The sequence below is a fragment of the Nerophis lumbriciformis genome, linkage group LG10 (genome assembly GCF_033978685.3).
Source record: "Nerophis lumbriciformis linkage group LG10, RoL_Nlum_v2.1, whole genome shotgun sequence".
Taxonomy (NCBI): Eukaryota; Metazoa; Chordata; class Actinopteri; order Syngnathiformes; family Syngnathidae; genus Nerophis; species Nerophis lumbriciformis.
Genome location: NC_084557.2, coordinates 75,001 through 190,000, shown reverse-complemented (window position 1 = coordinate 190,000; position 115,000 = coordinate 75,001). Strand labels below are relative to the sequence as shown.

The following is a 115,000-nucleotide window of genomic DNA, read 5'->3' as shown; positions in this document are numbered from 1 at the left end:
GAGACTACATTTAATACACTTTGGTGGTGGAGGGAGACTACATTTAATACACTTTGGTGGTAGAGGGAGACTACATTTAATACACTTTGGTGGTGGAGGGAGACTACATTTAATACACTTTGGTGGTGGAAGGAGACTACATTTAATACACTTTGGTGGTGGAAGGAGACTACATTTAATACACTTTGGTGGTGGAGGGAGACTACATTTAATACACTTTGGTGGTGGAAGGAGACTACATTTAATACACTTTGGTGATGGAGGGAGACTACATTTAATACACTTTGGTGGTAGAGGGAGACTACATTTAATACACTTTGGTGGTAGAGGGAGACTACATTTAATACACTTTGGTGGTAGAGGGAGACTACATTTAATACACTTTGGTGGTGGAGGGAGACTACATTTAATACACTTTGGTGGTAGAGGGAGACTACATTTAATACACTTTGGTGGTGGAGGGAGACTACATTTAATACACTTTGGTGGTGGAGGGAGACTACATTTAATACACTTTGGTGGTAGAGGGAGACTACATTTAATACACTTTGGTGGTGGAGGGAGACTACATTTAATACACTTTGGTGGTGGAAGGAGACTACATTTAATACACTTTGGTGGTGGAAGGAGACTACATTTAATACACTTTGGTGGTGGAGGGAGACTACATTTAATACACTTTGGTGGTGGAAGGAGACTACATTTAATACACTTTGGTGGTAGAGGGAGACTACATTTAATACACTTTGGTGGTAGAGGGAGACTACATTTAATACACTTTGGTGGTGGAAGGAGACTACATTTAATACACTTTGGTGGTGGAAGGAGACTACATTTAATAGACTTTGTTTTCTTCACCACTTTAGAGCTCCTCCACGTGCTAACTGCTAGCCTTAAACACAAACACACACAATGACGTCATAAAGACGCGCCACAACTCCTCCATAATCACAACATAAAAAGGACAGAACAGCTCCGTTTCAAAAAGAGGCACAACAAAAGTTGTGAACAGAAGTGAAGAAAGATAAATAAAAACCGTAATAACGTCGGACAGGCAGAAATGCACAACGCTATGTTTGATAACAATTAAAGTCCACTGCTTTGTCAGCGCATGCACTGAGGGATTTTGTCCACAAGATGGCGCCATAGCACAAATAACACTTCTCCGTTTGTAAGGTTCTGCGCATGTCTGGATTCCGATTGAAGGTGTGACGCATGAAAACGTTCATCATACTCACATCAGTTTCAGAGTTCATGTCCTCAGGAACATTGGAAGTTTCAGGGTCCATGTCCACAGGAACATTGGAAGTTTCAGGGTCTATGTCATACTTGCCAACCTTGAGACCTCCGATTTCGGGAGGTGGGGGCGGGGGCGTGGTCGGGGGTGGGGCAGGGTGTGGTTGGAGGCGTGGTTAAATTGGATTGGTCAATCCAAGTCTATATAGACTTGGATTGGTCAATCCAAGTCTATATGACTAGATGTGACCAATCCAACTTTTAAGACTAGATGTGACCAATCCAAGTCTATAAGACTAGATGTGGCCAATCCAAGTCTAAGACTAGATGTGACCAATCCAAGTTTTAAGACTGGATGTGACCAATCTAAGTGTCTACGTTGGTGTGGCTGGTTTCTAGCCTAGATCCAAGTTGCACTGCAGCCGGGCTCGGCTCACCTTCAGCCGTGGCCCAGGTTAGCATGGGTCCGAAGCCAAGGAGAGTGGTTAGCCCCCCTGAGGACGACATGGAAGAAATTAAGAAATCTCTTGAGTTCTTGTCGGCTGAGATCGCAACAATTGCTGACCAGCAAAAGAAAATTGTGGATCTGATGGGTGACGTTCAGTCACTCAAAAGACTGAACACGGAGAAAGACAAAGCTATAAAAGTTTTGGAATGTCACGTGGCCGACTTGGAGCAGTATACTCCCGCATGAACAACGTGATCGTCAGCGGACTTAAGACCAAGCATCGGTCATACGCCAGTGTGGCAGCCCGGGAGAACGGTCCCGTAGGGCGGGAGGGAGTTCAATCGGAGTCAGAGGTGGAATCACTGGAGCAGCAGGTGGTCAGCTTTTTGGGGAGCAGGAGGATCTCTGTGGACAGGAGCGACATTGAAGCCTGTCACACCCTGCCTACGAGAACCAAAGGAGCAACACCAGCGATCATCATTCGCTTCACCAACAGAAAGAACAAGATCGCGATCCTAAAACAGGGTCGCAAATGAAAAGGAACGGAGGTGTACATTAACCAACACCTCACCAAAAGGAATGGTGAGATCGCCAGGCGCGCACCAATCCTGAGGAAGCAAAGCAAAATTCAGTCTACATGGACTGCCAGCTGTAAAGTGTTTATCAAGCTGAATGGTACCACCCCAGAAGAGGAGAAAGTCATGGTCATCAACCACATCAATTGGATATCTGAGGAACTATCTGCGGCGAGGTAGGACCGCTGTGTCTACTCATGGACACTTTTCACACACACATCATGACTGTCACTCATTGTTTCCCTTTTTTATTCTTTAGTTTTTTGTATTCTTTAGTTGTTTGCTGCAGTTGCAGATGTCATGCCTATGTACTAGTTGGGCGTTGTTATATATGTCTACCTGTACGGCTTTTTATGCCTCAAAGCAGGCCTACACTACTGTGTTTCAGGGTCAATTGTAAAAAGCAATAGAAGTCATCAATCGCTCTCTCTCTTCATCATGCTTTCATACAACCTTAAACTACCCGGCAAAGGCCTACTGATAGCTCACCTGAATATCTGTAGCTTAAGAAATAAAATCCCTGATTTATGTATGATGATGAAGTCTAATGATATACACATTATGGCATTATCTGAAACCCATCTTGACTCCTCTTTTGAGGATGATGAATTAGCTGTAGATGGATACACAATTTTTAGGAAGGATAGAACAAGATATGGTGGAGGTGTAGTTGTGTATGTGCAGAGTCACATTCCTGTGAAAGTAAGACATGATTTCATGTTGGCTGATACTGAGGCCCTGTGGATCCAGGTTCACCTGCCACAGACCAAACCCATACTGGTTGGGTGCTGCTATAGACCACCTAGTGCCGATATAAAATACCTGGATTTAATATGCAAGATGTTGGATAAATCTAGTGATGAGAACAGAGAGATATATTTTACTGGGGACACAAACATTTATTGGTCCGCTATGTGCCCGCTGAAAAAGAAACTTATTGCTGTAACTAATGCCTGTAACCTCACACAGACTATTACACTACCAACCAGATCAACTATAAATAGAAATGGGCTAAAGTCATCCAAATGCATTGACCACCTATTCACTAATGTTCCTGATAAATGCACTAAAACAGTATCAATAGCTCTTGGCTTTACGGATCACAACTTAATTGCAATAAGGAGGAAGACCAAGCTCTCCAAAGCTCCTAGTGTGACTATACATAAAAGATCTTATAAATATTTGAATGAAGTAACATTTATAGATGATGTGGAACATGTTAACTGGGAAATTGTGTGTCTTGAGGAGGATCCCGAAGCTGCTTTGAGCACATTCATGAAGTTGTTTTTGCAGATTGCAGATAAGCATGCTCCTGTCAGGAAAACAAGTGTCAAGGCAAATGGCGCCCCCTGCTTAGGGAATGAGCTCAAAGCACTTCTGAAGCAACGTAACCAGGCTCAAAAGTTGGCAGACTCTTCTGGTCTACTTTCTGATGCAATGATCTATCGTAAATTAAGAAATCGTGTAACTAAAATAAAAAGAGGTAATAAAAAGGTATATTATCAGACAAAGATCTATGACTTTAGACATGATGGAAAACAATTGTGGAAAATTTTAAATGAAATAATGGGAAGATCAGCATCATGTAAAACAAATTGGTATATAGAAGTTGATGGAGCTTACCTGACTAAGCCAATGGAAATTGCCACATATTTTAATAATTACTTCACAAACAAGGTGGAAAATCTGAGAGTGAATATGACGCCTTCTGATGGCTCCTCCTCATGCACATTCATTGAAAATCATATCATGAAGGGTAAAAACTGCAGGTTGGATTTTGTAGCAGTTAGTAGTTCTGATATTGAGAAATTGTTGTTATCACTGCCATCTGATAAACCTGCTGGGACGGACATGCTAGATGGCAAATTGTTAAGAATTGCGGCATGCCATGTATCAACTCCCATTTGTCATATATTTAATAAATCATTAAGATATGGAGTCTTTCCTGGGGTTTGGAAGGAGGCTAAGGTCATCCCTCTACCCAAGGACAAAAATAAAGATTTTACTGGTAAAAACAGTAGACCAATAAGCATACTTCCTGTTCTTAGTAAATTAATGGAAAAAGTTGTTCTCAAACAAATTCAAGATTACTTTACCTACAACAAACTGATGTCGGGTTCCCAGCATGCTTCTAGGCAAGGTCACTCAACATCTACTGCTCTAGCTCAGCTGACTGATGACTGGCTGTCACAAATGGATGTCAAGAAGATGGTTGGTACTGTCCTGATTGACTTTAGTGCGGCATTCCATGTCATAGATCACAACATAATGATCTCCAAACTGAGAAAATATGGTTTTAATAGTATGTCACTTTCTTGGATGTTGAGCTATCTATCAGCAAGATCACAGAGAGTGTTTTAATGGTAGCCTATCTGAACGCAAGTACAATTACTGCGGCGTGCCTCAAGGAAGCTGCTTAAGTCCTTTACTTTTTATTATTTTTACTAATGATCTTCCCTGTGTTACAACAAACACCAATATGGTTATGTATGCAGATGTACAGTACTGCCTCTACCTTAAATGACCTAGAAAACAACTTAAATCAGGACCTGGAGAGAGTGTCCCGCTGGGTAAATGATAGTAAACTTGTTGTGAATATTGACAAAACAAAAAGCATTCTTTTTGGATCCAGGCATATGCTTGTTGATGACCCACAGCTTCATATTTTAATGTCAGACATACGTATTGAGCAGGTCAAAAAAGCAAAATTGCTTGGTGTGCTATTAGACAGTCAACTGTCATGGTCCCATCATATTGATGGTATTTCAATGAGAATGGGAAGAGGTTTAGCCATGGTCAGGAAGTGCTCCACCTTCTTGACATCCTCAACAATGGCTCAAGTCATACAGTCCTTGATTTCTGTCATCTTCATTACTGTCCTATAATATGGTCCGCTACGACTAAGTCTGACCTGAACAAACTGCAACTTGTTCAGAACAGAGCGGCTAGACTGCTACTTAAATGTTCTTTGCACACTAATATTGCATTTATGCATTCACGCCTGTCCTGGTTGTCTGTTGAACAAAAGATGCATTGTAGTCTCATTATGTTCTTTACAACTATCATTTTAGATCAATCACCAGATGACTTTTACAAACAGTTTTTAAAATCAACTAACACACATATTCATGACACTAGAAATGCCAGCAATGGCTATTTGGCACTTCCTGCTCCCAGGACCAATCTCCTCAAACATACAGTCATGTATAGATGTACATCATTTTGGAATGGGTTGCCATCTCACATGAATCTCTCACAAAGTCAATTGTCATTCAAGACAGCTTTGAAGATACACCTATTGCAGCTGCCCACATGACGAGAATTTTTAATAATGCTTTTAACTAGCTTTTTATCTTATGTTGTATTTTTCCATTGTATAATGTCTGTTATTGCATGTATTCTTTGCATTTTTATTTTGTATGCTCCTATATGGACCCCAGGAAGACTAGCAGTCGCCTTGGCGTCAGCTAATGGGGATCCATTCAATAAACAATAAACAATAGTCTTATAGACTTGGATTGGTCACATCTAGTCTTAGACTTGGATTGGTCACATCTAGTCTTAGACTTGGATTGGTCACATCTAGTCTTAGACTTGGATTGGTCACATCTAGTCTTAGACTTGGATTGGTCACATCTAGTCTTAGACTTGGATTGGTCACATCTAGTCTTAGACTTGGATTGGTCACATCTAGTCTTAGACTTGGATTGGTCACATCTAGTCTTAGACTTGGATTGGTCACATCTAGTCTTAGACTTGGATTGGTCACATCTAGTCTTAGACTTGGGTTGGCCACATCTAGTCTTAAAACTTGTTGGTCACATCTAGTCTTAGACTTGTATTGGCCACATCTAGTCTTAAAACTTGGATTGGCCACATCTAGTCTTACACTTGGATTGGTCACATCTAGTCTTAAAACTTGGATTGGTCACATCTGGTCTTAAAACTTGGGTTGGTCACATCTAGTCTTATAGACTTGGATTGGTCACATCTAGTCTTAGACTTGGATTGGTCACATCTAGTCTTAGACTTGGGTTGGTCACATCTAGTCTTATAGACTTGGATTGGTCACATCTAGTCTTAAAAGTTGGATTGGTCACATCTAGTCTTAAAAGTTGGATTGGTCACATCTAGTCTTATAGACTTGGATTGGTCACATCCAGTCTTAGACTTGGATTGGTCACATCTAGTCTTAGACTTGGGTTGGTCACATCTAGTCTTATAGACTTGGATTGGTCACATCTAGTCTTAAAAGTTGGATTGGTCACATCTAGTCTTAAAAGTTGGATTGGTCACATCTAGTCTTATAGACTTGGATTGGCCACATCTAGTTTTAAGATTTGGATTTGCCACATCTAGTTTTATAGACTTGGATTGGTCACATCTAGTCTTATAGACTTAGATTGGCCACATCTAGTCTTAGACTTGGATTGGCCACATCTATTCTTATAGACTTGGATTGGCCACATCTAGTCTTAGACTTGGATTGGTCACATCTAGTCTTAAAACTTGGATTGGTCACATCTAGTCTTAGACTTGTATTGGTCACATCTAGTCTTAAAACTTGGATTGGTCACATCTAGTCTTATAACTTGGATTGGTCACATCTAGTCTTAGACTTGTATTGGTCACATCTAGTCTTAAAACTTGGATTGGTCACATCTAGTCTTATAACTTGGATTGGCCACATCTAGTCTTAAAACTTGGATTGGCCACATCTAGTCTTACACTTGGATTGGTCACATCTAGTCTTAAAACTTGGATTGGTCACATCTGGTCTTAAAACTTGGGTTGGTCACATCTAGTCTTATAGACTTGGATTGGTCACATCTAGTCTTAGACTTGGATTGGTCACATCTAGTCTTAGACTTGGGTTGGTCACATCTAGTCTTATAGACTTGGATTGGTCACATCTAGTCTTAAAAGTTGGATTGGTCACATCTAGTCTTAAAAGTTGGATTGGTCACATCTAGTCTTATAGACTTGGATTGGCCACATCTAGTTTTAAGATTTGGATTTGCCACATCTAGTTTTATAGACTTGGATTGGTCACATCTAGTCTTATAGACTTAGATTGGCCACATCTAGTCTTAGACTTGGATTGGCCACATCTATTCTTATAGACTTGGATTGGCCACATCTAGTCTTAGACTTGGATTGGTCACATCTAGTCTTAGACTTGGATTGGTCACATCTAGTCTTAAAACTTGGATTGGTCACATCTAGTCTTAGACTTGTATTGGTCACATCTAGTCTTAAAACTTGGATTGGTCACATCTAGTCTTATAACTTGGATTGGTCACATCTAGTCTTAAAACTTGGATTGGCCACATCTAGTCTTAAAACTTGGATTGGCCACATCTAGTCTTACACTTGGATTGGTCACATCTAGTCTTAAAACTTGGATTGGTCACATCTGGTCTTAAAACTTGGGTTGGTCACATCTAGTCTTATAGACTTGGATTGGTCACATCTAGTCTTAGACTTGGATTGGTCACATCTAGTCTTAGACTTGGGTTGGTCACATCTAGTCTTATAGACTTGGATTGGTCACATCTAGTCTTAAAAGTTGGATTGGTCACATCTAGTCTTAAAAGTTGGATTGGTCACATCTAGTCTTATAGACTTGGATTGGCCACATCTAGTTTTAAGATTTGGATTTGCCACATCTAGTTTTATAGACTTGGATTGGTCACATCTAGTCTTATAGACTTAGATTGGCCACATCTAGTCTTAGACTTGGATTGGCCACATCTATTCTTATAGACTTGGATTGGCCACATCTAGTCTTAGACTTGGATTGGTCACATCTAGTCTTAGACTTGGATTGGTCACATCTAGTCTTAAAACTTGGATTGGTCACATCTAGCCTTAGACTTGTATTGGTCACATCTAGTCTTAAAACTTGGATTGGTCACATCTAGTCTTATAACTTGGATTGGTCACATCTAGTCTTATAACTTGGATTGGTCACATCTAGTCTTAAAACTTGGATTGGCCACATCTAGTCTTAAAACTTGGATTGGCCACATCTAGTCTTACACTTGGATTGGTCACATCTAGTCTTAAAACTTGGATTGGTCACATCTGGTCTTAAAACTTGGGTTGGTCACATCTAGTCTTATAGACTTGGATTGGTCACATCTAGTCTTAGACTTGGATTGGTCACATCTAGTCTTAGACTTGGGTTGGTCACATCTAGTCTTATAGACTTGGATTGGTCACATCTAGTCTTAAAAGTTGGATTGGTCACATCTAGTCTTAAAAGTTGGATTGGTCACATCTAGTCTTATAGACTTGGATTGGCCACATCTAGTTTTAAGATTTGGATTTGCCACATCTAGTTTTATGGACTTGGATTGGTCACATCTAGTCTTATAGACTTAGATTGGCCACATCTAGTCTTAGACTTGGATTGGCCACATCTATTCTTATAGACTTGGATTGGCCACATCTAGTCTTAGACTTGGATTGGTCACATCTAGTCTTAGACTTGGATTGGTCACATCTAGTCTTAAAACTTGGATTGGTCACATCTAGTCTTAGACTTGTATTGGTCACATCTAGTCTTAAAACTTGGATTGGTCACATCTAGTCTTATAACTTGGATTGGTCACATCTAGTCTTAAAACTTGGATTGGCCACATCTAGTCTTAAAACTTGGATTGGCCACATCTAGTCTTACACTTGGATTGGTCACATCTAGTCTTAAAACTTGGATTGGTCACATCTGGTCTTAAAACTTGGGTTGGTCACATCTAGTCTTATAGACTTGGATTGGTCACATCTAGTCTTAGACTTGGGTTGGTCACATCTAGTCTTATAGACTTGGATTGGTCACATCTAGTCTTAGACTTGGATTGGTCACATCTAGTCTTAGACTTGGGTTGGTCACATCTAGTCTTATAGACTTGGATTGGTCACATCTAGTCTTAAAAGTTGGATTGGTCACATCTAGTCTTAAAAGTTGGATTGGTCACATCTAGTCTTATAGACTTGGATTGGCCACATCTAGTTTTAAGATTTGGATTTGCCACATCTAGTTTTATAGACTTGGATTGGTCACATCTAGTCTTATAGACTTAGATTGGCCACATCTAGTCTTAGACTTGGATTGGCCACATCTATTCTTATAGACTTGGATTGGCCACATCTAGTCTTAGACTTGGATTGGTCACATCTAGTCTTAGACTTGGATTGGTCACATCTAGTCTTAAAACTTGGATTGGTCACATCTAGCCTTAGACTTGTATTGGTCACATCTAGTCTTAAAACTTGGATTGGTCACATCTAGTCTTATAACTTGGATTGGTCACATCTAGTCTTAAAACTTGGATTGGCCACATCTAGTCTTACACTTGGATTGGTCACATCTAGTCTTAAAACTTGGATTGGTCACATCTGGTCTTAAAACTTGGGTTGGTCACATCTAGTCTTATAGACTTGGATTGGTCACATCTAGTCTTAGACTTGGATTGGTCACATCTAGTCTTAGACTTGGGTTGGTCACATCTAGTCTTATAGACTTGGATTGGTCACATCTAGTCTTAAAAGTTGGATTGGTCACATCTAGTCTTAAAAGTTGGATTGGTCACATCTAGTCTTATAGACTTGGATTGGCCACATCTAGTTTTAAGATTTGGATTTGCCACATCTAGTTTTATAGACTTGGATTGGTCACATCTAGTCTTATAGACTTAGATTGGCCACATCTAGTCTTATAGACTTGGATTGGCCACATCTAGTTTTAAGATTTGGATTTGCCACATCTAGTTTTATGGACTTGGATTGGTCACATCTAGTCTTATAGACTTGGATTGGTCACATCTAGTCTTATAGACTTAGATTGGTCACATCTAGTCTTATAGACTTGGATTGGCCACATCTAGTTTTAAGATTTGGATTTGCCACATCTAGTTTTATGGACTTGGATTGGTCACATCTAGTCTTATAGACTTAGATTGGCCACATCTAGTCTTAGACTTGGATTGGCCACATCTATTCTTATAGACTTGGATTGGCCACATCTAGTCTTAGACTTGGATTGGTCACATCTAGTCTTAGACTTGGATTGGTCACATCTAGTCTTAAAACTTGGATTGGTCACATCTAGTCTTAGACTTGTATTGGTCACATCTAGTCTTAAAACTTGGATTGGTCACATCTAGTCTTATAACTTGGATTGGTCACATCTAGTCTTAAAACTTGGATTGGCCACATCTAGTCTTAAAACTTGGATTGGCCACATCTAGTCTTACACTTGGATTGGTCACATCTAGTCTTAAAACTTGGATTGGTCACATCTGGTCTTAAAACTTGGGTTGGTCACATCTAGTCTTATAGACTTGGATTGGTCACATCTAGTCTTAGACTTGGGTTGGTCACATCTAGTCTTATAGACTTGGATTGGTCACATCTAGTCTTAGACTTGGATTGGTCACATCTAGTCTTAGACTTGGGTTGGTCACATCTAGTCTTATAGACTTGGATTGGTCACATCTAGTCTTAAAAGTTGGATTGGTCACATCTAGTCTTAAAAGTTGGATTGGTCACATCTAGTCTTATAGACTTGGATTGGCCACATCTAGTTTTAAGATTTGGATTTGCCACATCTAGTTTTATAGACTTGGATTGGTCACATCTAGTCTTATAGACTTAGATTGGCCACATCTAGTCTTAGACTTGGATTGGCCACATCTAGTCTTAAAACTTGGATTGGTCACATCTAGTCTCGATGCTTAGATAAATGAGAATATCCATAGACAAGGCGTGCATGTACAGTACATTTACAAAAGACTTGCAGAGAATGTTTATTATACAGTTTAATTACCATCTGGACAAACAGAAGCAAGAACAATAATATCACTCTCCCTACACTGCGACATACACTGAAGCTCCATCAAGTCCTCATCATAAAGCAAAGTTGGCCACGGTTAGATTGGGATTATAGAGGACTCTGCTGCACACAAGTGTGTGGCAAAGGTTCATATATTGTCAACAACATAAGCTCGTCTAACAACTAGGATGATATGTCGGCTCTTTTTACGCTTGTGACGAGTGAGTGTGGTCGTGAGGGGCTGAGACTTTTTGGCAAACAGTCAATTGTTTGACAGCTTTAACACCAGGCGGCAACAGCAATCTTCCTAGTAAGCCGGAACATTCCTAAGCGGCTCCAACAGGCTGAGCCACCACATGACACACGTCAGAAAGAAGAAAGCGTTCACATAATAGTTTGAGTGGTCTGGAAAACACACTTGGAACATAAAAACTCAAGTCCAAGCAAGACCAAGACCGGGGCCGAGGAGGAACTACAACTCAGGACATCTTCTAGCAATGTGACAGCAGGTTTTGAAAACATGGTTGAAGGATGAGGCAAATGTCTGTGGAATCTTCAGGCCGACGTCTTTTAGTGTCTGGACGCCGTTGTAGGTGTGAAAGGTTGTCAGCCAGTAAGCAGCATGCGTGTGTGTGTGTGTGTGTTGGAGAGTACACACCACCTTTTTACTTACACTAACCAGGGTGGTGTTGTGGCCTGAGACGTCACTGTCCATAAAGAGAAGTCATCCAGCATGTGTAATGTGTTTATGTAAATGTGTTGTGTATCTCTTCCACATGTGCATGTTTGTGCGTCAAGTCTTTGATGGTGTTAGCAGTGGGACTCGAGGGATGTGCACGCTACAAGGTCCTCCTACTGGTGTGCACACTGCACCCCGGGGCCATGATGACCGCCCTCCTCATCAGAACTATCGTGGTAGGCCTCTCTCCTGGAGCCCCCGGCCGTCCCTTGACTCCTGTCGAAATCCGTCAAGTCGACTTCCTCCGCGTCAGCGGAGATGACGGACTCGTCCGCACGGCTTGGCAGCAGACACTCCAGCTCCTGTGACAAGACCACAGTCCGCCTTAGAACTCAGCCGGCTCATGATGGCTGCTGCTTTTAGAAACCTGACTCACGTTCAGTTTTTCAGGGCTGATCCAGTTGTTCTCAGGGAACTGCACATCAAACTTGATGTAAAGATCGCCCTTCTCAAACGGGTTTCTGTACTGTGGCATCCCCTCGCCCTTCACCACCCGAATAGCACCTGAGAGACACAAACATGGGTGAGACGTTGAAGACGACTACAGCCACACTGCATACTCAAAGTGCACTTTTGTTGTTTTACTAACTGTCATCTTCACAAATCCCTCCACAAACTTCCAGCAAGTGAGGTATTCAGTATTCAGACTAAAACAACTTGCACTGAGCCTGGTCTATAAAAATTGCTACACCTCCCTGATACCGAAGTACATGTCAAACCATGTCCTTAACCATAACCACAACGCGGTTAGTGGAGCTCCACTAACCACGTTAAACCCAGATTCCGATCCAACAAAGGTCTTAACTCATTCTCCTTCTATGCCACATCAATATGGAATGCACTCCCGACAGGTGGAAAAGAAAGTGCAGTCCTTCAAAACGGCACTAAAAGAACACTTCCAGTGACCTCCAGGCAGCTACAACCCCAGACTAACATCCTCCCCCCACCACATCCCACCTCCCCGGATTGTAAATAATCAAATGTATATACCGTATTATGTATTTTTCGGAGTATAAGTCTCTCCGGCCGAAAATGCATAATAAAAAAGGAAAAAAACATATATAAGTCGCACTGGAGTATAAGTCGCATTTTTTGGGGAAATGTATTTGATAAAAGCCAACAGCAAGAATAAACATTTGAAAGGCAATTTAAAATTAAAGCTGCAAGCAGCATTGGTCGGGCCCGCATATTTGGCAGGTGCTAGTCCTAAATGTCCCAATACTTTTGTCCAGTGATAGTCATAAGTGTCCCAATACTTTTGTCTACTTTTAGTCTGAAGTGTCCCAAGACTTTTGTCTAGTGTACCTACCTTGTCTGCATTGTGTGGGCACGTTGGTGCTTCCTGCTTTTAAGCAGCCATCTTAAAAAAACAGCAGCGCAGCAGCATCAGCGCAGCGGGTCTTTGAAGGGTCATAAAATCAAAACCGGAGCACTTAGAAAAAAAGCGCTTCTGTCATTGTAATCACAAGGGTTCAATCTCTCTCCTGTGTTAGTTTGAAGGCGAAACGACAAACGCGCTCAGAGGAGATCGTTTTTGAAGGAAGGTGGAATAGCAAACTTCCTGTTGATTTTTGCTGGGGGTTGTCAATTTATGAAATGTAGGTCTAAGTTAGACCTACATAGAGGTTTTTGTTTCATGTCTCTCCGACCTTCCCAGTGGGAGTTACAGGCAGTTTTGTCATTTTTTTCTTCCGAGGAGCAGTTTTTTTGCGTTTTATTAAAAAATTGCAGTAGAGCGCAATTTTGAGATTTGGGGTTAGGTTTTTTTTTTAGATCGCAATGTTTGCCAGTCCTGATGTGTGCGTTCAGTTTGGTGAGTTTTGAAGCATGTTAAGGGGGTCAAAATACAGCTCAAAGAGGCAAAAGTGACTGTTTTTAGTACTTTTTTGTCTTGAAGGGGGAATTGCCAACTTCCTGTTGATTTTTGCCCGAGAACATACTATTATGAAATCTAGGTCTAAGTCACACCTACATAGAGGTTTTTGTTTCATGTCTCTCCGACCTTCCTAGTGGGAGTTACAGGCAGTCTAGTTTTTTTTTTTCATAGGGGGCGCTAGAGCGCAATTTTGAGTTTTGAGGTTTGGTTTTTTGATAAAAAGTTTTGCCGTATATTACTGATGTGTGTGTAAAATTTGGTGAGTTTTGAAGTATGTTAAGGGGTCAAATTACAGCGCAAAGTTGCGGAAGAATAATAATAATAATAATAATAATAAAACCTTAGAAATTCAATAGGTCCTTATGTCCCATTGCATAAGAAAGGGAGTCCTTATGCAATGGGCCATGCGGGCCCTAATAAATCAAGAATAGTGAACAACAGGCTGAATAAGTGTACGTTATATGAGGTATAAATAACCAACTGGTATGTTAACGTAACATATTATGGTAAGAGTCATTCAAATAACTATAACATATAGAACATGCTATACAATCTGTCACTCCTAATCGCTAAATCCCATGAAATCTTATACGTCTAGTCCAGGGGTCGGCAACCCGCGGCTCTAGAGCCGCATGCGGCTCTTTAGCGCCGCCCTAGTGGCTCTCTGGAGCTTTTTCAGAAATGTATGAAACATGGAAAAAGATGAGGGGAAAACAATCTATTTTTTGTTTTAATATGGTTTCTGTAGGAGGACAAACATGACACAAACCTCCCTAATTGTTATAAAGCACACTGTTTGTATTAAACATGCTTCACTGATTCCAGTATTTGGCGAGCGCCGTTTTGTCCTACTAATTTTGGCGGTCCTTGAACTCACCGTAGTTTGTTTACATGTATAACTTTCTAGGACGTGTTTTATGCCACTTCTTTTTCTGTCTCATTTTGTCCATCAAACTTTTAAGGTTGTGCATGAATCCACAAAGGTGAGTTTTGTTGATGTTATGGGTTAGGGTTAGGGTTAGGGTTAACCCTAACCCTAACCCTAACCCTTGTGTGGTGTACTAATCAGACATATTTGGTCACTGCATGACTGCAAGCTAATCGATGCTAACATGCTATTTAGGCTAGCTATATGTACATATTGCATCATTATGCCTCATTTGTAGCTATATTTGTAGTTTCCTTTAAGTTCTCTTAATTAGGGCCCGCAATGGCCCATTGCAAAAGGACTCCCGAAGGGAGTCCTTATGCAATGGGCCATAAGGACCTATTGTATTTGTAAGGTTTTATTATTATTCTTTATTATTGTTCCGCAGCTTTGCGCTGTACTTTGACCCCCTTAACATGCTTCAAAACTCACCAAATTTGACGTACACATAAATAAACTCGAACAAAACTCTTTGGTAAAAATACCAAACCCCAAAACTCAAAATTGCGCTCTAGCGCCCCCTACAAAGTAAACTTTTTCTAACTCCCTGTACGAATGTCGTAGAGACATGAAACAAAAACCTCTATGTAGGTCTCACTTAGACTTAAATTTTATTAATTTATTTCCTCGGCCAAAAATCTACAGGAAGTTTGCTATTCCCCCTTCAACACGAATTTTTAGTAAAATCAGTCACTTTTCACTCTTTGAGCTGTAATTTGACCCCCTTAACATGCTTCAAAACTCACCGAACTTAACGCACACATCAAGACTGGCAGAAATTGCGATCTAATAAAAAAACCTAACCCAAAATCTCAAAATTGCGCTCTACAGCAATTTTTGAATAAAACGGAGAAATAACTGCTCCTCGGAAGAAAAAAATGACAAAACTGCCTGTAACTCCCACTGGGAAGGTCGGAGAGACATGAAACAAAAACCTGTGTAGGTCTCACTTAGACCGACATTTCATAAATTGACAACCCCCAGTAAAAATCAACAGGAAGTTTGCTATTCCCCCTTCTAAACTACATTTTTGTAAAAACCGGTCACCTTCCTTCAAAAACGAACTCCTCTGAGCGCGTTTGTCGTTTCGCCTTCAAACTAACACAGGAGAGAGATTGAACCCTTGTGATTACAACAACAGAAGCGCTTTTTTTATAACTGCTCCGGTTTTGATTTTATGACCCTTCAAAGACCCGCTGCACTGCTGTTTTTTTAAGATGGCTGCTTAAAAGCAGGAAGCACCAACGTGCCCACACAATGCAGACAAGGTAGGTACACTAGACAAAAGTCTTGGGACACTTCAGACTACAAGTAGACAAAAGTATTGGGACACTTAGGACTAGCACCTGCCAAATACGTGGGCCCGACCAATGCTGCTTGCAGCTTTAATTCAATTTATATCTCATGACACATTATCTGTATGTAATATGGCTTTGAATTTTTTGCGGCTCCAGACAGATTTGTTTTTGTATTTTTGGTCCAATATGGCTCTTTCAACATTTTGGGTTGCCGACCCCTGACCTAGTCTCTTACGTGAATGAGCTAAATAATATTATTTGATATTTTACGCTAATGTGTTCATCATTTCACACATAAGTCGCTCCTGAGTATAAGTCGCACCCCCGGCCAAACTATGAAAAAAAACTGCGACTTAATAGTCCGAAAAATACGGTAGTGTTGGAAAAATTAAGTGTTTTTTTTTTTTTTACGTAGCACTGTAATAAATGTTCTAAGACATATTTGTCAAGAAATTGAGGTGACCAGAGGTTGTATTGCAATGATAGATCTTGATAGTTGACACAAATACCAAATGATTTGATATGGTGTTTGTTGTAAAATTAAAATCTCTCTTATCGATCATGTCTATCATAGCATAATAAAATTAAAATCCCTCTTATCGATCATGTCAATCATAGCATAATAAAATTAAAATCCCTCTAATCGATCATGTCAATCATAACATAATAAAATTAAAATCCCTCTTATCGATCATGTCAATCATAGCATAATAAAATTAAAATCCCTCTTATCCATCATGTCAATCATGGCATAATAAAATTAAAATCCCTCTAATCGATCATGTCAATCATAGCATAATAAAATTAAAATCCCTCTAATCGATCATGTCAATCATAGCATAATAAAATTAAAATCCCTCTTATCGATCATGTCAATCATAGCATAATAAAATTAAAATCCCTCTAATCGATCATGTCAATCATAGCATAATAAAATTAAAATCCCTCTTATCGATCATGTCAATCATAGCATAATAAAATTAAAATCCCTCTTATCCATCATGTCAATCATGGCATAATAAAATTAAAATCCCTCTAATCGATCATGTCAATCAAAGCATAATAAAATTAAAATCCCTCTTATCGATCATGTCAATCATAGCATAATAAAATTAAAATCCCTCTAATCGATCATGTCAATCATGGCCTAAAGAAAGGGCCAGTTGAAGAATAATTACCAGGTTCTATGACTTTGCCAGGTGGGTATTTGACAAGCAGCTGACGCTCATCCAGATGTGTGACAGTCATCTGGAAGCCACAGAGAGCCTCAACAAGGCCGATGCGTTGCACCATGTGAAGGTCACTGCCTTCCCGGCGGAATTCCTGAAAAGAGAATAAATGATCTGTGGTTAGAGATGTCCAATAATGGCTTTTTTGCCGAAATCCGATATTCCGATATTGTCCAACTCTTAATTACCGATACCGATATATACAGTAGTGGAATTAACACATTATTATGCCTAATTTGGACAACCAGGTATGGTGAAGATAATGTCCTTTTAAAAAAAATGTATTAAATAAAATAAGATTATTTAAATAAAAACATTTTCTTGAATAAAAAAGAAAGTAAAACAATATAAAAACAGTTACCATATTTTTCGGAATATAAGTCGCACCGGCCAAAAATGCATAATAAAGAAGGAAAAAAAACATATAAGTCGCATTTTTTGGGGAAATGTATTTGATAAAAGCCAACAGCAAGAATAGACATTTGAAAGGCAATTTAAAATAAATGAAGAATAGTGAACAACAGGCTGAATAAGTGTACGTTATATGAGGCATAAATAACCAACTGGTATGTTAACGTAACATATTATGATAAGTCATTCAAATAACTATAACATATAGAACATGCTATACGTTTACCAAACAATCTGTCACTCCTAATCGCTAAATCCCATGAAATATTATATGTCTAGTCTCTTACGTGAATGAGATCAATAATATTATTTGATATTTTACGCTAATGTGTTCATCATTTCACACATAAGTCGCCCCTGAGTATAAGTCGCACCCCCGGCCAAACTATGAAAAAAACTGCCACTTATAGTCCGAAAAATACGGTACATAGAAACTAGTAATGAATGAAAATGAGTCAAATGAAGTGTTAAAGGTTAGTACTATTAGTGGAGCAGCATGTGTGCTTACGGACTGCATCCCTTGCAGACTGTATTGATATATATTGATATATAATGTAGGAACCACAATATTAATAACAGAAAGAAACAACCCTTTTGTGTGAATGAGTGTAAATGGGGGAGGGAGGTTTTTTGGGTTGGTGCACTAATTGTAAGTGTATCTTGTGTTTTTTATGTTGATTTCATAAAAAAAATAAAACGATACCGATAATAAAAAAACCTGGTACCGATAATTTCCGATATTACATTTTAAAGCATTTATCGGCCGATATTATCGGACATCTCTATTTGTGGTTCAACTTCATAAATCCCCTAATCAATCAAGATCAAGCACATTTGATTTTAGAGGGCTAGTAAGCTTATAGGTGAGCGGCAACATCATTGCCACACAGCTGCAGTGCAAGGCAAGCTTTATTATTCACCACTCTGGTCCTCTTTTGTACCTGCTACCATTACATAAATAAGGCTATGACATGGTGATTTTATTTATTTATTATGCCATAGCACTTTAATCACAATAATTGGTTTATTAGGGCCCGCATGGCCCATTGCATAAGGACTCCCTTTGGGAGTCCTTATGCAATGGGACATAAGGACCTATTGTATTTGTAAGGTTTTATTATTCTTTACTCTTCCGCCGCCACATTAAACTGTAATTTGACCCACTTAACATGCTTCAAAACTCACCATATTTGACCCACACATCAGGACCTGCGAAAATTACCTTTTTTTAAAAAAACCGAACCCCAAAACTCAAAATTGCGCTCTAGCGCCCCCTAGGAAAAAAAAAACTAGACTGCCTATATCTCCCACTAGGAAAATCGGAGAGACATGAAACAAAAACCTGTATGTAGGTCTGACTTAGACCTAGTTTTCATAATTGTATATCATCGGGCAGAAATCAACAGGAAGTTGGCAATTCCCCCTTCAAGACAAAAAAGTACTAAAAACAGTCACTTTTGCCTCTTTGAGCTGTAATTTGACACCCTTAACACGCTTCAAAACTCACCGAACTGAACACACACATCAGGACTGGCAAAAATTGCGATCTAATAAAAAAACCTAACCCCAAATTTAAAAATTGCGCTCTACAGCAATTTTTGAATAAAACGGAGAAAAAACTGCTCCTCGGAAGAAAAAAATGACAAAACTGCCTGTAACTCCCACTGGGAAGGTCGGAGACACATGAAACAAAAACCTCTCCGTAGGTCTCACTTAGACCTACATTTCATAAATTGACAACCCCCAGCAAAAATCAACAGAAAGTTTGCTATTCCCCCTTCAAAACACATTTTTTGTAAAAACCGGTCACCTTCCTTCAAAAACGATCTCCTCTGAGCGCGTTTGTCGTTTCGCCTTCAAACTAACACAGGAGAGAGATTGAACCCTTGTGATTACAATGACAGAAGCGCTTTTTTTCTAACTGCTCCGGTTTTGATTTTATGACCCTTCAAAGACCCGCTGCGCTGATGCTGCTGCGCTGCTGTTTTTTTAAGATGGCTGCTTAAAAGCAGGAAGCACCAACGTGCCCACACAATGCAGACAAGGTAGGTACACTAGACAAAAGTCTTGGGACACTTCAGACTAAAAGTAGACAAAAGTATTGGGACACTTATGACTATCACTGGACAAAAGTATTGGGACAGTTAGGACTAGCACTTGCCAAATACGCGGGCCCGACCAACGCTGCTTGCAGCTTTAATTAGGTATTGTATTTTTATTGTTCTACAGTGTGCCTGTATACTGCTGATCTTTTGTGTTTTTTAATGTTTTTTTCTTTTACAAACCCCAAAAGCAGTGAAGTTGTCACGTTGTGTAAATGGTAAATAAAAACAGAATACAGCAAATCCTTCTCAACTTATATTCAATTGAATAGACTGCAAAGACAAGATAGTTAAAGTTCCAACTGGAAAAATTTGTTATTTTTTGCAAATATTAGCTCATTTGGAATTTGATGCCTGCAACATGTTTCAAAAAAGCTGGCACAAGTGGCAAAAAAGACTGATAAAGTTGAGGAATGCTCATCAAAGACTTATTTGGAACATCCCACAGGTGAACAGGCTCATTGGGAACAGGTGGGTGCCATGATTGGGTATAAAAGCAGCTTCCAAGAAATGCTCAGTCATTCACAAACAAGGACGGGGCGAGGGTCACCACTTTGTCAACAAATGCCTGAGCAAATTGATTAAGAACAACATTTCTCAACCAGCTATTGCAAGGAATTTAGGGATTTTCACCATCTACGCTCCGTAATATCATCAAAAGGTTCAGAGAATCTGGAGAAATCACTGCACGTAAGCAGCAAGGCTGAAAACCAACTTTGAATGCCCGTGACCTTTGATCCCTCAGAGCGGTACTGCATCAAAAACTGACGTCAGTGTGTAAAGGATATCACCACATGGGCTCAGGAACACTTCAGAAAACCACTATCAGTAACTACAGTTTGTTGCTACATCTGTAAGTGCAAGTTAAAACTATACTATGCAAAGCCAAAGCCATTTATCAACAACACCCAGAAACTCCACCGGCTACGCTGGGCCTGAGCTCATCTAAGATGGACTGATACAAAGTGTAAAAGTGTTCTGTGGTCTGACGAGTCCACATTTCAAATTGTTTTTGGAAACTGTGGAAGTCATGTCCTCCGGACCAAACAGGAAAAGAATCATCCGGATTGTTCTCGGCGCAAAGTTGAAAAGGCAGCATGTGTGATGGTATGGAGGTGTATTAGTGCCCAAGACATGGGTAACTTACACATCTGTGAAGGCACCATTAATGCTGAAAGGTACATACAGGTTTTGGAGGAACATATGTTGCCATCCAAGCAACGTTATCATGGACGCCCCTGCTTATTTCAGCAAAACAATGCCAAACCATGTGTTACAACAGCGTGGCTTCATAGTAAAAGAGTGCGTGTACTAGACTGGCCTGCCTGTAGTCCAGACCTGTCTCCCATTGAAAATGTGTGGCGCATTATGAAGCCTAAAATAGCACAACACAGACCTCGGACTGTTGAACAACTTAAGCTGTACATCAAGCAAGAATGGGAAATAATTCCACTTCAAAAATGTGTCCCCTCAGTTCCCACACGTTTACTGAGTGTTGTTAAAAGGAAAAGCCATGTAACACAGTGGTAAAAATGCCCCTGTGACAACTTTTTTGCAATGTGTTGCTACCATTAAATTGTAAGTTAATTATTATTTGCAAAAAAAAAAAGAAGTTTCTCAGTGTGAACATGAAATATCTTGTCTTTGCAGTCTACTCAATTGAATATAAGTTGAAAAGGATTTGTTGTATTCTCTTTTTATTTACCATTTACACAACGTGACAACTTCACTGCTTTTGGGTTTTTGTGTTTTGCTTGTTTCATTCTGTCATGACGCCGAATTACAAATGTCTGCACAACTATTTTACCTCTGGGTATCATTAAAGAAACCTTGACCTTACCTCGTGTTCTTTTTCTTGCAAGACCAGGACGATGTCTCCTGGTTCTACGCCCGGTGCTTGGTCAGCTTCCCCAGAGAACGGGATCTTCTGTCCATGTTTCATGCCTTTGTCCACGTGCACCTCCAGCAGCTTGGTTTCCTTACAGACCTTTTGACCTTCACACTTTTTACAGCGGTCCTTCTCATTGATGACCTCACCTTCACAGACACAAACGTGATTGTTATAGTTTAGCGGACAGTTTTGGACTAACACATACAAATTCAAATTGTTATTGATTGACCTATATCCAGCATTTATTGATGAACTATACTACACATTTTTTAACAACAGTATTTATGCATTCATCCTTAATCACTTTACTTGACTTTTATTCATCGTTAATTTACTTTGGGGCTGTCTTCAAATAGTCTCATATAAGTCTTATTCCAATATCAATTTCGCAGTTACATCTCCTAATGATATTCCCTCCCCCCCTGCTGAGGCCATTGTGTACAGCAGGTGTGTTAAGAGGACAGACAGATTGCATCCATGACTTGTTTGAATATTTTTTAAAGAGTAAGAAATAAATCTTAGTTTCTCAGCTGTCACTTCAACCTTCATCAAAGTGGTCGCTGCTTCCTAATGTGACCTCACGTCTCTAAAAAAAACATCAGTCCATGTTTGAGGCTCCCGCATCTTATAAAATCACAAGAATATTTGACCATTTACTATGTTGAGGCTCGTCACAAACAGCTCGCTGTGCCCCTCCCTCGCTGGCTGATTCTTGCCGTCAGTCCCAGTTGAACTTGGCAGACATTTAACATGGCCTCTTCTTGTAGGTGCAACTCTCCTCTTAAAAAAGGTCATTATATTTCAGCTGGATCACATACAGAAACTTTATGACCTTCACTTCTTCTATTTAATCAAGTTTGATGTATTCTTGGCGCTACGCCAGAGATAAGACCTTGAGGTGTAAAAAAGTGGCAAATGAGATCGGTTTTACTCACTTCAATTGCTTTTATAAGTACCTTTAATTAACTTGGGAATAGTAGAGAACATGCATGTGACATTACTGACACCCAGTGTTCAACCAGTATACATTAGTTTATATCCACATCTGTTCATTTTTCTAAAAAAAAAAAAAAAAAAACCAAAAATGTGACTGATTGATGACGATGGGCAAAATCTAACGAATCAGATTCAACTATGAAACCCCTTAGTATAAACACAGCCCTAATTTATGTTATCATTTTTAGGGCCCGCATGGCCCATTGCAAAAGGACTCCCGAAGGGAGTCCTTATGCAATGGGCCATAAGGACCTATTGAATTTGTAAGGTTTTATTCTTTATTATTATTATTATTCTTCCGCAACTTTGCGCTGTAATTTGACCCTTAACATACTTCAAAACTCACCAAATTTTACACACACATCAGTAATATACGGCAAAACTTTTTATCAAAAAACCAAACCTCAAAACTCAAAATTGCGCTCTAGCGCCCCCTACGAAAAAAAACAACTAGACTGCCTGTAACTCCCACTAGGAAGGTCGGAGAGACATGAAACAAAAACCTTTATGTAGGTGTGACTTAGACCTAGATTTCATAATAGTATGTTCTCGGGCAAAAATCAACAGGAAGTTGACAATTCCCCCTTCAAGACAAAAAAAGTACTAAAAACAGTCACTTTTGCCTCTTTGAGCTGTCTTTTGACCCCCTTAACATGCTTCAAAACTCACCAAACTGAACGCACACATCGGGACTGGCAAACATTGCGATATAAAAAAAAAACCTAACCCCAAATTCAAAACTCACCAAACTGAACGCACACATCGGGACTGGCAAACATTGCGATCTAAAAAAAAAAACCTAACCCCAAATCTCAAAATTGCGCTCTACTGCAATTTTTTAATAAAACGCAAAGAAAACTGCTCCTCGGAAGAAAAAAATGACAAAACTGCCTGTAACTCCCACTGGGAAGGTCGGAGAGACATGAAACAAAAACCTCAATGTAGGTCTCACTTAGACCTACATTTCATAAATTGACAACCCCCAGCAAAAATCAACAGGAAGTTTGCTATTCCCCCTTCAAAACAAATTTTCTGTAAAAACCGGTCACCTTCCTTCAAAAACGATCTCCTCTGAGCGCGTTTGTCGTTTCGCCTTCAAACTAACACAGGAGAGAGATTGATTACAATGACAGAAGCGCTTTTTTTCTAACTGCTCCGGTTTTGATTTTATGAGCCTTCAAAGACCCGCTGCGCTGCTGTTTTTTTAAGATGGATGCTTAAAAGCAGGAAGCACCAACGTGCCCACACAATGCAGACAAGGTAGGTACACTAGACAAAAGTCTTGGGACACTTCAGACTAAAAGTAGACAAAAGTATTGGGACACTTATGACTATCACTGGACAAAAGTATTGGGACATTTAGGACTAGCACCTGCCAAATATGCGGGCCCGACCAATGCTGCTTGCAGCTTTAATTACATTTATTCTTTAACAGCCTTTAATTTCCTTTGCACTGTCATTTTTTTGTTTACTCCAGTTCGCTTTTAAACACAGGCAGAGAATGGTAAACAACATGTAAATAAAGTATTGTGAGAGTCAACATTATAATGATAATGAGCATGTGGGATATATTAGTAATCAGAATCAGTAATGTTGAATTGTGCAATTGTAATCCTGTTAATAAGTATACCCATGACCATTAAATACAAAGATTATTTGTATTACCCTCTCCTTTGCAGTCTGCACAGACTGACTGCATCTGTTGGACCATACCAGGGGCCAGCTGTCTGATCACGACCCTCATACCGATGCCTCTGCATGCCACACACTTTTGCACTGCACCTGCCTTCCCCCCCTGACTGGATAACAAACAGTAGAAAGTCAGCAGTGTTCACGTACATCAGTGATGTACATTTAAAGTGGACTTACCCGTTGCAGGCACTACACAGCACATTCTTGCTTAACTGCAGTTTAGTAGTTTTACCATTATAGAGGTCTTCAAGAGAAACTCTGTATGGAGATAAAATAACATGTATGTATTACGACATATTTTTGTTTTTAAAACAAACTGCTTTTAAGGTAAAGTACTTACTTTAGAGGGTGCACCATGTCTTCACCTTTCCTTCGTCCTCCATTACGACCTCTGCCCTGGCCCCCCATGAACCCAAAAAGCCCTCCACCGAAGATGTGAGAGAAGATGTCGTCCATGCCGGGGCCGCCTCCTCCACCCTCACGCAGCCCCTGTTCTCCATAGCGATCGTACAACTCCTTCTTCTCTGGGTTTGTCAGTACTTCGTATGCAAAACTGATCTCTTTAAACTGGATGAATAAATAAAATGCACACAAATAACTGTTTAGATATGTGTAGACAAATGATCAGCTGTGGCTATTTCATAGCAAAATCTTTACTTAACACATCACCGGACGCATTAAATATAAAAGGTGAATTCACTGTCCAGGCGTCCGAGGTATATGGTGAACAACTCTCGTGTTTTAAAATCACAGAATCTAGCAAAAATAACTTTGGTGTCAGCAGACCAGACAAGTGCTGCTTCAACCTTCTGTGCCTCTGCTTAGCATCAACACCACACCTTGTCCACAGAGTCGCCACATGCTAGCTTGGCTGCTACCAGACAACCAGCGAGTCACTGCGGATTTAATTTGAACAATTTAAAGACAAACTTCATATGAATAAACCCACATTTACACTGCTCGATGTCGGGCTTATAATTATGTCGATTTTGTCTTAGCATTTATTAGGGGTGTAACGGTTCGTGTATTTGTATTGAACTGTTTCGGTACGGGGGTTCCGGTTCGGTTCGGAGGTGTACCGAACGAGTTTCCACACGGACATATTAAGTAGCGTAACGCACGTTGTGTAAACAATGCACACCGAGGCACAACACACAGCATGCTAGCAGCTAACGGGCTAGGATAGACTGACCATACGTCCTCTTTTCACCGGACATGTCCTCTTTTGCAGAGCTGTCAGGGCGGAGTTTCTTAAATGCCTCAAATGTCTGGCATTTTGAGTTAGGGTTGCGTGTATTTTCAATGTACGTTCAGGATTAAGAAGGGGTTAAAAACAAAACAAATTGTGCACGCAGCAGCATTGGTGATGGAGGGGCAGAGACAGAGAGAGAGAGAGAGAGAGAGAGAGAGAGAGAGTTATGATAAACGCGCATGCGTCGCCAGGCTCTGCTTTTTATCCATAGATTTATCACATTTAATTTTTTATTATCTATAGCAGGGGTGTCAAAAGTGTGCCCCGGAGGCCATTTGCGGCCCACAGCTAATGTTTTAAAGGCCCACGGTACATTCTAAAAATACTATTAAAATAAACAAAAACATTACAAAAGTGAAATAAAAAAGCTTAAAGGTTAAATGTCATTTAGAAAAAGTTGAAATGTTGACTAATAAAACAAAGCTGTTTTTTTCTCTTTCAAACAAGTCATTGCTCAAAACATAATATTGAATCAAAATCAATATTATGAATTATTGACCTATCAAAGGTTCCCATTACTTCACATCAAATATTCCACTAAGAAAAATATTTTTGGTGGAAGATTTTGCAAATTTGGTAAATAACCCAAAAATGTATATTTTGTTGTTTTCTTACTGTACCGAAAATGAACCGAACCGCAACTTCTAAACCGAGGTACGTACCGAACCGAAATGTTTGTGTACCGTTACACCCCTAACATTTAGGGGACATGCTGTAAGGAAATAAAATTTTAAAAAAAAATACTCCATTGGCCATGATGAAAAATACTAAGCATGGCAGACGCCATTTTGTTATGATCAGACAATTTTTTTAGAAACCCACTCAAATCACCACCTGTGGGCCCCGGGACTCACTACACTGAAAACCTATCGACATAACTGAAACACAAAAAAACCCTACAAAACATCAAGTGAAGACAGCTAAAAGAAAGGGAATTTAAGACATTGTAAGCAACAATAACATCCAAAGTCATGAATGAAATGTACAAATCCTTTCTGAGACAAAAAAATGTGCTTTCAATGTCAGGACTGCAGGTGCAAATTGTTGGGCACCTCACAATTCGGTTTTGTTTATTCAGTATTATTCATCATTATTATTTTATTCAGCTTAACACAAAATGCAGATCAACGCGCCAGAGTTTGTATTTTTGTGGGAAAACAGAACTGGTATTCCTGCTGTAAGAGCAGATTCAATCAGAGGAGGAGCTACACCATGTTTAGACACCAGTTTCACACTTTAATAACAAAATGTGGATTGTTACAATCATGGTTTGATTGTCAAAGGTGTAATTTGTGATATTTCTACCTGAATAAATGCTTCTGATATTCTGTACATTTGTACAAGTTAACCACATTTGTATTTCTGCATGACAATCAATATCTTAACCTTCTTCTCTAATTATTAATAAAGTAAATGATATTTAACCTGCTAAACATTTTGTAATTGAGGACCATACCTGCCAACTTTTGAAATCAGAAAAACCTAGTAGCCAGGGTCCAGGGTCCTGGTGGGGGGTTCCGCCCCCCGACGCAAAATGATTATTAGCATTCAGACAGGTGAAAATGTTGCTAAAACCATCACTTTTCTATCAGTCACAGTGACTTTTCAAAACAAAAATATGACAGCAAAAATCATATGGGTTGATTGACATGTTTATTCTGTAAGCTAACTTCAATAGTTTGAAATTATTTTGACAGTTAATGCCAGTTATCCTGTCAACCTTTCACAAGACTTCAATTTGTTAATTGAAAGTATAAACAGTATAAACACTTTTTACAGTAAACAAATGGTAAAACAGTACTAAACAATTCCATTAAAAAAAAAATTGGTGTCATTATTAACTTTCTGTCCAAGCTTGTATAATCTACTGCCTTGTTCAATTGTAAAAAATATTCTGTGCCTAAAATTCACATTTCTATCACAATTATCATACTGTAAACATGGTACGCTAACTTCATTAAAATTAATAGTCCTGTCAATAGCATGGAATTACAATTCAAATGTAGTTTTTTGTAAGCCTTTCAAAAGAATTCAAAATATGAAAAAATAATGACAATTAATTTAAGCCATCAGACACTTGAAAAGTGGCACATCACATCTCTAATGTAATCATTTGAACTTTTCAACAGAAATAGCACTGCAAAAATATTAAGGACATACTTCTGTATTTTGGTAGTTATGCTGTCAATATTTAACAAGATTTCTTCAACTTGGACTTGAAAGCATAAATAGTATAAACACTTTTAACAGTATAACAGTACTAAACAATTCCAATAGATAACATTGGTGTCATTACCTTTTTGTGGCTAAAATCCAAATTTATTCTAGTCCATGCTCAATTATTGCCTCCGTAAATAAAACTTCGGCATTTATCACATCCAAAGAATCTGTTTGGGCGACGAAAAACTTTGAAAGTTTTCCACTTGTATCGCTAGCAACGGCATTAGACTTGTGTTTTTTTGTCCCAACGTGGTCTTTTACATCGCTAATTCCTCCGTGTCCGATCGAAAAATCTTGTCTGCACAAGGTGCAATTCGCGTAGTTTTCACCCTTTTTGGAACGGATAATTATTCCCGGATAGGCTTTTGAATATCCTTCATGGAATGACTGCAGTTTTCTTTTCGGTTTAAGACTCGTTTGCGATTTTTCTCCGGCTGATTCCATGATCGTTCGCTCGTTTGGAAACAATGGCCTCGTGCTTGGCAGCGGTGCTATAAATAGCCTCGCGCATGGCATTCGGAATGGCTCGATAGAAAGTTACGGGAAGCAGTGTCGATTGTCATTGTTGTTACGCGATTTCGTGAATAAAACTTTTTTTTAAATATTTTTTTTTAATTAATGAAAAACCGTATTTTTTATCACTGCAACCGTAACCCGGAATAGGTTGATGAAAACCGTACTAATTACGGGAAAACCGGAGTAGTTGGCAGGTATGGAGGACTATCAACCAGAACATGTTATAAACTAATAAACACTTTATTTTAATCTGACAGAAAATGTCTTCCTCTATATTCCTCAACGGATGTATTAGCATTTATTTAGGTATAAATATCGCAGATTACATTACGAAATGTATTTGACAAAGCCTAATCATAATGCTGTATTTTTTGGTACTGGTTTTTAATTGAGCAGGTCCAGGAAGACTTTTAGGATTCTGGACTAATGAAATTGCTACGTGTGTTTTATTTATCCAGCTGACTGTCGTTATCATGACACGCAGTCACATTCAATTCAAGTACCGCTACTACGCACGCAGCTTGGAATGATCACAAATAAGGAAGCAACACCACTCAAAAGTTTGTAAAAAAAAACAATATTCCCTCCTAGTCCCCAAAGTTACACACGCTAATAAGAGTTACTAATGTCAGTTTGACGTGAACACTACTTAACTCAACACCGCCGCATTTTATCAATATTTTCTTTTTATCTATATAATACACATACGACAGAGAGACATATCACGTCAGTAGCGGTTAACAATGGCTTCTGCTTACTTGAATAGGGCCGAGTGCAACATAATCACGAAAAACCATTCATATTTTTACAAAATGCACATCCACCTAACATGCTAATTGATTGTATTGATTTATAATACATATTTGATATGAGATATTGCATTAAAAGTCTGTGAATGAACATGAATACCATACATCAATATTATTTTTTCATTATTATTTTATTACCATTATTTAAATTATATTATAGGGAGGGACAAGCGGTAGAAAATGGATGGACGGATATACTAAGTTTAATTGTAATAAATAAAAACACAGTGTGGTCTTTACTAGATGATGACATGACAATCGCACATGCACACATTGACTTGTTTAAGACCTACTAAAACTAGGCCTGGGCCGATCAATTTTGCTCGACAATACAAATTATTGCCGATAAACAATATTATTGCCATTATTTTTTGAGACCAAATTAACCACTGCCGTAATGATACATAATAATGCATATATATCCTTTCAAATGCAATAAACTTCTATTTCTCGTATATTTTAATATTGTACCGTATTTTTCGGACTCCAAGAAAGTTTTTTTCATAGTTTGGCCGAATAGGAAATGTTATTATAAATGTGCCCGTTACTACATTACATATGTACTTACATGTATATAAAACCTCAATGGAGGTGTTTGGTATTTAATATTTAGAATGGAAAAAAATAAATACAATAACATCCATCGTTTCATAATGATTGTGAACGATCGGCAAAATTTCTAAAAAGTGCAGTTCCCCTTTAAAGCTTAAGTATTGCCTGTACTGTATTGTGTAAAAACGTAGTGTCATAACACTTACAGTTCTGTTTTTTAGTAGATTTCCTTAGCGTTTGTCTGTATGACTTCCTGTTCCTGTCCGAGGGCACGGTGCCCTAAGTTGGTCATTAAAGCAGCCTGGTTAGCCTGACTGTCAAAATGGAGAAGAAATGGACTTTGGGGCTCATGCTGAAGAACTTGGTTGTCACAATCTGTTGATCTTGTTACTCCATCTACTAGACTACTCTCCTCTACTAAATGCATTTTCAGTTGGGAAGTTGTTTAATGAATAAAGAATAAAATGAACCACACAAATTCAGAGAATTTGATTTATAACTCTAGGTCCCAGAAAGACACTTAACAGTACTAGGGCTGCATGATTATGGACAAATTTAGAGATTGTCAGAAAGCGGCAATATTGAAATCACAATTATTCACCATGTTATGTGAAACATTTTTATTGTACTTGCTATATTAAAGGCCTACTGAAACCCACTACTAGTCTGATAGTTTATATATCAACGATGAAATCTTAACATTGCAACACATGCCAATACGGCCGGGTTAGTTTACTAAAGTGCAATTTTAAATTTCGCGCAACATATCCTGCTGAAAACGTCTCGGTATGATGACGTCAGCGCGTGACGTCGCGGATTGTAGAGGACATTTTGAGACAGCATGTGGGCCAGCTATTAAGTCGTCTGTTTTCATCATAAAATTCCACAGTATTCTGGACATCTGTGTTGGTGAATCTTTTGCAATTTGTTCAATGAACAATGGAGACAGCAAAGAAGAAAGCTGTAGGAGGGAAGCGGTGTATTGCGGCTGACTTCAGCAACACAAACACTGTCGGTGTTTCATTGTTTACATTCCCAAAAGATGACAGTCAATCTTTACCATTGGCCTGTGGAGAACTGGGACAACAGAGACTCTTACCAGGAGGACTTTGAGTTGGATACGCAGACACGGTACCGTGAGTACGCTTCCAAACATTTGATCGCTTGCCCGTACGTGCATGCCGCTATGTGCATGTCACGTACGCAACTTTGGGGACTTTGGGGAAATATATGTGCTGTATGAACTTTGGGGAGGTGAACGGTACTTTGGGCTGTGGGATTGAGTGTGTTGTGCAGGTGTTTGAGTTGTATTGGCGGGTTATATGGACGGGAGGGGGGGAGGTGTTTGTTATGCGGGATTAATTTGTGGCATATTAAATATAAGTCTGGTTGTGTTGTGGCCAATAGAGTATATATATGTCTTGTGTTTATTTACTGTTTTAGTCATTCCCAGCTGAATATCAGGTCCCACCCGCCTCTCAGCATATTCCCTATCTGAATCGCTCCCACTGTCCTCTAGTCCTTCACTCTCACTTTCCTCATCCATGAATCTTTCATCCTCGCTCAAAATAATGAGGAAATCGTCGCTTTCTCGGTCCGAATCGCTCTCGCTGCTGGTGGCCATGATTGTAAACAATGTGCAGATGTGAGGAGCTCCACAACCTGTGACGTCACGCTACTCGTCTGCTACTTCCGGTGCAGGCAAGGCTTTTTTTTATCAGCGACCAAAAGTTGCGAACTTTATCGTCGATGTTCTCTACTAAATCCTTTCAGCAAAAATATGGCAATATCGCGAAATGATCAAGTATGACATAGAATGGACCTGCTATCCCCGTTTAAATAAGAAAATCGCATTTCAGTAGGCCTTTAAACAAACAGTAACGCAAACTTGGCTTTCACTTTAAAATGTAATTTGAAAATAATTAATCAGTAATAAAATAAAATTTACCAAAGAAAAAGGAATAACTAAAAATAAATATGCCATTCCTCAGTGCGGTCATCGAGTGCAAACAAGTAAAAAAATAAGATTATGCACAACGATTAGTCGACTAATCAGATAATAAAGCGTACATATATTTAATGGCTCTAATTTTTCCATCGACTTCTAAACGCAGCTTAACCTATTTTAGGCATGTGCTTACAAACAAATATGACTATTACATTCATAAATATTTATTTACACTGTAACTGTGCTGCTCACTCAGCTGTTACAAAAATGTTAACGACTAATAAAATATTGGTCACGTTTCCTCAAACATTTATTAACGTTGTTGCCCTAGGGTAAACTGGGTAACACATGGCACACTGACAATGCCTAACCTATTGTTACTATAACAATATACAAGGTTAATATAGGTTGCTTCTCTTTCTTCCCCTCCATTTTTCTGCATTATTTTGTATCTCTAGTTATCATTACGTATATGTACTGTTGCATTTGAACAACTGCATTGTTGATAATAAAGGTAAATTATTGGTATTGTTCATTATCAATAGCGCTATTTCTATTGATATTTGTATTGCTCCATATGTAGTGTAATAATGCTCATTGTCATTTCTGTATTATTTATTTCACTAACTGCTTCTTTGCTATCACTCTTACCATCATATTTGTACATATCGTATTTGCTGATGTTGCTCTATTGTTGTTGTTGTTGTGTTTGCTGCTGTTGTTTTTGTCTCTCTGTCTAATTCCCCTCTTGTCCCCACAATTTCCCCCTCTGTCTTCCTTTTTTTCCTTTTTCTATCCCCTCCTGCACCAAATGATAATATAAATACATTGAATAAAGTCTAATACAAATAAGGCAACAAGAGAAGTATCCTACACTTCTCTTTTGTAAAGTAAATCTAAACAGTCGACATGGGCATCTACATCAACTATATGATTTGCCTGAGAAGCTGCACAGGACAAAAAAACAACAGTTAAAATAGCAGCAATGAAAACAAAAAACAAAACAAAATCAAACTTCCTCAAAAAGAAAATAACTTTGTGATGTTTAAAAAGCTGCACACTGATATATTGACTACTGATTAACTCTTGGCAGTTTTAGCACTCTAATAGACTTAATGTGTAGAATTATCTTTGATTAATTCTTTAAATGTTGGCTATTTAATAGATGATATGTTTAATCTTATGAACCTCCACATTGGTGACTGTCAGTCTCTCTCTCTGTCTGTGTATGTGTGTGTGTGTGTGTGTGTGTGTGTGTGTGTGTGTGTGTGTGTGGGCGCACGTGCGCGGTTTGCGTTTGTTAAAAGTGCCTTATTTTCGGCATTGCACCTCAACGATGCTTTAAAAAGTACGTGTGTGTGTGTGTGTGTGTGTATATATATATATATATATATATATATATATATAGAGATTACTGTGAGCAGTAGAATGAATATGTTCCTTTTAGTGCATGATCTTATTTTTTCACCTGTTTGCACTTTATGATCGCACTCTGCGATGGCATATATATTTTAGCACTTTGTCTTTTGTACAATTTATTTTATTATTACTTATTTTTATAGTTTCACTTTGAAATGAAAGCCAAGTGTACATACTGTTTGTTTAAAATAGAAAGTACAATGAAATATGTTTTGAATGATCATGGTTGATAATCGTGATTTCAATATTGATGAAAATAAACGCGATTTATATTTTGGCCATAATCATGCAGCCCGAATTTACTTCGTAGTTTACATGTATTTATATATTTAGCATTTATTTATCCAGGGTATGACAATTATGAACAAAAGACGGGGATGTTGAAGTGTGATGATAATCTCTCATCGTCTCTCATTTACCAACAACAATTAGAGCTATACATCGCTCTCACCAGTTCACAAATGCTCTTAACAAGCAAGGTAAATGTGTGGAACCCTAAATGAATATTCAAGATAGACAAACACTTATTAAATATATAAGACACACGGAGAATGTCTGCAACTTGTAGACAGCATAGCAGACAATAATAGAGTAATCGGACAAAACACACTTTATAGTCTCAATGTGTGTTTTAAGGAAAACAGTTGAAATAAACAACAATGTTTCTATTTGCCATAACCTTAATTCTTTTATGTAATAACTGCACATCATCAGAATGGAAATGATGATTTTACCATGTGTGCATTATTAATGTATACGCTAATCTTTGAGACCATTAGGAATGCTGCTGATAAAGGGGTCATATTATGATTTTTTTCTTGACTTACCCTTCCTTGTGGCCTAAATAACATGTACCGGTAATGGTGGTTCTTTAGTCTAAATTTTGCATAGCTTATGTTTTACAGACCATTTTCAAGCCGCTTTCTGACAATCTCTTCAAGATGCAAAGTTTTGTGGGCGGTCTTATTTATGTGCTTCTTCTTTGACTGGGTGTTGTAGATTTTAGCACTTCCTTTTGAATCTACTGACAGATATAAGTTCGAACTATATGCTACTTTGTATTAGAAATGGCAACAGCACAGCAGAAGACGCATGTGCATGTACGAGCCAGTCTGCTTCACAGCAAGAGGCTATATAGAAAGAAGCTTATTGACTACAGCGTGGTACTAAAATGGCGGACTTGCGCAAAGCTCTTCGGGTAAATTTCTACCATATATGGAGATATCCGCTGATGTCAAACTTGAGAAAAAACGTCCCAAATGGGAATTCCAAACAGCTTGTTTGGAGAAAGTACAAAGGAAGGTAAGTGTGATTTATAAATATCTCCGCCATGCCTCAATGGTCTAATTTCAAATTTTAAGGACTCACCCAAATACACAAAAACTAGTACCAATAGTTTTTTAAAAAAAGTTGGTTTTGCATAATCATTCCCCTTTAAAATGACCTGTATGGTTAACAATGGTTTTATGCAGCCCTTTAAACTGATTACTTCTATTTTCGTTATCTTCTATGGTAAAATGTTTTCTACAATCTGGTGGTTGACCAGAATTTAAGAACGACTTGATCACAGTAGTTTCACTGTGTAGTGTGGTATGTGCCAAGTACCCTAGGGATTGGTGTTCATATAAGAAAAATGAATGTTTCATACCTTGTCTCCAGCATCGGGGTTCTTGTCAGGATGGTACTCTTTGGCCAACTTGCGATAAGCCTGAATTAAAACAAGAGTGATAGTTAATTTACTACATCAAAGATGAAGCCAGGGCCGATATCCTACGTATGAATTACAGTATGTTTCTTCTGCCTGCAGATCTAAAGCTAAGTGCTTCACTCCTGCTGTCAAAAACATCAGACACCAGCAGAAGCCTTGACTCTGACATCTAACACAATCATTTCATCCTATGAGCTTCACCTACAGACAACACCAATCATTATATTGACATTAGTCTACTAAAGGTCATATGGAAAATTTGAAGTAAATTATAGCATGTTTAGTCTTAATTAATGTTTAATACAGTCGTGGTCAAAGGTTTATAAACACTTGTAAAGAACATCATGTCATGGCTGTCTTGAGTTTCCAATAATTTCTACAACTCTTATTTGTTTGTGATGTAGTGATTGGAGCACATACTTGTTGGTCACAAAAAACATTCATGAAGTTTGCTTCTTTTATGAATTTATTATGGCTCTACTGAAAATGTGAGGGTCAAAAGTACCGTATTTTCCGCACTATAAGCCGCACCTAAAAACCACAAATTTTCACAAAAGCTGACAGTGCGGCTTATAACCCGGTGCGCCTTATATATGGATTAATATAAATATTTATTTTCATAAAGTTTCGGTCTCGCAACTACGGTAAACAGCCGCCATCTTTTTTCCCCGTAGAAGAGGAAGCGCTTCTTCTTCTATGGTAAGCAACTGCCAAGGTAAGCACCCGCCCCCGTAGAAGAGGAAGCGCTTCTTCTTCTACGGTAAGCAACCACCCGCCCCCGTAGAAGAAGAAGCGCGCGGGTATTACGTTTCATTTCCTTTGTGTGTTTACATCTGTAAAGACCACAAAATGGCTCCTACTAAGCGACACGCGTATAACGCAGAATTTAAACTTAAGGCAATAAGTCATGCCGAAGAACACGGAAATAGAGCAGCAGCAAGAGAATATAACAAATGAATCAATGGTGCGTAGGTGGAGGAAGCAACGAGATGACCTGCGCCAGGTAAAGAAGACAAAACAGAGTTTCCGAGGGAACAAAGCAAGATGGCAACTGTTGGAGGACAAACTGGAACAGTGGGTTGTTGAGCAGAGAGCAGCAAGCAGAAGTGTCAGCACCATCACTATTCGAATGAAGGCAACAGCGACACTGACTCCGATGACTTCGACGAGACGGAGCCGGCCATTTTGGATCCCGTATTCGCCCAACTTTTTAATTCAGACACCGAAGGAGAAGAATTCGAGGGATTTATGAATGAAGAATAACTTCAGAAAGTGAGCGTTATGTTTATTTTGTGTGTTGTGACATTAACGTTCGAGCAACATTAAGTTATTGATGTTGCTATTGCTAAGCACTATTTTGAATTTTACTATGTTTGTGATTGCACATTTGCACATTACCGTACATTTTGGGAGTCAACAGAGTTGTTAGAATGCTGGTTTTTAATATATTATTAAAGTTTGACTGACCTATCTGACTGTTTTTTTGACATTCCCTTTAGCGCAGTTAGATGCGGCTTATAACACGGGGCGGCTTATAGGTGGACAAAGTTTTGAAATATGCCGTTCATTGAAGGCGCGGCTTATAACCCAGGGCGCCTTATGGTGCGGAAAATACGGTATACATAAAGCAATGTTAATATTTGCTTACATGTCCCTTGGCAAGTTTACCTGCAATAAGGCGCTTTTGGTAGCCATCCACAAGCTTCTGCTTGAATTGTTGACCACTCCTCTTGACTAAATTGGTGCAGTTCAGCAAAATTTGTTGGGTTTTCTGACATGGACTTGTTTCTTCAGCATTGTCCACACATTTAAGTCAGGACTTTGGGAAGGTCATTCTAAAACCTTTATTGTAGCCTGATTTAGCCATTCCTTTACCATTTTTGATGTGTGTTTGGGGTCATTGTCCTGTTGGAACACCCAACTGCGCCCAAGACCCAATGATTGATTTTAGCTTGTCCTGAAGAATTTGGAAGTAATCCTTTTTCATTGTCCCATTTAAAGCACCAGTTCCATTGGCAGCAAAACAGGCCCACAGAGTAATACTACCACCACCATGATTAAAAGTAGGAATGGTGTTCCTGGGATTAAAGGCCTCACCTTTTCTCCTCCAAATATATTGCTGGGCATTGTGGCCAAACAGCTACATTTTTGTTTCATCTGACCACAGAACTTTTCTCCAGAATGTCTTATCTTTGTCCATGTGATGTCAGATGAAAACAAAAATGTAGCTGTTAGGCAACAATAATCAGCAATATGTTTGGAGGAGAAAAGGTGAGGCCTTTAATCCCAGGAACACCATCCCTACCATCAAGCATGGTGGTGGTGGTGGTATTATGTTTTGGGCCTGTTTTGCTGCCAATGGAACTGGTGCTTTACAGAGAGTAAATGGGACAATGAAAAAGGAGGATTACCTCCAAATTCTTCAGGACAAGCTAAAATCATCAGCCCGGAGGTTGGGTCTTGGGCGCAATTGGGTATTCCAACAGGACAATGGCCCCAAACACATGTCAAGTGGTAAAGGAATGGCTATCAGGCTAGAATGAAGGTTTTAGAATGGCTTTCCCAAAGTCCTGACTTAAATGTGTGGGAATTAATTAATCAGGCCTGGCTAAAATTGCGATCTAATGAAACAACCTAACCCCAAATTTAAAAATTGCGCTCTACAGCAATTTTTAAATAAAACGGAGAAAAAACTGCTCCTCGGAAGACAAAAATGACTAAACTGCCTGTAACTCCCACTGGGAAGGTCGGAGAGACATGAAACAAAAACCTTTATGTAGGTCTCACTTAGACCTACATTTCATAAATTGACAACCCCCAGCAAAAATCAACAGGAAGTTTGCTATTCCCCCTTCAAAACAATTTTTTTTTAAAAAACCGGTCACCTTCCTTCAAAAACGAACTCCTCTGAGCGCGTTTGTCGTTTCGCCTTCAAACTAACACAGGAGAGAGATTGAACCCTTGTGATTACAACAACAGAAGCGCTTTTTTTTATAACTGCTCCGGTTTGGATTTTATGAGCCTTCAAAGAAACGCTGCGCTGATGCTGCTGCGCTCCTGTTTTTGTAAGATGGCTGCTTAAAAGCAGGAAGCACCAATGTGCCCACACAATGCAGACAAGGTAGGTACACTAGACAAAAGTCTTGGGACACTTCAGACTAAATGTAGACAAAAGTATTGGGACACTTAGGACTAGCACCTGACAAATACTCAGTGGCCTAGTGGTTAGAGTGTCCGCCCTGAGATCAGTAGGTTGTGAGTTCAAACCCCGGCCGAGTCATACCAAAGACTATAAAAATGGGACCCATTACCTCCCTGCTTGGCACTCAGCATCAATGGTTGGAATTGGGGGTTAAATCACCAAAATGATTCCCGGGCGCGGCCACCGCTGCTGCCCACTGCTCCCCTCACCTCCCAGGGGGTGATCAAGGGTGATGGGTCAAATGCAGAGAATAATCTCGCCACACCTAGTGTGTGTGTGACAATCATTGGTACTTTAACTTTTTAACTTTTAATACGCGGGCCCGACCAATGCTGCTTGCAGCTTTAATTTGTATTTGCTTTTTCAATGCGTATTTTACTTCTGTTTTAAATGTTATTATTTTAGTCTGTCCTTTGCCACTATTTCTTTGTGGTGTACAGCCCTTTGTTCTTCAACTGTGGTTGTTTTTAAAGGGCTTTATAAGTCAAGTTGGTCTGGTCTATATCCAGCTGTACATTGACTTTAATGCTTCGTTCCAGGGCGACATGGCGACGACTACTTCCTGAAATGTGCCGTCTATATCCGCCAAACTAGGACACTCGTGGTCACTTTGGTCTACCGATAACGTCTTGCCAAAGTACATTTGGACCGTATAAGATGTGATACATTCTGATTAAAACACAACTTGAAATGTGTCATATTTCCACCGACAGAAACGCCGTCCAGTTTGGTACAATCTTGTTTAGTTGACGAGCTAGCATGTTAGCTACCGTTGGATAAGTGGTTTTGTAGGCCATAATTCACCAGCGACCTATATTCGCCTTTTTTCTCCTTTCAAATCCTCACCTTCTTAAGCTCATTTTCACTGGCCGACGGTGAGACTCCGAGGATGTCGTACAGCTTAGTATCCGCGACTTTGGACATGATGCTAGCCGGCTACCTGCTGCGGACGTTCAGCTGAGTGAGAAGGAAACGAGCGTCCACCGGCTGGCTCGTCCAGGGTTGCCAGACGCCGACGCAATTCCCCCTTACTGACGTATTGCATGAGAGGGAAACGAGCGTCCACCAGCGGGCTCGTCCAGGGTTGCCAGACTCCGACACGAAACCCCCCCACTCCTCCTCGCTGACGTAGACGCCCTCAAACAAGAGAGGTCGCATTTCCAATGGAATCTTCCAGAACTTCATACTTTTGCCACCGCTAGGTTTTAATATTAGCCTCACGTTAAATGGCGTGGCCTTTGTGACGTTTTAATGACCGATTCCTTAAATGCAGAGAAGACTCGTGTCTGTATGAGGCAGAGGTGGGACCAAGGCATTGTTTTGCAAGTCACAAGTAAGTCTCAAGTCTTTGCCCTCAAGTCCGAGTCAAGACAGGCAAGCCCCGAGTCAAGTCCAAAGTCCTGCATTTTGAGTTTCAAGTCCTTTTAACCACAGACTAATATATTAACACAGATTGTGTATGCTTTTCAAACGCTGTATTTATTTATTAAAACAAGTGCATTTTAAATTGCAGGAAAGAAAATTGTGCTGACATTGCACTTCATAATAGCACTATTAACCAGTCATTTGAAACATTAACTCATTCCTTTACAGAACAAACACATTAAAAAATAAAGTGCAAATGTACTTATTTGTACAAAAGTGTTAACATTGAAAAAACATGACATATACGTGAACATAACAAAAAAGTTGTACTTTTTATATGTCAGGGCCCTATGCTGCATTGCATTTGCAAAAGACCAAATTAGCCAAGAGTCTGTCAGTCATTTGTGCACGATGGGGGCGTAGTATGATGCCACCATGGCTGAAAACTCGCTCCACTGGAGCACTGGAGGCAGGCACTGCCAAGACTCTCATGGCCACTCGGAACAGTGAAGGAAGAGTCTTCATGTTCAATGCCCAGAACAAAAGGGGGGGGAGAGTTTTTTTGGGTTGGTGCACTACTTGTAAGTGTATCTTGTGTTTTTTATGTTGATTTAATTAAAAAAAAAAAATATATATATATATATTTCTTGTGCGGCCCGATACCAATCGATCCACGGACCAGTACCGGGCCGCGGCCCGGTGGTTGGGGACCACTGAGGTAAACAACCAACAGTATGTCAGAAAGCTAGCTAAAACGGTACACATATTCATAATATAGTATACATTTTAACTGACCTTTATTTTACTATTTTTGTCTTTTTTTAGGTGGCTAAAATACGCGGTACTGCTGACCGCCGTCTAACGTTACGTGTGATATATTGACTAACGTAACCCTGCTTGAAAAAAATCACTGAACAAAAAGTATGAATAAGGTAGTGAACTGCAACAGATTCCCGTGTTTGCAATAACGTTATAACGTTAGCAGTGAGTTTACAGCCTCACTGATTTAACTACACAGCAAATAAAAGTCACGTTACTTAGCCAATAAACGTTATCTTTCATTCAAAACTTACCCTTCTTTGTGCAACTTCAAATGCCGGACGAAGTTGGAAGTTGTTGCCTCTCCATCAGTCATTTTGGAACCGCATGTGTTGCATACTGCAAACCGTTTTGTGTTGACCACCTCGTAATTTTTATACCCAAACGAAAGTATTTTAGGTATCATTTTTTGTTCACTGGCGTGTGGTTTGGACATGTCTTCTTCCTTGGTTGTCCTGCAATTTGATTGGATGAATGCTGTGTGATGAAAACAAAGTAGATGTAATTTGATTGGCTGTTGTACTGAGAGCACACCAGCTGACACACGCAACGCTGATAGACAAGTACACAATGAAAAAGACGGAGCGCTCCCGAATAACTTTTTCATCTTTGGGTTTTGGGGAAAGTAGCAAGTCATGTCAAGTCATGTCAATTCAAAAGGCTCAAGTCCAAGTGAAGTCACAAGTCATTGATGTTAAAGTCTAAGTCGAGTTGCAAGTCTTTTTACATTTTGTCAAGTCCAGTCTAAAGTCATCAAATTCATGACTCGAGTCTGACTCGAGTCCAAGTCATGTGACTCGAGTCCACACCTCTGGTGACAGTGGAGATGCATTTGGCCTCTAAAGTCAAGTTAATAATGGTTTAAATAAGGTTTATGACAGTTAATAACGCGAATGTCTAATGCAGTGTTTTTCAACCTTATTTGAGCCAAGGCACATTTTTTGCTTTGAAAAAAAATGCGGAGGCACATCGCCAGCAGAAATCATTAAAAAACAAAACTCAGTAGGCAGTAAAAAGTCGTTGTTGCAATTGTTGGATATGACTTTAAAGCCAACAATTGCAACAACGACTTTTTACTGCCTACTAGAGATGCGCGGTTTGCGGGCACAACCGCGGAGTCCGCAGATTATCCGCGGATCGGGCGGATGAAATTAAAAAAAAATTGATTTTATCCGCGGGTCGGGTCGGGTCGGGCGGTTGAAATAAAAAAAAAAATTTGATTTTAAATAGATTCAGGCGGGTGGCAGTTAAACCAATTCGGAAATATATATACATAGTTAAATGTTGTTACCCACATACAGAGGTGGGTAGTAACGCGCTACATTTACTCCGTTACATCTACTTGAGTAACTTTTGGGATAAATTGTACTTCTAAGAGTAGTTTTAATGCAACATACTTTTACTTTTACTGATGATAACGTCCACGTTTTCAAATGCAGGAGATCGTTTTATCGATCTGTTAATGCACGCTTTGTTTGTTTTGGTCTGTCAGACAGACCTTCAAAGTGCCTGCCTTACTGGTGACATTCCGCTTCGTTCCACCAATCAGATGCAGTCACTGGTGACGTTGGACCAATCAAACAGAGCCAGGTGGTCACATGACCTGACTTAAACAAGTTGAAAAACTTATTGGGGTGTTACCATTTAGTGGTCAATTGTACGGAATATGTACTGTACTGTGCAATCTACTAATAAAAGTTCCAATCAATCAATCAAAAGTGTGAAGGAAAAAAGATACTTGTTTTATTTCAACCGTACCGTCAAAAGCCTAAAGACTGACCGCACATGAGGACGTTCCTGTCTTCACAATAAAAGTGCCGCGCCATCGCGCCTGTGCTTTCAAAACAAGAGTCTCCGAAAGCCAGCGTAAACAAGCTAGCAAGCTACGGAGTTTGACACCAATATATTTCTTGTAAAGTGTATAAAAACGAATATGGAAGCTGGATAAATAAGATGCCAAAAACCAACCACTTTCATGTGGTATTAGACAGAAAGGAGGAACTTTTCTTCTCCTGCATTTGAAAACGTGGACGTTATCATCACTACTGTCTGATTACAATCAATGCAAGTCATCAGAATCAGGTAATACACCAACTTATATTCTTGTCTTCATGAAAGAAAGGAATCTATATGTGTTAAACATGCATGTATATTCATTAAAACACCTTTAACATGTAAACAAAAACAGCAAAATAAATACTTATAAATGATATACTGTATATATCAATGTATATGTATGTATGTATGTATATATATATATATATATATATATATATATATATATATATATATATATATATATATATATATATATATATATATATATATATATATATATATATATATATATATGATATGAGTGTATATGTTACTCATCAGTTACTCAGTACTTGAGTAGTTTTTTCACAACATACTTTTTACTTTTACTCAAGTAAATATTTGGGTGACTACTCCTTACTTTTACTTGAGTAATAAATCTCTAAAGTAACAGTACTCTTACTTGAGTACAATTTCTGGCTACTCTACCCACCTCTGCCCACATACGAAAAACGAGCAGGCACCTGCAGCATATGCCACAACAGAAGAAGAAAAAAAAAAGAGATGGACACTTTTACGGAGCGGAGAAGGGACGCCTCGCCGGGGTCCGGGACCGAGGCCCCTTCCCCCGAGAGGGCCCCACCGGGAGCCGTAGCTGAGGCGATCCGCGAGAAGGGCCCGACGCACGTCCAGGGTCACCACCGCGCCCACCGCACCGACACCCCGCCTCGTCCGCCTTCGCCGCGGCCGGCGTCACGCGCAGCAGGTAAGCAGCAGGTAAGCAGCTTACCTGCCCGCCACCCCCGTGGCCGGGGGCTCGTAACAGGGGTCACTCCGCGCGCTCTGCCCGCGCAGCTTACCTGCCCGCCACCCCTGTTGCCGGGGGCGCGTAACGGGGGTCACTCCGCGCGCAGTGCGCTCACGAAAGGGGTGGGGCTCACCCTGGTTGATATAGACAGCAGGACGGTGGCCATGGACGTCGGAACCCACTAAGGAGTGTGTAACAACCCACCTGCCGAATCAACTAGCCCTGAAAATGGATGGCGCTGGAGCGTCGGGCCCATATACCCGGCCGTCGCCGGCAGCGAGACGCGCTTGGAGGTGCGCTCAGCGCGGCTCCCATATGATTGCGCACTGGTGTGCGTCTGGGTCGTGACAGCGTGGCACGCGAATGTCAGTGCTGCATTGGATCAGTCTCCTTTCTTTAACAGGCAAAAGCTTTATAACCTCACTAATGCCTTGCATCGCCTATATTAGATATATAACAACGGGCGGGTGCGGTTCTGATCAAATGTTAGATCGGGTGGATTGCGGATGGTTGACAACTTTCTGATGCGGTTGCGGATGAAATTGCCTATCCGCGCATCTCTACTGCCTACTGAGTTTTGTTTTTTTAATGATTTCTGCTGGTGATGTGCCTCCGCATTGGATATGACTTTAAAGCAGGCAGCACGGTGGTAGAGGGGTTATAGTGCGTCTGCCTCACAATACGAAGGTCCTGAGCAGTCCTGGGTTCAATCCCGGGCTCGGGATCTTTCTGTGTGGAGTTTGCATGTTCTCCCCGTGACTGCGTGGGTTCCCTCCGGGTACTCCGGCTTCCTCCCACCTCCAAAGACATGCACCTGGGGATAGGCTCCTCCCACCTCCAAAGACATGCACCTGGGGATAGGCCCCTCCCACCTCCAAAGACATGCACCTGGGGATAGGCCCCTCCCACCTCCAAAGACATGCACCTGGGGATAGGCCCCTCCCACCTCCAAAGACATGCACCTGGGGATAAGTTGATTGGCAACACTAAATGGGCCCTAGTGTGTGAGTGTGAATGTTGTCTGTCTATCTGTGTTGGCCCTGTGATGAGTTGGCGACTTGTCCAGGGTGTTCCCCGCCTTCCGCCCGATTGTAGCTGAGATAGGCTCCAGCGCCCCCCGCGACCCCGAAGGGATTAAGCGGTAGAAAATGGATGGATGGATGGACTTTAAAGCATAACCAAGCATGCATCAATGTAGCTCTTGTCTCAAAGTAGGTGTACTGTCACCACCTGTCACATCACACCCTGACTTATTTGCTGTTTTCCTGTGTGTAGTGTTTTAGTTTTTGTCTTGCGCTCCTATTTTCCTGCTTTTTTTGGTATTTTCCTGTAGCAGTTTCATGTCTTCCTTTGAGCGATATTTCCCGTATCTACTTTGTTTTAGCAATCAAAAATGTTTCAGTTGTTTTTATCCTTCTTTGTGTGGACATTGTTGATTGTCATGTTGGGATGTACATTGTGGACGCCGTCTTTGCTCCACAGTAAGTCTTTGCTGTCGTCCAGCATTCTGTTTGTTTACTTTGAAGCCAGTTCAGTTTTAGTTTCGTTCTGCATAGCCTTCCCTAAGCTTCAATGCCTTTCTTTAGGGGCACTCACCTTTTGTTTATTTTTGGTTTAAGCATTAGACACCTTTTTACCTGCACACTGCCTCCCGCTGTTTCCCACATCTATGAAGCAATTAGCTACCACCTACTGATATGGAAGAGTATTACGCGGTTACTCTGCCGAGCTCTAGACAGCACCAACACTCAACAACAACACATCATTTGCAGACTATAATTACTGCTTTGCAAAAAATATTTTTAACCCAAATAGGTGAAACTACATAATCTCCCACGGCACACCAGACTGTATCTCACAGTGGTTTGAAAACACTGCTCTGATGATTGTTAATAAAAGTCTAACTAGCTGCCCCTAACCCACAGAAAAGCTTCCCATCCATACACATGTTGGATTAGATTACAAAATAAAACGCCAAATCAAGAAAACAGTTGCTACAACTTTTAATGATGCTGTATAAGTATTCAAGTGCATTATCACTAGTAACTGCATCAACACATTGCGCGTGTTCTAGTCCAATGTTTTTCAAGCACTGTGCCGCGGCACACCAGTGTGCTGTGAGATACAGTCTGGTGTACTGTGGGAGATGATGTCATTTCACCTAATTGGGTTGAAAATATTTTTTGCAAACCAGTAATTATAATCCGCAAATGTGCCGTTGTTGAGTGTCGGTGCTGTCTAGAGCTCGGCAGAGTAACCGTGTAATACTCTTCCATATCAGTAGGTGGCAGCAGGTAGCTAATCGCTTTGTAGATGTCGGGAACATGGTTTGTCGTGATCACAATATGCGGGAGGCAGCGTGTGGGTAAAAAGGTAAGACTTAAACCAAAAATAAACAAAAAGCGAGTGCTGCTAGGTGCTGCCAAGAAAAGGCATTGAAGCTTATGGATGACTATGCAAAACGAAACTAAAACTGAACTGGCTGCAAAGTAAAAAAAAAAACAGAATGCTGGACGACAGCAAAGACTTACAGCGTGTGGAGCAGACAGCGTCCACAAAGTACATCCGTACATGACACGACAATCAACAATGTCCCCACTACCTACTCAGTGGCCTAGTGGTTAGAGTGTCCGCCCTGAGATCGGTAGGTTGTGAGTTCAAACCCCGGCCGAGTCATACCAAAGACTATAAAAAAATGGGACCCATTACCTCCCTGCTTGGCACTCAGCATCAAGGGTTGGAATTGGGGGTTAAATCACCAAAATGATTCCCGGGCGCGGCCACCGCTGCTGCCCACTGCTCCCCTCACCTCCCAGGGGGTGATCAAGGGTGATGGGTCAAATGCAGAGAATAATCTCGCCACACCTAGTGTGTGTGTGACAATCATTGGTACTTTAACTTTAACTTTAACTTTAACAAAAAAGGATAGCGTCCGCACAACTTAAAATAGACTTGATTGCGAAAACAAAGCAGGTGCGGGGAATAGCGTTCAAGGAAGACATGACACTGCTACAGGAAAATACCAACAAAAGAGGAAAAGCCACCAAAATAGGAGCGCAAGACAAGAATTAAAACACTACACACAAGAAAACAGCAAAAAAGTCTAAATAAGTCAGGGTGTGATGTGACAGGTGGTGACAGTACACCTACTTAGAGACAAGAGCTATAGTGATGCATGCTTGGTTATGGCCTAAAGCAGGCCTGGGCAATTATTTTGCCTCGGGGGGCTAAATTTAAAGAAAAAATGTGTCTGGGTGCCGGTATATTTATTTTTAGGAACACTAATACAAAACCTCACAATAATGTCTGACATACTTGCCAACCCTCCCGGATTTTCCGGGAGACTCCCGAAATTCAGCGCCTCTCCCGAAAACCTCCCGGGACAAATTTTCTCCTGAAAATCTCCCGAAATTCAGGCGGAGCTGGAGGCCACGCCCCCTCCAGCTCCATGCGGACCTGAGTGACGTGTTGACAGCCTGTTCACACGTCCGCTTTCCCCACAATACAGCTAATTATCGAGGGCGAGTTTTTGGTTTCTTATGTGGGTTTATTGTTAGGCAGTTTCATTAACGTCCTCCCAGCGCGGTAACAACACACAACAACAGCAGTCAAGTTTTCGTCTGCCGTAAAGCAGTTCGTCTGCCGTAAAGCAGTTCGTCTGCCGTAAACAGCAATGTTGTGACACTTTTAAACAGGACAATACTGCCATCTACTGTACATACATATGTGACCCACCCATAACGTGTCACATTTTTGTGTTGATTTATTTATTTTATTTTGTGCTTTGAATTCGTTTTTGGAGCTGTCATTACACATTTATCAGTATTCACATTGGTCAGTAGGGGGCAGTAGGGCGTTTCTTCCCAATTGAATGCTATCACCTGCAGACCGGAAGTGTCTTGTCATTCTGATGAGAGCGACCAGTCTGTGAACAATTGAAACGTCCTGTGTGCTTTTTCCTCCTGTATAACAGGTTAGTTTTGGTGAATCAACTCACTGAATAATATCCATGTGATCTTTATAAGTTTAAGTACACATTCTGATGGTGGAACCAACTCTAAAGTGTTTGTGAGTTGTAGTTTGTATTTGTGAATGAATCCAGTGCACAGGTGCAGTAATCAATACAAAAAGGCGACGTGAGTGCGCAATGTTTATATAGGAACTTCTGATCCTAATTCAGACTCCCAAATTAGAGCTCCCATTTTCTTATTGATTTTATAATGTATATTTGTATAATGTGTGTGTTCTGAAATAGTGACAGAGAATAGAACAAGGATGGACAATTCAACCCTTAACTCAACAATGAGTAGATGAGTGTTATGTGTGTGTATATGTGTAAATAAATGAACACTGAAATTCAAGTATTTCTTTTATTTATTTTTATATATACATATATATATATATATATATATATATATATAGAATTCACTGAAAGTCAAGTATTTCTTATATATATATATATATATATATATATATATATATATATATATATATATATATATATATATATATATATATATATATCTTAACCACGCCCCCAGCCACGCCCCCCGCCCCGCCCCACCCCCGACCACGCCCCCCACCTCCCGAAATCGGAGGTCTCAAGGTTGGCAAGTATGATGTCTGAATGCTAAAAACGTTATGACAGACCGCCTTAAAAATGGAATGGAATTGTACATTTTTTTTAAATGAATGAGACACTCAGTATGTACATGAAAATAAAGAATGTGGGATTTACAATATTAACTATGGACGATAAAACACTGAATACAACATTTGAACGTCACACCCCTCTCCATCCACATATTTTACAATCAAGCGAAACGCAACAAAAATGCAACAAACACAGCGAAATATGAATGTGAAGAGTTAAAAAAACAAAAACACCTACAATCTGATACATCACTAAGCTTTAGAACTTTGTTGTGAAAATCTCCTTCCGCGTCTGTCCCTGACACCAACATTTCAGGCTGGCTGCTCTGGAAACACTCTGTGGAAACGCTCCCCTCCCCACACTGCTTGGTGCCTCTTCTGAGCTGCTGTGACTTAGATGACCATAGTAACTAATTACATGACCATAGTAACTAATTACATGACCATAGTAACTAATTACATGACCATAGTAACTAATTAGATGACCATAGTAACTAATTACATGACCATAGTAACTAGTATATCACGCAAAAGCGCAGGTTCCAACCATTGAAATGCTTTGTATAGTTCAAGACTTACGGTCATTAGAAAACATCACTGCACATCATAATGGCATCTACTAGTGATGGGTTGATGAGGCGTCATGAAGCGTTTCGACACATTGCAAAACTGTATTGATACTGTGTCGATACTGTGTCACTAAATACTGACATCTGCTGGACATTAAAAATCCCTACAGGCAACCTATGGACCGACTCAACTGACACTGATTTGATGCCCTAGTACAGGGGTCACCAACCTTTTTGAAACCAAAAACTACTTCTTGGGTACTGATTAATGCGAAGGGCTACCAGTTTGATACACACTTAAATAAATAAATATATTGTCATTTTTAAACAAGAATAGCTAAATAAATACATTTTTGTATATATAAAAAAATGGGTATTTCTGTCTGTCATTCCGTCGTACATTTTTTTTTCCTTTTACGGAAGGTTTTTTGTAGAGAATAAATGATGAAAAAAACACTTAATTGAACGGTTTAAAAGAGGAGAAAACACGAAAAAAATAAAAATAAAATTTTGAAACATAGTTTATCTTCAATTTCGACTCTTTAAAATTCAAAATTCAACCGACAAAAAGAAGAGAAAAACTAGCTAATTTGAATCTTTTTGAAAAAATTAAAAAAAGAATTTATGGAACATCATTAGTAATTTTTCCTGATTAAGATACATTTTAGAATGTTGATGACATGTTTTAAATTGGTTGAAATCCAATCTGCACTTTGTTAGAATATTTAACAAATTGGACCAAGCTATATTTCTAACAAAGACAAATCAGTATTTCTTCTAGATTTTCCAGAACAAAAATTTTAAAAGAAATTCAAAATACTTTGAAATAAGATTTGAATTTCATTCTACAGATTTTCTAGATTTGCCAGAATATTTTTTTTTGAATTTCAATCATAGTAAGTTTGAAGAAATATTTCACAGATATTCTTCATCAAAAAACCAGAAGCTAAAATATTTATTATTCTTTACAATAAAAATTTTTTTTTTTACTTGAACATTGATTTAAATTGTCAGGAAAGAAGAGGAAGAAATTTAAAAGGTAAAAAGGTATATTTGTTTAAAAATCCCAAAATCATTTTTAAGGTTGTATTTTTTCTCTAAAATTGTATTTCTAAAAGTAATAAGAAGCAAAGTAAAAAATAAAAGAATTTATTTAAACAAGTGAAGACCCATCCATCCATCCATTTTCTACCGCTTATTCCAAGTGAAGACCAAGTCTTTCAAATATTTTCTTGGATTTTCAAATTCTATTTGAGTTTTGTCTCTTTTAGAATTAAAAATGTCGAGCAAAGCGAGACCAGCTTGCTAGTAAATAAATACAATTTAAAAAATAGAGGCAGCTCACTGGTAAGTGCTGCTCTTTGAGCTATTTTTAGAACAGGCCAGCGGGCGACTGATCTGGTCCTTACGGGCTACCTGGTGACCGCGGGCACCGCGTTGGTGACCCCTGCCCTAGTATATACAATAATATAAATATTTCATTTAGGATTATTTCATATCTTCATTTAAATAAAAATATATTTTTATCTTTTTTAGATAGTCAATAAATAATGTGAACATGTATCATAACATGGAAATCTAAGAGAACGTGTTGTGGATGATTGTGGACTGGGAATTGTTTTAATGTAATTTTTTTACACATTTTTATAAAAAAAAAAAAAAAGTTTTTCCGACGTATTACATTTTAGACGATTTCTCTTAGTTATTATTTCTCGGGCTGTAGAAAAGAGCCGCTCACAGGGCACAGAGGAGGCGACACAGTTGGCGTATCGGTCACGTGACCAAAACAGCTCATGATGGGTCACGTGACTTTCTAAAACCGACACAGGGTTTTGCTCTATGAGCTCGACGCATGCGCCGATGCATCGGTGTTGCCGGGCCCATCGCTAGTAACTAGTATATCACGCAAAAGCGCAGGTTCCAACCATTGAAATACTTTGTATAGTTGAAGACTTACGGTCATTAGAAAAGATGAGTGCACATCATAATGACAACTACACTTTCCATCTTAAAAATCTAAAAAAAATTATTTGGGAAGGTCTGGCGGGCCAGATTGAAAAGCTTAACGGGCTGCATCCGGCCCCCGGGCCTTAATTTGCCCAGATGTGATTTAAAGTCATATCCATACTTGCCAACCTTGAGACCTCCGATTTCGGGAGGTGGGGGGGTGGTCGGGGGTGGGGCGGGGCGTGGTTGGGGGCGTGGTTAAGAGGGGAGGAGTATATTGACAGCTAGAATTCATCAAGTCAAGTAATTCATACATATATATATTTATACATATATATATATACATATATATATATATATATATATATACAGTTTTGTTTGCATATTTTCAGGATGTAGATATATATATATATATATATATATATATATATATATATATATATGCATATATATATATATATATATATATATATATATATATATGCATATATATATATATATATATATATATATATATATATATATATATATATATATATATATATATATATATATATATATATATATATATATCTACATCCTGAAAATATGCAAACAAAACTGTTTGGATAATTGATACTTCAAACTTGCATAAATAAATCTTAAGGAATATAACATAACTTGGCTTCTGAGAGTTTCAAAATGTAGTGAATAAAATGCTAAAGTTGTTGATAAACAAGCAATTATTTTAATAATTAAATATGGTCATTTTAAATGAATTATTATGATAATTTAAAATTAATTATTTCAAATATGTTTATTTTAATGTAAAATTATATGGCTGGATGTAATAAGGAGTCAGAAAAAATAAAAATTAAAATACAATTAATTTTGATGTTTTTAGCAAAATATAGTAAAAATGTATTTAGTTTTTTATTTTATTTTAATTAATAAATATATTTATTTTTAGGTAAGATAAACATAATAATACAATGTATCTCTAGTCTGGATGATTTAGTTCTTGTCACCCTGTTGTCCTCCCGTAGTGAAAAAAGGCTGTCCTCACTCAGGTCCGCATGGAGCTGGGGGGGGCGTGGCCTCCAGCTCCGGCCGGGAGGTTTTCGGGAGAGGCGCTGAATTTCAGGAGTCTCCCGGAAAATTCGGGAGGGTTGGCAAGTATGGTCATATCCAACAATTGCGAGAGCGACTTTTTATCGTCAATATCGGCTACTGAGTTTCATTTTTTTTAATGTTTTATGCTGGCGGTGTGCCTCAGAATTTTTTCAATGAAAAAAAAAGTGCTTTGGCTCAGAAAAAGGTTGAAAAACACTGTCCTAGTCGTAGTGTTGCTCATTTCGTACATGTCCCTAAACTTTTCGAGATGAGAACAGAATGACACTCCCTAAGTCATCCTACGGTATCTATAGAAACCGAGGCAAATTCAATAGGATATTGAAATATTTCGGGTCGAACCAGTGTAGTGTATTTTATTCTTTGTTTTTCATGTGAATTGGTGCATGCACATTGATGTTTTCCTGCCGGCGTCTGGTCAGTGACCGCAAATACAAAATGTCATCGACCTGGTGATGCTTCCCCGTCTTGGTGGACAGCACAACTTATGGACTGCGTTATCTTATCCGCCATTTTGAGCCTCAATTATGTCCGATATTCGTAACCCGCCTGCTTAATTGGTGTATTCATTTGCCGAGTGTCGTTGTGACAGCGCGTCGTGTCGGGGGCGAGTGGATGACATTGCTGGGCCGGCTAGCCGCAAGCTAACAACGCAGTCAGGGACGGAACAGCCCGCCATGGGCCTGCTGATGACCCGCTGACAAGTCGCCGAGTTGCCGTCCAGCCAGATGCCGAGCACGGAACATGACGTCTGAAAGGTAAAAGCTCACTTTGTCATCTTAAAACAAACAAAAATGAAGTGGTGACGCTTAGATAAAGGGGCTGAACATGTTTCCAGTGAGCCATGACGAAGCGACGTGCTACTAGATAGCCGCGGCTCGCTACAAATGAATAAACATTGCTTGCTCTATTTAAATGTCGTATAAACCGCACCGTTGCCACCGAAAATGATTTTTAAAAATGTGACTGAAACAGGATATAAGCCAAGTTGACGCACGGTGCCGGTAATTAAACGATGGGCTAATTAAGCTTTGAGTCTTATTGAAACCAGTACAGGCCCACACAACTGGCCATCCATCCATCCATCCATCCATCCATCCATCTTCTTCCGCTTATCCGAGGTCGGGTCGCGGGGGCAGCAGCCTAAGCAGGGAAGCCCAGACTTCCCTCTCCCCAGCCACCTCATCCAGCTCCTCCCGGGGACCCCGAGGCGTTCCCAGGCCAGCCGGGAGACATAGTCTTCCCAACGTGTCCTGGGTCTTCCCCGCGGTCTCCTACCGGTCGGACGTGCCCTAAACACCTCCCTAGGGAGGCGTTCGCATACCTGCCAACTACTCCGGTTTTCCCGTAATTCGTACGGTTTTCATCAACCTATTCCGGGTTACGGTTGCAGTGATAAAAAATACGGTTTTCATTAATTAAAAAAAAAAAAGGGTGAAAACTACGCGAATTGCACCTTGTGCAGACAAGATTTTTCGATCGGACACGGAGGAATTAGCCATGTAAAAGACCACGTTGGGACAAAAAAACACAAGTCTAATGCCGTTGCTAGCGATACAAGTGGAAAACTTTCAACGTTTTTCGTCGCCCAAACAGATTCTTTGGATGTGATAAATGCCGAAGTTTTATTTACGGAGGCAATAATTGAGCATGGACTTCCAATCGCACTGGCTGATCATGTTTGTAATGCAACCTTTAAAAATCATTACGCGGTGATCGCGGTCCCAAAAATAAACTTTTCTTGCATGATAATGTCCAGAAAAATTTGCTTTATATTACTATAGAGTCCTTTTAACGAATGAGTTTGATGGTTTATCACAAACCTTAAATGAAAGAAGTCCTTTGTTCTCCTGCACCATGCATGCACTTTGGCCTTGCTTGTGTTTGGTGCGCAATCCTGTCGGCTGTATTTCACAGCACGACATACTGTTAAAAGTGTTTATACTATTTATGCTTTCAAGTCCAAGTTGAAGAAATCTTGTTAAATGTTGACAGCATAACTACCAAAATACAGAAGTATGTCCTTAATATTTTTGCAGTGCTATTTCTGTTGAAAAGTTCAAATGATTACATTAGAGATGTGATGTGCCACTTTTCAAGTGTCTGATGGCTTCAATTAATTGTCATTATTTTTTCATATTTTGAATTCTTTTGAAAGGCTTACAAAAAAACTACATTTGAATTGTAATTCCATGCTATTGACAGGACTATTCATTTTAATGAAGTTAGCTTACCATGTTTACAGTATGATAATTGTGATAGAAATGTGAATTTTAGGCACAGAATATTTTTTACAATTGAACAAGGCAGTAGATTATACAAGCTTGGACAGAAAGTTAATAATGACACCAATTTTTTTTTTAATGGAATTGTTTAGTACTGTTTTACCATTTGTTTACTGTAAAAAGTGTTTATACTGTTTATACTTTCAATTAACAAATTGAAGTCTTGTGAAAGGTTGACAGGATAACTGGCATTAACTGTCAAAATAATTTCAAACTATTGAAGTTAGCTTACAGAATAAACATGTCAATCAACCCATATGATTTTTGCTGTAATATTTTTGTTTTGAAAAGTCACTGTGACTGATAGAAAAGTGATGGTTTTAGCAACATTTTAACCTGTCTGAATGCAATCAATCATTTTGCGTCGGGGGGCGAAGCCTGAACCCCCCACCAGGACTTTGTCCTGGACCTACCGGGGCCTGCGGCCCTTGGACCCTGGCTACTAGGTTTTTCTGATTTCAAAAGTTGGCAGGTATGCGTTCGGGTGGCATCCTGACCAGATGCCCGAACCACCTCATCTGGCTCCTCTCGATGTGGAGGAGCAGCCGCTTTACTTTGAGTTCCTCCCGGATGGCAGAGCTTCTCACCCTATCTCTAAGGGAGAGCCCCGCCACTCGGCGGAGGAAACTCATTTCGGCCGCTTGTACCCGTGATCTTGTCCTTTCGGTCATGACCCAAAGCTCATGACCATAGGTGAGGATGGGAACGTAGATCGACCGGTAAATCGAGAGCTTTGCCTTCCGGCTCAGCTCCTTCTTCACCACAACGGATCGATACAGCGTCCGCATTACTGAAGACGCCACACCGATCCGCCTGTCGATCTCACGATCCACTCTTCCCTCACTCGTGAACAAGACTCCGAGGTACTTGAACTCCTCCACTTGGGGCAAGATCTCCTCCCCGACCCGGAGATGGCACTCCACCCTTTTCCGGGCGAGAACCATGGACTCGGACTTGGAGGTGCTGATTCTCATCCCAGTCGCTTCACACTCGGTTGCGAACCGTTGGATCCGTTTAACACAAAATGCGTTCGTAAACTATGACATGTTCTCCTGCATGTGAAACCTTCATAAATGGACACAAGCAGTGCATATTTTGATGAAATAAATGCAACGTTTCCTTGTGTGTAAATAAGGTGTAGTACACTTCATTCATTAACGGTTTGATTGATTGATTGAGACTTTTATTAGTAGATTGCACAGTACAGTACATATTCCGTACAATTGACCACTAAATGGGAACACCCCAATAAGTTTTCAACTTGTTTAAGTCGGAGTCCACGTTAAACAATTAATGGTATTACAAAAAAGATCAGTTATATCCATCCATCCATCCATCCATCTTCTTCCGCTTATCCGAGGTCGGGTCGCGGGGGCAGCAGCCTAAGCAGGGAAGCCCAGACTTCCCTCTCCCCAGCCACTTCGTCCAGCTCCTCCCGGGGGGGACCCCGAGGCGTTCCCAGGCCAGCCGGGAGACATAGTCTTCCCAACGTGTCCTGGGTCTTCTCCGCGGCCTCCTACCGGTCGGACGTGCCCTAAACACCTCCCTAGGGAGGCGTTCGGGTGGCATCCTGACCAGATGCCCGAACCACCTCATCTGACTCCTCTCCATGTGGAGGAGCAGCGGTTTTACTTTGAGCTCCTCCCGGATGACAGAGCTTCTCACCCTATCTCTAAGGGAGAGACCCGCCACCCGGCGGAGGAAACTCATTTCGGCCGCTTGTACTCGTGATCTTGTCCTTTCTGTCATAACCCAAAGCTCATGACCATAGGTGAGGATGGGAACGTAGATCGACCGGTAAATTGAGAGCTTTGCCTTCCGGCTCAGCTCCTTCTTCACCACAACGGATCGATACAGCGTCCGCATTACTGAAGACGCCGCACCGATCCGCCTGTTGATCTCACGATCCACTCTTCCCCCACTCCTGAACAAGACTCCGAGGTACTTGAACTCCTCCACTTGGGGCAAAATCTCCTCCCCAACCCGGAGATGACACTCCACCCTTTTCCGGGCGAGAACCATGGACTCGGACTTGGAGGTGCTGATTCTCATCCCAGTCGCTTCACACTCGGCTGCGAACCATTGGATCCGTTTAACACAAAATGCGTTTGTAAACTATGACATGTTCTCCTGTATGTGAAACCTTCATAAATGGACACAAGCAGTGCATATTTTGATGAAATAAATGCAACGTTTCATTGTGTGTAAATAAGGTGTAGTACACTTCATTCATTAACGGTTTGATTGATTGATTGAGACTTTTATTAGTAGATTGCACAGTACAGTACATATTCCGTACAATTGACCACTAAATGGGAACACCCCAATAAGTTTTCAACTTGTTTAAGTCGGAGTCCACATTAAACAATTAATGGTATTACAAAAAAGCCAGCTCTATACTCTCGGCAGGGTCCTTGAGGGTGCATGGGAGTTTGCCCAACCAGTCTACATGCGCTTTGTGGACTTGGAGAAGGCATTCGACCGTGTACCCCGGGAAGTCCTGTGGGGAGTGCTCAGAGAGTATGGGGTAACGGACTGTCTTATTGTGGCAGTTCGCTCCCTGTATGATCAGTGTCAGAGCTTGGTCCGCATTGCCGGCAGTAAGTTGGACCCGTTTCCAGTGAGGGTTGGACTCCGCCAAGGCTGCCCTTTGTCACCCATTCTGTTCATAACCTTTATGGACAGAATTTCTAGGCGCAGTCAAGGCGTTGAGGGGATCTGGTTTGGTGGCTGCAGGATTAGGTCTCTGCTATTTGCAGATGATGTGGTCCTGATGGCTTCCTCCGGCCAAGATCTTCAGCTCTCACTGGATCGGTTCGCAGCCGAGTGTGAAGCGACTGGGATGAGAATCAGCACCTCCAAGTCCGAGTCCATGGTTCTCTCCCGGAAAAGGGTGGAGTGCCATCTCCGGGTTGGGGAGGAGATCTTGCCCCAAGTGGAGGAGTTCAAGTACCTCGGAGTCTTGTTCACGAGTGAGGGAAGAGTGGATCGTGAGATCGACAGGTGGATCGGTGCGGCGTCTTCAGTAATGCGGACACTGTATCGATCCGTTGTGGTGAAGAAGGAGCTGAGCCGGAAGGCAAAGCTCTCAATTTACCGGTCGATCTACGTTCCCATCCTCACCTATGGTCATGAGCTTTGGGTTATGACCGAAAGGACAAGATCACGGGTACAAGCGGCCGAAATGAGTTTCCTCCGCCGGGTGGCGGGGCTCTCCCTTAGAGATAGGGTGAGAAGCTCTGTCATCCGGGGGGAGCTCAAAGTAAAGCCGCTGCTCCTCCACATCGAGAGGAGCCAGATGAGGTGGTTCGGGCATCTGGTCAGGATGCCACCCGAACGCCTCCCTAGGAAGGTGTTTCGGGCACGTCCGACCAGTAGGAGGCCACGGGGAAGACCCAGGACACGCTGGGAAGACTATCTCTCCCGGCTGGCCTGGGAACGCCTCGGGATCCCCCGGGAGGAGCTGGACGAAGTGGCTGGAGAGAGGAAAGTCTGGGCTTCCCTGCTTAAGCTGCTGCCCCCGCGACCCGACCTCGGATAAGCGGAAGAAGATGGATGGATGGATGGACAAAAAAGATCAGTTATAATAATACATCATGTTGGATATAGAGCACATACAAATCTTTTATTTATTGAATCAAAAATACTGAAATTCCAGAACATAGTGAATTTGCAAACAGCTAAATTTATACACAAAGCAAACTATAACCTGCTACCCAAGAATATACAACAATTCTTTACCATGAATTGATTAACAAGTTGAAAAACTTATTGGGGTGTTACCATTTAGTGGTCAATTGTACGGAATATGTACTGTACTGTGCAATCTACTAATAAACGTTTCAATCAATCAATCAAAACAAAAGAGGAGAAATATAATCTGAGAGGAAAATATAATTTAAATCATTTGTATGCACGTACAACACTTAAGACCTTCAGTATATCAGTGTGTGGAATTAAATTATGGAATGGATTAAGCCAAGAAATCAAACAATGTACTAATATGATCCACTTCAAGAAACTCTTCAAACTCAAAAGTGTTTACAATGAATAATTGGTTCCCACTTCTCTGTGAGCGCTTTGAGTATCTAATAATAGAAAAGCGCGATATAAAATATAATCCATTATTATTATTATTATTATTAAAGTACAAAGAAGAAGAACCATGAAAAACATTCTGAATTTATTTCATCCATCCATTCATTTTCAAGATAATCTTACTCATCTCACCATATGAAATATAACTTCACCAATTATTATTTATTTTTATTGTGATTACTTATAGAGTATTTTGTGAATACATTGAGAACAGGAAGTGAACAAATGTTTTAGCAACTGCTATGTGAAGGAAAATGGGTAGGATTAAATAAGCTCTGCTTCTTCCTACTCCTTTTCCAACAGAGAAACTGGAAATTGTGATGTATCATGTATGCATGCATGCATGTTCCAAATAAACTCAACTCAATAATACACTATAACATGCATATTCAACAAGGAGGTCACAAAGATGGTCTGCATTCTAGTTGTTGCATTCACCTTATTAGGTATATTTGCATAATCTAACATGTAATGCAATGCCACAGCAGAGTGAGTGAAAATATGAGGATAACCTGATATTGATGCAATGTACGACAAACTATACAGCCACAATTGTAAACATTGTTACATCATTACAGTTATTTATTTTTGTCATACAGATTTTGTATCACTCTCAATAGATAAATGATAATAAAATTCATGGCAGAGGTGGAAAATAACAAATTATATTTACGTGCAATATTGTAAATGAGTAGAGTATTTGTACTCTTAGGGTCTTTTTAAAACTTGTACTTATAAATAACCCCGGCCGAGTCATACCAAAGACTATAAAAAAATGGGACCCATTGCCTCCCTGCTTGGCACTCAGCATCAAGGGTTGGAATTGGGGGTTAAATCACCAAAAATTATTCCCGGGCGCGGTACTGCTGCTGCCCACTGCTCCCCTCACCTCCCAGGGGGTGATCAAGGGGATGGGTCACATTTCATCACACCTAGTGTGTGTGTGACAATCATTGGTACTTTAACTTTAAATGTGTTTTCTTTCAAATATTGCTTCAATTTAAAACCTGTCTATTATTTAGGTGCTACAGGAAACTATAGGGAACGAGGGACAAGACAACTAACTGCTGATATATTTATTTTACTTTAATTCATGCATCCTTATAGAACATCTGGTTTACTCCCTAAAAATAACTCATAACATTGTAAATAAGTGACTTTTTTACTTTTAGAAGATTTTTAGACCTCTAATTTCACAGTACTTGAGGACAATAATTCAGTACTCTTTCCACATTTGTTAGACACATATCTAAAAGTCTCATGTTTATGGGCGTTCTGTGATGTATTATGGCTTGCAAAAAAAACTAATCAATTCCGAGAATGCAGCACGTCAGATGGCTGATTAGAATTAAAGATGTTTTGCATTATATCATTTGTGTCAAATGACTGACTCAATGTGTTCTCAGTGACTGATCCAGTTTGTTCTCATATTATGCACAACGCCTCTTTTGCCATTACAGCTAAGTGCGAGTGCCCCTGATGTCAGCCATGTTTTGGAAGTTTGACCTACACACTGCTTCTCACCTGGAGGCTTTACTGGACAAGGAGGATGTCACGCTTACCGAACTTATGGACGAGGACGATGTGCTGCAAGAGTGCAAGGCTCAGAACAGGAGGTTTATTGAAATACCCACTCATACATAAATGGTATTCTCTTGTTTCTCGTTTGTGACAGACTTTTCTTCTGTCCCCGTGGCTTTGTAGACTTCTCCTATTCCTGTGTCAGGACCAGTGCATGCAGGAGCTGGTGCGTAAGATTACTACTGAGCCTCCTGCTGGTATAGAGGAGACCAAGCGATTTAAGTGAGTCTCTGTTTTTGCTGATGGACTACAATGTATTAAGCAATCATCTACCATCTGCAGCTGCTTTTTAAACATTTCCCTTGTTAGTACCGTATTTTCCGCACCATAAGCCGCCCTGGGTTATAAGCCGCGCCTTCAATGAACGGCATATTTCAAAACTTTGTCCACCTATAAGCCGCCCCGTGTTATAAGCCGCATCTAACTGCGCTAAAGGAATGTCAAAAAAACAGTCAGATAGGTCAGTCAAACTTTAATAATATATTAAAAACCAGCGTGATGTGGGCGCGCATGGAGTCGTATATCAACATGGACGGAGCTGCGTGAAAAAAGCCACCCGGCCTCTTCGCGTAAACTTCCCTTAACCACTCGCTCATCTTTTCTTCATCCATCCATCCCTTCGAGTTAGCTTTTATGATGACGCCGGCTGGAAAGGTCTCTTTTGGCAAGGTCTTCCTTTTGAATATCACCATGGGTGGAAGTTTCTGGCCATTAGCATGGCAAGCTAGAACCACAGTGAAGGATGACTTCTCATTCCCTGTGGTGCGAATATTCACCTTACGTGCTCCCGTTGTATCCACAGTGCGGTTCACAGGAATATCAAAAGTCAGTGGAACCTCGTCCATGTTGATAATGTTCTCTGGCCGGATCTTTTTTTCAGCTATCTTGTTTTTACAATATGCACAGAAAGTAGCCAGCTTTTCTTGAAAGTCTTTAGGCAGTTGCTGTGAAATAGTAGTCCGTGTGCGGATGGAGAGATTGCGTCTTTTCATGAACCGGAAACCTGTCGCTTAGTAGGAGCCATTTTGTGGTCTTTACAGATGTAAACACACAAAGGAAATGAAACGTAATATCCGCGCGCTTCTTCTTCTTCTACGGGGGCGGGTGGTTGCTTACAGTAGAAGAAGAAGCGCTTCCTGTTCTATGGGGGCGGGTGCTTACCTTGGCGGTTGCTTGCGTAGAAGAAGAAGCACTTCCTCTTCTACGGGGAAAAAAGATGGCGGCTGTTTACCGTAGTTGCGAGACCGAAACTTTATTAAAATGAATCTTAATATTAATCCATATATAAAGCGCACCGGGTTATAAGCCGCACTGTCAGCTTTTGAGTAAATTTGTGGTTTTTAGGTGCGGCTAATAGTGCGGAAAATACGGTAAATGATAATTCCATTCAGGGTTTCCCTCAGATTGCCAGACTGTGGGAGTGGTCAGTATGACATCATAGTTTTATCTGCGATAATGCATATATTTTCCTTAAAAGGACTAAAACATTGTTATACCTATAACAAATCTGTGTATTATTAATTAGTATTAACATATATTTTTTGTTATATTGCTATGCTGTATTTTTAAATTGTTGCTGCATGTTTGTTGACAAATTCTCAAGTTTATAGAGACTTCTCCAATCCTTTTAGTGACTTTTTCTTTTTTAAAAACAACTAGCAACAAATCTAGAATTTTTTTCTGGTGTTATTGGAGACTGTACTCGTGTTTAGAGACTCTTTACTTTTGTCGCTCGATATCCGCGGCGAACAGCGAGAGCTGCAGGGAATCAGACGTTACTCTCGCTTTGCGCTGCTGCTCCAATTGCATTTTGTCTCCTTAAAAGCCGCCATTAGTATTTGCACATTGCACATTTTGTAGTTGTTGTCCGTGGGTGTACCTGGGCTGTATTCAAGTATGTCCACATCACAGACATGTTGGCTCTGCTCAAAACACTGTGTATTGCTTACGTCATCACAATATTTGGTTTCAGTGATCAGTCTTTTCCGGCTGCCAAAATTTGAGTGCATCACAAGTCAATAGTGCGCAAATAATAGGCCATATTTCGATTAATACATTGTATTACTTTTAATTAGTTTTTATGTAAAAAACCCACATTTTTAAGGTGTGGCGGCTTTTATTTTGCCGTGGTGGCCCGCCACCATCAATGACATGTCGGGGAAACCCTGCCTTTTGTATTTCTCTTGAGCTTACGGCCAGGTGTGCTCGATTGATTCACAGGTATTCAAATATAGCATGCGAGCTATTGACAAGCGATGTGGGCGTCATCAACGACAAGCTGGGTAATGAGGAGCCTCTTCTGGACACCCTGTATGCCTTCCTGGAGCAGCCCTCTCCTCTTAACCCCTTACTGGCATCCTTCTTTAGCAAGACAATTGGGAACCTCATTGCACGGAAGACTGAGCAGGTAACACATTAATCATAAATGAACCATACAGTGACATAATACCTCTCCGTTAGTTACAAAATGAATGTGTTTTCGGACGTTCTAGTCGTGATTATTTTGTCATTTAGTCACACTAATTCCGAAGAGGGCCAGAGGACTACAACTGCATACCTGCCAACGACTCCGGTTTTCCCGTAATTAGTACGGTTTTCGTCAACCTATTCCGGGTTACGGTTGCAGTGATAAAAAATACGGTTTTTCCTTAATTAAGATTTTTTTTTTTTTTTAAAGTTTTATTCACGAAATCGCGTAACAACAATGACAATCGACACTGCTTCCCGTAACTTCCTATCGAGCCATTCCGAATGCCATGCGCGAGGCTATTTATAGCACCGCTGCCAAGCACGAGGCACCAGTTGCCATTGTTTCCAAACGAGCGAACGATCATGGAATCAGCCGGAGAAAAATCGCAAACGAGTCTTAAACCGAAAAGAAAACCGCAGTCATTCCGTGAAGAATATTCAAAAGCCTATCCGGGAATAATTATCCGTTCCAAAAAGGGTGAAAACTACGCGAATTGCACCTTGTGCAGACAAGATTTTTCGATCGGACACGGAGGAATTAGCGATGTAAAAGACCACGTTGGGACAAAAAAACACAAGTCTAATGCCGTTGCTAGCGATACAAGTGGAAAACTTTCAACGTTTTTCGGATTTTAGCCACAAAAAGGTAATGACACCAATGTTATCTATTGGAATTGTTTAGTACTGTTATACTGTTAAAAGTGTTTATACTATTTATGCTTTCAAGTCCAAGTTGAAGAAATCTTGTTAAATGTTGACAGCATAACTACCAAAATACAGAAGTATGTCCTTAATATTTTTGCAGTGCTATTTCTGTTGAAAAGTTCAAATGATTACATTAGAGATGTGATGTGCCACTTTTCAAGTGTCTGATGGCTTCAATTAATTTTCATTAATTTTTCATATTTTGAATTCTTTTGAAAGGCTTACAAAAAAACTACATTTGAATTGTAATTCCATGCTATTGACAGGACTATTAATTTGAATGAAGTTAGCTTACCATGTTTACAGTATGATAATTGTGATAGAAATGTGAATTTTAGGCACAGAATATTTTTTACAATTGAACAAGGCAGCAGATTATACAAGCTTGGACAGAAAGTTAATAATGACACCAATTTTTTTTTAATGGAATTGTTTAGTACTGTTTTACCATTTGTTTACTGTAAAAAGTGTTTATACTTTCAATGAACAAATGGAAGTCTTGTGAAAGGTTGACAGGATAACTGGCATTAACTGTCAAAATAATTTCAAACTATTGAAGTTAGCTTACAGAATAAACATGTCAATCAACCCATATGATTTTTGCTGTAATATTTTTGTTTTGAAAAGTCACTGTGACTGATAGAAAAGTGATGGTTTTAGCAACATTTTAACCTGTCTGAATGCTAATAATCATTTTTGCGTCGGGGGGGCGAAACCTGAACCCCCCCACCAGGACTTTGTCCTGGACCTACCGGGGCCTGCAACCCCTGGACCCTGGCTACTAGGTTTTTCTGATTTCAAAAGTTGTCAGGTATGCAACTGTATCCATCCGTCCATTAGTCAATACAAAATAGAGCTCTTCACTGCAGACATTAAAGCACAAGTGACTAATATCATTATTTCAGTCTCCACTCAAAGTCTTCAATCTGTTCCCATTTCAAAACCAATATTCTCATTGGATATACTGTAATTAGAATTAAGCCTGGGCAGATTGTCAATAAATCAATTATTTGAACGATAAATGAAAATTGACTTAGCATCAATAAATTAAAATGTCTTTGTGTTTGTTTTAACGTTTGTTTGTCAATCAGCGTGCAAGAGGGTTCACTCTGTGTATTGCCCTCAGAACCTGAGCATGTTTGTACAATAACAGAATTAAATTAACAGAGGGAAATCTCGCCATCGTGCCCCACCTCCGGGTTGGGGAGGAGATCTTGCCCCAAGTGGAGGAGTTCAAGTACCTCGGAGTCTTGTTCACGAGTGGGGGAAGAGTGGATCGTGAGATCGACAGGCGGATCGGTGCGGCGTCTTCAGTAATGCGGACGCTGTATCGATCCGTTGTGGTGAAGAAGGAGCTGAGCCGGAAGGCAAAGCTCTCGATTTACCGGTCGATCTACGTTCCCATCCTCACCTATGGTCATGAGCTTTGGGTTATGACCGAAAGGACAAGATCACGGGTACAAGCGGCCCAAATGAGTTTCCTCCGCCGAGTGGCGGGGCTCTCCCTTAGAGATAGGGTGAGAAGCTCTGTCATTCGGGGGGAGCTCAAAGTAAAGCCGCTGCTCCTCCACATGGAGAGGAGCCAGATGAGGTGGTTCGGGCATCTGGTCAGGATGCCACCCGAACGCCTCCCTAGGGAGGTGTTTCGGGCACGTCCGACCGGTAGGAGGCCACGGGGAAGACCCAGGACACGCTGGGAAGACTATCTCTCCCGGCTGGCCTGGGAACGCCTCGGGATCCCCCGGGAGGAGCTGGACGAAGTGGCTGGGGAGAGAGAAGTCTGGGCTTCCCTGCTTAAGCTGCTGCCCCCGCGACCCGACCTCGGATAAGCGGAAGAAGATGGATGGATGAATGGAGGGAAATCTCTTGATGTCCATCCACAATCTTTGTCTCGGCAGGACAGCTAGCTTAAACACATGCATGAACAGAGCCTCGCCGGTGGCTATAGAGAAGCACCGCAAAGTAACAAAAATTAGGAGGAAAAAAGATGATTGCAAAGCCAAATGTTCCTGTGTGGGAATATTTTGGCTTCAAACGGAATGAGCAACATGAGCCCATCAACACTGACAAACGAGCCAGTATGTTGAATTTGTTTGAAAGTGATGGGAAAACAACAAAATCACACATCCCAGTTTTTCCAATTGGGGAAAAAAACTGCACTTCAAGATGTTCAATATTTATTGAAGTTACATTTTTAATAGAGATTGAGAGTCCTTTTTATTTGTATTGTTTGTTTACTTTTTTAGGATAGTTAAAATGTCTTAACAATTACAATGGTAAATATACTAATGAAAAATAAAAGTTTTATAAGTTACTTGCATTATTATCATTATATATTTTGATTACATTAGTGCTTAATTTGGTCTCAAAATAATGCTGAAATTAATATTGTTTATCGGCAAAAATTTGATGATAACACAACATTTATTATCCCTCGCCTAATTAGAAAAATGTGTACTAGACTTAAACTGTTGCCTTTATAACACCTTAATTACTACAGGCAATGGTTTTAGTAGGTAATCTGGGAGAGAGGCAAGTACACCATGAACTGATCGCCAGCCAATCATTTAGACAAAACAACCTTTCACACATATGGACAATTTACTAATGAACCTAACATGGATATATTTGGAATTTGGGGGAGTACCTGCATTAGTTCATAAATCTCTAATAAAACGACTCACCCTTTGATGCTTTGTGACATCGGCGTAGCGTTTCAGAAAGTGTAGATGACCCTGTTGTATTAAGCAGCTTGGGCACAAATGCATTTTTCACATTATCACAGCAGCACATCGCAGTAAGTTTTATTTTTAGTTTCATTGTTTTTTCAGTCTGTGGTAGCATCACAGAAAAATATAAATACAAAGAAAAACATTGTACAACTTAAGATGTTTCAATTCAGCCTGTTTGATGTTATTGTTTTTGCAACTTACACTTGTCGTCTTGATGGCGTTTCCCCTTTTCTGTTCAGGTGATCAGTTTCCTGCGGGGGAAGGACGGATTCCTTTCCTTAGTTCTGAAGCACATCGATACGTCAGCTATGATGGATGTTCTTCTACGACTCATCAGCTGCGTGGAGCCCCCTCCTCTTCGTCTGGAGACCCTGGCTGTATGAAACAAATAAACACTCATTTACACTTTGACACATGTACTGATGTGTTGTTTGTTTACAGTGGTTGAATGAAGAGAAGCTGGCCCAAAGACTCATAGAGATCATTCATCCAGAGAAGGATGAAGAAGTAGGAGCATATTCTTGTAATTCAGTAGAAAGGCCTTGCTATAGTTAGCTCTATCGCCCATCGAGCATTGTTATGCAATATTCTGAATGTCTGTTTTCTTTCTGTCAAGAGGCAGTCCAACGCCTCTCAGACTTTGTGCGACATTATTCGTTTAAGCAGAGACCAGGCGAATCAGCTTCAAGAGATGTCCCAGCCTGACCCTTTGCTGACTGTGCTGGAATCGTACGTCACAAAGACAATCTTGCTAGTGTTGCATTAGCAGGATATAAAATTGATGTCGTTCTGCAGGCAGGAGTGTGTGGAGCAGCTGCTGCAGAACATGTTCTCGGGAGACCGAACTGAGAGCTGCATTGTTAATGGCATTCAGGTTCTGCTCACATTATTGGAAATCAGAAGGCCAGTGTGAGTTGACTACAAACATTTCTTCAAAGATTCAACCTCCAAAGGTTTCAATTCAAACATTGACAGCGGTCCCTTTTTCTGTTCTTGCTATGCTCAGTGTGGATGGAGTAATGGATGCTCAGGGATTTGAGAGAAGCTACACTATTAACAGCAGCATTCTGTTGGCCATCCAGCCACACTTGGTACATTTCCACCAGCTTCTCCTAGAGCCCCCGAAGGTATGTTAACAAGATGCATACCTGCCAACTACTCCGGTTTTCCCGTAATTAGTACGGTTTTCATCAACCTATTCCGGGTTACGGTTGCAGTGATAAAAAATACGGTTTTTCATTAATTTAAAAAATATATTTTTTAAAAAGTTTTATTCACGAAATCGCGTAACAATGACAATCGACACTGCTTCCCGTAACTTCCTATCGAGCCATTCCGAATGCCATGTGCGAGGCTATTTATAGCACCGCTGCCAAGCACGAGGCACCAGTTGTATGGCGTCACATTAGTGCCAAAAATCAGAGCGCATAAAAACTGTTATCGCGCGCTGATTCTCCACTTCGTGCGCGCGCGTGGTGCCTTTTAGCGTGCGCGCGGTGCCTTTCTGCGCGCTCTCTGTGTACTCCTGGCATCTCTCCTCGCGCTGTCATGTTTCTTTTTGGCACTTTGGGGGCGGGTATGCTTAGACGGCCCCTTCTTTTTGATTGGTCAGGCGAAAAACGCTGAAAACTGCTCAGAGCCAATCAGAAGTATAGCAGGGCGGCTCATCGTCAATATGTATCAAGATTTACGGAGGAAGAAGTGGATAAAAAAATGTCGCGCGCTGATGAAGGTTATTTCATACCACATAAACACAATACAGGGTAATACAAAATGTGACCCAAATAAATAATAAGACAACAAACACCATAATCACATCTTTCAGCCAGAACTGGTCCACCAGCAATAACATTATTTTATATTTTCACTTCTTCTTGAACATTTGTTTTCTAATTTATGGAATTTCTTTTGATTCAGCCATAAAATTAATGAAATAATCTTTGAATTGTGTTTTTAAAATGTTAAAAATAGCTTTTAATTATGTATTCTGAAACAGTTTAAAATAATCAGAGAACTGACTAACACTGACCCTACACAACTATGTTGCACAATTAAGTCTTTTTTTTTTTAAAGCAAAAGAGGTAATTTCAACAGGTACAGCATCCTATGTCATATCTACATGTAATAAGATTTGTAACAAGGCAAACCGTTTGTAAATTGGTCGAAAATCGAGCAAGTTATGGTAATTTAATGAGTACATGTACCATTGACATCGATGTAATGATTGAGGCTAGATGTCCGAGGTAAGATGGCTACAACGTTGCTACGCTGGAGAATGATTGGTCATATGAAAAATGCTCACAGCCAATCGGAAAGAAGGGGCCGTCTAAGCATACCCGCCCCCAAAGTGCCAAAAACAAACATGACAGCGCGAGGAGAGATGCCAGGAGTACACAGAGAGTGCGCAGAAAGGCGTCGCACGCGCAGAAAGGCACCGCACGCGCGCTAAAAGGCACCGCGCGCGCGCTAAAAGGCACCGCGCGCGACACCATTTTGCGCGCGCGCGGTGCCTTTCTGTGCGCGCGCGCACGAAGTGGAGAATCAGCACGCGATAACAGTTTTTATGCGCTCGGATTTTTGGCACTAATGTGACGCCATGCAGTTGCCATTGTTTCCAAACGAGCGAACGATCATGGAATCAGCCGGAGAAAAATCGCAAACGAGTCTTAAACCGAAAAGAAAACTGCAGTCATTCCGTGAAGAATATTCAAAAGCCTATCCGGGAATAATTATCCGTTCCAAAAAGGGTGAAAACTACGCGAATTGCACCTTGTGCAGACAAGATTTTTCGATCGGACACGGAGGAATTAGCAATGTAAAAGACCACGTTGGGACAAAAAAACACAAGTCTAATGCCGTTGCTAGCGATACAAGTGGAAAACTTTCAACGTTTTTCGTCGCCCAAACAGTGATGGTTTTAGCAACATTTTAACCTGTCTGAATGCTACTAATCATTTTGCGTCCTGGACCTACCGGGGCCTGCGGCCCCTGGCTACTAGGTTTTTCTGATTTCAAAAGTTGGCAGGTATGAAGATGGATAAAATCATTTTCAGGGCCTAATAAGACCTTACTATAACATTTTCCGTATTCAGAGGTTTTAATCATGTGGAAGTGAACTACATTCGTTTACAGCTTTTGTGTTCTTTTTGGGTGTATCCACAGCGAAGTCGTATGCTGACGACTTTAGGTGTGATAGAGGAACCTTTAGGGAACACAAGGCTGCACGTAGCCAGACTAGTGGCCTCTCTGCTCTACACCAGTTCTGCCAGCCACGCAGTCATAGCACAGGAACTTTGCAGACTCAATACAGTGGATCTGCTTTTGGTGAGATGAAACCACACATGAACCTTTTTCAATGTTTTTTGTTCTTAAAAATGACTTGTTTTGCCAACGCCATTGTCTTCCAGAACTTGTTCTTCAAGTACACATGGAATAACTTCCTGCACCTCCAAGTGGAGCTCTGTGTTGCGGCCATCCTGCGGCCCTGTGCCCATGAAATGAGACTTCAGCCAGCTGTAGGATCCCAGGACAAGGTCAAGTCTCCTCAGGATGCATCACAGGAGCAGGCTGTGACAGAAACGCCAGTCACCCCCGAAAACGCTGCACATAATTTATTGGTGACTCATGTAAGTGTCTTTCACTTACTAAAGACTCCCAGTCGAAGATTCTGATGGCCTCGTTTTCCCCCCTTAAGCTGTTTCAGCATTGCCGTCTTGTTCAGAGGATTCTAGTTGCCTGGGAAGAGAACGATAAAACACAGTAAGAGACTTTGAGACAATGGCTTGTTTTTGTTTAGAGGCATGAGCTAACAGTGGGGAATTTGTTTTAGATCAGAAGGTGGGATGAGGAGAGGCTACATGGGACATCTAACCAGGATTGCCAATACCGTGGTCCACAATCTGGAGAAAGGACCGGTTCACACCCAGATTAATAATCTCATCTGCGGTATGTGTGGATAGTAAAACATTAATTCAATTCAATGATATTAAAGGAAGACACTCCTGCTGCGTAATGTTGTAGAGCTGCCAGATGACTGCAGGGGGCGCTGGGAGGCTTTTGTGGACCAGACGCTTTCAGAGACAAACAGGAGAAACACCTTGGATCTGGTAAATATTCACACATTTGCACAACAGAATGCCACACAAGTCAGTTGTATTTATGCACAAACTTTAAACTTTCTGTTTGCACGTTTAGGTCGGCAGCGGGAATCCACGTCCTTCCTCAGAGGACGATATGATGGAGAGCCCTTTCCCAAAAGAACTGTCACTGCAGCAGGTATCCGCACACACAAAACATTAAGGCCACCTGCTATGGAGCCTTCTAATCAAACTGTGTTTGTGTTACAGGCATTTTCTGACTACCAGATTCAGCAGATGACAGCAAACTTTGTTGATCAGTTTGGCTTCAACGACGAAGAGTTCACCGATCATGACGACAGCATCGGGTATGTATACTAATATACAGGTAAAAGCCAGTAAATTAGAATATTTTGAAAAACTTGATTTATTTCAGTAATTGCATTCAAAAGGTGTAACTTGTACATTATATTTATTCATTGCACACAGACTGATGCATTCAAATGTTTATTTCATTTAATTTTGATGATTTGAAGTGGCAACAAATGAAAATCCAAAATTCCGTGTGTCACAAAATTAGAATATTGTGTAAGGGTTAAATTTTGAAGACACCTGGTGCCACAAACTAATCAGCTGATTAACTCAAAACACCTGCAAAGGGCTTTAAATGGTCTCTCAGTCCAGTTCTGAAGCCTACACAAACATGGGGAAGACTTCAGATTTGACAGCTGTCCAAAAGGCAACCATCGACACATTGCACAAGGAGGGAAAGACACAAAAGGTTATTGCTGAAGAGGCTGGCTGTTCTCAGAGCTCTGTGTCCAAACACATTAATGGAGAGGCAAAGGGAAGGAAAAACTGTGGTCAGAAAAAGTGTACAAGCGATAGGGATCACCGCGCCCTGGTCAAGATTGTGAAAAAAAACCCATTCAAAAATGTGGGGGAGATTCAGAAGGAGTGGACAGCTGCTGGAGTCAGTGCTTCAAGATCCACCACCAAGAGACGCTTGAAAGACATGGGTTTCAACTGCCGCATACCTCGTGTCAAGCCACTGTTGACCAAGAAACAGCGCGAAAAGCGTCTCACCTGGGCTAAGGAAAAAAAGAGCTGGACTGCTGCTGAGTGGTCCAAAGTCATGTTTTCTGACGAAAGCAAATTTTGCATTTCCTTTGGAAATCGAGGTCCCAGAGTCTGGAGGAAGACAGGAGAGGCACAGGATCCACGTTGCCTGAAGTCTAGTGTAAAGTTTCCACCATCAGTGATGGTTTGGGGTGCCATGTCATCTGCTGGTGTCGGTCCACTCTGTTTCCTGAGATCCAGGGTCAACGCAGCCGTCTACCAGCAAGTTTTAGAGCACTTCATGCTTCCTGCTGCTGACCTGCTCTATGGAGATGGAGATTTCAAGTTCCAACAGGACTTGGCGCCTGCACACAGCGCAAAATCTACCCGTGCCTGGTTTACGGACCATGGTATTTCTGTTCTAAATTGGCCCGCCAACTCCCCTGACCTTAGCCCCATAGAAAATCTGTGGGGTATTGTGAAAAGGAAGATGCAGAATGCCAGACCCAAAAACGCAGAAGAGTTGAAGGCCACTATCAGAGCAACCTGGGCTCTCATAACACCTGAGCAGTGCCAGAAACTCATCGACTCCATGCCACGCCGCATTAACGCAGTAATTGAGGCAAAAGGAGCTCCAACCAAGTATTGAGTATTGTACATGCTCATATTTTTCATTTTCATACTTTTCAGTTGGCCAACATTTCTAAAAAAAACCTTTTTTGTATTAGCCTTAAGTAATATTCTAATTTTGTGACACACGGAATTTGGGATTTTCATTTGTTGCCACTTCAAATCATCAAAATTAAATGAAATAAACATTTGAATGCATCAGTCTGTGTGCAATGAATAAATATAATGTACAAGTTACACCTTTTGAATGCAATTACTGAAATAAATCAAGTTTTTCAAAATATTCTAATTTACTGGCTTTTACCTGTATGTGTGTGTTATAACTATGTTGACCAGGGGAATCCTTTTCTTGTTGTAGGGCAACATTTGATCGAATCGCAGAGATCAATATCAACATTGATGTAGGCCAAGACAGTGTGAGTTTCCACATTTGTTGTGTACCTTTTTGGAATTTGATTATTACTGGATAATAGAATAACATTGAGAAACATAAGCATTTATTTGCCATTTAGTGCTCCATCATCTCTAGCCAGTGTAATTCTAGTCTATAGCTCAAATAGGTACTAGGAATGCTGCTAAATGACATATTTACCTTGAAGGCCAATACAGCTGTGTTTGACGCCTGTGCCAAAGAGAGGATTCAACCCTTTGATGATGATGATGACGAAGAGGACATCTGGGAGGACAAAGAGATTAACTATGCAACACAAACCAAGTCGAGGAACAGGTTTGCAGACTTGGTAATTGCAGTCTTAAATCATCTAGTCTTCTGATGGTTAAAGATGAATTTATTCTGCCCAATGAAGATTTGGTGGGTCACAGGCAGCTCAAGGCCAGGCAGCTGCTAGAACCTGTGATAGGTCAACTACCGCTGCCACGCAGGCCTCCGACAAAGCAACAGGCTCTGACTCAGATGAAGGAGAGGAGTCGAAAGATGACCTCGACCCCTTCTCCAGCCAGGCCGAGCCCACAAAGAGTGAGCATATAATATTCATACCATTGTTTTATTTGCTCTTTCTGAGGGAACGACAGGTTTTGAGCAACTGTAGTGCTGCATTGTCCCTCAGACTCTGGAGACTGGATTGCAGACTTTGGGGAGGTGAACTCAAAGGCTCCTGCTGCAGGCGTAGGTTTTGCAGCCTGGGACAATCCCCAAACAGCAGCCACAGAGACGCCGGAGAAAGGCTGGGCCAAGTTCACAGACTTCCAGCCTTTTTGTTGGTGAGTGTGCAGAATGTCCAGTCATAGGAATATTATCTTTACTGGGAAAGATCAAAATATCCCGGTGCTGTTCCAAAAGAAACCTCTACTAGTAGAGTACAACCAGCGTGATTTCAAAACCTTAACCTCAAACACTAAATTCAGTGTCAAACTTTAACAACGTGCTGTTAGTGGCTTTCACCAGGGACAGAACAAGGAAGGCCAGGGTGACGTTCCAAAAGCAAACCACTAAACTGAGTGAACATATTTCTCAGATAGATGGACAAAGTGGATACCTGGCTCACTTGATTCAGTGCAAATGAAAGAATGAGAGCACATCTTTCCAGTAGCACATTTGTAGCGCTTAATGTGTGTCTCTATTACAAAAGTTTTTTTTGGGGTTTTGAATTTTGCAAACTGATTTTGTTCTCCTCAGCCTTCCTGGTAAGGTCTATTCAGGTGTACTGGAGAGGAGGCTACGCCGGATAGTCGAACCTCGGATTCAGGAGGAACAGTGTGGTTTTCGTCCTGGTCGTGGAACTGTGGACCAGCTCTATACTCTCGGCAGGGTCCTTGAGGGTGCATGGGAGTTTGCCCAACCAGTCTACATGTGTTTTGTGGACTTGGAGAAGGCATTCGACCGTGTCCCTCGGGAAGTCCTGTGGGGAGTGCTCAGAGAGTATGGGGTATCAGACTGTCTGATTGTGGCAGTCCGCTCCCTGTATGCTCAGTGCCAGAGCTTGGTCCGCATTGCCGGCAGTAAGTCGGACACGTTTCCGGTGAGGGTTGGACTCCGCCAAGGCTGCCCTTTGTCACCGATTCTGTTCATAACTTTTATGGACAGAATTTCTAGGCGCAGTCAAGGTGTTGAGGGGATCTGGTTTGGTGGCTGCAGGATTAGGTCTCTGCTTTTTGCAGATGATGTGGTCCTGATGGCTTCATCTGGCCAGGATCTTCAGCTCTCACTGGATCGGTTCGCAGCCGAGTGTGAAGCGACTGGGATGAGAATCAGCACCTCCAAGTCCGAGTCCATGGTTCTCGCCCGGAAAAGGGTGGAGTGCCATCTCCGGGTTGGGGAGGAGATCTTGCCCCAAGTGGAGGAGTTCAAGTACCTCGGAGTCTTGTTCACGAGTGGGGGAAGAGTGGATCGTGAGATCGACAGGCGGATCGGTGCGGCGTCTTCAGTAATGCGGACGCTGTATCGATCCGTTGTGGTGAAGAAGGAGCTGAGCCGGAAGGCAAAGCTCTCAATTTACCGGTCGATCTACGTTCCCATCCTCACCTATGGTCATGAGCTTTGGGTTATGACCGAAAGGACAAGATCACGGGTACAAGCGGCCCAAATGAGTTTCCTCCGTCGGGTGGCGGGGCTCTCCCTTAGAGATAGGGTGAGAAGCTCTGCCATCCGGGAGGAGCTCAAAGTAAAGCCGCTGCTCCTCCACATCGAGAGGAGCCAGATGAGGTGGTTCGGGCATCTGGTCAGGATGCCACCCGAACGCCTCCCTAGGGAGGTGTTTAGGGCACGTCCGACCGGTAGGAGGCCGCGGGGAAGACCCAGGACACGTTGGGAAGACTATGTCTCCCGGCTGGCCTGGGAACGCCTCGGGGTCCCCCGGGAGGAGCTGGACGAAGTGGCTGGGGAGAGGGAAGTCTGGACTTCCCTGCTTAGGCTGCTGCCCCCGCGACCCGACCTCGGATAAGCGGAAGAAGATGGATGGATGGATGGATGGATTTTGTTTACTTCAAACTATGCTGACAATTTCATTGAATAAACATTTGGAAGAATAAGTTGTTTTACAATTACATTTTTTAAATTAGTATTTTGAAAATTCAGTGCAGGAATATTTTCAATATTTAATATTTACATTTTTCTAACTATTTTAACAAACTGAACGATTTTAAACACACATTTTCTCATAATTCTGTCAGCATAATTTGATGTAAAAATAAAAATAAAAAAATAAAATCTGTTCACAAAATTCAAACGCAAAAAAATCAGTTGCATAAATTAATTGTCAAAAAAGCTTTTGTAATAAATACACAAAAAATATATATTTTTGCATAATCACACCCATTCTGGAACATTTGGCACTTTTACATTTGTTTTTTTTATATTGCCATGGTTAGGATGCCAAAAGTCAGTTTACAGTCTTTGCTTGTTGTAAATTCAGAGCTTGGAATTCAAGTACCGTGACCTTCTCAACAGGCACCCAAACCACTGAAGTTTACCTGTAGTGTGTTGGCGCTAGGGCCAATACTTTCCCAAGAAACTATATCATTTTCAGATGCTGGGATTTATACATTAATTCCCATTCAATTCCAATGCCCTGACGCTGTGAAGCACTGAGAGCTCATATGAATGACAGAAACCGCCATCCTTTCTGTCAATGTTTTCATTCATTCAGGTCATTGTGATCTCAGAGCATTCAATCGATCGCAACTGGACTGTTTGGTTTGTCTCAGAAGACGTTTCGCCTCTCATCTGAGTAGACTTCATCAGTTCATGCTCATAGACTTAGATTGGTTAGATCTAGTCTTAGACTAGATCAAGTCTAGCTGCTGGGGAAATGACACTTACACGACTGTCGTAGGCTTTGACAGTAGGATTACTCGTTTGCATCAAAACCGTTTTTTTCTCACTACAATAGGGCAAAACTACCCTTTTCCAGGCACATCCTCCTGGTTTTGGAGTATAAACATTTGGGGTTTTGGCACCAGCCGCTAGGCTAGATCTGACTAATCCAAGTCTAAGACTAGATCTGACCAATCTAAATCTAAGACTTGATCTGACCAGTCTAAGACTAGATCTAACCAATCTAAGTCTAAGACTAGATCTGACAAAACTAAGTCTAAAACTAGTACTGACCAATCTAAGTCTATGAGCATGAACTGATGAAGCATACTAAGGTAATGGCACCAGCCGCTAGGCTAGATCTGACCAATCTAAATCTAAGACTAGATCTGACCAATCTAAGTCTAAGACTAGATCTAACCAATCTAAGTCTAAGACTAGATCTGACAAAACTAAGTCTAAAACTAGATCTGACCAATCTAAGTCTATGAGCATGAACTGATGAAGCATACTAAGGTAATGGCACCAGCCGCGAGGCTAGATCTGACTAATCCAAGTCTAAAACTAGATCTGACCAATCTAAGTCTAAGACTAGATCTGATCAATCTACGTCTAAGACTAGATGTGACCAGTCTAAGACTAGATCTGACAAAACACAGTCTAAAACTAGATCTGACCAATCTAAGTCTGAGTATGAACTGATGAAGCATACTAAGGTAATGGCACCAGTCGCTAGGCTAGATCTGACCAATCTAAGTGTAAGACTAGATCTGATCAATCTAAGTCTAAGACTAGATCTGACCAATATAAGTCTAAAGCTAGATGTGACCAATATAAGTCTAAAACTAGATCTGACCAATCTAAGTCTGAGCATAAACTGATGAAGCCTACTCGGATGAGAAATGAAACGTCTTCTAAGGCAAACCAAACAGTCCAGTTAAAGTTAAAGTACCAATGATTGTCACACACACACTAGGTGTGGTGAAATTATTCTCTGCATTTGACCCATCACCCTTGATCACCCCCTGGGAGGTGAGGGGAGCAGTGAGCAGCAGCGCTGGCCACGCCCGGGAGTCATTTTTGGTGATTTAACCCCCAATTCCAAGTGTCGTTAAGTAAAGAGAATTTAAAAAGGGTTGGACAAAATGATTTAATTTTGCCCCCATCAGCACAAATCTGTTTTGGATTGCAACAAGTGCATTAGCATTAGATAAGACTGTTAAAATAAAAGGCCATTACAGTATGTAACAAAGCATGAGTAGTGCCGACACACTTCATTGTTGATGAAAACAAAACTTTAACAATGGAAGTCCTCCTTTGAGCAAATGACACAGCAAGAGAAAACTATATGACTATTTATTTATCCAAGAGTAATTCAGAATTTTCCATATGAAGTTATTTTTTTATATTGTTATTATTATTCCACGTCCCAAGAGCCAGCTTATGTAGCCGAGGATCGGACCGCCAAGTGCCCTGTCCTCGGCTGCCGCCCAGCTCAGGGGAACCGGAGGGTGTGTTCCAACTATCGTGGGATCACACTCCTCAGCCTTCCCGGTAAGGTCTATTCAGGTGTACTGGAGAGGAGGCTACGCCGGATAGTCGAACCTCGGATTCAGGAGGAACAGTGTGGTTTTCGTTCTGGTCGTGGAACTGTGGACCAGCTCTATACTCTGGGCAGGGTCCTTGAGGGTGCATGGGAGTTTGCCCAACCAGTCTACATGTGCTTTGTGGACTTGGAGAAGGCATTCGACCGTGTCCCTCGGGAAGTCCTGTGGGGAGTGCTCAGAGAGTATGGGGTAACGGACTGTCTTATTGTGGCAGTTTTTCCCTGTATGATCAGTGTCAGAGCTTGGTCCGCATTGCCGGCAGTAAGTCGGACACGTTTCCAGTGAGGGTTGGACTCCGCCAAGGCTGCCCTTTGTCACCCATTCTGTTCATAACCTTTATGGACAGAATTTCTAGGCGCAGTCAGGGCGTTGAGGGTATCTGGTTTGGTGGCTGCAGGATTAGGTCTCTGCTTTTTGCAGATGATGTGGTCCTGATGGCTTCATCTGGCCAGGATCTTCAGCTCTCACTGGATCGGTTCGCAGCCGAGTGTGAAGCGACTGGGATGGGAATCAGCACCTCCAAGTCCGAGTCCATGGTTCTCTCCCGGAAAAGGGTGGAGTGCCATCTCCGGGTTGGGGAGGAGATCTTGCCCCAAGTGGAGGAGTTCAAGTACCTCGGAGTCTTGTTCACGAGTGGGGGAAGAGTGGATCGTGAGATCGACAGGCGGATCAGTGCGGCGTCTTCAGTAATGCGGACACTGTATCGATCCGTTGTGGTGAAGAAGGAGCTGAGCCGGAAGGCAAAGCTCTCGATTTACCGGTCGATCTACGTTCCCATCCTCACCTATGGTCATGAGCTTTGGGTCATGACCGAAAGGACAAGATCACGGGTACAAGCGGCCGAAATGAGTTTCCTCCGCCGAGTGGCTGGGCTCTCCCTTAGAGATAGGGTGAGAAGCTCTGTCATCCGGGGGGAGCTCAAAGTAAAGCCGCTGCTCCTCCACATGGAGAGGAGCCAGATGAGGTGGTTCGGGCATCTGGTCAGGATGCCACCCGAACGCCTCCCTAGGGAGGTGTTTAGGGCACGTCCGACCGGTAGGAGGCCACGGGGAAGACCCAGGACACGCTGGGAAGACTATGTCTCCCGGCTGGCCTGGGAACGCCTCGGGATCCCACAGGAAGAGCTGGACGAAGTGGCTGGGGAGAGGGAAGTCTGGGCTTCCCTGCTTAGGCTGCTGCCCCCGCGACCCGACCTCGGATAAGCAGAAGAAGATGGATGGATGGATGGATGGATGGTTATTATTATTGTTATCATATTTTGTTGTTTTAACATGGAAAAAAGTTAGTATGGAAAAGCCCAATAAATGTCAGTGGCTACATATGATCAGTGTGAAAGTAAAAAAAAAAAAAAAGTAAAAAAAAGTGTTCAGAACACACCATGATACACTTTTTGCCACACTTGATTGTTCATTATTCTGCACTTTGTTGACTTCTCAAAAGCTTGCAAGCCACAATTTGCACATTTTCATCAATGAAAAGCATTTTATCATCACATCTTTGATTAAGTGTCCAGCAATAATACGCTAATGACTCTGTTGAGTCAGATCCATTTATTAACTGATGTTTTCATTTTTTAATTAAATCAGTCTAAGTCAGTGGTTCTCAAAGATTTTTGACCATGTACCACCTCAGAAAAAACTTGGCTCTCCAAGTACCACCATGATGAGAAGTATAATTAATATTTCTGGCCACTGTAACATTACACACAGTTTGAACAGTAACACTGTGTTGGAATGTAGGAATATAAAACATTGTATTTTAATCAAGTGATTATTTGGCGTACCACTTGATGGAGCCTGTGTACCACTAGTGCAGGGGTCGGCAACCCGCGGCTCCGGAGCCGCATGCGCCTCTTTGATCACTCTGGTGCGGCTCAGCTGCATACTTGCCGACCCTCCCGATTTTCCCGGGAGATTTCCTGATTTTAGTGCCTCTCGCAGAAAACTCCCGGGATTAATATTCTTCGATTTTCACCCTAACAATAATAATAAGGGCGTGCTATGTTGGTACAGCATTCAGCACCCTCTACAATCTGTACAAACAGCGTGCCAGCCCAGCCTTTTGTTGTATGCATTTTCTACTTGCACACGTACGTGACAGCAAGGCATGCTTGGTCAACAGCCACACAGGTTACACTGACGGTGGCCATATAAAATAACTTTAACATTCTTACTAATAATGCACCACACTTTGAACCAAAACCAAACAAGAATGACAAACACATTTCGGGAGAACATCTGCACCTTAACACAACATAAACACAACAGAACAAATACCCAGAATCCCATACAGCCCTGACTCTTCCGGGCTACATTATACACCCCTGCTACCACCAAACCCCCCCCCCCCCCCCCCTCCGTGCGTCGGTTGATGTGGGCGGGGTTTGGTGGTAGCAGGGGTGTATAATGTAGCCCGGAAGAGTCAGGGCTGCATGGGATTCTGGGTATTTGTTCTGTTGTGTTTATGTTGTGTTACGGTGCAGATGTTCTCCCGAAATGTGTTTGTTTTCTTGTTTGGTGTGGGTTCACAGTGTGGCGCATTATTAGTAAGAGTGTTAAAGTTTATACCGCCACCGTCAGTGTAACCTGTGTGGTTGTTGACCAACTATGCCTTGCTGTCGTTTACGTGAGCAAGCAGAAGTCCCATACCACGTGTAGCTAGGCCGGCACGCTGGATGTAGTGGACGCTAAATGCTGTACCATCACGGCACGTTCCAGAGAAGAGTTGCCCTGAATTTCGCAGTATGCTGGAAAAATTGGGAGGTTGACAAGTATGACGCTATCAAGTGCCAGTCAAACAAAACTCGAAACCCTTGGTTTATACATAGCACAAAGCAAAAAAAAACCTTTGTATGCAGTGTCATTTCATTTTAAATTTCAAAAGAATTTTGTGGCTCCCATTGATTTCTTTGATTTGTGAAACTGGTCAAAATGGCTCTTTGAGTGGTAAAGGTTGCCGACCCCTGCACTAGTGGTATACATGACACAGTTTGAGAATCACTGGTCCAAGTCAATGCCACCAAAATCACACTGTCTCTTTAAGACAGGCGTGTCAAACGTATGGCCCAAGGGCCGGATCAGGCCCGCGAACAGGTTTCATCCGGCCCGCGGGATCACTTTGCTGAGTATAAAAATTAACCAGAAATATTTGAATGAAAGAAACAGCTATTCTAAATGTGTCCACTGGGGGTTGCAATAGCAATTCTTTGTATCTTTGTAGATGATGCTACATATGTACAAAATAAACCACATAATGTTAGTGCATCAGTCGAGGAAAATGATCAAACTACATAAATAACATCCTGTAATTTGATTTTGATACACACATTTTTATCTTCATAGATTGAAAATGAACACCTTTGGTAAATGGTGTTCATTTTCAATCTATCGAGATAAAAATGTGTATATCAAAAATATAAATGGGTTATACTTGTATAGCGCTTTTCTACCTTCAAGGTACTCAAAGCGCTTTGACACTATTTCCACATTCACCCATTCACACACACATTCACACACTGATGGCGGCAGCTGCCATGCAAGGTGCTAACCATGACCCATCAGGAGCAAGGGTGAAGTGTCTTGCTCAAGGACACAACGGATGATGTGACTCGGTTGGTAGAAGCTGGGGATCGAACCAGGAACCCTCAGGTTGGCCACTCTCCCAACGGCGCCACGCCATCCCCAATGAGTTGACTGATGAACATTATCACATAATGTATTCAGAAAATAAAAACGACAAATAAAAATAGCCTACTATTATGATTTGTACAATTTCAGAATGTGCTTGTTCTATTTTTAAGGGAAGAAAACAATCTGAAGTTGTCTTTGTTTTTAAGTTATCATGCCGTGATTTTACCAGTCCAGCTCACTTGGGAGTAGATTTTTCTCCATGTGGCCCCCGGTCTAAAATGTGTTTGACACCCCTGCTTTAAGACCTTTCAGTCAATTGTGTATCAAATTGTATCAATGGCCAACTATTGTTTTGTGAGATTAGTGTATCGCTACAGTGCATTTATATCTCACATTTGTGTCTCAATATTTATCTCCAGTTCTGAAACGGGCCCCAGATGTAGTTCCCCTGTGGACTCTGACCTCAGTGGACCCAACAGCACCAAACCAAATCAGAACCGTAAGTTGCAGGGATTTTTGACCACTTGAACATAAACATATAAAATTGAGCAGTTGCTTTTATCTTACCTCCTGTGAGGCATTCAAATCTGTTGATGTTGCTGTGTGTGATCCAGCCTGCGTGTGGAGCGTGTGCGGGGCCAGGAAAGCTCCATTGGTGGCGTCAGATAGCTCCTCGTCCAGCAGCTCTGAAACCGACGAAGAAGAAAGCAAGACGGAGTCGACGTCCACTGAGACGGTAACCACGGAGACCATCAACACAGGCGCTGGCAAGGAGACCATTCGGCTCACCATGGATGCCAAGAATGAGCGGGCTGTGTTCACCAGGTACAGTACTCCTAAAATGCTGAATTCAAGTAGCAACAGTGGATACGAATAAGTTAAAAAAAATATGGCCAGATTTTTTATTGTAAGGAGAGAAAAAGTAATGTTAACACTTCAGCCATGTCCACATGGTTATTTAGTACGTGTATTTGTATTGAACCGTTTCAGTACGGGGGTTCCGGTTCGGTTCGGAACGAGTTTCCACACGGACATATTAAGTAGCGTAACGTACGTTGTGTAAACAATACATGTCCTCTTTTGCGGAGCTGTCAGGGCGGAGTTTCTTAAAGGCCTACTGAAATGCCATTTTCTTATTCAAACGGGGATAGCAGGTCCATTCTATGTGTCATACTTGATCATTTCGCGATATTGCCATATTTTTGCTGAAAGGATTTAGTAGAGAACATCGACGATAAAGTTCGCAACTTTTGGTCGCTGATAAAAAAAGCCTTGCCTGTAGCGGAAGTAGCAGACGAGTAGCGTGACGTCACAGGTTGTGGAGCTCCTCACATCTGCACATTGTTTACAATCATGGCCACCAGCAGCCAGAGCCATTCGGACCATTAATTTGAGCGATGATGAAAGATTCGTGGATGAGGAAAGTGAGAGTGAAGGACTAGAGGACAGTGGGAGCGATTCAGATAGGGAATATGCTGAGAGGCGGGTGGGACCTGATATTCAGCTGGGAATGACTAAAACACTAAATAAACACAAGACATATACAGGTAAAAGCCAGTAAATTAGAATATTTTGAAAAACTTGATTTATTTCAGTAATTGCATTCAAAAGGTGTAACTTGTACATTATATTTATTCATTGCACACAGACTGATGCATTCAAATGTTTATTTCATTTAATTTTGATGATTTGAAGTGGCAACAAATGAAAATCCAAAATTCCGTGTGTCACAAAATTAGAATATTACTTAAGGCTAATACAAAAAAGGGATTTTTAGAAATGTTGGCCAACTGAAAAGTATGAAAATGAAAAATATGAGCATGTACAATACTCAATACTTGGTTGGAGCTCTTTTTGCCTCAATTACTGCGTTAATGCGGCGTGGCATGGAGTCGATGTGTTTCTGGCACTGCTCAGGTGTTATGAGAGCCCAGGTTGCTCTGATAGTGGCCTTCAACTCTTCTGCGTTTTTGGGTCTGGCATTCTGCATCTTCCTTTTTACAATACCCCACAGATTTTCTATGGGGCTAAGGTCAGGGGAGTTGGCGGGCCAATTTAGAACAGAAATACCATGGTCCGTTAACCAGGCACGGGTAGATTTTGCGCTGTGTGCAGGCACCAAGTCCTGTTGGAACTTGAAATCTCCATCTCCATAGAGCAGGTCAGCAGCAGGAAGCATGAAGTGCCCTAAAACTTGCTGGTAGACGGCTGCGTTGACCCTGGATCTCAGGAAACAGAGTGGACCGACACCAGCAGATGACATGGCACCCCAAACCATCACTCATGGTGGAAACTTTACACTAGACTTCAGGCAACGTGGATCCTGTGCCTCTCCTGTCTTCCTCCAGACTCTGGGACCTCGATTTCCAAAGGAAATGCAAAATGTGCATGGTTGGGTGATGGTTTGGGGTGCCATGTCATCTGCTGGTGTCGGTCCACTCTGTTTCCTGAGATCCAGGGTCAACGCAGCCGTCTACCAGCAAGTTTTAGAGCACTTCATGCTTCCTGCTGCTGACCTGCTCTATGGAGATGGAGATTTCAAGTTCCAACAGGACTTGGCGCCTGCACACAGCGCAAAATCTACCCGTGCCTGGTTTACAATTACTGAAATAAATCAAGTTTTTCAAAATATTCAAATTTACTGGCTTTTACCTGTATATACTCTGTTAGCCACAACACAACCAGGCTTATATTTAATATGCCACAAATTAATCCCGCATAACAAACACCTCCCCCCTCCCGTCCATATAACCCGCCAATACAACTCAAACACCTGCACAACACACTCAATCCCACAGCCCAAAGTACCGTTCACCTCCCCAAAGTTCATACAGCACATATATTTCCCCAAAGTCCCCAAAGTTACGTACGTGACATGCACATAGCAGCATGCAAGTACGGGCAAACGATCAAATGTTTGGAAGCCGCAGCTGCATGTGTACTCACGGTACCGCGTCTGCGCATCCAACTCAAAGTCCTCCTGGTAAGAGTCTCTGTTGTCCCAGTTCTCCACAGGCCAATGGTAAAGCTTGACTGTCATCTTTTGGGAATGTAAACAATGAAACACCGGCTGTGTTATCCGGCAAAACAGTCAGGGGGTGCATTCTACGGCGGGGGTGCGTTATCCAGCACAACACCTGCCGCAATACACCGCTTCCCACCTACAGCTTTCTTCTTTGCTGTCTCCATTGTTCATTGAACAAATTGCAAAATATTCACCAACACAGATGTCCAGAATACTGTGGAATTTTGCGATGAAAACGGACGACTTAATAGCTGGCCATCATGCTGTCCCAAAATGTCCGCTACAATCCGTGACGTCACGCGCTGACGTCATCATACCGAGACGTTTTCAGCAGGATATAAATTGCACTTTAGTAAACTAACCCGGCCGTATTGGCATGTGTTGCAATGTTAAGATTTCATCATTGATATATAAACTATCAGACTGTGTGGTTGGTAGTAGTGGCTTTCAGTAGGCCTTTAAATGCCTCAAATGTCCGGCATTTTGAGTTAGGGTTGCGTGTATTTTCAATGTACGTTCAGGGTTAAGAAGGGGTTAAAAACAAAACAAACAGCAGCATTGGTGAGGGAGGGGCAGAGACAGAGAGAGAGAGAGAGTTATGATAAACACGCATGCGTCGCCAGGCTCTGCTTTTTATTCATAGATTTATCACATTTAATTTTTTATTATCTATAGCAGGGGTGTCAAAAGTGTGCCCCGGAGGCCATTTGCGGCCCACAGCTAATGTTTTAAAGGCCCACGGCACATTCTAATAATACTATTAAAATAAACAAAAACATAACAAAAGTGAAATAAAAAAGCTTAAAGGTTAAATGTCATTTAGAAAAAGTTGCAATGTTGACTAATAAAACAAAGCTGTTTTTTTTTCTTTCAAACTGTCATTGCTCAAAACATAATATTGAATCAAAATCAATGTTATTATGAATTATTGACCTATCCAAGGTTCCCATTACTTCACATCAAATATTCCACTAAGAAAAATATTTTTGGTGGAAGATTTTGCAAATTTGGTAAATAAATGACCCCAAAATTTATATTTTGTTGTTTTCTTACTGTACCGAAAATGAACCGAACCGTGACCTCTAAACCGAGGTACGTACCGAACCGAAATTTTTGTGTACCGTTCCACCCCTAATATTTACTGTGTTAAAAAGATCTCCATTCACTTGTGTAGTGTTTTCAAAAGCCTTCTATCCACATAAAAACATATTGACAGGCTGTCATGCGCTCTTTGACCAAACAGAAGCATGAAAAAGCAACCACAGGAGACTTAATTAATGGTCCTGTTCATTAATATAGATGAATTACATGTACAATTATGCGTACTTCTTTTTTTTAAATTTTATTTTCATTTTTTTTAATTTTTTTTATGCGTGCTTCTTAAATCAGCACACTTATTTACAAAGAGTCCTGGGAACAAGGAGTGTTTTCTTTGGATTACCCGTAAAATGAAACTAACACTACTCAACAACGTCATTAACCTCTTAAGGCCCACGCTGTTTGTTTACATGCATTTTTAATTTATCTTTGCTATTTGGGCTTATTGGACCCTAATTAGAATAAAAACTAAGAATCATCTTTTGATATGATGTACTTAGTCCATAAGTACACAAACGTGTACTTCATGTTTAGTGACATGCTAATTCTTATTTTTACACTTTTTTTTTTTTTCCAAATTCCATTGTATGTTATACTCTTCTGACACCACCAGATGGCAGTATAAGTGTCCACATAAGCGGCCATAAGACCCCAATTCAGTAGTGTACCGTATTTTCCGCACCATAAGGCGCCCTGGGTTATAAGCCGCGCCTTCAATGAACGGCATATTTCAAAACTTTGTCCACCTATAAGCCGCCCCGTGTTATAAGCCGCATCTAACTGCGCTAAAGGAATGTCAAAAAAAACAGTCAGATAGGTCAGTCAAACTTTAATAATATATTAAAAACCAGCGTGATGTGGGCGCGCATGGAGTCGTATATCAACATGGACGGAGCTGCGTGAAAAAAGCCACCCGGCCTCTTCGCGTAAACTTCCCTTAACCACTCGCTCATCTTTTCTTCATCCATCCATCCCTTCGAGTTAGCTTTTATGATGACGCCGGCTGGAAAGGTCTCTTTTGGCAAGGTCTTCCTTTTGAATATCACCATGGGTGGAAGTTTCTGGCCATTAGCATGGCAAGCTAGAACCACAGTGAAGGATGACTTCTCATTCCCTGTGGTGCGAATATTCACCGTACGTGCTCCCGTTGTATCCACAGTGCGGTTCACAGGAATATCAGTTGCTGTGAAATAGTAATCCGTGTGCGGATGGAGAGATTGCGTCTTTTCATGAACCGGAAACCTGTCGCTTAGTAGGAGCCATTTTGTGGTCTTTACAGATGTAAACACACAAAGGAAATGAAACGTAATATCCGCGCGCTTCTTCTTCTACGCGGGCGGGTGGTTGCTTACAGTAGAAGAAGAAGCGCTTCCTGTTCTATGGGGGCGGGTGCTTACCTTGGCGGTTGCTTGCGTAGAAGAAGAAGCACTTCCTCTTCTACGGGGAAAAAAGATGGCGGCTGTTTACCGTAGTTGCGAGACCGAAACTTTATGAAAATGAATCTTAATATTAATCCATATATAAAGCGCACCGGGTTATAAGCCGCACGGTCAGCTTTTGAGTAAATTTGTGGTTTTTAGGTGCGGCTAATAGTGCGGAAAATACGGTACCCAATTTTGGAAATAAGAGCTAAAAGGTGCTGTCCACGCATGTGGCCACTAAGCCTTTAGAGGTTTTAATCATGTTCTGTTGCTTTAAAAACATGAGATAATCTCGCTTAAGGCTCTGTATACTCATCCACGTACAACTGCTCAAGCCAGAGGTTTCTGAAAGCTTCGTTTTTAAAGGACAAAAACTAAAATGCATCGACAAATATGCATTTTTAAAAAAAATATCTGATTTGTGTGGACATGGCCTTAAACACCAGTATAATGCAGTTGATAAAACAACTAAATACAGTATACTACTTTTGTCAAACTAATGTTGTATGTTGCTGGGCAGCTTTTGCATTCACTTTGTTGTGTTTGTATTATTTACCATGGCTTTAAATGTGTGTAATTACTTCTAAACACCTATGCTGCCATTTTATTTCAAATATGTTTTCTCCTTAAAGGATTTGTTATTTTTTAACTGCACTGCATTGGTAATTGTATTGTTTTATCTTAACAATGTGTTTTTGTTTTACATTAAAAATGGCATCTTAAATATTTTCCACTGAACATACAGTGGAACCTCAACTGTCGAACGCCTTACAGCCCGTAAAATTTGGTGTTCGACCAAAGTTCCAGTGATTAAAATGTCCCGCACTTTTAATAATGCATGACGTCATCACATCACGTGACCCATTAGTGCACCTCACCAGACCTCATTTCAGCCATCATCAAAGGATTAACTCTGCGTGTGTGTTGTGTTTGTTCTTTGGATGTTTGCGACACTTTTTTTTCTGAAAGAAGGACCATTCCCAACAAGGGGTGTTAAGAGAAGAGCGTGAGAAGAAGAAAAAGAAGAATATGCACTGGGAGTTGAAAGCAGAAAGACTCTTGCGGCGTCCAAGTACTTTTGTCCAGCGTTACACAGTTTTTCCATTGCCATGGAAGATGATCGCCAGTAGCCATGAAGTGCTGCTTCTGTTAAGAGATGTTTAGTGCCGCCACTGGTTTGATTTCGGCGAGTTTTCTACTACTTCCTGTTTCTGTTCCCATTCTGGCTGACTTGATTGGACCCTCAGCCAGTATCAAGCAGCCTTTTGTTTACAAATAACTTTGATTTTGATAATTCTGTGACTGGTGTTGTGTATTTGAGGCACTGACTGCTACATTAGCTCCCCATTCTAGCTGTTGACTGGTTAACTGCGAGTGTGTGTGCGTTTGTTTCAACCTTTTTCATTAAAATAGTGGTTGATTTCATTTTTTAAAGAGAGGAACCACCACCCCGGTCTGCCAATCCAGAGGTACCGCCCCCGATCTCTTTAAGAAGGGGAACCGGAGGGTGTGTTCCAACTATCGTGGGATCACACTCCTCAGCCTTCCCGGTAAGGTCTATTCAGGTGTACTGGAGAGGAGGCTACGCCGGATAGTCGAACCTCGGATTCAGGAGGAACAGTGTGGTTTTTGTCCTGGTCGTGGAACTGTGGACCAGCTTTATACTCTCGGCAGGGTCCTTGAGGGTGCATGGGAGTTTGCCCAACCAGTCTACATGTGTTTTGTGGACTTGGAGAAGGCATTCGACCGTGTCCCTCGGGAAGTCCTGTGGGGAGTGCTCAGAGAGTATGGGGTATCGGACTGTCTGATTGTGGCAGTCCGCTCCCTGTATGCTCAGTGCCAGAGCTTGGTCCGCATTGCCGGCAGTAAGTCGGACACGTTTCCAGTGAGGGTTGGACTCCGCCAAGGCTGCCCTTTGTCACCCATTCTGTTCTGAACTTTTATGGACAGAATTTCTAGGCGCAGTCAAGGCGTTTAGGGGATCTGGTTTGGTGGCTGCAGGATTAGGTCTCTGCTTTTTGCAGATGATGTGGTCCTGATGGCTTCATCTGGCCAGGATCTTCAGCTCTCACTGGATCGGTTCGCAGCCGAGTGTGAAGTGACTGGGATGAGAATCAGCACCTCCAAGTCCGAGTCCATGGTTCTCGCCCGGAAAAGGGTGGAGTGCCATCTCCGGGTTGGGGAGGAGATCTTGCCCCAAGTGGAGGAGTTCAAGTACCTCGGAGTCTTGTTCACGAGTGAGGGAAGAGTGGATCGTGAGATCGACAGGCGGATCGGTGCGGCGTCTTCAGTAATGCGGACGCTGTATCGATCCGTTGTGGTGAAGAAGGAGCTGAGCCGGAAGGCAAAGCTCTCAATTTACCGGTCGATCTACGCTCCCATCCTCACCTATGGTCATGAGCTTTGGGTTATGACCGAAAGGACAAGATCACGGGTACAAGCGGCCGAAATGAGTTTCCTCCGCCGGGTGGCGGGGCTCTCCCTTAGAGATAGGGTGAGAAGCTCTGCCATCCGGGGGGAGCTCAAAGTAAAGCCGCTGCTCCTCCACATGGAGAGGAGCCAGATGAGGTGGTTCGGGCATCTGGTCAGGATGCCACCCGAACGCCTCCCTAGGGAGGTGTTTAGGGCACGTCCGACCGGTAGGAGGCCACGGGGAAGACCCAGGACACGTTGGGAAGACTATGTCTCCCGGCTGGCCTGGGAACGCCTCGGGGTCCCACAGGAAGAGCTGGACGAAGTGGCTCGGGAGAGGGAAGTCTGGGCTTCCCTTCTTAGGCTGCTGCCCCCGCGACCCGACCTCGGATAAGCGGAAGAAGATGGATGGATGGATGGATGGATGATTTCATTTTATACGTGTAATGTTACAAAATTAGATGCATCAGCGACACCCTTCCTCATTCGTCATTAAGCTTAAGAGAGTGTTTACAGTGTTGTTTATTTGACTTATGCTCATACTTGTATGACAGTTAATAATGTTAAAATGTAACTTAAAACATTGTCTGTACAGTTAATAAAGGACTTAAGATGGCCACGTTTTGGAGTCTGGAACAAATTATTTAAACATTTTGGAAAATTTTTGTCTGAAAACCCAAACAAAACGGAGATCGACCAGCGTCACAAAACGGATTCTGTTCGACTGTGGAGGTTCCACTGTGCTACACTATCAATCTTTACGATCTGTGTTTGTCTCTAATAGTCCGTCCCTCCTTTTATCCCTCAAAGCTGTCTCCCCCCTTATGTTGCTCTTCTGATATCACCCCTTCCTGTCTCATTTCCCCCTCAGAGTATTCAGACCAGCCAATAGACGGTATGTGAAGTGTGATGATTTCCTTCAGTTTGCAAAAGCAAAATGCCATCCATCACGACAACAAATAATTACGTCCTGCGTGTTTTGGTTTTGCTTGTTGCCTTGAACAGGAAGCGTGCAACTATCTCTTGTCATCATCCAAGACAAAAATGAAAGCCCCCGTTTCCACTGCACAGTCTCTATTTGGGTTGAACTCTGCTTCTACTAATCTGAATGTTGCGTGGTCTTCCAATACAACACAGTACAGAGAGACACAAATAAAAAGCAAGACATTTTTTTTCTTCTCATATTTTATCGATATGAATTGTGCAACAAGACTGACGCCATCAAGGAAACAAATCTGCGGATTATAATAAACCAGCATCCTGGGCAGGACCAGACAGGGTAAGCTAACATTAGCATGTGTGTTTATTTTTTGTCAATTCTAGCTCACATTTACACGCTAAATGAATGCTTATTTGGCGACCAGCATCGATTTGGCATGCTTACAACCCCAATGACCGGTTACAATTTGTAGCTCGTGCATGCATTTGCCAAGGGAAACGCATCAATAGCGGGTGCGGCCGTGGCCAGACAAGTAGTTACCGTGCAGTGGAAAAGGCGCTTAATTCATAGGTGGACTGCACTAACTCCAAAATGACATCAGTTAGTCCTAATACCCAACACAAGCCTCTTATTATCAGTTGCATCATGTAGCAACCCAAAGTGTATCTGTTTAACACGTTTGGGGTTTTTAAAAATCGTGTCATTTTCTTATTTTGCAGTGAACAACTAGCTAGTGTCAAGTGTTCCAGCCAGCATCTTCTCTGTAGTGATCAATCGAACGGACAATGAATTACAGAGCATTTCCTTTTTGTACTTTAGAGCAACAGCACTAACAGTTTGTCACATTGCATGCATTTGAACAACCCAGTTTATGGAAATGTTCTATGAATCGAGGCATTAGCACGCAAGCTACTAACAAATTGATACCCAACAAGCATGGATTTGCTAAAACGATCAAAGGAGAAGTTGGGGAAAACTGCCGTAATCAGGGTAGTGGACAGCCTTGTGGGTGTTTGGGAAAGCCAATAATGGTGGTAAAGTTGACCAGTTTGATTGCGTACTTATTGTCCGCTTTGCTCAGAAAACTGCTTTTGTTTTGCAGTCAAACAGATAAGATGGCAGCTGAGGACAAAGGAACAGGAAATGAGGCAGACGTGGAACATGGGAGGAAACACGAAGACTGTGCAGGCCCAGTGAACACTAGTCCTACCCAGCAGTCTGCTGCTGTCATACAGTAAGTACGTTGGCCTGGGATTGTGTATCCTACATCAATTGTTTGACAGAGGCCCTGAACAATACCTGTCCAACTTTGTATTTGAAAACTAGGAAAATCTCACCAAAAATTTGGAACATTTTTGGAAAGTAAAAGTTGAGAATAGTGATGGGTTGATGAGGCGTCATGAAGCGTTTTGACACATTGCAAAACTGTATCGATACTGTGTCGATACTGTGTCACTAAATACTGACATCTGCTGGACATTAAAAATCCCTACAGGCAACCTATGGACCGACTCAACTGACACTGATTTGATGCCCTAGTACAGGGGTCACCAACCTTTTTGAAACCAAAAACTACTTCTTGGGTACTGATAAATGCGAAGGGCTACCAGTTTGATACACACTTAAATAAATAAATATATTGTCATTTGTAAGTTACACGTAAGTGTGATTTAAACAAGAATAGCTAAATAAATACATTTATATATATAAAAAAATGGGTATTTCTGTCTGTCATTCCGTCATACATTTGTTTTCCTTTTACGGAAGGTTTTTTGTAGAGAATAAATGATGAAAAAAACACTTAATTGAACGGTTTAAAAGAGGAGAAAACACGAAAAAAATTAAAATAAAATTTTGAAACAGTGTATCTACAATTTTGACTCTTTAAAATTCAAAATTCAACCTACAAAAAGAAGAGAAAAACTAGCTAATTTGAATCTTTTTGAAAAAATTAAAAAAAGAATTTATGGAACATCATTAGTCATTTTTCCTGATTAGGATACATTTTAGAATTTTGATGACATGTTTTAAATTGGTTAAAATCCAATCTGCACTTTGTTAGAATATTTAACAAATTGGACCAAGCTATATTTCTAACAAAGACAAATCAGTATTTCTTCTAGATTTTCCAGAACAAAAATTTTAAAAGAAATTCAAAATACTTTGAAATAAGATTTACATTTGATTCTACAGATTTTCTAGATTTGCCAGAATAATTGTTTTGAATTTTAATCATAGTAAGTTTGAAGAAATATTTCACAAATATTCTTCGTCGAAAAACCAGAAGCTAAAATATTTATTATTCTTTACAATAATAATAAAAAAATTTTTTTACTTGAACATTGATTTAAATTGTCAGGAAAGAAGAGGAAGACATTTAAAAGGTAAAAAGGTACCGGTATATTTGTTTAAAAATCCTAAAATCATTTTTAAGGTTGTATTTTTTTCTCTAAAATTGTATTTCTAAAAGTAATAAGAAGCAAAGTAAAAAATAAATGAATTTATTTAAACAAGTGAAGACCCATTCATCCATCCATTTTCTACCGCTTATTCCAAGTGAAGACCAAGTCTTTCAAATATTTTCTTGGATTTTCAAATTCTATTTGAGTTTTGTCTCTTTTAGAATTAAAAATGTGGAGCAAAGCGAGACCAGCTTGCTAGTAAATAAATACAATTTAAAAAATAGAGGCAGCTCACTGGTAAGTGCTGCTCTTTGAGCTATTTTTAGAACAGGCCAGCAGGCGACTGATCTGGTCCTTACAGGCACCGCGTTGGTGACCGCGTTGGTGACCCCTGCCCTAGTATATACAATAATATAAACCAAGTCATTGTATTTCATTTAGGATTATTTCATATCTTCATTTAAATAAAAATATATTTTTATCTTTTTTAGATACAATCAATAAATAATGTGAACATGTATCATAACATGGAAATCTAAGAGAACGTGTTGTGGATGATTGTGGACTGGGAATTTTTTTAATTTAATTTTTTTACACATTTTTATTTAAAAAAAAAAAAAGGTTTTTCCGACGTATTACATTTTAGACGATTTCTCTTCTTAGTTATTATTTCTCCGGCTGTAGAAAAGACACGCTCACAGGGCACAGAGGAGGCGACACAGTTGGCATATCGGTCACGTGACCAAAACAGCTCATGATCGGTCACGTGACTTTCTAAAACCGACACAGGGTTTCGCTCTATGAGCTCGACGCATGCGCCGATGCATCGGTGTTGCCGGACCCATCACTAGTTGAGAATAATGTTGTCTTGTTTGTATTGAGTTGAGTTGTTTAAATGACATGAATATTAAATGTGACTTAAATTCACAAACATGAATGAAATACACTTTTTATAATACTCCACATCAGTTTTACGGATGCGATGTGCGTTGCGTTAATTACGTCAAGTGCGTCAACGTGATAGTATGAGTGCTTGCTAAGGTTGAGCGTCGATGGGAACCAGGATTTCAGTCCTGTAGCCCAGTGTCTTTCACCCACACTAGTGTGCCGTGGGAGATGATCTAATTCCACCTATTTGGGTTAAAAATATTTTATGCCAACCAGTAATTGTAGTCTGCAAGTGTCTGTGCTGTCTAGAGCTCGGCAGAGTAACCAAGTAATACTCTTCCATATCAGTAGGTGGAAGCAGGTAGCTAGTTGCTTTGTAAACGTCGTATCTAATGCTTAAACCAAAAATAAACAAAAGGTGAGTACCCCTAAAAAAGGCATGGAAGCTTAGGGATGGCTATGGAAAACGAAACTACAACTGAACTGGCTACAAGTAAACAAAAACAGAATGCTGGATGACAGCAAAGACTTACAGCGTGTGGAGCAGACGGCGTCCACAAAGTACATCCGTACATGACATGGCAATCAACAATTTCCACACAAGGAAGGTTAGCGTCCGCACTATTGATTGCTAAAACAAAAGCAGGTGCGTGGAATATTGCTCAAAGGAAGACATGAAACTGCTACAGGAAAATACCAACAAAACAGGAAAAGCCACCAAAATAGGAGCGCAAGACAAGAAGTAAAACATTACCCACAGGAAAACAGCAAGAAACTCCAAATAAGTCAGGGTGTGATGTGACAGTACACCTACTTTGAGACAAGAGCTATAGTGATGCATGCTTGGTTATGCTTTAAAGCAGTGTTTTTCTACCTTTTTTGAGTCAAGGCACATTTTTTTCATAGAAAAAATGCGGAGGCACACCACCAGCAGAACTCATTAAAAACTGAAACTCAGCACCCGATATTGACTATAAAAAGTCGTCGTCGCAATTGTAGTATATGACTTTAAAGCATAACCAAGCATGCATCACTATAGCTCTTGTCTCAAAGTAGGTGTACTGTCACCACCTGTCACATCACACCCTGACTTATTTTGAGTTTTTTAGTGTTTTAGTTCTTGTCTTGCGCTCCTATTTTGGTGGCTTTTTCTCTTTTTTTGGTATTTTCCTGTAGCAGTTTCATGTCGTCCTTTGAGCGATATGTCCCGCATCTTCTTTGTTTTAGCAATCAAGAATATTTCAGTTGTTTTTATCCTTCTTTGTGGGGACATTGTTGATTGTCATGTTCGGATGTACTTTGTGGACGCCATCTTTGCTCCACAGTAAGTCTTTGCTGTCGTCCAGCATTCTGTTTTTGTTTACTTTGTAGCCAGTTCAGTTTTAGTTTCGTTCTGCATAGCCTTCCCTAAGCTTCAATGCCTTTTCTTAGGGGCACTCACCTTTTGTTTATTTTTGGTTTAAGCATTAGACACCTTTTTACCTGTACCCTGCCTCCCGCTGTTTCCGACACCTACAAAGCAAATAGCTACCTGCTGCCACCTACTGATATGGAAGAGTATTACACTACCGAGCTCGAGACAGCACAGACACTCAACAACAACACATAATTTGCAGACTATAATTACTGGTTTGCAAAAAATATTTTTAACCCAAATAGGTGAAATTAGATCATCTCCCACGGCACACCAGACTGTATCTCACGGCACACTAGTGTACCGCGGCACAGTGGTTGAAAAACACTGCTTTAAAGTCATATCCAACAATTGCAACAATTACTTTTTACTGTCAATATCAACTACCAATTTTACATTTTTAATGATTTCTGCTGGTGATGTGCCTCCGCATTTTTTCAATGAACAAAAATGTGCCTTGGCTCCAAAAAGGTTGAAAAACACTGTCGTAGCCCTCGATTTCTAGTTTCCAGCTTGGCGAGCAGCTAACTGTGGAGCCGCTTAACTAAGTCAGTGTTTTTCAACCTTTTTGGAGCTAAAGCACATTTTTTTAATTGAAAAAAATCCCGAGGCACACCACCAGCAGGAAATGTTAAAAATGAAACTCCTTAGCTTATATTGACAATATAAAGTCGTTCTCATCAAATACCTGACACAATTGTTCAATATGAATTTAAACTACAAACCCTGTTTCCATATAAACATAACCCCAAATAAAAGGGTACTTTTCAATATTTTGTTGAGAATCCTTTGCAGTCTGAAGTCTGTGACCCATGGACATCATCCTGCCTTGTGATGCTTTGCCAGGCCTTTATTGCAGCTTTGTGGGTCTTTCTGCTTTAGGTATTGTCTTGAGCAAGTGAAATGCGTGCTCAATTGGTTTGAGATCTGGTGATTGACTCGGCCATTGCAGAATATTCCACTTCTTTGCTTTAATAAAACTCCTGGGTTGCTTTTGCAATATGTTTTGGATTATTGTCCATCTGTACTGTGAAGCGCCGTCCAATCAAGTTTGCTGCATTCGGCTGAATCTGAGCAGAAAGTATATTCCTATACACTAGAGATGCGCGGATAGGCAATTATTTCATCCGCAACTGCATCAGAAAGTCGTCAACCATCCGCCATCCACCCGATCTAACATTTAATCAGAACCGCACCCGCCCGTTGTTATATATCTAATATAGACGATGCAAGGCATTAGTGAGGTTATAAAGCTTTTGCCTGTTAAAGAAAGGAGACTGATCCAATGCAGCACAGACATTCGCGTGCCACGCTGTCACGGCCCAGACGCACACCAGTGCGCAATCATATGGGAGCCGCGCTGAGCGCACCTCCAAGCGCGTCTCGCTGCCGGCGACGGCCGGGTATGGGCCCGACGCTCCAGCGCCATCCATCTTCAGGGCTAGTTGATTCGGCAGGTGGGTTGTTACACACTCCTTAGCGGGTTCCGACTTCCATGGCCACCGTCCTGCTGTCTATATCAACCAGGGTGAGCCCCACCCCTTTCGTGAGCGCACTGCGCGCGGAGTGACCCCTGTTACGCGCCCCCGGCCACGGGGGTGGCGGGCAGGTAAGCTGCTTACCTGCTGCGCGTGACGCCGGCCGCGGCGAAGGCGGACGAGGCGGGGTGTCGGTGCGGTGGTGACCCTGGACGTGCGTCGGGCCCTTCTCGCGGATCGCCTCAGCTACGGCTCCCGGTGGGGCCCTCTCGGGGGAAGGGGCCTCGGTCCCGGACCCCGGCGAGGCGTCCCTTCTCCGCTCCGTAAAAGTGTCCATCTCTTTTTTTTTTTTTCTTCTGTTGTGGCATATGCTGCAGGTGCCTGCTCGTTTTTCGTATGTGGGTAACAACATTTAACTATGTATATATATTTACCAATTGGTTTAACTGCCACCGCCTGAATCTATTTAAAATCTCATTTTTTTTTTTATTTCAACCGCCCGACCCGACCCGACCCGCAGATAAAATCTAATTTTTTTTTTATTTCAACCGCCCGTTCCGCGGATAATCCGCGGACTCCGCGGTTGTGTCCGCAAAGCGCGCATCTCTACTATACACTAAAGAATTCATCCGACTGCTTCTGTCACATGATCAATAAACCCAAGTGACCCGGTGCCTGTGGAAGACCTGCATGCCCACGCCATCACACTGCCTCCACCATGTTTTACACAACATGTGTGCTTTGGATCATGAGCTGTTCCAATCCTTCTCATCATTCTGGCACAGGTTGATCTTAAGTCTCATCTGTCCAAAGAATGCTGTTCCAGAACTGGGCTGGCTTCTTCACGTGTTTTTTTTTTTTGGCAAAGTCATTTCTGGCCTTTCTATTTTTGTGGCCGATTAATGGTTTCCAGCTTGTGGTGAATCCTCATGAAGTCTTCTCTTTATGGTAGACTTAGATAGTGATACACCTACTTCCTGGATAGTGTTCTTCACTGGAGTGGATGTTGTGAAGGGGTTTTTCTTCACCGTGGAAAGGATTCTGCGATCCTCCACCACTGTCTTCCATGGACATCCAGGCCTTTTTTGAGTTCCTAAGCTCACCAGTGCACTCTTTTTAAAAAAAAGAGTGTACCAAACGGTTGATTTGGCCACGCTTAACATTTCTGCTATCTCTCTGATGGATTTCTTCTTTTGTCAGCCTCAGGATGGTCTGTTTCACCTCCATTGAGAGCTACTTTGACATACCTGCCAACTTTTGAAATCAGAAAAACCTAGTAGCCAGGGTCCAGGGGCCGCAGGCCCCGGTAGGTCCAGGACAAAGTCCTGGTGGAGGGTTCAGGGCTTCGCCCCCCGACGCAAAATGATTATTAGCATTCAGACAAATGTTGCTAAAACCATCACTTTTCTATCAGTCACAGTGACTTTTCAAAACAAAAATATTACAGCAAAAATCATATGGGTTGATTGACATGTTTATTCTGTAAGCTAACTTCAATAGTTTGAAATTATTTTGACAGTTAATGCCAGTTATCCTGTCAACCTTTCACAAGACTTCAATTTGTTAATTGAAAGTATAAACAGTATAAACACTTTTTACAGTAAACAAATGGTAAAACAGTACTAAACAATTCCATAAAAAAAAGAATTGGTGTCATTATTAACTTTCTGTCCAAGCTTGTATAATCTACTGCCTTGTTCAATTGTAAAAAATATTCTGTGCCTAAAATTCACATTTCTATCACAATTATCATACTGTAAACATGGTAAGCTAACTTCATTCAAATTAATAGTCCTGTCAATAGCATGGAATTACAATTCAAATGTAGTTTTTTTGTAAGCCTTTCAAAAGAATTCAAAATATGAAAAATTAATGAAAATGAATTTAAGCCATCAGACACTTGAAAAGTGGCACATCACATCTCTAATGTAATCATTTGAACTTTTCAACAGAAATAGCACTGCAAAAATATTAAGGACATACTTCTGTATTTTGGTAGTTATGCTGTCAACATTTAACAAGATTTCTTCAACTTGGACTTGAAAGCATAAATAGTATAAACACTTTTAACAGTATAACAGTACTAAACAATTCCAATAGATAACATTGGTGTCATTACCTTTTTGTGGCTAAAATCCAAATTTATTCTATCAGATTGATCATACTGCAAAAATAAATGGGTTATGATAAATGGGTTGTACTTGTATAGCGCTTTTCTACCTTTAAGGTACTCAAAGCGCTCTGACACTACTTCCACATTTACCCATTCACACACACATTCACACACTGATGGAGGGAGCTGCCATGCAAGGCGCTAACCAGCACCCATCAGGAGCAAGGGTGAAGTGTCTTGCTCAGGACACAACGGACATGACGAGGTTGGTACTAGGTGGGGATTGAACCAGGGACCCTCGGGTTGCGCACGGCCACTCTTCCACTGCGCCACGCCGTCCCTTGATATGGTAACTTTATGATAAGTTTACTTGAAGTGGCATAAAACACTGAAAGTGATTGTTCCTATAACCCCTTTGTTTTAAATGTTTTATGCCACTTCAAGTTGTCAAAGACGTGCTGTGAAATACAGCCGACAGGATTGCGCACCAAACACGAAGCAAGGCCAAAGTGCATGCATGGTGCAGGAGAACAAAGGACTTCTTTCATTTAAGGTTTGTGATAAACCATCAAACTCATTCGTTAAAAGGACTCTATAGTAATATAAATTGAGTTTTTCTGGACATTATCATGCAAGAAAAGTTTATTTTTGGGACCACGATCACCGCGTAATGATTTTTAAAGGTTGCATTACAAACATTTAACTGTCCCATGTGATCAGCCAGTGCGATTGGAAGTCCATGCTCAATTATTGCCTCCGTAAATAAAACTTCGGCATTTATCACATCCAAAGAATCTGTTTGGGCGACGAAAAACGTTGAAAGTTTTCCACTTGTATCGCTAGCAACGGCATTAGACTTGTGTTTTTTTGTCCCAACGTGGTCTTTTACATCGCTAATTCCTCCGTGTCCGATCGAAAAATCTTGTCTGCACAAGGTGCAATTCGCGTAGTTTTCACCCTTTTTTTTTTTAATTAATGAAAAACCGTATTTTTTATCACTGCAACCGTAACCCGGAATAGGTTGATGAAAACCGTACTAATTACGGGAAAACTGGAGTAGTTGGCAGGTATGCTTTGACCACATGTTGTGTGTTCACAGCAACAACTTCCAAATGCAAACGCCACTACTGACATTTGAACTGCTTAATGGATGACAGGTCAACAAAGGAAGAGCCCCATACAGCCTTGTTATTTTTGGCAGGATTCTGAGTCAATTGTCCAAATTAAGAGGCGGCTGCATATCAAAGAACTCATTTCCTAAACCCTTGCTCTAATTTGGATGTGAATACTCTCAAATTACAGCTGAGAGTCTGCACTTTAAGCCTATATTGATTATAGAAATGTAATCTGAGTATTTTGTTGTAAACCACTCTAATAAAACTTGGGTCACGAGCCAAATATGTGCTGTGAACTCTGACCCCCACATCGCCACTTAAAGACATAGATGTGCAACGTAAATAGGGAAGATTGATCCATATATCTGTAGTGTCGATACCAAGGTTAGTGTCAGTATATTTCTAAACTATTTTTGTTGTTTTTGCTAATGTTTACAAACTCAGGGAATACGTGCCTGGAAACAGGAGGCCTTTGAAGAAAAAACCCAAAATATTTACATCAGTAAAAGTACTTTTTGCTTTGGTTCATATAAACATTATTTTTTTTACCTTGCCTCTTAAAATCATCCAAATTCCAAGGATGCCCAACCCTAATGCTAGCAAATTTTGATTTGAGTAATACCATTTATTGTCCTAGTGCAGGGGTCGGCAACCCAAAATGTTGAAAGAGCCATATTGGATCAAAAATACATAAAACTAATCTGTCTGGAGCCGCAAAAAATGAAAGTAATGAAGGCAACACATGATGTGTCTATATTAGCTACAGTAGCCTACTATCAAAATGATGTCGCAGGCTGAAGCAAATTTGTTGACAGAAATGTTGAAATATAATATTTATTCTACACACTTTTACAACATTAGAAATAAGGCTGCAGCTAACGATTATTTTTCTATCGATTAATCCATAGATTATTTTTTCGATTTATCGGTTAATCTATAGATTATTTTTTTCGATTAATCTATAGATTATTTTTCCTTTTACCAATTGTTTTTTTTATTTAAAATGAAGATGAAAAAATAAATGTAGGCCAGTTTTTTCAAACGGCATGACTTTTATTTACAAAAAAAAAAAGTATGGCCACTCAGTCAACATTGACAACAACATGACAAAATATTCTGTAACAATGTAAACATTTAAAACTTAACATTTAACACAATTAAAAGTAGCTTATTTGCTTTTTAATGTGCAAATATAAAAGTAAACATCCAGTGTAAATCTTAATATTCTGCAATAGTATAAACCTATCTACCTTTAAGGACAAAACACCACAAGATTAACATGCTGTAAAAAATCAATCAATTATCAATCCCATAATTTACAATTATTAATTAGGCTATCAAACTCTTAACCATTAAACAAGTCCAGAACATGGACACATCTTTTCCCTTTAAGTTAAAACAGATTTTAAATAAATTGTCTCAACATAAATGCACCAAGATACATATAAAATACATTTAAACCCAGAAACACAATAGATAAATGCAGCAGAAAACCAAGTATGCAAATACATAAATACCCAACCAATTAACCACCTATTTAGATACATATTTAAAATCCATATTCAATATAAATATATTATTAATTTAGCAGTGAAACACTCAATCTTAAACGCTGTCTACTGGTAGAAAAATGCCCCTTTTTCTATGCCCTCACCAGCAGCCAATGATCCAACACAGTTAAATCCAACACTTGAAGTTGAGCGACTTCACCCTCCTGATGAAGCAAACTGCTCCAACATTTATCAAACTAAGCAAAGAATATCAACACTAAACAACAGTTACACAAAACACCGTGTGTATTTAGCCTCCAGACTAAGCACGCTACATGCACACAACTCCCCCGCCGAATTATATACATTTCCTGGGGTTGCCTAGGTGAATAGGGATGCGGATGTGCTCTAAGATAAAATATTATTTTATTAAGTGGGGTTTGGCTGGTTGCTAAGCAGCCACGGTTGCGAGCTCGCGCGTCATCCGACGAGACAGCTGTTCGCCGCTACAACATTATAAGGCCGTTTATTGAAATACTCCCACACTTTTGACGACTTTTGGCGTGCTTTTTTCCCCTCACTCGCACCGTCTGCTTTGCGCTCCGCCATGACGGTAGTGTGACGTAAATATGCGACGCGTCGACGCACAAAAACGGCGTAGACGTATTTACGTAACCGATGACGTCGACTACGTCGACGCGTCGTTTCAGCCTTAATTAGAAAGCATTAGTAAATCAGAGGCTACTCAGAAGGTGAGATAACTCCTGGAAATGATTGGCTTTTAATGGCCAAAGGTATAGATGTTGTCTGGAACAACATGGCACACAAACAACTATGAGAAATGCAGCCAATATTACATACAGATCATGTGTCATGAGACATGCACATATAAATCAAATTAAGAGGACATCAAGGAAATTAAATGATCTCAAATAGAGCTACAAATGAGGCATAATGATGCAATATCTACATGCAGCTAGCCTAAATAGCATGTTAGCATTGATTAGCTTGCAGTTATACACCGACCAAATATGCCTGATTAGCACTCCAACAAGTCAATAACATCAACAAAGATCACCTTTGTGCATTCACGCACAGTATAAGACGTTTGGTGGACAAAATGAGAAAAAGAGGGAGTTTAAGATTTTACATGTAAACAAACTGTTGCGTCACGGTCCACACTATGGTGAGTTCAAGAACTGCCGAAATGAGTAGGACAAAAGGATTTTGACCATCTAGTGTCGTCAGTGAAGCATACACACAAACATATTCAACAGTGGTAGTTCTAACAATTGGGAAGGTTTGTGTCATGTTTGTGAAAAAAAAAAATTCCCCATCTTTTTACATTTTCAATCCTTTTTTAAAAAGGCTCCAGGGAGCCACTAGGGCGGCACTAAAGAGCTGACCCCCGTCCTGGTGCATTCAGGGCTTAATTGAAACATGATTTGTATTACGAAGCAAGCCACTATTTGAGGAAATATTCAAAGAAATATTCAAAGTGGTATGAATGCCATCCATCCATCTTCTTCCGCTTATCCGAGGTCGGGTCGCGGGGGCAGCAGCCTAAGCAGGGAAGTCCAGACTTCCCTCTCCCCAGCCACTTCGTCCAGCTCCTCCCGGGGGATCCCGAGGCGTTCCCAGGCCAGCCGGGAGGCATAGTCTTCCCAACGTGTCCTGGGTCTTCCCCGTGGCCTCCTACCGGTCGGACGTACCCTAAACACCTCCCGAGGGAGGCGATCGGGTGGCATCCTGACCAGATGCCCGAACCACCTCATCTGGCTCCTCTCCATGTGGAGGAGCAGCGGCTTTACTTTGAGCTCCTCCCGGATGGCAGAGCTTCTCACCCTATCTCTAAGGGAGAGCCCCGCCACCCGGCGGAGGAAACTCATTTCGGCCGATTGTACCCGTGATCCTGGCCTTTCGGTCATAACCCAAAGCTCATGACCATAGGTGAGGATGGGAACGTAGATCGACCGGTAAATTGAGAGCTTTGCCTTCCGGCTCAGCTCCTTCTTCACCACAACGGATCGATACAGCGTCCGCATTACTGAAGACGCCGCACCGATCCGCCTGTCGATCTCACGATCCACTCTTCCCTCACTCGTGAACAAGACTCCGAGGTACTTGAACTCCTCCACTTGGGGCAGGGTCTCCTCCCCAACCCGAAGATGGCATTCCACCCTTTTCCGGGCGAGAACCATGGACTCGGACTTGGAGGTGCTGATTCTCATCCCAGTCGCTTCACACTCGGCTGCGAACCGATCCAGCGAGAGCTGAAGATCCTGGCCAGATGAAGCCATCAGGACCACATCATCTGCAAAAAGCAGAGACCTAATCCTGCAGCCACCAAATTAGATCCCCTCAACGCCTTGACTGCGCCTAGAAATTCTGTCCATAAAAGTTATGAACAGAATGGGTGACAAAGGGCAGCCTTGGCGTAGTCCAACCCTCACTGGAAACGTGTCCGACTTACTGCCGGCAATGCGGACCAAGCTCTGACACTGATCATACAGGGAGCGGACCGCCAAAATCAGACAGTCCGATACCCCATACTCTCTGAGCACTCCCCACAGGACTTCCCGAGGGACACGGTCGAATGCCTTCTCCAAGTCCACAAAACACATGCACCCTCAAGGACCCTGCCGAGAGTATAGAGCTGGTCCACAGTTCCACGACCAGGACGAAAACCACACTGTTCCTCCTGAATCCGAGGTTCGACTATCCGGCGTAGCCTCCTCTCCAGTACACCTGAATAGACCTTAATGGGAAGGCTGAGGAGTGTGATCCCACGATAGTTAGAACACACCCTCCGGTTCCCCTTCTTAAAGAGAGGAACCACCACCCCGAGGTACCAATCCAGAGGTACCGCCCCCGATGTCCACGCGATGCTGCAGAGTCTTGTCAACCAAGACAGCCCCACAGCATCCAGAGCCTTAAGGAACTCCGGGCGGATCTCATCCACCCCCGGGGCCTTGCCACCGAGGAGCTTTTTAACTACCTCAGCAACCTCAGCCCCAGAAATAGAAGAGCCCACCACAGATTCCCCAGGCACTGCTTCCTCATAGGAAGACGTGTTGGTGGGATTGAGGAGGTCTTCGAAGTATTCCCTCCACCGATCCACAACATCCGCAGTCGAGGTCAGCAGAACACCATCCTCACCATACACGGTGTTGACACTGCACTGCTTCCCCTTCCTGAGGCGGCGGATGGTGGTCCAGAATCGCTTCGAAGCCGTCCGGAAGTCGTTTTCCATGGCTTCCCCGAACTCCTCCCATGTCCGAGTTTTTGCCTCCGCATGTCATGTTTGTAAAAAAAAAAAATTCCCCATCTTTTTACATTTTCAATCCTTTTTTAAAAAGGCTCCAGGGAGCCACTAAAGAGCTGGCCCCCGTCCTGGTGCATTCAGGGCTTAATTGAAACATGATTTGTATTACGAAGCAAGCCACTATTTGAGGAAATATTCAAAGTGGTATGAATGCTTAGAATGTAAATAATTGTAGTCCATAGCAAGTTGTCACATCTCATAGAGCATTTGTAGCTGCAGGCTGAAATGCTGCTTTACTGATTATTGTCATGAGCCAGTTACTGTTGACCTCAGCAAATCTATCCTTTCTGTCTTGAAACTTGCAGAGAGAAGCAGCCTTCCACCAACGGACCGGCAAAGTGAAACAAACTCGCTCAAAGGCGGACCATTCAACAAACAGCCATGCATTCTTTGAATCCTCTTAGACCCCGTCAAGATTTGTTTCTATGTGTTTAGAGAGGTTGAGCTCACACGCTCCCAGATAGTCTGACATCAACTTCCATTCACTGAACTGCACAAATCAAGTTACATATTCATGCTGGGAAAAAAAACATTGTCAAGATTGTGGCAAATTCTGAATAGAATCCGATCCTGGTCCTGTATTAAACACGGCTTTAGAGCGTTTGACTGTTGATAGCAAATAAATCACAAAACTATAGTGGCCATCTTTACTATTGAGAGTTTTAATTGACATGCCATGCAAACATGTGGTCCAGACTTGTTTTGAACACACATTTTGTCCAGAGCAAACCGGCCGTATCGCCACTTCCTCCTTCCAGCTTTGACGGATTCCTCTAGTTTGTGTGTTTCTGTCTGTGCGTAGATGATGATGTGTGTGTGTGTGTGTGTGTGTGTGTGTAAGTGAGCTCTGTCTGACATGCAGAGTGTAATCTCAGGTCAAAGAAGAGGTATGCAGATAAAAGGAAAGCACACCTGTGTATCACACACATACACAGTTCATTTACACACGTATATGTACACACACACACACACACAAATATACATATACATACTTTCAAAATGACTAAAACCTCCAAAAAGACACAGATGTGCATGTGCCCCATCCTTCAAGCTGTGTCAATGTCATTGTGAAATTTGCACCTGTATTAGGTTGTGGCTACTCTTGGTAATATACATGGATACAATATACAGTGGGGCAAAAAAGTATTTAGTCAGCCACCAATTGTGCAAGTTCTCCCACTTAAAATGATGACAAAGGTCTGTAATTTTCATCATAGGTACACTTCAACTGTGAGAGACAGAATGTGAAAAAAAAATCCAGGAATTCACATTGTAGGATTTTAAAATAATTTATTTGTAAATTATGGTGGAAAATAAGTATTTGGTCAATAACAAAAATTCAACTCAAAACTTTGTAATATAACCTTTGTTGGCAATAACAGAGGTCAAACGATTACTATAGGTCTTTACCAGGTTTGCACACACAGTAGCTGGTATTTTGGCCCATTCCTCCATGCAGATCTTCTCGAGAGCAGTGATGTTTTGGGGCTGTCGCCGAGCAACACGGACTTTCAACTCCCTCCACAGATTTTCTTTGGGGTTGAGGTCTGGAGACTGGCTAGGCCACTACAGGACTTTCAAATGCTTCTTACGGAGCCACTCCTTCGTTGCCCGGGCGGTGTGTTTGGGATCATTGTCATGCTGGAAGACACAGCCACGTTTCATCTTCAAAGCTCTCACTGATGGAAGGAGGTTTTGGCTCAAAATCTCACGATACATGGCCCCATTCATTCTTTCCTTAACACGGATCAGTCGGCCTGTCCCCTTAGCAGAAAAACAGCCCCAAAGCATGATGTTTCTACCCCCATGCTTCACAGTAGGTATGGTGTTCTTGGGATGCAACTCAGTATTCTTCTTCTCCAAACACGACGAGTTGAGTTTATACCAAAAAGTTCTATTTTGGTTTCATCTGACCACATGACATTCTCCCAATCCTCTGCTGTATCATCCATGTGCTCTCTGGCAAACTTCAGACGGGCCTGGACATGCACTGGCTTAAGCAGGGGGACACGTCTGGCACTGCAGGATTTGATTCCCTGTCGGCGTAGTGTGTTACTGATGGTAACCTTTGTTACTTTGGTCCCAGCTCTCTGCAGGTCATTCACCAGGTCCCCCCGTGTGGTTCTGGGATTTTTGCTCACCGTTCTCATGATCATTTTGACCCCACGGGATGAGATCTTGCGTGGAGCCCCAGATCGAGGGAGATTATCAGTGGTCTTGTATGTCTTCCATTTTCTGATAATTGCTCCCACAGTTGATTTTTTCACACCAAGCTGCTTGCCTATTGTAGATTCACTCTTCACAGTCTGGTGCAGGTCTACAATTCTTTTCCTGGTGTCCTTCAACAGCTCTTTGGTCTTGGCCATAGTGGAGTTTGGAGTCTGACTGAGGCTGTGGACAGGTGTCTTTTATACAGATAACAAGTTCAAACAGGTGCCATTAATACAGGTAACAAGTGGAGGACAGAAGAGCTTCTTAAAGAAGAAGTTACAGGTCTGTGAGAGCCAGAGATCTTCCTTGTTTGAAGTGACCAAATACTTATTTTCCACCATCATTTACAAATAAATTCTTTAAAATTCCTACAATGTGAATTCCTGGATTTTTTTTTTCACATTCTGTCTCTCACAGTTGAAGTGTACCTATGATGAAAATTACAGACCTCTGTCATCATTTTAAGTGGGAGAACTTGTACAATCGGTGGCTGACTAAATACTTTTTTGCCCCACTGTATATATATATATATATATACACACACCATATCTATTTTTTAAACAAATCCAATGTCTGAAAAGTTGTTTTGAATATGTGTGTTGTGTTGAAATGAGGCAATAATGAAGTTTTGGTTAATATCCCAGCATCGGTTCCTGAGGATTTTGTTGTGTGCTAATCAGTTTTAGCTCATTGGGCCATCTGCTGAATCCGGAAGAAAGTCAATAAAGTTAATTGAAGCTTTCTGAGCTCAAAGATTGGTCAAGTTGCCTTTTGAGAGGAAACACATTTTTGTTAGCGACTTGTCATCTCTTGCAAAGTTTACTATTAATTGGCGTTTTCTTAAGATGTTATTGTAGTATTTACACTTTGTGAAAGAGAAAAATGAGGGATAATACATGACTAAAGATCAGGAAAATGATTATATATTTGGGTTAAACCTAACCTGTGCAAGTGGCAAGTTTATTTATCCTTCCACTTGCCTCTCATCATGTTTCAGAGGAGAAGCGGTGACTTTAGTTAAATATTTGCCTATCTGGAACTATTTTCATAGATTTAGAGAATTTCACAGGCACTTTTTGAAGAAATAAGCACTTCCTGGCTTGATTAGAATCTCATGTACTTGTCTCACCCATGTTCCCTTTTTGCAAGTCTTCCCATTTTGTTTAAGGCTTCCATAGTTTTTTCAATACACGTGACAGCGGTTCATGTTGTATTGGCTTTGTTGTTTCACAAAGTAATCAGGGTATGAGGCGGAAAACAGGGCTGTTTCATGAGTGAATACAGTACAGGCCAAAAGTGTGGACACACCTTCTCCTCATTCAATGACTTTTCTTTATTTTCATGACTATTTACATTGTAGATTGTCACATCATAACTATGAATGAACACGTGGAGTTATGTACTTAACAAAAAAAGGCGAAATAACTGAAAACATGTTTTGTATTTAAAAAAAACATGTTTTCAGTTATTTCACCTTTTTTTGTTAAGTACATAAAAAAAAAAAAAAGGTGAAATAACTGAAAACATGTTTTATATTAAAAAAAACATGTTTTCAGTTATTTCACCTTTTTTGTTAAGTACATAAAAAAAAAAGGTGAAATAACTGAAAACATGTATTTTTTTTAATATAAAACATGTTTTCAGTTATTTCACCTTTTTTTGTTAAGTACATAAAAAAAAAGGTGAAATAACTGAAAACATGTTTTTTTAATATAAAACATGTTTTCAGTTATTTCACCTTTTTTGTTACGTACATAAAAAAATACAAAAAAAGGTGACATAACTGAAAACATGTTTTTTTTTAAAATATAAAACATGTTTTCAGTTATTTCACCTTTTTTTGTTAAGTACATAAAAAAAAAAGGTGAAATAACTGAAAACATGTTTTTTTTTTAATATAAAACATGTTTTCAGTTATTTCACCTTTTTTTGTTACGTACATAAAAAAATACAAAAAAAGGTGAAATAACTGAAAACATGTTTTATATTTAAAAAAAACATGTTTTCAGTTATTTCACCTTTTTTTGTTAAGTACATAAAAAAAGGTGAAATAACTGAAAACATGTTTTATATTAAAAAAACATGTTTTCAGTTATTTCACCTTTTTTGTTAAGTACATAAAAAAACAAAAAAAGGTGAAATAACTGAAAACATGTTTTTTTTAATATAAAACATGTTTTCAGTTATTTCACCTTTTTTTTTATGTACTTAACAAAAAAAGGTGAAATAACTGAAAACATGTTTTATATTAAAAAAAACATGTTTTCAGTTATTTCACCTTTTTTTGTTAAGTACATAAAAAAACAAAAAAAGGTGAAATAACTGAAAACATGTATTTTTTTAATATAAAACATGTTTTCAGTTATTTCGCCTTTTTTTGTTAAGTACATAACTCCACATGTGTTATGTGGAGTTATGTATTATAGGTTCTTCAAAATAGCCACCCTTCGCTCTGATTACCGCTTTGCACACTCTTGGCATTCTCTCCATGAGCTTCAGGAACACCTGTGAAGTGAAAACCATTTCAGGTGACTACACCTCTTGAAGCTCATGGAGAGAATGCCAAGAGTGTGCAAAGCAGTAATCAGAGCAAACGGTGGCTATTTTGAAGAAACTACAATACAAAACATGGTTTCAGTTATTTCAGTACATAACTCCACGTGTGTTCATCATAGTTTTGATGCCTTCAGTGACAACCTAAAATGTAAATAGTCATGAAAATAAAGAAAAGGCATTGAATGAGGAGAAAGTGTGTCCAAACTTTTGTCCTGTACTGTATGTCATGCTCATCCTTTGACGTTTAGTGTGAGGGCTTGGTGAAGATGATCAGTGTAGCTGGGGCGACACGAATGTGTTACGGCATGAGGTATGATACATATGCCTTTGTGTGCATTATGCTGCCTGTCGCTCATTCCAAAGGTTCTGTGTAACACTGTGAGCGTATGCTAGAAAATAAAAGCTTTGTTGTAAAATGCCTTTTTTGTAACGCAAACTGATGCTGGTAATTATTTTTTGAGTGTTTCTTCATTTATAAGAATAATCTGTATGGTAATTGTTGTCACCTTAGCTTGTAAATTCATATATGAACCTAATAAATGTCAAACCGAGGAAAAAAACAGAAGTGTGTGTGGCCTACCGCAACATGCACACACACACATACACACCAATAAAGGTGAACCACACAAAGATAGATCGACAACAGAAGTGTAAAATTAGTTCCTTCAAGCTATTTTTTTTTTTTTTTGCAGATGCAAACCAACACAAATGTCTTCTTTTCAAGTCACACTTATTCTCAAACCAAGTTTGAGCCAGCATGTTTCATAGTGGACCTGGTGGGATTCCAACAGTGTTTCCTGTTGCCACACACAAGAAGACACCAGCACACACAGCGTAAGTATTCCCAGCATTTGTCTTATGCAAACATGTCCAATGACAAACACAAGTGTCTACACAAAGATAGGAGGACAAGAACATATACACACCTACAAACCAAGAGTATAAAATGAGCTTTTCCTATCATTTTGCTTAGTAGACATACAACAATGAAAAGGTCTCCCCTCAATAAAGTTGAGATGTTAAAAGTAGTGCCACAGAAAGACAAGAACCCTGTACAGCAGGGGGCCCCAAACTTTTTGACTCAGGGGGCCGTATTGGGTTAAAACAATTTGGCCCGGGCTAGCTATATATATTTAGGTTTAGGGTTAAGGTGCCAAAGATTGTCACACACACACACACACACACTAGGTGTGGTGAAATTATTCTCTGCATTTGACCCATCACCCTTGATCACCCCCTGGGAAGTGAGGGGAGCAGTGAGCAGCAGCGGTGGCCGCGCCCAGGAATCATTTTGGTGATTTAATTATATATATAATATATATATATATATACACATTAGAGATGCGCGGATAGGCAATTATTTCATCCGCAACCGCATGACAAAAGTCGTCAACCATCCGCATCCACCCGAATTAACATTTAACCAACACCGCACCCGCCCGTTGTTATATATCTAATATAGACGATGCAAGGCATTAGTGAGGTTATAAAGCTTTTGCCTGTTAAAGAAAGGAGACTGATCCAATGCAGCAATCATCTGGGAGCCGCGCTGAGCGCACCTCCAAGCGCGTGGAGGTGCGAGGTCCCTCGCACCCGGGCTCGCGCCCGAGGCTTCAGCGCGCACCGCGGCGCCCATCCTACTCGTCGCGGCCTTGCCCTAGCGGCTCTCGCTGCCGGCGACGGCCGGGTATGGGCCCGACGCTCCAGCGCCATCCATTTTCAGGGCTAGTTGATTGGGCAGGTGGGTTGTTACACACTCCTTAGCGGGTTCCGACTTCCATGGTCACCGTCCTGCTGTCTATATCAACCAACACCTTTTCTGGGGTCTGATGAGCGTCGGCATCGGGCGCCTTAACCCGGCGTTCGGTTCATCCCGCAGCGCCAGTTCTGCTTGCCCCACCCCTTTTGTGAGCGCACTGCGCGCGGAGTGACCCCTGTTACGCGCCCCCGGCCACGGGGGTGGCGGGCAGGTAAGCTGCTTACCTGCTGCGCGTGACGCCGGCCGCGGCGAAGGCGGACGAGGCGGGGTGTCGTGCGATGGGCGCGGTGGTGACCCTGGACGTGCGTCGGGCCCTTCTCGCGGATCACCTCAGCTACGGCTCCCGGTGGGGCCCTCTCGGGGGAAGGGGCCTCGGTCCCGGACCCCGGGACCGAGGCACTTCTTCTGTTGTGGCATATGCTGCAGGTGCCTGCTCGTTTTTCGTATGTGGGTAACAACATTTAACTATGTATATATATTTACCAATTGGTTTAACTGCCACCTGCCTGAATCTATTTAAAATCTAATTTTTTTTAATTTCAACCGCCCGACCCGACCCGCGGATAAAATCTAATTTTTTTTTATTTCAACCGCCCGACCCGACCCGCGGATAAAATCTAATTTTTTTTTCCGCCCGATCCGCGGACTCCGCGGTTGTGTCCGCAAACCGCGCATCTCTATTACATATATACATACATACATACACATATATATATATATACATACATATATATACATACATATATATATATATGTGTATATATATATATATATATATATATATATATATATATATATATATATATATATATATATGTGTATATATATATATATATATATATATATATATATATATATATATACATGCATATATATATATATTGACTGTACTAATTGACTGTAAGAGCGTGCACTTTGCCGATGTCATGTTATCGATGGGAAAATGCATTTTTAAACAATATGATTTGAAAACTTTTATTGTATTTTTTTAACTTGGGACTTCCCGCGGGCCGTAGTTTGGGGACCCCTGCTGTACACTCACATACAATCTAATTGAGTAAACTGAGCTCATACTAGTATTTTTCTTATGTGGATTTGCCAAAACACACATTTTTACACTCCTAATAGCATCATCCTAGACTTTTTGCTTTAATGGACCTGCCAAAATGTGCCCACAGCAACAACTCCTATGTTTACTTTCAGGGCTGGTGAACTAATGGATTATGGAGCTCCTTGTTGCACTTTACATCCCCCAAGGACACCTCCATGATCAAACATACACTGACTGCACTGTCACACAATCTGTGGGACACAAATACTGTACTACATGTACTGTACTACATGCCATTCAGTCATATCACATTTGACAAATGATCCTCAACACACTTCTAATCCCTTCACCGACAATCACCTTTACTCTGTCTGCTGCATCTGCTGCTCGTCTCCTCACACACACACTGCAGAAAGGGGAAGAGGCGGAGTATTTTAACTTCAGTGTTTGAGAAACCTGCCTGTCCGCTCAGAGCCGAGAGGAGGAGCTTGTGGGGCGTGGGGTTACAGACAAAGAAGACAAATGCACACTAACAGCACATACGACTGGAGCAAAAACGGACAGCTGGAATCAATCTTCAACTCCTCGGACTACTTTTGCCCCCCCTCACTGACAAACTTGTCAAAAAAAGTGGGAGTTGGTGTGAATCCATAGGCTTGCTGACATATGCTGCCTTAACCGTGTGGAAAAGTGTGTGTGTGTTAGCATGTTTGGGATGGCAAAGTGGGGCTGGCTCCACCAACAGCTCCGCTCTTAGCTTTTGCGCCATGGGGGGTTGCCATAGTTACCCCACGGAGACCAAAGCGGACGGCAAAGCTCCTCCCGACGTCAAAAATGACAAACTGTAAGTTCTTTCATTTCTCTCCTTTGAAAAGCCCGAATAGTTTGAGAAGGTGAAGAAGAGTACAAATAGTTTTTAAGTGAGTGTGTGTTGCATATTTGCATGATGGCATCAGTGGATTCCTGCAGCAGGAACACATGCAGAGCTGGGTGAAGTGAAAGCAGAGTTCAGTTACTGAGCAAATGTTTGCTCTCCAATATGTCATGTTGAGACCACCCTCATGACAGCAGGCCAAGGTAAACACACATACACACACACACACACACACTACAAGTGTGTTTATGCACAAACACATGACTTGAAGAGCAGCTGCTGGGCTGTTGTGTTTGTGTGGCAACCGCTGGCTGACCAAGACGACTACAAGGGGTTAAAGCCAAGGAGTTAAAGCAGCACAGGATGTTCACTCCATTTCCTTTCAAGCCCCACAGTTCACTTGGTTGAGCATCTCTATTGTCTAAAGACACCAAAATAACTTCCATACCAAGGATGGGAATAAGAAACACTAGTGTGCCCTCATAAGGCAAAATCAATCAATCAATCTTTATTTATATAGCCCTAAATCACAAGTGTCTCAAAGGGCTGCACAAGCCACAACCACATCCTCGGTACAAAGCCCACATAAGGGCAAGGAAAAACTCACCCCAGTGGGACGTCGATGTGAATGACTATGAGAAACCTTGGAGAGGACCGCATATGTGGGTAACCCCCCCCCCCCCTCTAGGGGAGACCAAAAGCAATGGATGTCGAGTGGGTATGACATAATATTGTGAGAGTCCAGTCCATAGTGGATCCAACATAATAGAGTCCAGTCCATAGTGGGGCCAGCAGGACACCATCCCGAGCGGAGACGGGTCAGCAGCGCAGAGATGTTCCCAGCCGATGCACAGGCGAGCGGTCCACCCCGGGTCCCAACTCTGGACAGCCAGCACTTCATCCATGGCCACCGGACCTGTGCCCCCCCCCCCCCCCCTCCACAAGGAATAGGGGAGCAGAGGAGAAAAGAAAAGAAACGGCAGATCAACTGGTCTAACAGGGGGGCTATTTAAAGGCTAGAGTATACAAATGAGTTTTAAGGTGGGACTTAAATGCTTCTACTGAGGTAGCATCTCTAATTGTTACCGGGAGGGCATTCCATAGTACTGGAGCCCCAATAGAAAACGCTCTATAGCCCGCAGACTTTTTTTGGGCTCTGGGAATCACTAATAAGCCGGAGTTCTTTGAAGGCAGATTTCTTGCCGGGACATATGGTACAATGCAATCGACAAGATAGGACGGAGCTAGACCGTGTAGTATTTTATACGTAAGTAGTAAAACCTTAAAGTCACATCTTAAGTGCACAGGAAGCCAGTGCAGGTGAGCCAGTATAGGTATATATATATATGTATATATGTATATAAAGGTATATACAGTATGGGCGTAATATGATCAAACTTTCTGGTTCTTGTCAAAAGTCTAGCAGCCGCATTTTGTACCAACTGTAATCTTTTAATGCTAGACATAGGGAGACCCCAAAATAATACGTTACAGTAGTCGAGACGAGACGTAACGAACGCATGAATAATGATCTCAGCGTCGCTAGTGGACAAAATGGAACGAATTTTAGCGATATTACGGAGATGAAAGAAGGCCGTTTTAGTAACACTCTTAATGTGTGACTCAAAGGAGAGAGTTGTTTTAGTAACACTCTTAATGTGTGACTCAAAGGAGAGAGTTGTTTTAGTAACACTCTTAATGTGTGACTCAAAGGAGAGAGTTGTTTTAGTAACACTCTTAATGTGTGACTCAAAGGAGAGAGTTGTTTTAGTAACACTCTTAATGTGTGACTCAAAGGAGAGAGTTGTTTTAGTAACACTCTTAATGTGTGACTCAAAGGAGAGAGTTGGGTGGAAGATAATAGCCAGATTCTTTACTGATTCGCCTTGTGTAATTGTTTGGTTGTCAAATGTTAAGGTGGTATTATTAAATAAATGTCGGTGTTTAGCAGGACCGATAATCAGCATTTCCGTTTTCTTGGCGTTGAGTTGCAAGAAGTTAGCGGACATCCATTGTTTAATTTCATTAAGACACGCCTCCAGCTGACTACAATCCGGCGTGTTGGTCAGCTTTAGGGGCATGAAGAGTTGGCTGTCATCAGCATAACAATGAAAGCTAACACCGTATTTGCGTATGATGTCGCCTAGCGGCAGCATGTAAATACTAAAGAGTGCAGGGCCAAGAACCGAACCCTGGGGGACTCCGCACGTTACCTTAACATAGTCCGAGGTCACATTGTTATGGGAGACGCATTGCATCCTGTCAGTAAGATAAGAGTTAAACCACGACAAGGCTAAGTCTGACATACCAATACGTGTTTTGATACGCTCTAATAAAATATTATGATGGACGGTATCGAAAGCAGCGCTAAGATCAAGAAGCAGCAACATAGATGACGCATCAGAATCCATCGTTAGCGGTAGATCATTAGTCATTTTTGCGAGGGCTGTCTCCGTAGAGTGATTTGCCCTGAAACCGGATTGAAAAGGTTCACAGAGATTGGAAATGGAATGCAATACCCTGTTGGTCTATTCCCAACTATCCATCCAACCATTTTCTACCTACCGCTTGTCCCTCTGTAGGTCCCAACTAGTTAACAGTATAAAGAATATACTGCTTAATACAACACTGGTCTGGAGAAGAAGTTCAGATCATTTAGACATAAATGCTCCAATCCCGTTAAATATGATATTGAAAAATGTATAAATTAAAAAATAACTGCTCATGGGAATTAGGGATGGGCGATGGGGCCTAAAATCTAAATGACAATATATATTGCAGCTTCATGCGACAATGATGTATACCACAATATCTTAGTTGGTATAATGTTAGATCCACTATGGACTGGACTCTCACACTATTATGTTAGATCTGCTATGGACTGGACTCTCACTATTATGTTAGATCCACTATGGACTGGACTCTCACTATTATGTTAGATCCACTATGGACTGGACTCTCACTATTATGTTAGATCCACTATGGACTGGACTCTCACACTATTATGTTAGATCTGCTATGGACTGGACTCTCACTATTATGTTAGATCCACTATGGACTGGACTCTCACTATTATGTTAGAGCCACTATGGACTGGACTCTCACTATTATGTTAGATCCACTATGGACTGGACTCTCACACTATTATGTTAGATCCACTATGGACTGGACTCTCACTATTATGTTAGATCCACTATGGACTGGACTCTCACTATTATGTTAGATCCACTATGGACTGGACTCTCACAATATTATGTTAGATCCACTATGGACTTTGCAAGTCATTGTATTCCGTTGATATTTACATCTAAGACAATTTCCCAACTCATATGGAAACGGGGTTTGTATGTTTTACTCATTCATCTTGTGTGCTATTGGAAGCCTGCACTGCCATTTTGATGACATCACTTCCTGTACACTTTTGGAGAGGCGGAGCCTCCTACGTCACATCCTGTTTACAAAGTCATCACTCGGTCGCCGCTTCTCAGTGCTTCAGCGTGTTTCTTTTCTCGCCATTCACCAAGTTTTTTGTCTATTTTGCTTATTCAATCTGAAACCAAAAAAGCCAACAAAGCAGCCTGGAAGGAAGGAGGG

At 41.2% G+C, this 115,000-nt stretch overlaps 3 protein-coding genes across 4 annotated transcripts in view; 2 read left to right on the top strand and 1 right to left on the bottom strand.

Annotated features, from left to right (window-relative positions):
- Nucleotides 1-11,056: 11,056 nt before the first annotated feature.
- On the bottom strand, nucleotides 11,057-38,977 carry LOC133612769 (dnaJ homolog subfamily A member 2-like). The gene is made up of 9 exons (XM_061970460.2): nucleotides 38,730-38,977; nucleotides 34,622-34,681; nucleotides 24,598-24,824; nucleotides 24,435-24,515; nucleotides 24,231-24,364; nucleotides 21,519-21,715; nucleotides 17,115-17,259; nucleotides 12,211-12,338; nucleotides 11,057-12,136 (listed from the first exon to the last, which is right to left on the bottom strand). The coding sequence occupies exons 1-9, from the start codon at nucleotides 38,805-38,807 to the stop codon at nucleotides 11,948-11,950; spliced, it is 1,239 nt and encodes a 412-aa protein (XP_061826444.1). The 5' UTR covers nucleotides 38,808-38,977; the 3' UTR covers nucleotides 11,057-11,947.
- A 12,482-nt stretch (nucleotides 38,978-51,459) lies between these two features.
- On the top strand, nucleotides 51,460-103,597 carry ppp6r2b (protein phosphatase 6, regulatory subunit 2b). 2 transcript variants are annotated; one of them, XM_061970461.2, is made up of 24 exons: nucleotides 51,460-51,949; nucleotides 59,035-59,190; nucleotides 59,279-59,377; nucleotides 61,376-61,562; nucleotides 65,301-65,438; nucleotides 65,503-65,568; nucleotides 65,678-65,790; nucleotides 65,857-65,970; nucleotides 66,068-66,188; nucleotides 68,224-68,385; nucleotides 68,469-68,687; nucleotides 68,756-68,820; nucleotides 68,891-69,006; nucleotides 69,082-69,167; nucleotides 69,256-69,336; nucleotides 69,408-69,505; nucleotides 71,185-71,242; nucleotides 71,426-71,553; nucleotides 71,633-71,802; nucleotides 71,894-72,047; nucleotides 80,254-80,333; nucleotides 80,449-80,659; nucleotides 89,833-89,964; nucleotides 103,261-103,597. In XM_061970461.2, the coding sequence occupies exons 2-24, from the start codon at nucleotides 59,054-59,056 to the stop codon at nucleotides 103,295-103,297; spliced, it is 2,772 nt and encodes a 923-aa protein (XP_061826445.2). In that variant the 5' UTR covers nucleotides 51,460-51,949; nucleotides 59,035-59,053; the 3' UTR covers nucleotides 103,298-103,597. The 2 variants fall into 2 exon arrangements, with proteins under 2 accessions (XP_061826445.2, XP_061826446.2); XM_061970462.2 differs by lacking the exons at nucleotides 51,460-51,949; nucleotides 59,035-59,190; nucleotides 59,279-59,377; nucleotides 61,376-61,562 and adding an exon at nucleotides 65,069-65,126.
- A 4,805-nt stretch (nucleotides 103,598-108,402) lies between these two features.
- LOC133612771 (MOB kinase activator 2) overlaps nucleotides 108,403-115,000 on the top strand; it is a 33,131-nt gene continuing 26,533 nt past the window's right edge. The window contains exons 1-2 of the mRNA XM_061970463.2: nucleotides 108,403-108,556; nucleotides 110,685-111,376. Of these exons, the coding sequence (XP_061826447.1) occupies nucleotides 111,300-111,376 (77 nt within the window). The 5' untranslated portion in view covers nucleotides 108,403-108,556; nucleotides 110,685-111,299. The remainder of the gene's footprint in view (nucleotides 108,557-110,684; nucleotides 111,377-115,000) is intronic.

Excerpts from the sequence above, each read along its gene's own strand:
- LOC133612769 (XM_061970460.2), bottom strand. The coding sequence starts at position 38,807 with ATGTCCAAAGTCGCGGATACTAAGCTGTACGACATCCTCGGAGTCTCA. Across the intron at positions 17,260-21,518 it reads TGCAAGAAAAAGAACACGAG|GAATTCCGCCGGGAAGGCAG; the intron begins GTAAGGTCAAGG and ends TTCTCTTTTCAG. Across the intron at positions 12,137-12,210 it reads TCAGCCCTGAAAAACTGAAC|GAGCTGGAGTGTCTGCTGCC; the intron begins GTGAGTCAGGTT and ends GTCTTGTCACAG.
- ppp6r2b (XM_061970461.2), top strand. The coding sequence starts at position 59,054 with ATGTCAGCCATGTTTTGGAAGTTTGACCTACACACTGCTTCTCACCTG. Across the intron at positions 71,243-71,425 it reads TTGATGTAGGCCAAGACAGT|GCCAATACAGCTGTGTTTGA; the intron begins GTGAGTTTCCAC and ends TTTACCTTGAAG. Across the intron at positions 71,554-71,632 it reads CAAACCAAGTCGAGGAACAG|ATTTGGTGGGTCACAGGCAG; the intron begins GTTTGCAGACTT and ends TGCCCAATGAAG.